Source organism: Elgaria multicarinata, chromosome 8, assembly GCF_023053635.1.
Source record: "Elgaria multicarinata webbii isolate HBS135686 ecotype San Diego chromosome 8, rElgMul1.1.pri, whole genome shotgun sequence".
In the NCBI taxonomy this organism is placed as follows: Eukaryota; Metazoa; Chordata; class Lepidosauria; order Squamata; family Anguidae; genus Elgaria; species Elgaria multicarinata.
The window spans coordinates 22037148-22181326 of NC_086178.1; the positions used below are offsets into that span (position 1 = coordinate 22037148).

A 144179-nucleotide genomic window follows, 5' to 3' on the forward strand; every position below is an offset into this window, starting at 1 on the left:
ACACACACACACACACACACACACAGAGTTTGCTGGCAGAAAGCTATATGCCTCCGCTTCGTCCTCCCACAGCAACCTCAGGGCCAAGCGCTCGCTCGCTCGCTCGCTCGCCCTTGCTACATTAGCCCCCACCCCCGCTCGGTCGCGTCTCCACCACCTTTTCACCAGAAATTACTCACGTTCGCCTCCCCTCCCCTCATCAGTTTCCTCTTCCCTCTTCCCTCAGCCCCCGGATTTTTGGGTCCTCCACACACGTCTTTGAGCGCATTCACCCGTTCCTCAATCCTCTGCACTCGCTCTCGCTCCAGGCCATCCGACAACCGAATTCATTTATTACCGCCCACCATCTTCCAGGCACCTAACCTCGACTCCCTCCCCCCCCCCCCCCGCTTCTCTACTCCACAGCACACTTCTTTCTCCAGCTCCCCTCAGGGCCGTTACACACATTACATGAGAGCAAAACCAGGTTTTGCCAGACAATAAGAAGCGAGTTAACCACAGCGCGCTGGGGAATGTACACGTATGACAGACATGTTGTCACTTCACGCTTTAATATAATGCATCGTCACAACACGCACAATCCAAAATTGTCCTTGAGAGGGCAGAGTTAAGCTGATGTTGGGTACTTTTAATTATTTGATTACGTAATTACATAGTCCATTGACCACCATTTTCAAAGCGTGCCACCCAAACATGTTGGTGCCTGAGGCAGAAAATCCAGATGGCATCCCCTACACAACAACTAACCTGCAGAAAACAGTGGAATGTGTGGCCATGACTCAGATTTTTACCTAACTGCATCAGGCGGTCACCTTACCTTACCTATCTCATGGTAAAGCTGCCTCTGCCTGTTTGCTCTTGACTTGTCTAGTCAAAATCACTTCACCCACTTCTACTTACCTCTTAGCTCACTAACTATATCTTGGCTAAAGAGTTGGAACTCTTTTTTGGATACTAATTCAACTTTTTAAAAATAAAATAAGATATCCTATTGCCCTCATAGACATAATGCCTCATTGTCGAAGGGCACACAGTTAACTCCCTTCAGAAAGAGAGGAGAGACAGTCTTTACATTAGATTCCCGGTTCCCCTTTCCCCTTAAGGATAATGTCTGTATGTTTGTACAGATTATGCTATGCTAGAGGACATTTATCTATAAGCAGCCACAACTGTATGGGGCTATGATCCAGATATAGGTCACACAACCCAAGAATTTGTTGCAAATGCACATTCCCATCTCCACTGCAAAGTAAGCCACCCTGAGCTTATCATGATTAACACAATATATCAATATTCATGTTGCACTTTATATATGTTCAGCAGAAATATAATATCCTTGCTACAAGGAGCTTACCATCTAAACATTGACACTGGGGAAAACAAAGGGAAGAGAGAGACAAGCAAATTCAAATTCAAGCACATACATTTACTTTGAATATAATTTCATTTTAGTCAAGGGAAGGACTATGGAGTAAGCTGAAAGGTTTCACTTAAAAGACGAGTTGTGAGAAGGAATTCAAAGGGAGAGAGAAGAGGTGGGATACAGATATTATCAATATATTACATGCACTTTGCTAAAGCTGTTTTCATTATTATTTATATAATTATGTAAAAAAAATCAGAGCATCACAAGGTGGCTTACAAGATTACAAAACACACACAACCATATTACAACTTGAATTTCTGTGCTGGACTATGATAGGGCAACCCTGCCATTGAAGTCTACTTCAATTACCATTTTTAAAAATATATAGAATTCTTTAAATCATCTTAAAACATGTCCAATTTAGATCAAGTTAAAACTGAAGCCTCTTTGATTTTGTCGAATGACTTTTAGAGTGCCCATGGGCAAAAAAACCCATCTATAAATCCAACTATGCACATATTTATTAAATATATGCTTGGTCTCTTGGCTTCCAGGCTTTTGCTCAACAAGCTTTTATGATAACATAGACCCTAACTTGCACTCATCCTAATACATGGACCATAAGGTATGTCCATAAACATGGAAACAGAATTGATCTAAAAGCAGTTCCATCTGAAAATAGGTCAGCCAGCCATGTAAGAAGCCTTAGCATATTTACTCAAACCATTTGGAGTAAGGAAGTAGAGATGGGAAGCAGGTAACCAAGGACATCGAAGTAAGTACTTAGTTTACAGAAAGGGGGAAATCTTTCCAAATGCATTGATTCTATTAATGCTATTTCACAAGTTACATGGTGGCAAAGGGCCATAGCCTAGCGGAAAGTAGGGCTGTGCTCTGCTCCGTTTCTGGTCGTAGAATCATCTTCTTGGCTCGCCGCTCTGACCATGTAACTCCACTTCTGAAATCTCTTCACTGGCTTCCAATTCACTTCAGAATCCAATATAAACTTCTCCTGTTGACCTACAAAGCTTTTCACTGTCTAGCTCCTTCCTATCTCTCCTCTCTCATCTCACACTATCGCCCCGCTCGTGCTCTTCGCTCCTCTGATGCCATGCTTCTCGCCTGCCCAAGGGTCTCTACTTCCCTTGCTCGGCTTCGTCCATTTTCTTCTGCTGCCCCTTATGCCTGGAACGCTCTTCCAGAACATTTGAGAACTACAAGTTCAACCGCAGCTTTTAAAGCTCAGCTAAAAACTTTTCTTTTTCCTAAAGCTTTTAAAACTTGATTTTGTTCTGACTTTATACTGTTAGTTTTACCCTACCCAGTGCCTGTTTACCCCACCCTGTGCCTGTTTGCATTCTCTTCTCCTCCTTATTGTTTTATTATGATTTTATTAGAATGTAAGCCTATGCGGCAGGGTCTTGCTATTTACTGTTTTACTCTGTACAGCACCATGTACATTGATGGTGCTATATATAATAATAATAATAATAATAATAATAATAATAATAATAATAAGTAGAAGCAGCATTGGAGCGGCCTGATTCCCCTCCATTAAAGGTGGATGCGAAGCGAGTCGGGGGCTTAGTGAAGCATCATGAAGTGGACCGCCCATTTGCGGAGCAATCCACTTGTCGCAAAGCTCTGCCCACCATTTTGGAACTTTGGTTTGCTTGCTATTAATTCTTTTAGAATGGGTAAAATGGGAGGGGGGAACATTTTTTTGAAGCGATGACAGGCAGATTCAACTCCCAGTCGTGATGATAAGTGATCACCTCATGTGAAGTATCCTCCAATTATTATTATTATTATTATTTATTTATATAGCACCATCAATGTACATGGTGCTGTACAGATTATACACAGTAAATAGTAAGACCCTGCCGCATAGGCTTACAATCTAATAAAGTTGTAGTAAACAATAAGGAGGCATATACACAAATGACACCTGCTGAAATTTCCTTTTCAATACAACTGTCAAAGATACAGGAGCCCTGTCCTCCCTTTCATATGGTCAGCCTACTTATGCACCAAACCTGTAAAAATATGTGTTTTAGTATTATTTCCCAATGTTGGAATGGGGACTAAGCCAGAGCCACCAAGATATAGTTTTCCTTTCTCTGTGTGTGTTTGGAGTTCATGGAGAGAGGAGTTCTGTGTACTGTAGCTGTGTTTGTTTGGAGGAGATAGGATTTAGCTTGGGGTGTGTGTTTATTTCTGACTTTTGGCTTAGCTTTCCTTTGCTCTATGTTTTGCCTTACTTTGATTTATATAAATTTATAATTCTTCATTTGGAGTGCTTGTTTGTTTCCCAACCCCCAACCCTTCCCCCTGACTTTTAAACTCTGTGTTCTGTGACTGTGTTTGTATTCATTTTCCTTTTTCTATATAAAAGAAGAAAATAATTTTAAAAATTCTATCCTCTCTTTCTCTCTCTCACTCTGTGTGTGATTGTGTGAGTGTGTTTGCTGTGCACTGCTTGCTTGTTAAGTGCAAAATGCATAAAGTTTGAGCATTCAAATAAAGTTTGGGCAAAGCACAATACTTGTCCCATTTCCCCAAATAATAAATACTACTAATACTATTGTTGTTGTTGTTGTTTCTAATAATTACTTATAATGAGAAAAGTCAGCAGGCACCCATCTGTGGTTGGGCGTGGTGGAAGCAGTGGGCAAGGCTGGCACCAGTAAGTAGGCAGCCTCTCCTGCTGTGAAAATCAAAAGTGCCAGTCCTTGGCTGACTGCTCAGAAGCAGAAGAAGCAGCAGGCAGACGCGGCCACATCTCCAACTTGCGGCCGTTCACTTTTTGAGGGTGGGAAAAGTGTCTCTTTGAAAGAGGCAGGCAGCATCCTGCCTGCCTCCTCCGCCTGGGTGCCGTCATGGTGGGGTAGCTGGATCTCCTGGGAGATCCCCAGAGATCTATGGCTTACCTGTACAATGATCCAGTCCCTTTCTGCCTGCCTGCCCACCTCTCTGCCTGCCTCCTCTGCCTGGGTGCTGTCGTGGGGTAGCGGGATCTGCTGGGACTTACTTCCCCAGAGATCTATGGCTTAGTCGTACATCGTGTAGCACCTCTCTGCCTGCCTGTACGCCTCCTGGTGCCTGGGAGATGTAATGGGCTGTGTGGGTCAACCACACAAGCCTATGGCACACTTGCTCCCAGTGCTTCAGGGACATAGCCGCCTGCTGCCTCTCCTCCTCTGTGCCAGCCTCACAGGGCCGGTTTGTGCGTGTCTTGCTTTGACACAGGGCATTAGCCCTTCCTGGTGATGAAAAGGCAGCTGCATTGCTGCTGTGCTCACCCTGTTTAGACTTCTTGAAGTTCCTTGTTAATTTTTGAAGTGTTGAATATTCTTATTTAGGTTTATCTTTAAATATTCCCCACAATTCAGGGCATGTTCGGATTTCCTTTGAAATGGCCATGAATAAGGATCTATTTAGAAGCCCAGTTACCTGTCTGCAGCTTACAAAATCCCTGAGATAGATGCATTTCTGAAAATGGGGTGGGGGATATTTTTAAAAATTCCCCAAAAATCAGGGGATGCTTGGATTTGCTTCAAAATGGGCATGAATAACGATCTATGTGGAAGCTCTCATAGTGCCCACTTACAGGTCTGTATCTGGGAAAATCCCTAAGATATTTGCATTCCTGTAAATGGGGTGGGGGAATATTTTTTAAAATTCCCCAAAAATCATGGCATGCTCGGATTTCCCTGAAAATGGGCATGGATAAGGATCTAGGTGGAAGCTGTGATGGTGCCCATTTCCAATTTTCTAACTGCAAAAATTACAGAGATAACTGCATTTCTGAAAATGGGGGGGTGATATTTAAAATATTCTCCAAAATTCAGGGGATGCTCGGAATTGCTTCAAAATGGGCATGAATGTGGATACATTTAGAAGATATCAGGGTGCCCATTTTGAGGTTTCTAACTTGAAAAATGACAAGATGTTTACAGGTTTGATTTGGGTTAGGGTTGAGAGTTAAAATTTAAAAAATCGTTAAATGCTTGGATTTCCTTCAAAATTGGCACAAATAAGGATACATTTATAAGCTCTCATGGCGGTCAGCTGCAAGTGTGTATCTGGAAAAATGACAGAGATAACTGCATTTCTGAAAATGGGGGGCAATCTTTTAAATATTCCCCAAAAATCAGGGGATGCTTGGATTTGCTTCAAAATGGGCATGAATCAGGATCGATGTAGAAGCTCTCATGGTGCCCATTTTGATGTTTTTAACTTGAAAACTAAAAAAGTTATAGGCATTTGACATGTTCAATGCAAGTCTATGGGGGGAAAAACACGGAGCTCCAATCCAGAGCCCTGGAGCAAAGCGGACCATAGGCGGATCATCACAGAGCGGAGCAGACCCAATCCGGAAGTTGCAGATCAGGATCCAGAGCGGATCAGGGGGGTCCATGCACAGCCCTAGTGGAAAGGACCTTTTGCATCCTTTCCTTGAAAAAGTTCCTCAGTTCAACCCAACATCTCTAGATAGGGCTGGGACTCCAAAATGAAACCTTAGAGAGCTGCTGACAGTAGACAATATCAAGCTAAATAGATCAATGATCTGTCTCAGTATAATTAATATTCTTACATTTGTAGCTGTCTAGAGCAAAAATTCGCAGAAGGAAACCTGTGACGGAACAGTGATAGTTTCAGGGACTTTGTCTGGAGTACTATGGTCTGTATGTGTTTTAAGATGCCCTAGGGATGCATTTAAGAAAATGCTCATTTACCAGATCTGAGGTTATTGTCCACATGCTCTATGATTAATCTGGCAACCTGTATGACATGGGCACTGAGAGCATATTATGGCCTGAAGCTTACTAAAATGTCTGCAAGAATGAGATTATAAAAGAGGGAACTCTGACCCAATCTCAAGCCACTCTACTAATTTAATAGATTTGTATACTGCCTAACTTGCAAATGCCTTCAAGGTGGTTTACTAAAATAGGGTTGGTGATAGAGGGCAGTAAGTCATAGAAATGAACAACTGTAGTGTAGGTGACAACTGCGTGGAGTTTTACTACTTTTTGTAGATTTCCTTATCATATCTGTATTTGCCCAAATACGAAAATCAGAAGAAAAATATTCCTGGACAGTTGACTATTCCTATTCATGGAATCAAATCACTGTTACATAGTGTTAGATCAAGGAATTCTTAGTGGATATTTGTTTTTCATTGCTGTCCTAGTGCTTTAATTTTCAGATAATGTAGGAATCACATATTTGTATGTAGCAGATAATGCTCACAAATGGGGATGAAAAATCTGAATTAATTTATAAAACAGTGTGATAAAATTCCGTATACATCTTAGCAGTTTGAGAAACAGGTTTGGTGTGTATGCTAACCAACTTGACAGGAAAGTTATTTTTAAGTTTTTGTACAACACTAGTCTACACCTTTCTTATAAAATGAAGTAATTTGGAATAGCAATTTTCACTTGTGCATTAAAAATGCAGATCAGTTGTCTCGCTTCTCCTTTCATGTGTGGGTGAGAGAGACATCACCTATCAGAAACTACATTAAAAGATGTGAAAGGTGAGCTATAAAGAGATCTCAAAATTGCCTTGCAGAGTTTTTACTGTGTACCACATAGAAAGCTCTTTAAATGAACTTGCTTGCTGGCAATCCATTGGGCATAATGAAGGAAGTGCCTTTAAAGTGCTTGCTATATAACTTGTACAGTTTTTGCCATCATGTACCTCCAGATTTTCCTCTACTGGCTTCCAGTCTTGAATGTCTTAAAACATTTATTTATTTATTTATTTATTTATTTATTTATTTATTACATTTTTATACCGCCTAATAGCCGAAGCTCTCTGGGCGGTTCACAAAAACTAAAACCATAATAAAACAACCAACAGGTTAAAAGCACAAATACAAAATACAATATAAAAAGCACAACCAGGATAAAACCACACAGCAAAATTGATATAAGATTAAAATACAGAGTTAAAACAGTAAGATTTAAATTTAAGTTAAAATTAAATGTTAAAATACTGAGAGAATAAAAAGGTCTTCAGCTGGCAACGAAAGGAGTACAGTGTCGGCGCCAGGCGGACCTCTCTGGGGAGCTCATTCCACAACCGGGGTGCCACAGCGGAGAAAGCCCTCCTCCTAGGATTGTAGGAGGATTGTAGGAGGATTGTACTCATCTTTGTACATGAGTACAAACATTAATCCTTAGGAGATGGAACTTCTATTCTTTATATATTGCCATCTAGTAAGAACCCACATTCTCCACCAGGCTGGCTGTAGCTATTGTTGGTTCAAGTTTATTATAACAATATTTATTGAAATAGCTCAAGCTGAAGTGATAACGGTATATAAATATATTAAGGACAGTGTGTGTATTGCTTGTAAACTAGTGACCCAATCCTTTATGCTGGTTAACACAGCCAATGTCAGAACAATATTTAGGATGGCTGACTTGCAAAATTAGATTCTTGGTGTTTGTTTGGTATCTGAGCTTCCCTCTAGGTTTGCAACATGAGACAACTTGCAGTTTTAAAATAAAACCTTTGTTTACTACTAAGAAGGGGAGGTTACTCTGTATTTAATCTATAATTAGCAGAATGGTTACCAAGAAACATCACTTGTCTGGGGTTAAGGGGAAGGCCCATAAATAGAGCAACCATACAAAACATTAAATAATTTCCATCCTTTACAATTAGCATTTTACTGGATGTGTTTGGACACATTCAGGGCTTTATTTAGGTTTTAAAACAGACTGCATCCAGTCTCTGCAAGATCCCCCCTTACATTGGATAGAATTTGAGTAACTGAAAAAATGATCACTTTTGTGCTGGAAAAACGACTGAGTTGATGAGATGGGATTTTTTAAAAATCCCATCCTGCACACCAGGACTTTTACAAAAGAAAGAATGCCTTTACATATGTGCAGAGTGCCTTAGTGGGTTTCAGAAAGGTGGCATAGAAATACATTAAATTGTCTTCCCATTGAGAAACATTTTACACATCTATGGATGTGGCAATATGTGGCATATTGGGAAGAGAGGAATGACAAATCTTGATAAAATAGTTAAGAGCAGAGACACCACACTGACAACAAACGTCCGCGTAGTTAAAACAATGGTATTCCCCGTAGTAACCTATGGCTGCGAGAGCTGGACCATAAGGAAGGCTGAGTGAAGGAAGATAGATGCTTTTGAACTGTGGTGTTGGAGGAAAATTCTGAGAGTGCCTTGGATGGCAAGAAGATCAAACCAGTCCATACTCCAGGAAATAAAGCCAGACTGCTCACTTGAGGGAATGATACTAAAGGCAAAACTGAAGTACTTTGGCCACATAATGAGAAGATAGGACACCCTGGAGAAGATGCTGATGCTAGGGAAAGTGGAAGGCAAAAGGAAGAGGGGCCGACCAAGGGCAAGATGGATGGATGATATTCTGGAGGTGACAGACTTGACCTTGGGGGAGCTAGGGGTGGCGACGGCCGACAGAAGGCTCTGGTGTAGACTGGTCCATGAAGTCACGAAGAGTCTGAAGGGACTGAACGAATAAACAACAACATGGATGTGGCAATGCAGGACCACATGGCAAGGCAGGAGCATAACACCTAGAGACTTAAGTTGAACCCAACAGCTCTTATTTAGAAATTCAGCCATGGCATATGGCACTATTTCTTGAACTTAAACGAATACAAAGCTTTAAAAATGTATGGGTTTTGCCCTGCCCCACTTGGAATCCATTCACATTTTCGAATACCAAAACGTTTCCTTTATATTGAAATAATTGGCAAACATAATTTAATTTGGGCACAATCCTGGAAAAGCAAAGGATCTCTGACCATATCCAAAGTACCTCACTGCTGAGTAATCACAACCAGGCTCCGTGTGTCTAGGATGAAGGAGAACATTTTCCAGATTTGGCTGAGGATGAGGTGTAAGTCACTGAGATATTCAGGCTGGCTTGAGATTTGGGTTTTTAGAAATTTGTTGACATAGCTCTCCAAAAAGAGCCACTAAAAAGCCAGGTAATACCAAACAAGCTGCAGAGTCAGCCACAACCAAGATGGAACGGTTAGCCTATACCAAACCCTCATGCCATTTTTCAGAATAAATTTATGCTACTAGACAAGATAGTAGCATTCCGCCCCCATCCAAAACATGAAACTTAATGTAAGCCAATGTCCTCTCCCAATGCAACCATTTAAACAATGAACGGAAACATAAAAGGACTCATTTCAGTATCTTCTAAGTGGATTCTCAGATGTGCAAGAGGGTAGGGAGTAGGATCCGAAGAGTCATTGAAGTGGGGACACAGCTTAATATACAGCTCAAATCCAAGAGAGTAGGATGTCCTGTGAGCAATGATGCAGGCTGCCTCCTCTCTTTGGACTGTAAGCAAGGACCAAGTCCCACCCACACAGCCTGCTTCAACAAGCAATGGACTCGAGTTGTCTCTCAATCACACAAAGCATCTATTATGCTTGTTCTTGTAGGGAAGAAGCAGCACTCAATACATAGCTAGAATTTTAGCAGCAAATGGTGGGCTTGGAAGAAACAGTCCCATTATGTCGCCTTATAACCAGTGGTGCAGCTAGGTAATTCTAGACTTTGGTCTTATAGGCCTCCCCTCTTCAGATGGCAAACTTTATTTCTTCATTTGCTTTAAAATATGGCAAGCCAGTCGTGTTTGGGAGCCCTTTTCCTCATTCTGCTGAGTGGGGTCCTGGACTTCCACCCCCAAAACACTGGTGCCTATAACTAAGGAAGTATTCATAAAATAAAACTAGTCAACATTAAGCCAAAGAAGAGCAGCATAAAATCATGTGGTAGAGAATCAAACAAAATTAGAGCTGAAGGATTACATTTTTAAGAGTATCAGCAATGAAAAGACCCTGGTACCACCTACTCTACTTCATGAAGCAGGGACATCCAGAGGACTTCAGAAGGAGCGATCTAGGCAAAATTTTGCTCTGAATCATATAGAAAGGATCTTTTCCCTTGCCCCACACCTCACCCTATTGGCAAAACTGATGTGCCTTTGATGTATTCTTAGTGGGTCTGAGAAATCCAAACAAGAATTCTGATCGATGTTTTATGATGCACTCCACTTTACTAATTAGCATCACTCCATCTTAAATAATACTTTTCCCTGTAGAAGAGATACCAGTTTACAGATTCCCCTGATGGATTAAGATTTTGGCGTTAATCTTCACTGAAGGCCAATTCTCTGTTAGCTGGTTAAATCTTTTACAAGCTCTCCTACAATAACAATGATAAGTAACAGAGAAATCCTAAGGTCCCTAGACAGAAGCTGGTGGGGGCGGGAGCATAGTACAGTTTGGATTTCTGGATTTGAGGTCGAAGACACTCCTCCAACCTCAGATCCAGAAATCTGAACTCCCAGACCCCTTTCCCTCCCCGGCAACATGGAGGGAACCACAAAGGCGACTTCAGAGTGAACAGAAAGGGGGCATGCTGGAGGGTGGGGAGGATAGGGGACCACTTCCGCCATAGTCCCATGCATCCCCAGACTCCTTCCCTCCCCCACCCTGACGGCTCAGCTAGATGGGCGTAAAAGCTACAGGGCAGGAGGCACAATGGAGTTCGGAGGCTTATGAGTATCAAGAGCTAATCTGATAGGATAGGATTGCTCCCTAAAGCTATTAAATTAGAAGAATAGTTGGGAAAAGAATACAAAGAAGTGCAACACAGGTTTAAAACAAAAAGCCCCACATTTTTATTTTGAAACTTAAAATAGAAAGTAAAAAAAGTGTGTAGACATACAGGAGTTGATTACACAGTATAATAACCAAGACTCAAAATGAAGGAAACACCGTACAAGGTGAGTGGAAGTACCCATAAGTCCAATTTCTATACCAAAAGAAGGGTTACTTTCCAACATCATGCTGCATTAGCTGTCCATGTCTGAATTCCCTGTTCAATATTTTAAGACAGCTTCTAAATATTTTTAAAAAAAAGTTTTAAAAATTAACAATTTAATACCATGGCACTTGTTTGAAAAAAACATGAAAAAATAAATCAAATCCTGGCATTTGCTTTTAACATATCACTCAAATCTTTGTTAAAGGTGACATCACGACATGAAATATATATTACACACATACAGGGTGGGGATGAGAGCATATTATAACATCTGTAAATTCATTGCTTTTGTGCTTGGAAGCAGAAAAATCTTGAATGTTAGAATTTCACTCTACAATTGTGCGAGTCAGAATATGTACCTCTGTTATACAGTCATTTTGTACCATGTAGCTTACAAAGTGAAGCCACTGCTAGTGGCCTAATTTCAGACACTTTAGAAAAGGACTGAAAAATAAGAGGGCAGGAACTAATCATTTATACCACACACAGACATGTCCCCCACTCCAAAATAATATACACTGTTTCCTAATTGGATCTAAAGTATAGTACAGGTAGTGTTTTTAGATGTGCCCTGTAACTAACATGAGCTTGGTCAAGTAGTATGGGCAAGTACCAAAGTGGATAAATTCTTCCTTTTCAATATATCCGTGTTTCAAAAGTAGAAAGATAATTCATACAATTGAAACAGCTGTTTTTGCCTTAATGCTCAAATGTACCACAATGTTCACAATGGCAGAGAGAAAAACTTAACACCATAGAAGGATAACTATGATGAACTTGATTCAGACTATTATTCCATTAACTCCACTCAGACTAAAGATTTCCATTAAACATTTCTACATTGTCTAGAATATTTTGAGAATCCCTTCTTTTGACGAGCATTGTAAAATCAAGTAAGGTACACAGCTAATATCTCTATTCAGCAGTTCCTTGACTTTTAAAATGCAATATTAAATTTTACTTGGTATGTCATTTTCCTCAAGTTTCCATTTTTTTTCCATAGCTTCAAAATTTCCGGAAATTTTACATCTCTAGTTGGTTTCAAATTTGAGTTAATTCTATGTGGATCCATCCAGAAAATAGTTGCAGACATCTAACAGCTGAATGTATAGGACTAAAAGAGGTTCTCAAATGTTAGTTACACTTCTCCAACCATATTAGCAGAGGGATCTACAGTGGTAGTGTAATGCATTTCAAACTTTATAGTGGCAGTATAAGAATTTTGAATCTATTGTGTAGATTTTAAGGTATCTTGTACCTTAATAGAAGCTACAAGAATACGAACAAGATGGTATGAGGTCTTATTTGTGAACATTAGCTGCCTAATTGTGCTAAATACTACCTTTTCTCTTAAAATACACAACCAATTTTAACTTAAACTGACACCATACCTCATATAAGCCCTTTCTTAAAGGACAAGCTTAGGAAGGCACTCATTTACATAGCAAGAACATGTAACCAATGACTTTAGTTAACTATGAAAAATCATTTTGGAGTCTAGTTTTCTACCTGGTTCTTAAGAGCAAAATTTTCTTTTGTGATAGAACCATAATCCTCATTGCTAAGAAAGCATGTATTGTCCTTGGCTCGGTCAAGGTTAAAGTAAATGCTGTGCCACTTTCATCAAGTCTAAGGAAATAGCAAGGCTTTAGCTATAATCCTGAAGAGTTGTATAAAAATAAGTATAAAAGAGAGGCTCAGAAGTACTACAGCACAATCCTATGCATGCTTACTCAGAAGTAAGTCCCACCAAATTCAATGAGGCTCACACCAAGCGTGTATAGGATTGCAGCCCTAAATTTGTAACAGGTAAAATGAAACCAAATGCTAAACTAAGATTTACAGACTGGGAGCAGACTGTGGCATTATGTGCAACTTCCTCCACCACTTTCTATCTGATTTAGTTTCAGCACAACATTACCATAATCAATTTGAACGTATTCCTAAACTCAGAGTGAGAACCAGGTTTAATCAGGATTCTCAGAGTGAATTTGGTAACATATATCTGTTTATTTTAAGATGGACTGGCATCAGTCAGATATCAAGCTGAACACAGATGTTGGGAGAAGAACAATATATGCATTACTATGGCTCAATCCCTAAACCCAGTTTTTAGCTCCAAGTGTGAACCAGGACTTACAGATGACTCCTTGGGTTAATTTTGCAATGCAGCAGGTGCTCTTTAACAGGACTACTTTAAAACAGAGCTGCATTACATTTCAGGTAGAAGAGCTGGTAATACCCTCTACTTCACATTATTCAAGCCTATAGGCAAACAGTCGCCTCGGTGTAAGAGTTCAACTTTGGCAAAACGTTTTAATGTTTTAGATTCTTATATTTCAATAAAAGCATCGTTTATAGCAAATTAATGTGTAGTTCATACTAGGTGGCAAATGACAAAGATATGTGTATTTTATCAGTTGCATCCCAACAGCAAACTGTTCATCCATGCAGAAAAAACATCATCAGCAACAAATGGCACAGTTCAGAAGTGGGAGATCAGACACATTCCTCAGCAGACATCAGAAGAGGATTTATATATTCAAAGCCTTCAAATTCTGACTGGTCTATCTTCTTTACAATATCACTGAAAATAAAACAGTGTAACAATTAAATGCCTATTGTCAAAAAAAAAGTTTGTATTGAGAATAAATGAAAAGATGATACTTTAAGTAATACCCCTTCCCCCGCAAATATGCTCTTGTCAGGGCTCTGGTGTACCGGAACAAAAGGGAGAGCTAGTTTGTTCTATATTGGATCTTTTCTCGCACAATACCCTGCAAATACTAGCTTCGTAATGGTGATAAATATTCTTTTAGGCCCTTCTCCTAACACAAAACTTTAATTCAAGGAATATTTGAAGCAGAAGCTATGACAAGTAAATCTGTAGTTTAGTCCAGCTCTAAGAATATCACCTTTTTTAACTGCAACATTGATCTTGTGTCACAGCCATGTTTCCTTTACAAATTAGTCTTTCATAAGTCTCAATCCAAACTTGATATAGAAAAAGTAACATCAACAGATTTATCGTTACTGCCACCCCCTAACCCCCAAATCAGAAATCATTTGTTACTGAATAAAACAGAGATGATACTGACCCTGAATTATATTTAAATATTATGCATTGCTTCGAGTACTAAAGCAGAGAGGAGTTACACATTTTTTCTATAAGTAAGCATTTGCTCTCTAAAGTTGGAAGTATATCATAGTTGCCCCCATATGACCCAGATAGCTGCTGTCATACAATACTTCGCTAGCTGGATACAAAGTTCAACCTAATATGAGGCATTTTCAAATACAGAACCATCTAAAGAGTTGCAACCCGGAACTGGCCCTAAAAATCTTAAAATAGTGTAGTTGTGCAGCCTACCAACTACCCTTCCATTCATCACAGTAGGGGAGTTGTCGTTGGTCCCATAGAATCATAAGAGCAGCCACTGTTCAATCAGATCAAGGATGCATCTAGTCCAGTATCCTGTTTCCAACAATGGCCAGTGAGATGCTTGCAGGATGCCCACAAGCAAAGCACAATGCTGATAACCCTGTTACCTCCTACCCCTAGTAATAATACTTCTGAACATGGAGCTGCCATTGAGGCATCTGCAATTACAGGGCTGTTTGCAGCATGTAATGGCAGTGGCAAATCTTGTGTTAATTAACTCACAATTTGTGGGGATGTGTGCCAGCTGTGAGCTGCTCCCATTTTCTATAAACAACCCATTGATCTGGATTTGCACAATGCACATCATGCTGATCACCACTGATCACACCAATCAGAGACTGTTTACAGAAAAAGAAAGTGACTCACATCTACATGAATCATTGGTTAAATAACCCAAGATTTGCCACCACAATGTGCGAACTAGGTCTATGAGAATTGCTAGCTTTACAGAAGAGAAATTTGTCTTATTTATTAATGTAAGAAATCATTTACTTACTCATCATCAGGAGTGAGTTGAACAGGTTCATTAGTGAACTGGGAATCAAAGTTGTCCAGACCAAATTCTCCAGATATATTTGGTTTAAATGGAGGAACTACCTGTTTTTGTTCCATCTAGGAATAAGTTCACAGAGCATTAGAGTGTAATTTTTTAAAAAAGCAATGGTGCAGAAGTCAGATAATTTCACTGAAGACATGAAGGGTAATTCACATGTCATTTGAAAAGACAAACTATTGGTTAGAGTGTTTATGCAGGCTTTGTATTCCTCACTTTAACTTATTGTTTTGTCCCAATAAACACTGATCTCTATTTCCAAACTTCCTGAAAGTATGCTAAGCAGTAAAATACTAGTGTGACAGTGCTCAAGAAATATTAAAATGACCACTGCTTTGCAGAGTCCATGTTCACCCTGAGTATTAGTAGAGCTCAACCCCATGCCAAAAATATTTTTTCAAGCTCTTATAAATGACTCCAATATAAGTGTGAATGTCTATGGGGAAAACTCAAGGTGGTCAACAATGACAGAAGCTAACGGATCCAGAAAAGGCCTCAGAAATTTACTGTACATAAAACTCTTAAAAGCAGCATTTACACTGTATACTTACCAGATCCCAATCAACGTTACGAAAAAATGGATGTCCCTGAATATCTGCAAACCCTGTTTGAGGATGGCATCCTAAACGTTCTTTTGGATCCTATGGCAGAAAAAACATTAAACAAGCTTGATTGGTGAAAGCGAAATTAATATCAATTGAGCTGAAGATTAATGTGTACTAAATGTTTCACATTATAACAATTCTTTCAACTGCTATAAGAACAGGTTGTATTTTTTTGGCTAGAGAGTCTTCCTGCTGCTGTAATGTTGAAAAATTACAATCTCTACAGACTGAGGATCTTCATACATCCCCTTATTATGTTCATTTCTGTGGTTAGCAATGAGAAAAGTGACAAGGTCCTTGTACGTAAGAGCAGTAACAACCCTTTACAGCAAGTTTATCATGAGTAATAGGGTGTCCTAATGGAGATATGTTAGTAACAAGCCTAGATGTTCTTTAGATTTACGGCACAGTCTAGTAACAAGCCTAGATGTTTTTAGGTTTATGGCACAGTCTAAGTCATTCAACTTTAATGTTAAAGCTGTAATTTACTTTCTAGAGTATTTAATTCTTTAATCTAGTTTAAACATGTGAAACCAAAATTGATCAAGTCCAATTCAGTCAGAATATGAGGAGATTCACAAGTTAATAAAACTAGATGTGATGTGTTTTGTTTTTCTTCCTTTTGTGAATAGCAGACGTGGGGGACAGATTCCAAGTGGACCATGGCAGGGCAAAGGGTTAAAAGCTCTCTCTCACGCCAGCTATTTATTTAACAAAGATCAGCCATGCAAGGCCAAAAACTCATCTAGTTTGTCATTAAGTATTTAAGTAAAGCACTAAAGTGTGTGTGTGATTTTGGTGGGGAGCCAGATGTTCCCCTTGCACTGACCCCTCAACAGGCTGGAATACATCAGGGGGCAGGGCCACGGTTTCCCTGAAGTTCTCAGCCAGGGAAAACTTTGTGAAGTGAAGCCACCCCTGACAGAAGCTCCTCTACCCACATTTAAATTTGGGGGTGGCTTCTCCATTGAGGAGGACACGAAGCAATTAGTGCACTGCTTGTCTTCCCAAATGGGATAGTGAGTGGCATGCTGGGGGGAATCACAGGATCCCCACTATGTTCTCCCATCACTGATCAGAAATAATACTAAGGATTCCTCACCCTCCTAGCAGCCTGGTAGTGGAGACTTGGGAAGGGGAACACCTGTGGGCTGGATTAGGCCTGTGGGCTGGAGGTTCCCCATCCCTCATCTAAAGTAACGATCCAATGAACACTGACTTGGGAGCAGATCCTACTGAAATCGGTCTAATATACTTTCCAGTAAACATGCATAGACTGAAATGCAATGAGTTTCAGTCCAAATATTGTTAGATGTAAAATTAGCAAAAGTTCAATCCAAATATGGTATTAGCTCTTACCTTGTTAAGAAAGCTTTTTAGAACACTTGCTGCCTTCACAGAAAGGGACCGTGGGATACGGATTTGCTTCTCCAGAATAACTAGAATAATTAAGGTCATCCAAATTTCAGGAATTTTGTTTTAGAAATCTAAAAACTGGTTGGGGGACTGGGGTACAATGGTAAAAATTACTCAAACCTGTCTAAAAGGAGGCTTCCTTTTGATGCCACATAGTATTCTTTTATTAATTTCATAGAAACCTCCTTTAATCTCGTATGAAATATGCTCTCTTTTGAACTGCATAAGTGATGTTACTGGCATCTCCTTTAATGCTTTAGATATATTGGGTTATTGCAAAGTCCTGCATTTTTTTTTATTGTTATAGGATGTTGATTGTATATTTCTCATTTACTGTTTCTTAATCTAGAGTTTTGTGTATGAATAATTTTTTTTCATACACATGGTAAAATGACACATGGTAACTTTCAGGTACCTAAAGGCAATGTTATGTCAGCCCAATGCAGAGTTATCTTGAGACTAGTTTTGTACTGTATGTGTTCAGGAGGTAAGTTTTGCTTCAGCTTAGGTTTCACCATTTAATTGCTAGCCTGTACTTCTTAATTGAATGCACAGTCCATCAGACATGGGATGGGCTAAGGTGATCTGGAATTACTCACCTTGGAAAAGATAGTCTTCTGTGTTTTGATCAGGATTATCAGAACTTCCAACAATATCAAATGGTGATCTTCCTGCCATCATTTCAAACATCAGTACACCTAAAGCCCACCAGTCCACACTAAATCCTATGGTTTAAAATAAGACAGTACAACACTTTAAAAGGTTTTGTATAATTAGCATGTATATTTGAAAAAGTCTTTTAAGATATGGTGTATTGTAATAGATATAGCAAGAAGATGAACTGCACTTAGGCCAGTCATATAATCAAGGATTTATATTTATATGGATAAGACTTTTCAAAACGCATCTTCATGATCACTATGACCCAGTTCACATGTAACACCAATTCATAGGTTAATAATTAATCCACGGTTAGTTGGGAGCAAGCAAGCATGCTGTCTTGTGACTACTCTGCTTATAAAACAAACCAGGAATTAAAAAAATAGGTTTTCCACAATGAACACTTTTTACTGATAACAGAAATGACAAGAAAAAACACACACACAGAGTTGAATTTTAAATTGTTTTCTGTATTAACTGTTTGTTTCATAACAGAAGTAAAATTTACCATAATCTTCTCCACGCAAGATCTCAGGAGCAATGTAGTTGGGAGTGCCACAGAAAGTGCTGGTTGTGTCTCCAGGCCTTAATCCTTCCTTTTAAAATGGAAAAAAAGCGGGGGAGGGGGGAGGAGAAGTATTTTACACAGTTCAAAGATTTCTTTTGTGTAACATAATAGCTAAACAGGTGACAGATTTAGCAAATGAAATTGTTGGGTTTTTTGTTTTTTTTACACATATGCAAGTGTGTGTGTGTGTGTGTGTAGGGATATAATTCACATTGCATTTCGTGATAATTGTTTGCACTTTATTTCCTGGTTGTCCTTGGTGACATGAGTGGTACTGGCCCACTTTTTGGTCACTGTCTCGGACCTTAGGTCTTTTAAAAATGCTATTAATTGGCACAATGTCTAAATGCAAATCAAAGGAAAATACTCTGGCATACGCCATATTAAATATACTTTCAGCGCTTGGTTGATGTCTATTTCCTTTATTGTTGTATTTTAATTATGTCTTTATAGATCTGCTTTTATATTATGTTTTAACCAAGATTTTGTTTTTAACTTGCATTTTGATTATTGTTAGCAGCCTTCAGCACCATTTTTGGCAGAAAGGAGAGAACGGATAAATAAATAATAAAGCCGCCTCCCAAGGCACAGATCACTAAGAACAAGGAAAAAATAAATCTCTCGTAGGGCTAGAGTAAGAGCAAACAAGAACTCTTCCTAGAAAAAAACAGTCAGGGCGGCTAGCTAAAGCCAGTGGAAAAAACATTTCAATGATTTATGAACACTTCGAGAAAAACTATTTAGTAAGCATTTAGCTTTGTGATATGCACCAGAAGAAGCATGGACAGTCTTCTCCAATTTCCCCAACCCCGGAATATAAATGTACTGCTGCTTGTGAACAGCTTGAGAAAACCACAGATTCTGATCAAGACACTTGTAGTCTACTGACAATCCTCCTCTTTACTTTTCAGTTGCAAGATAATTTGCTTCCATCACTGTATATATTTAAAAAAGTTAACTTGATCAAAATATAACAAACATCCAGACTTTTGAGATGTTTGGAGATTTTTGCTTCTCACCTTGCACATGCCATAGTCTGTCAGTTTGATATGGCCCTCAGAATCCAGCAACACATTGTCCAGTTTCAAGTCCCTATAAATTATTCCTCGTTCATGAAGATAGTTTAATGCTAAACTGATTTCTGCAGAGTAAAACCTAAAATGAAATTTTAAAAATGTCTTATTTATAGACCTCCAGAAATATGGTTGAATCTAACAACAGTAGTATATATCAAACGTTATATAACCATGCTCCCCTTCAAAGCTTGCAACACACCTCAAGCTTCCCATCCAAACCTAGAAGTCAGGACCAATTTCTACCTTTGCCATGTTACTTCTCAAAATTGCCCTTTTTGTATTCTCTTTGCTATTTAGCAGTACAAGCCGTGACACATATTAACAAATCCACTGGAATAAAGAGACAAAATCTCAAAATGTTGAAAAAATATGTACTTGATTCCAAGGAGAACCTATGCATTTGATATACACTCGCAGGATTCAACTTGGAGACTATTATTTTCAGAGATGTCTGCAGGCATTTTAAGAATCACAGACCCCCGAAGACCTATATAGACCCACACTAGAGGCATTCAAGAGGCAGCTGGACAAGCATCTGTCAGGGATGCTTTAGGGTGGATTCCTGCATTGAGCAGGGGGTTGGACTAGATGGCCTTGTAGGCCCCTTCAAACTCTGCTATTCTATGATTCTATGATTTGTCAGGGGTGAAATGTATAGGGCTGCTCCTCAGAATCAAACTACCTATTTTTAAGCATCCTGAGACTTCATCTCTTTATTCCATTGGGCATTTTGAATGCTCTCCCATTTTACTTGATCCCATCCTCCCCACATATCAACTGCAGTAAAGACGGTTTTTGAGTGGCAAAAATAAGCTAAACAGTTAATATTAATAGTGTTTGGGTTAGCATCCAATTAATGTGCCAGGGGAGATCAGACTGTGGCTTCTGTGAAATACAAGGGCAACTCCTAGGATGTCTGAGAAAAATCAATCTAGAAAATAAACATTTATGTAAGCAAGGAACAGTGACATCTCTCCCTTCTCTCAGCTATGCTGGAACAGACTAAGCAGAGGAATAGGGACACTAGTAGCAACTCTGCTGTTATGCTCAAGTCCAGGACAAGAAAATTGTAAATTAAAACAGGATCTGTTTTAATCATCTTTGGAACAGATGATTTAACTGAGAAAAAGATGTTCCATGAAATTATATTAATGCCACACTAGAGAAATATATACCTGGCGTGCTCTTCTGGCAATTTCCTTTGGCGCTGCATATGAAACATGAGATCCCCTCCATTTACATATTCTATAACAAAAAATAATCTGAAACACAAAATTAAATTATATAAACAGGTTTATTTATTTAATTACATTTATTTCCTGTCTTTTTTCTCCAAGGAACCCAAGGCGGCATACATAATCCTCTTCCTTCTCTCCATTTTATTCTCACAACAACCACCCTGCGAGGTAGGTTGGGCTGAGAGTCTGTGACTAGCCCAAAGTCACCCAGCGGGCTTCCATGGCTGAGTGGGGACTAGAATCCAGATCTCCTGACTCCCAGTCCAACACTTTAGCCCCTACACCGGCTCTAGTTAATTCTCATGTCCTCTTTATTATCACGGTCTACCTTGTTGTCTTCTGTATAATCGGAAAAGTCATCGGTTTCCAGAGTATTTCTTTCTCTCCCCCACCGTCAGTTGATTCAACCCAAAGAATGATTAAGTGTGTCTATTCATTCTCTTCCAACTCACCCTGCCACTTTGTGGGCTTTTTCAGTGTTTACTACTTTCCTTCTTATTCATTTATTAGTAACTGGGGTGTGGAGAGAGAAGAAGCGACACAACCACCACCCTAAAAATCTTAGAAATCATGTTTTGATCATTCTTGAACTAATTCTTCGAGGACATCCTACCCTTCCCCAAAAAAGGATTGCCTGAGCATACTGTGCCACCACAGGTAAGGTAAGCAGGTATATTGACGTTTATGGCTCAAGAGGAGCTACATGACCACTAGAAAATTGTCCAAAATGAGTTTATCGTCTACTTTTCTACCAGTTCTCCCACCCTCTGCTACTAGGTTCTTTAGTCTCAAAATCAAGCCCTATATATGCAACTTTGCTTTCATAAGAACATAAGAAGGGCTATGCTGGATCAGACCGAGGGTCCATCTGGTCCAGCACTGTGTTCACACAGTGGCCAACCAGCTGTCTACCAGGGCCCATAAAGCAGGACATGGTGCAACAGCACCCTCCCACCCATGTTCCCCAGCAACTGGTGTTCACAGGATTCTGCTTCGAAGACACTTGATCCACTAAAGCATTATATTCCCATCACCACCCCTTAAGTATTTTTCCATGCTTAAACTATTTATTATAGTAATCCATTTTACTTCTAGGGTGCCAAACATTACTATGAATAACTTCTACCTTTATTAACTGTGATTGTCCTAACCCTCTTTAGGAAATCTGCATTTCTGTATGTTGCTTTAAATTATACAATCCCTTAATTCTTTGGATAGTTTTCTTGTTCAACAGATTTTCTCTTCTGAAAATTGTTTTTGCAATTAAGCAAAGATTCCCTCCTGACCATCTTCCCTGATGCAGGAAGGAACCTGTCATTCAAGTCTTTCTGATGAAGCTGCATAAAATGCTGCTGTGATAGTTTGCTAATTACATCTTACTATTGGATTTTTTAATGGTATGTTATGAAAGGATAAAGAGAAATATGCAGCAATCTTACTGCACAATTACCTGCTTTCTGTCTGGAAACAAGAGTGCAGACCAACAAGGAAAGGGTGATTTGAAGCCTGCTCAAAGACATGTTTTTCTGTCTGAACCCAATCAATATCCTATTAGAGAATATATATATATATACACACAGTCAGAATACATTTCACAATACTTTTGGTGAATATCAATTAATGTGCAAGATTGTTGTAAACCGCCCAGAGAGCTTCGGCTGTGGGCGGTATATAAATGTAATTAAATAAATAAATAAATAAATAAATAAATAAGATGAAAGACTCTACAGTAACTTATTAAGAAGGCCAAAATTAAAGTTGAGTATCAAACAGAAGATAAGCAGCAATATGATTTCTATACCTGGTTCTTGCAAGCAGACAGGATGTACTTGAAGGTTCATGCTATGTTTACAATATTACAAGCCAATACAATTTCAAAACAAGATTAAACTCCCCATAGTTTTTAAGTTGCCTATAATGGCAACATCCTTTTTATGTATTTACATAACTAACTCTACTGGGGTGTTCAGACAATCGCAGCAGGGGAGGAAGCCATTATGGCTGCTCCCCATGCATGCTGTGCATGTGACCACCATTTGTATTTCCCCCCATGCTGCAGCACAGGCTGGTGTGTCATCCAAACCCAGTACATGGCAGGGAGAGAGGACTTCATATCCACCCTTCAACTTCTACTGCATGTTGTGGGTTGTAGGGTTGGGTATGATGCCCCGCCTATGCACTGCATTCGGATGACAGGCCAACCTGCACTACAATACAGAAGATAATATGAATGGCATGCAGTAGGGTGGGGGGAGCAGCCATGGTGGCTTCGTTCCCCGCTGAAATCATCCAAATCCAGTCATTGTCTTAAAGCACACATAGCGGGTTGCTTCACACAGTCAGAGTGAAAATATGCCACATGGCTTATCTTCCCTCGCCACACGTGCTAGTTGAGAGCTGCCTAATTAGCATAATTCCCTTGCTGGGCATGGGTTATCATGACATTTAAACCCGATGAGGGTAGATGGCTGGAGTGGTTTACTGAGACACTGACGGCTGGTGCTCATTTGGGCTAGTGGGGTGGAGGACAGGGCTGATATTCTAGTGAGATTATCGAAGGAAGACAAGAGAAAATCATGCACGGTAATCACCAACTGTATGCTGTGTAAGAGCAAATGTACCTGGCTGAAAGTGTATTTCTCTGCAACAAGTGGGTGAGGAGAGGCAGAGGATCATCACCCTGTACATTCCAAATATAGAGCCGCCTCTGGTTTCAGTTTGTCAACCACCCTAGCCACCCCTCACCAGATTCAGATATGACAAACTGCGCCCAGTGAGGGTAATTATGCTTAATTAATTAGACCGCTTGCAACCAGCATATGCGGGGAGGCAAAATAAGCCAACATGGCTTATTTTCCCTCTGAGATCGTGCGAAACCGGTCAGTTCGTTGAGGTCTGCCAATATAGTTATGCTTTAAAATACAAGGCCAGTCTGAGAAATAGCTTAAGAGTGCCAACACATCAAAGTAAAGAGAAACTACTTATGAGTACCCAAGATATTTGTTGTTAAAGATAAAGAAGGAGGGCTCTTCCAAGGAGAGTTCAGTTAATCACCCAAAATCTCCGGGCCTTTTAAATTGCTTTTCAATTTTAACTGATTGAAAAGTTGGATAACTGATAAGAATTAATCTCAGAACTGCAGAACTAAGGGCGCAATCCTATGCAAGGCTGGGGAACCTTGAGAATTGTAGAACATTCTTCTACAATAGCTGATCACAAGTAACAAGGAAGGGTTACTTGTCATCAAATACACCTTCTAAAGTTCCTAAACTGCATGGAGACCATGGTGAGATAAAAACAAAAGTTATAAAGATCTGTTTTATACACTTTTCTGGTTTATGTTTAATATATTTTATAAGGCTGGATCCCAGTCACTGGGCAGGACAGGCGGAAAAAATAGAACTACCATTAATATAATGCAGTATATGTAGAATTTAAAGAATTCTTCTATTAACAGAAATATTGCTCACCTCATCATCATTGACTAGTTCTTTTTTCACAACTTTCATTGCATAAATGCGCTCTGTCTTCTTTAAACGAACCAGAAGTACTTTTGCATAACTTCCTCTCCCTATAACTCGAAGTAGATCAAAATCTTGGAGACCCAGACTGGAAGATACTTTGCCACTTTCTCTAATACTTGTTGCCTATAAGTAGACCGGCACATTTCAGTAACATTTCCCTGGGTAGTATTAAAAGCCTTAGACCTTTCAGACTACCACCAGTTCTATTAACAACAGACAACGATGGAGCAGTAATGTGCTATGTTAAAGTTACAGGTAACTGTGGTGTTACACCCCACAAGTCAGTTCCCTAATGAAAGTTGTCTAGGATTTGTAAGTCTATTGTGTTTAGAATGTTGACCTGAGTGGGTGGAGATTGAATATCTTAGGAGGGGGGAGGAGGATATATAAGGGAATGACTGAGATGATAGTGTGGTGTGTTTTTAAAGTACTTTGGTTCAAGGGAGAATTAGAGGATCAGGGTAAAGAGGGTTGTCTTTTGAGTGTAGTGTGCAGATAGTCAGTTGGTGTATATTCAACAATCCTGATAATAAAGTTCAAGAGTGAAGGTGTGAGAGAAAGGAAAGCGTGTATGAGAAGAGAGAAAGGATTGGATGAGAGGTTTTAACAAGAGTCTGAAAAGTTTAATTATGAAACAAAGTTTGTGAACATTGAAATAAATTTTTATTCAGTTTGTTTTACTACCACAAAAATCCCACGTGTTTCCTTGGCATTTATCATCTGCAGTTATATACATATAACACCCGTTCTGACATTAATTCACCATCAGCACATATAATTCACAGTGCATTATTTTATTCCTGTTTAACCCCTTTCTCCACATAGTTTGTAGAAAGGTGGTGTTTGTCCCTCACCTCAGGCTCATAAAGTGGTGGCACTTAGCTTGGGCAGGGAGTGTCCGCAGACAGGCCTGTTGTAAAAAGCCTGTGTCGTGGCAGTAACTTTCTCAGAAGTTGAAATGCACTAATAACCTGGCACAAACCCCAAATGGAAAAGAATCAGAATACCTCCTTTTCTTCACCAACATGGTCCAGACTTTCATGACTTGAAGGATGATATGGAATCACTAGAAGTAAAAAAGAAAAGAAAAAGGTAAAGACATCAAATCTACAGGTAAATCCAACTGTTTCTGCAAGTTCTTAGTAATTCTCCTTTGCTTTCATGCTTTCTGTCTGTGAAATGGCTGGATCTGCTAGGACTTCCTATAAAAGCATTAATTTTACTGGATTATCTGTGACATTATTGCATACTATAAAGTCACCTTTGAGCATCCACAGGGAACAGTAAGGTAAGTTATATCACATTAAATGGGAAAGCACAGCTGTGCCTATTCTTTGCAATTCTTTCCGATGTTACGTGTTTACATTTAATGCAACACACTTTTTAGAATACACTGATAAATAATTGACTTAATTGTAGCTCCTTTCTTACACTGAGTGACAAAATATGGGTTAGAATAGGGATGGCCCACCAAATGTTGTTGGACTGAAACTCTCATTATCCCTAACCTTTGGTGCTGCCTAGGGCTGATGGGATTTGCAGTTCACCAACATTAAGAAGGCTGCACTTCCCCCACCTCAGATTTAAAAAGTGAAATACTTATACAGTCTGGGCCTTACAATGTAAATATAGAAATTATTGTTCTTACCTGGTTCTATGTTATCATGATGCACTGATGAATGATCCATAGGCTCCTATGGATCAAAAGACAAGATCACAACTTATCAGTTTTCTACAAGGAACTATTTCACTTTGCAGACCAGGGAGGGGCAGTCTAAGATCAAAACCTATGCACTTTGACTTGGGGGTAAATCCTACTGAACTCAGTAGGATTTTCTTTCAAGTAAACATGCTCTGGATCAGGCTGCACTACACTTTGATCAGTAATAAAAGTTTGTTGTAAAATCCAAGGGCCCCACATCTTTCATGTTCCATTCAACCACTACAGATGAACTTTATTTGGCTAGCAAAATCATGAAAAATACATCAATACTGGTATTTTTCAGCTATACAAATATGTATAAAAACAATTAACAGAACAGTTAAAAGGAATACAGCATGAGATCAAACCCTGAATTAAATGAGTGAAAGCTGAGTCTCCTTTGGTTTTAATTATATGTGTTTACACATAAGAACATAAGAAGAGCCATGCTGGAGCAGACCAAGGGCCCATCTAGTCCAGCACTCAGTTCACACAGTGGCCAACCACCTGCCGACCAGGGACCCAGAAAAAGGACACGGTGCAACAGCACCCTCCTACACATGTCCCCCAACAACTGGTGTACATAGGCCTACTGCCTCTGATACTGGAGATTGGATTTAGCCATCAGGACTAGTAGCCATTGATAGTCTTCTCCTCTAAGAATTTATCCAATCCCCCTTTAAAGCCATCCAATTGGTGGCCATCACCACATCTTGTGGTAGTAACATACATACATAAGCATGCACACACGCATGCTTGAGAGTTATAGCTCTTAGTATCACTTACTGGTGGTAGTGCATGTCGGCCACACTCTATGCTGACAAGTTTGTGACATTTTTTGTGAACTAGGAGTTTACAATTGATGCATTTATAGCCCTGCCGCCCCAGTCCCCATATCCGGTCAGTACAGATGGCACAATGAGCTCTCTGAAAAACAGATAAACAAATTACCAAGAACAATCAGTATCTAGAACTTAGTTCTCAAATTAAGTAGTAGTTCCACATATCCATTTTTTCTACTTTACTCATAAAGTACAGCATAGGAAAAAAGTCTAAAAGCAATGTTTTAATATCCTACTTGTTCTACAGCTCATAACCATAATTTCCTGATGTCAACGAAACAGGAATCAGGAAACAGGTTAATTGGAAGCTTCTTGGTACAATTACTTATGCTGAGATGGGAGGAGTGAGGGGGAAGAATGTGCAGGCAAAAGTGTTGTTAATATCTCAGTTTATTAAGCCAAGATATGATAATCCAAAAACAGTCATTATATGTAAAGTGTTTCAAACACTCTAAAGCACTATTTAAATGTTTATTGTTGTCAGGAACCTTCATTTTCCATGATCTCTGGATTCATCCGCAGGATACATAGTTGTCACAAATGTGCCCAACACACTGGAGAAGTTGAGCTTTATATCTAATACTGGCTCTGCATTTTTTTCATGCCTTTAAAGATCTAACACAAATATTAAATAAATTTAGTTGAAAATCATAGAAATCACAGAAATAAGTAGTCCTACAATTAAAATTTGGTTTTTTTATATCAAGAAGTAAATAAACTGATTGACTTAAAAGCTGATAAAGTAAAAGTGCTCTTTAAAGCCTATTTCTCGATATCAGTACTTAAATAAAAGGAACCAGTTATTTGATACCACAGAAGGACAAAGTTCATTTTTAAAAGGTGAAGCCATAGATGTTAGACAAAAGAGCAGTCTGGGTGAAAACTATTAAAACTTACTCTGTTAAACCGCTTGGCTTGGAAAGTATGACCATTTGCACAATAGAGCTTTCGCCATCGCCGTGCACCTCGACGGTAAATAGATTCTAAGGGGGAAAAAAATTAAACCACTATCTATCATATAAATAGACAAGGCCACATACCTTGTCCCTAAATTTTAGAATTACACAGATCAGGCATATTTGAATAGATTCGCCTTAGTAAGGACTGCCAAAGGGTGAGATACAAATTCAGTGCATACAAATTCAAGTTTAACTTTTTTCACTGAGGTGAAGTCCTTCAATTTTCATTGTGAAATTGGGATAGGAAAAATAATATAGATGTTCAAAGTGATTTGATTGTTTAGAATACTGAAGGAACACCTTTCTCCATATAATCCTGCCTGGACTTTGAAGTCAGCTGGGCAGGCCCTTCTGAGGACAGCATCATAGGCAGAGCTTAAAAAGAAATTTATCAGATGCCGTTTCTGGCAGTAGCATCCCAGTTGTGGAATTCTTTTCTCTTCAAGCTCTTGTTGACTCCTTTGTTATATACCTTTCGGTGTCAACTGAAGACTTCTTTTTCAGCAGATCTTTTGGTAATGGATGTTTGACATTAATAAATTATATGTTTCTGTTTTATATTTTTCTTTTCTTAAATTGTCTTTGCTGTTAGTTGACTGCTGTGACCCACAATAAAATGATATGTGATAAGGACAGGAATAAAATTTGTATAAAGAGCATGGCCTAAAAAGAAATTAGCCTTTTTCTTAGTTTCAGTTTCCAAATGTATTGTGATACTGGAAACCCCAAACACAAAATACTCACAAAGGAATTAGATTGAATAATATGATGACACTTCATATTACAAGTTACTGCACTTACTATCTTCCCCTGGACAGGGCATTCCAGGCCTCTCTGGAACACAAGGAAAAACTGAAAGGAAATCAGTAAAATTGGGTTAGCTATTATTTCAAACATGTGAGAAGGTATTATATTACTGTATTTGTTTTCAGTATGTATATTGCCCTGAGAGTTTTGGTTCTAGGGCAACTCATAAATTGAATGAATGAATGAATAAACAAATGCAAGAGTTCTAAACATATGCATCTGAAAACAGTGTCCAACTGCTTGGTTGCACGGCCTATGGTGCTTTAAGATAGGTAGAGTAGAATTTATTGTGCAGCAGCATCTAGGCCATATTGCAATATATGCTTAGTATATGCCTATATTATATTAGATGACATTTCAAGCAGCCATCTCAAAGTACGGCTCCTACAGGATCTATTTTGATTAAGAATGAATCACGCAGCTTCTTCAGAAAGGTAAATGAAAATCATATTAAAATGAAAATCTAAATTCCAAAGGTAGATACATCATAATAAAATAGAAACATTTCAAGCAGAGCCAAGACTTTCCTCATCCATCTTACAAGAGCATTAACAGATCTGACCATCTTCACGGAGCTGAATCTTGAATAAATTTCCACTCTAGAAAGAATAAAAGCCCAATGCTTCACACACCAGGAGCACCAATATTGATTGATTTCCCTCTTCTTCATCAGTGCCCTGCATCCCATTGCTCAGGAGCCCAACCCCCAGTCCCTTTTAAGGGTTTTAAGGAGGGTAGGTCACTACAGGAGACGACGAGGGGATGGGAAACTTTCCTACCATGAACATCCTTAAGTTAACTTATCTTCAGATGCAAGCATATCTGTTTAAATTACAAAAGGTAATTTTTAAATACACCTCACCAAGAAAACTAATTGGAAAGATCAGCCATACAGGTATGGCTGAAGGTAAACACATAGAGGCTCCAGGAGAATACTCTGCTTTGTTCTTTCTCTCTCTCTCTCTCTCTCTCTCTCTCTCTCTCTCTCACACACACACACACACACACACACACACACACACCAGTGTAGCAGTTACCATGTATAAGAAGTTCAGAATCCTTATTTAGTTCATACAACCGAAAAGCCTCTTCCAATTCCAGTTGAGAAGAAACAGTACATGGATCCCCTAAAATGAAATAATGAATTTATTCAAGTTATACAACTAAGCGTGGGTTAAGCTGCTTTTTGAAAACGATTCCCACCCATCCTACACAAGTAATATTCTCTTCAGAATTCTTGACTAGACTATCTCAGAGACAACTCAACTGCTTTCCAAACTAAACATGGAAACATACGAATTGTTTATTTTAAAAATATTTTGACTTAAGCCTAGCATACAAAATCTGTTGTTGCAGTACACCCCCACATGCACTGGATAAACCAAATGTGTGCCAACTTGCCTCTAAAATTACATGTTTCTTGTAGATGCATTAGCATTCTGGTAGATCTGGTGACTGAGAGACAGCAACACCTGGGCTTCATGTCTACCAAGTGGATAGACCTGGCCCTTGATATATCTGTATACCAGGTCAACTCATCTGCTGTTTCTTAATAGGCAGATCCACTGTCCCATGGCTGAAACTTTCAATTCAACTCCATGGCTCACCCAACTACTGCATTTTCCTTTAAAAAGAAACCCAACAAATCAGGAGACAGGATAATACTGGACTATACTACAAGGTTGTCAGACAGTACTCAAACTCCCCCAAGCAAAATAGAAACAAGAGTACTGGACTACCCCCATCCCTTACAATATGGGTATAATAATTACTGATAGACTTTAATTTCATTGGTATGGACAAGGTGATTTTTTTAATGTTTAAAAACTGAGGGGTGGGTGAAATATGATTAGTATGATTTGGGGGAGGGTACAAAATAAGACATTACTCCGGGGGGAAACCTCTTGACTTTGCTACCTTTTCTTTTAGTGTAGGCACACTATTGTCAAATCACAGCTACAGTAAACTCCTGGATTTCTTAATAGCTTTTTTTTATAGGGCAATCACTTCACTACCAGGAAAGACTCCAAAAAAAGTCTTTAAAATGAACCAGGAAGTTCCTTCTCCAGACAATGGGTGTATCAATCACTATCTATGATTCATTCATTGCCTAAAAACAATGAAAAGTGGAATCATTCTCATTTTTCATGAAATAATTGGGCAGAATACTGCCTTCTAATTCTGCCTTGTATCTTGGGTTCTACAATGGCTAGGAAACACTTGTTTTTTTCAAATGAAAGCTGAGAATCTAGAGATATGGCAACTGCCACTGCTGCCCCCCACCAGCCCTTTTCCATGGACTCCCATGGCACACATCCCAGAAACTTCAGCAGCAGCCATTAGCAAGCATAAAGCACTATCTTGTCATCAGAAATATTTTCCAGTTTGGAGGAAGATAATCAATTCTAGATATCAGCAGGCTTTCAAACTACCTACCCAAGCTATAGACACTCAAAGACCAGGTTCGGATGATCGCTGCAGCCCACTGTGGCTTATTTAAGCCAGAGTGGGTTGTGGCTTGTTTGAGTAGCCATTCTGAATATTCAACCCTCAACGGAGCGTTGCCATGGTTTATCGGGTGGCAGGGATTGTTGGAGGGTGCTTGGACAACACAACAAACTATGGCAACCCCAACTAGGGGTTGAGTATTCAAAATGGCTGCCAGCACACGCTGCAACCCACCATGACTTAAATAAGCCACAGTGGGCTGTGATGATGTGTGAACCAGCCCACCACTGCATTAAGAAAGAAGGTGTTATGAACAAGCATTGATTAACCTTGATGCAGAATAGAGGATTTATTTTGAACAGCTCATGTACAACTTTGTCTGTTACTTCAGCTCTTGATGTAAGGGGAGGGATGTGGCTTGGTAGTAAACTCATGCTCTGTATGCAAAAACATCCAGGTTTATTCTCTGGCATCTCCATGTGGGGCAGGGAAAAATCCCTGTCTGATACCCTGGGGAACCACAGTCAGGCAGTCTAGGGCTGAGCTGAATAGACCAATGGTGTGATGTAGAGAGACTTCTTATGTATTTGGTTTTTTTACAAGGAGAACCACATCTTCTCTCTGAATGCATAGAAGCCCTCAGTCTCCCAAATAAGGAATACAGGAATTACCACTGTAGAGGAACGTCACGTCAAAATTTAAAAAATGCTATTGCAACATGGTAGTACAAGCACTTGTACGTGATATTCTGATCATCACATTTATACTAACCATTTCCATCTCTCTCTATCATACCAGAACACGACGGACTAGCATGCACATGGAGAGAGGGACTTAAGTTACTTTGCACAAAGCGCATGTACATTGGTTCTTTCCATTCCCATGTGCACTCAGCTTGGAATGCAGGCAGATTGCCAGCAATTCATGACTCAGAAACCGGGTCGACTGTCCTGCCCCTCTGATCAGCTGAGATATTAAAGCTGGTGTTAATAGTCAGAAGATCTGGACTAGGCTTGGAGAACTCCCATGAGTTGCCCATCAGCTACATGGCTGTAGCTGACGATGATCAGCGCCAAGCCTGGAAAACCAGGACAAAGGATTGCAGCTCTTATTTCTCCCCTCCCCACTCCCATCCAGCAGGATTTATGGGTGTTTGCTGATCTACTTGATATACCAATAAGAAAAGCCATAAGCAAACTTTGCAAGGCTGACAAAAATTATTCCCACAACCACACAGTAGTGCTAATTAGCTTCTTACAGGACTCTTTCAAACATTATTTTTACATGTATTAAAAAACATGTAAAAATGTAACACAATTGTGACAAACATATGCACTGTACATGTGTACTTGCCAAAGTGCTGGGGTTAGCTGCAGCAACCAACTCGGGTTTATGACTACCTAATATGTGAAATGGCTGTTCTCGGATAAAAGGCTCCACGATTTCTTTAAAATATTTTGTTTCTCATCATCTTGTCTATCATTTGTTTTCTTAGGAATTTATTATCCTTGGTCACTTGAGATATATTTTTCACCCAAAGTTCAAGGACTGCATCTCTTCCTTTGCATTGTACTAAAAGCAAGTAAACCGCCCAGCTAAGACAGGCTCTGAACCACCCACAGAAATGAAGAGCAGACATAAAAGAAGTATTTTCATTCAGACACACTGAGAGAACAAACCAGTTTTTCTTCAGCCAAGCACAAAAACAACTGTGGCACAAGTTTCAAAATTACAAAAGAAAAATGGGCAGGTGCTCTTAAATATGCCTTAGGAGATTTAGTGCTTATAATCCTTCTTACTAAGAGCACCATAACTGATGTTTACTTTTTTATAGAACAATGCTTCTAGTTGTGCAAACATTAAAACATTGCCTGCTCTATCCCACCATCTCTACAAAATCTTTCTTTCTGAATACAGGAAACAGGTGAGATATTAAAATGGTTGAAATCGGGTTCTTATACTCCAATGTGAACACAACATCTATGAATCAGGATCTACTGATACATTACATGCAATGAAACAGTAATGACCAACACATCTGGTATGCAACCTCCTAGGCATTTCCAGTGCATATTGTCAAAATCTATCATCCAAATGTTGCTTTTAAAAGTAATTACAATTCTAGGTCTCGTGGATACAAAGAAATCTGAAGACATGAAAGTAATGATTGCAGTCTGAAGTCTGGTGTGTGCACACATGCACACACAACTGCAAAAACTATGTTTCGACTTATATCCCTTGCAATTCCCATGTGTTCCTACTAATCTTAGTATTCTGAACCGAGATTAAATAGCAGGAAGTTTGCACTGTGGGACGTTTGTACAACAAGGAACTTGTATTGCCACTTTCCAGTCCAATAGCTTTATTTGCATGTGTTTTCTCTCTCAAATTCTTACATTACTTTTCCTCACTGAAACTTAAGTGTGGCACACATCAGCAGGAGTTTGAGCTAATGCTCTTATTTGACTTACTGACCAGGTCACAGAGTAACTTTTCCTCTACAGTTAAATTAAAAAGTTTACCATTATAGAAGTATAAGAGATCTACAACTCCAGAAGGCAGTTCTTGCAAATACAAAGACATAAGGCACAGTCAAAAATACTTAATAGAATAGCAAAAGCAAAACGTTCCACCAAGCTTATGGGAAAGTATATGCTTTACTCTGATTCATTTTCCATGTAATTTGAAGAAGATGAACTGGAGAAGCACATGCAATTAGCTGACCTCAAGAACAGGTACCAAGCCACTACAAATTCTCTTTCTTCATATTTAAAGTCTATATGTTCTGGAAAATAGTCATGGCCACAACTGTCATGAAGCATAAAACAGTTCAAATTGACTCATTAGGTGATCTGTGGTCCATCATATTATGAATTTTGATCCTTTTTTTAACAGGCAAATAAAGCCTATAGAAGAACCAGAATGCTTGCCACTTCAGCTCTGAAAGAAGGAACAGTGGTACTAGGTGGAAGACTCTGAAGTGGTTTTGCCTTCTGTAAGCTTACCTTCTTCATCAATCCATTTCATGGTGAAAAGCTGCTCATTATCAAAGGCGCACATGTCTCGAACTTCATTACACAGCCCATCAAAGGAGATGGAAGGTTCAAAATAGGTTATCATAATGTCCCTGGAAAGAGTCCAATGAGCAGACTATTAATTTCAGAACTGATCATCCATTTGTAATGCATAATCTCTATTGACTTTAATTTGTCAATGCACAAATTATTGCACCTATAAATTCAGGTCTTAAACACATTTTTCTTATGTCATGGTGCTAAAAGCATTAGTCCTGTTCTCAATGCCAGGCCTGGTTCATTATTTCAATTTCTATGTGCCAGGCTTGCATAGAGCAGAAAAGGGAATCTCATTTTTAGATGCCAGACTCAAATATTTAAGTACCTATGATTTTATACTTACTTCTTGAACAACAGAAATAGATAGTAACTTCATTATTATTATTATTATATTGATTTGTATCCTGCCTTTTGCCCAATGCTGGGCCTCAAGGTGGCTTTGCAAAATTAAAACACTTACAGTTAAAACCTATAAATAGAAATATACAAATAAAAATATAATTAAATATGTTTCAATATTAAAACATTTAAAATACATAACAATTTTAAGAGTCCTAGGCATACATGGAGATCCAGATTACCTAGTCTCTCAGTTTCTCTTACCTGTTGAGAAGTCTTTTGATGCCTAGCACCATGCAATTTTAAGGAAGTCAAACTAGGTATTTTAATAACTACAGGGGGGAAATTCTATAAAGTGTGGCTACTAGCAATTCTCAGTAGAGGCCCCTACAAAATACACAATAACAGATTTTCTGGCACTCTAAATATGCTACATTTTCAGTGTTGATGCATTTTCAAGTTTAATGGTTAGTTAGCACTTGCCATCATAACCAATATTTAAACAAGTAATCTTGACTTCTGTACAGTAAGGAAGGGGAACAAGATGCAGCATATACCTGTTTTTTTATATTCATAGCTAGAGATGCTATCAAAAGTTTGCCAAAGAGAAATAGCAAAGTAATTTCTGCATTCACAGTAGAGATCTATAAAAATTGACCATGCAATTCTGTAAAGATCCAGAAGAGAAGAACAATTTATACTACTTATATAGTAAACATTAGCTGTAGTGAAGAATGAGAATTACAAGAGGACTGATCAATAGATGAGATCGAAAGAAGAGCATTAATGGAAAGGGTTTCAAAGGATCAGAAAGAATACCATATTTCAGTGTGTACCTAGAAAAAAAAAGACAAGAAAAAATGGAACTGTAAACGACAGGTTGATGTAACAGGACACCAAACTATTCTGTTAACCTAGAAAAATTTCACAAGGCCTCAACTACTGTAAAGACTGAAAAATTATATGCAACACATTATGTATCCATAAAAATCTACCTTTTCTTTGTAAAAAGACCACCAGGAAAACACAGGTACATATGGGGATTGTGTATGTGTGTGTGTTTAATTACTCTTTCCATCATACCCTTGCAGTACATTTTGCATTCCCCCCCCCCTTTTTGGGACCTGAAGTAGTTCTTCCTGCCAAGATCTTCTGAAGACCCCATTCTAGTTCCCGTTCAGTGCCAAATTTTTGCATTTACTCAACCATGACTGGGGAAGGGAAGGCAAACCACCCCGCTACAAAGTCTGCCAAGAAAACGTCAGCGAAAGCAAGCATCCCTCTAGGAGTCAGTTCTGACTCAAGTGCTTTGCACGAGAGGTTCCTTTTCTTTTTCCACCATTGTAGAGCATTCTTTGAAAGAAGATGCACTGGTACAGGGAGGGATGGAGGCTGCATTGCCTAAAGAGTGTGAAGTTTTTAACTGACCAATCTGTATTTGCTACTCACAAGCAGCAGAGTACTTAATACATAATTCAGGAGAAGGATGCTTAGGGAAGGGGCATATCTTAGTATACAGTATGATACTGAGCTTGATGGACCAACTGTCCAACTTGGTACTCAGCTTCCTGATGTTGCTAGTCAGAAAACAAGGCCAGAAGCCTTGATATATCTGCTCTGTATGTAGGCCTCTGTATGTAGTTTGTTTCTTTCAAGTGAACTTCATGATGGGATTGGAATAATGTATGTGGTTGATTATGCTATAATGCTAACACTGTTATATCAGCAAGGAAATGCTTAATTGGAATTTCTACCTTTCAAGACCTCTTAATATAGTAGAAGACATATAAGCTTACTTGATAAGGACTGACCATCCAGGTCAATCTGACATTGCCAGAAGATTTATGGGTTATCTGTTGATAAGGTATGATGAAGAAGATTTCTTTGATCTGTCTTTGTTTTGCTTTAGAACTTTGCTAACTGCTAATTGGTTAAGATGCTACTATATATAAATATACTTGCTTTTTACACTGCCAGTTGAGAATTTCTTTATCTGTAGAACTTTCTCCATACAGCTGAATTACATTGAATAAAACAGAGTTGCCTTACAACTAAAGTAGTATCTTTGACACTAGCTAGATTTTTTTAAAAAAAGCAAAATCATGTTCTCCCTATGAAAACACATGAGACCGTAACCCCCTGAGTAATGAGTAGCATAATTTCTACAGCACGTGAATGCTAAGAACATTAGGTCAGAAAAAACTACAACTAAATGGAGGTTTGCAAAATTATGACCCATATAGAAAAAGTGAATTAAGTTATTTTCTTTCTCTCTTTATACCAGAATTCAAGGTCATCCAATGAAACTGAACAGTAGTAGTTTCAGTACAGAGAAAGGGAAGTGGTATTTCACATACTATATAGTTAACTTCTAGAACTCACATCAAAGATGTGATGTTATTTGCTAGTTTTGGTGAGTTAGGAAATTCATGGAAAGTAAAACTACTCAATAGCTATTGTCCAGGTAACTAAACAGAACTTTCATTTTCAGAGGCAGCATATTTTTTTAATAGCAGTTATTAAAAACATACACTGGGGGATGGTTGACTTAATGCCCTGGTTGAGGATTTTCTTGAGGCATCTGACTACCCACTACTGGGAACAGGTTTTTAGATTAATTATAGACCCTTGCTTTGATGTAGAATGGTAGCTTGAGTTCTTATGGGAATATGCCCCTTTGAATTTTGTGGGATTATCTAGTATTATTAGACGGGGTTCAGATGACACATTACGCAATGATGGTTTATTTTTCTGAATTAACCATGATGGGTTATCATGTCATCTTGCCCTGTTTTTCCCAACCATGATGGTTTATTTAGCCAAAATAAGCCACCCTGGTAAGCCACGGTCTGTAGTGAGGACTGCATTTAGGAGGAAATAAATATGCTATTCTGACATTTTCCTACTGTGATTATTAAACCTCAATCACTATGGTAAAAATACATTACAAACTAAGATCTGTCCTATTTATGTCACAGCCATACATGTGTCAGACCTGCTTAAGTATTCTAAATCCCAGTACGCAGACAGTAAGATACACATGCAACAAAAATACTGGTGTTTGTGCCACACTTCTTTGTTCTACTTATTAGCAGCACGTTGCTTAAAAAAAATCAATGCATACACAAAAAGGCAACCTCACATTAAGCCTCCAAGGACATCTTCCGAGTATTCTTTACATTTGTTACAGTTACTGTATAACACAATTCTTGCAAGGCTTCACCAAAACACATCATTCAGAGGACACAAGATAAGATCCATTCCAAATACCAACTCTTGTGAGCCAGTATGGAAGTCTGCCAGAGAATTCTGTGCAATTCAAAACCAAAACAACTACAAGAAAAGCTAACACCTCACTGTGCTTTCCAACTTTGTGCCCAGTATATTATTTAAGCATGCTTGTAATCTAGCCTCTAATTACAGGAAGGCGGGTCTTTTCCAGTAGAAGCAGGCAGAACAGAAAAACGGGTTGGAGAAGACAAGAAGATGCCCAGAGTAAAACAGGCAACTGTTACTGCCAAAGACAAATCTGAACAACCCTAGCATAGCTGTTTCCCTCCCATAAAAAGTTTAGATTTGTTGACTTTTTGCTTTCCAGTTCAGTTTAAAGGAAACAAATTGCTCTACATGATAAAAAGCCATCTCTAACTCTCAAAGTTTTCCTTATTTATTAGCAGATTTTTAAACTGCCTTTGAATACTTAATGCCCTTCCAAGGCAGTGACAAAGTGATAAATAAAACATAATAAAAATATAAATCACTCTACTTCTATGAGCACAAACATCTTTAAAATGAACGCTCATAATTTATGAACATTTTTATTAGGTTGATACATTTAGGAACTGAAGCCATCATGATTTTATCAGAGCTTGAAATTTTAAAATTTTGTTTAGAGACTGGGGGAGGGGTGATACAAAGGACAGAATGCAAATAAATTCGTCATTGTTGCTTTTTTAGTTACGCTCTGTGAGAATATGTATTCCAATTCTTGTAAACATGTTTGCAGGTAGGCAGAATTTTGGGAGTGGGCAGTTTCCTCACAGTGGAATACATCAAATTAAAACGAAACACTTTTGCTAAACTGTAAAACTTCAACCATTTAGTTTCTTAGGGTGCAATCCTATGCATGTTTAGACAGGAAACAACTCCTACTACACTCAGAATTTTTGGACTTTTTTCAGTCTAAAAACATGCGTAAGATTGCGACCTTAACTGGTTAAAATAGCACTATAAACCCCTTCACTGCAAAAGATGAAACAGCAGTTTTTGGAAGGGCATAAACATGTCATAACAGTTGCATCATTTCACTTTTGAGTTTAAAATGTGGATCACCAAAACTAGTTTAAACGTAAGTGCTGGAGGACCTCAGAAGCACATCATCATTCTATAAAATTTCTAGGTACAAAAGAGCACAATTTCTTTAGTTTTGTAGCTTGCCTTAGTTAACATGGAAACCACTATTATATTTTAGGACATGATCTCATGATTATTCTGAGATTAAAGTTTAATCTACTTTGACAATCTTTTTGTTCATATGAACAAAGTGGGGGGATGAAGAATGGAATTTCCTCCTAATGCTTCCACATAACATTTACAGAAACATCCTGAATTTTAAATTTCTCTGTTCCTCCTTTGATTTAAAACTGTTTATTAGAATATTAAATGCTATAAAAATGTAAAACAAGGCTCTATCTACATATTTACAATCTAATGAGACGTGACTAAAAAAGAAAGGGAAATAGGAGAAAAGGTTTCCAGAAGAATAAGGTTTCAATCACCAATTCAGCCTATGAGCTTTCAAAGGTTGAAAAAGCCAGTTTTAACAACATGTTTTCGCCACACACAATTCAATAAAAATGCATTTACAATAGGGTGGATTGTTTAAGATCAAAGCAATTTAAATCACTGATTTAACTCAGGTTTCCATTTTCTAACTCCTATATTTTCTGGATAGGTATGTTTTCAAATAGACTTAAGTATACCCTTTTGCAACCAAATAGAGCATTTATACTACCCGGGAGCATAATTCAGACCTTCTGGATATATAGCCCACTTATCTCTGTTGCACTAAAATATCTTTATCTGCTTAGGTGAGCAATTGTAGAATTAAGAATTGCTGTTTCTCTCTCCCTCTCCCTCCACCCCCTCCCCATCTAGTGACAGCACTTTGGAGGGTGAGGGAAGGAGGCTGGAAGAAGCTCAGGATAGCTCATATCCTCACATTTTCAGTCTCCTTCCCTCCCCGCCCACCATAATGCCCCCTTTTCCCCTTCTCTGAGGTTCATTTTCTGACCTCGGAGGCCAGCTGGCATGATTCTTTGCACATGGGATGCGAGGAGGGGACTCCGACTGGAACTCCCGATTGCCCTTTCAGAGGGAGGAATACCCACTATCCTATAGACCCTCTGAAATGTCTAGGAGCTATAAGATTTCTCCAAAAATGAGGTAATTTACTTGAAGACTTAAGTGCCCAGAATTTCCGAAAGGTAAGAACTGATAGGTACTGAGCAAAACAGCACCCTTGATATAGAAACATCCAAGTAGACAGTCTAAATATTTATAATTTAGATAAATGTGTGCATTTTGTCCCCACTCTCTTCTTTTACATAGAAAAGCAGGCTTTAATTCAAAGCATCTAATAGAGGATCATGGACCCAATTTTGTTGATATATAAATGAGTAAAATGATAAGGGGAAATCTCATCCAATAGTACTAGTGTAATAGTTTTTGTTATGACTAAGTGATTCCAGTACCTGTTTATGCCAATACTATGAACCAACTCCCTCTGTGACTCATTTTAGCTCCAGATGCAGATGTAGTAATCAGCTGTTGACTACATTAACATCCTCAGGTAAAAGTTAACAGAACACCAGAGAGAAAGAAAATCTGCCAGATATTAATGAATCCAGTTAGACTTCAGAACTTTCCCATTTCAAAATGATGCCACAGAATGGCCTGGTTCACATGTAAGGAACATCCATGGGTCGTTTAAATCATGGTGAGGCGGGGTGGGAGTAAGTGCACTGCCTCCCAACCATGCTGTTTCCACTTTGAGGATGAAACAACCCAAAGTTTTAATGCAACAACAAACCTTGTGTTAAAACTCTGGGGTTGTTTCTCCCTCAACAACCCAGAGTGCTGGATTCGAATGTCACAGAGCACAATCCAGGAACAAAGCGTTTGGTTGTTAACTAAAGTAGAAACAACGAGCAGTCGGTACGCTCTCTCCCTCCATGGCCCCAACTATCCATGGTTTAAACCAGTGGGTAGTCAACTGGTCCAGGCCCAAGGCCCACCGTAGACCCCCAACCTGCAACATGGGACACACTTTCACAATTGCCCAACGTGGCAGCAGTAGCTTTGCCATGACCCATCTGGACTGATCTTATGATCCTTTTTGAGTTCCACCCCACCATTTGCCCCCCCACTGGTTTAAACAACCAATGAGTAGTGGTTACATGCAAATTTGGCTGTCATGCATATGTTCACTTATACGTTTTAAATAGACAGCTGTGCAGAACCGCCATTGAAGCTGATTGAGTTGCCAGGGATTTCAGCCACACTTCCTTTGGGGGGAATTAATAAGATACTGGGACAGAGAGACTGCCTAAGGTGTTCAACTTTTCTTTATTCCCATGGCATTGCTCATTAGTGGTGTTACTACAGATAAGGTGTCACTTTTCTGAAGAAGCTGGACATGGCAAAACAGGACTAAACTGGGTTCCTGTAAAACATTTGCCTACCTGTAAAAAACTTGCTTGTGTTCAATTTAAGCTTTAGTATTATACTGATTTCAATCTTTACCCATCTGTAAAAATATTACTTATTTGTGTTCCATTTACGCTTTTACGTTATGCTGATTTTCTAGCATGTGTGTTCTGTGTATACCTGTTCAATTCACCTATTTCTCCTTACTTTGTATGTTTCTATATAGTTATCTCCTATGCATTGGTTAGACACTCATTAATATATTTTTGTACAGTTGTATGCTCTTTAGAATTTATTCTTCATTCAACTGGTGCCCTATTTTTGGTATTTAACCCAGGAACTGACACATCTGAACAGGAGTGAGCTGCTTTCCCTGTGTTTGTCACTTCTGCCTTCAATCAATAGCCCAGGAATGCTCTGTTCCTAGATTATCATGTTGTCTGAACCAAAGAACTCTGGTACTGTTTAGGGACTAAAGAACTCAGAGTTATCCCAACAACAAACCATGAGCAATGAGCAACAACAAACAGCCCAGACTTCCTGGGTTTGAACTTCATAGTAATGAGGCATTCCTAGGTTGATTGAAAGCAGAAGCAACAAGCACACGGGAGGCAGCGCACTTACTTGCTCATGCTTGGTACACGCCATCAGGTGGGAAAGCCTAATGTGAATACTAAGGATTACCAAAGGAAGAAGTGACAGCCCTGGAAACCAATACTTACTTAAACTGCAGTTACTGTACATTGACAGCAGTAGACTTGGCCTAGAGCTAAAAGGATAGTTCAGTCCGTAGTCACTTAACTCTTTGTTAAAGTCACAGCAAGGCCAGTTTCTATGATCAACATAGACACTAACTTTTAAAAAGTCGCTATGGCAGTCTGAGAGAAAAGCATGCTCTGCATTTATTTCAGTTACTACCAACTTTGTTCTATAGTCAGAGATTATCAAAAATTAAAATGCTCATGAATCTTGTGAGATTCACGTGCATTTTTGAAACACAGTCATTTTAGGCTGCAATCCTAAACACACTTACCTGGATTAAGTTCTAACTCAATGGGACTTACTTTTGAGCAGACATGTACAGGATTACACTGTAAGTGGATATCATTTTAGCACAGGCAGAAAATCCAGATCTCCCATTTCCATCATCTAGTAAGCTAGCGAGAAACTAGCTTTACTTCACTACAAAATTCACAACATAAAGCAAGTTCTCTCTAAGAGCCAGATTTTACCCTTTCACAAAGAAGGTATTTGCTGCCTGATTGTGTACAAGAAGGATGCTTTCTTGTACCATAGAAATGAGGATAATGAGGCCCTGTTATTTTTCTCACCTAAAATTCTGCAGCGACTGGAAATGGCCCAGGCAGCCAACTACACAGCATTATGATAAAGCATGGCATTTTTCTCTTCTAGATGCAAAAAATAAATCTGAGGCACATTTATGGCCAAGTTTATAAAAATTACAGGCAGGACCAACTTGTCAGCTTGAGTATGCACTTCTGACTCCCTTCTTCTTCAAGGACAACTGGCCTTTTAAGCCAGAAATCTAACAAACCCATACAGTGAGCCAGCGGCATGGCAATTATTCTCATAATTTCCCTTGGGATCCTGGAAGGCAACTGGATAGTGGCAGAGAAACATTGATAATCCTCCAGTAATTAGCTGCAAGGCTGCTCATGTGTAGCCACTTCCTCAGACCAGTTTATGAACCTGATCAAATAAGTAATTGATTATAAGAGTTCATGCTACACTAGTATTCTTTTGATACTGTGTAACCTGACCAAGATGGCTATTCTTCTAGAGAAAGGTTTTTTAAAAATATATATATATAACATTGCATGCTTCCAAAGGGTCTCTAAATATCAAGGCACAACAGAAAGGGCGAGAAATTAATGTAAAAGATACAATGGTATTGACCAAATTTTTAACTACTCACATTCTTTCCCAGTTTTTTTTTCCATTTCAGTGTTACACTGACTTCCAATAGTTCTACCTTTTGCAATATACAGTCATTAAGACTGTGGATCTCCTTATGGTTTAGGTTCACAGCACAGAGCAAGAAGGATTCTCCAATTGGGAGCTCTTGATACCATCTTTATTTGAATTCCACAGATCTACTAAGCAGTTGGAGCTAAATAGTCAACTACAAAGTACTCAACTATACTGGAGGGAGTGGGAAGTGCAGCATGAAAAAAAATATAGAAAAGTCTTAGGTAAATGCCTATTTAGTGAGTAAACTTAGTTGACCAGGAACCAACAGGTTACACAGATCTTTGCCTCTTGCTGCATCATCCCACCAGCTGTGTGATGAAACCTGACACTGCCAGAAGAGGTTCACTGAGCACAACCCCATCCAGCTACCACTGTTTGTTGAGAAGAAAACCTGGAGGTGTTTTTTTTAAAAAAAAAAAAACAGCTCCTGAAAGCCACACATAGCTTTTCTCTTCAGAACACTTGCAAATACATGAAAAATCAAGCATAAAGCATGGTTTAGGACTGCAGCATCTAGCCTTTTTATAATTAAAAAGGTGTCCCAAGAGAGCAGATTTTTAGAAAATGTTAATTACCTTTAACAAAAGTACTTAAAAACAAGATGGCAGATGCCATCTTAAGAGACATTCCTTGTGTTTCACAGGAAGAAATATCTCTTCTAAGATAGTACCTGCTGCAACTGATACATGCATCATAATAAAAACAGAAACTCTCTCTTCAGAACTACTGTTTTATTAATTTGCAGGTTTAATCAGTTAATACCAGTGCAATTCATACTTCAAGTTGTATTGGAAGCCATAAGGCAGTCTTAAAAATAAATCCCCCAAAGCTTCTAGCCAGGACATTTTTTTACTAGCCTGCATTTCCATGCCAGCTGCAGAGGAGAGGAGACCAGATGCAATTCCTGCACTCATCCACAGCCACCAGGCAAATTGGCAAGGGAAGTGACAAAAAGATACCGAAGACCATGGGGAGAGAGAAAGGGGGGATTTACTCTGAATAAACAATTAAACCAGCAAATTTAAGACAAAGAAGTACTACTTCATTACAGTCTGCATATTCAGTTGAGTTACTGGCATGAATATTGTGATGGCCACTACCAAAGCAGCTATACAGTGGATTTGATGAAGATGTGGACAGTGAATTTACTGAAAACCAAGAGCCAAAAAGCATAGTATGCTTAAAGAAAGACCCCGCTAACTATCAGATTCTAGAAATCAGTGACAGAAGATGATCACCAGCAACCTACCCTGCTTCTGAACTTGCACATGGCTAAAGACAGGTCTGAACTGCTAGCATGTAAGAGAAAACTGTGGTGTGAAGAATAACTACATCTCGCCACAAACGGCCATATGAGTAAGGGACTATAAGAAGGTTCATACATTGCAAGGGTCTATTTGATCAGTTCTTGAAACATCTTGCAAGTAGAAAAATTATTTAAAACTCTAACCTGTTCCTGGTTTCTCATAAAAGATCTACCCAGTAACTCATTCTAGCATCTTGTGTCAAAATAACTGATAGTTTGGAGAAGCTAGTCAAACATTCAAGGGACAGCAACATTTCTTTAGTCAACCACAGTTCCTCAAACTCTAGGTCACACACACCTTTGTTATATGGTGATGAGAGGGCACAAAGGCTCAAAGTTGCAAGTGAAATTAATACTAGAGTTCGTTCTACCTACCCAAAATGATCAGGACTCCTTTGCTGTATCAGGAGCAGAAAAATTAACCATATTCCAAGCAAGCACCAATTCCTTTCTTTTCAATCTTTAGGTGTAAACACCAGCACACACAAGGAAAAAAAATGCCAGGTAAGCACTGCTTGACAACTTCATGCAAGCTCTAATCACATTCTCCAAATACTCTGTGGTCACACCTCACCCACAGAACTACATCCTTGTCCAGCAACTCATTTCTGTGTTCTTTCCTTTATACTATTACTGTCATCTCTTTGCCGACACAATACCTTTGTTAGTGGCATTGCAGAAAATTCTAACAGAAGTCCAGCAGCTCAAATATTTCTCCAAAAACACATTTCTCAAAGGGCTGCTCAAATACATGTTTCTCAAACAACAGCTCAAATAAATATTTCTTCTCCCAGTCACGCCTTTCTTAATTCTGATCGGTAACCACAATCCAAAGAACTAACCTTATTCAACTTCATCTTCAGTATATCCATTCAATACGCTTTGGTATTTCTCCCACACCTATTTCCAAGACACACATCAGTTACCTACTGCATGCTTTATGTTTTGCCAACTTGCAAGATTGCCATAAACCTACTTAAGAACTGGTACTAAAAGGAGACAGCAAAAATTGGGACAAGTGTTCATATCCTGCACTGCCATATCTAACATAATGAACCCAGATAATCACAAACAACTGGTATGAGTCATAAACAAAGAAACACAAAATTCTACAGCTGCAGAAACTGGTAATTCAGCCTCTACATAAATCCATACTCCATGCCCCTTATTTTAAGAGTCAACCCAGATTTCAGCCCTCCTACACTTTTATGAAGCCCCATCACTTCACTGTGCTTAATTTTTGGAATTGTCGGCATGCTTTCCTCACTCTATGAACAATCCTCCTACTCATGGATCCCTCCCAACAGCATTCCTTTGAAAATTTGCATCCCACAGACGTTTCTCTTCCTCACAGTTCACAGCATGAACATTTCCTTCACCATGAACGTTCACCTTACTAAGCTCCGACCTCACAGGATCATTACTTGCTCTCCAAGTTGCAAGCAATTGATCTTGCCATTATTTTTCCCTTGGTAGTTTTTAAAATTCCCATGCTTAGACAGATGATGTGCTGCCATCCAGCCTCTCATAACTATCCCAAGGATAAGGCCCACCATACCAACAGCCCATCCCAGTAGGAATCTAAATCCTTGTCCTATGAACTTGGCATTTTTACCTCACTGGTATTGCCTTCATAATCTGTTCTGGCATCCTTCCTACCATAGCTAACCTCCAAGTTTGCCATCCCATAAGAGATATCCCTACCACCTATACCCGACTTCTTCTGTCCTCAAGGTCAGGATCACAATTCTCACACATCTCATTTCACAGTTAAAGAGCCCTCTTGAACCTGACCAACACCTCTGGAACAGGGCATGCTGGCAATCACCTCTCCCACCCCTCCTAGCAACTAGTACTCAGAGATATGCCTCTCAACATGGAAGTTTTACGCAGCTGCCAGAGTTTAACAGCTGGTAACAGGCTTATTTTTTTAAAAAAACTATCTGAGCCAGGGGCCGTCATCACATAAGAAGAGCCACACTGGCTCTAACCAAGGGTCCATTCTAGTCCAGCTGCCCATGGGAAATCCACAAGCAGAACGTAATTGCAAAAGCGCCTTCCCACCCATGCTCCCCAGCAACTGGTGTATTTAGCATATCGCGATCAGGACTACCATCCATTGATGGCCTCCTTCTCCGAGAATTTTTCTAATCCCCCTTTAAAGCCGTCCAAATCGGTGGCCATCACGACGTCTTGAGGCAGAGAATTCCATAGTTTCACTACGCGCTGTGTGAAGAAGTACTTCCTTTTATCTGCCCTGAGTTTCTCACGATTCAGTTTCGTGGGATGACCATGGTCTAGTATTATGGGAGAGGGAGGAAAAAAATGTCTCACCACGCACACCATATCTCCCCTAACTTGCCCCTTTTCGAAGCCAAACACACCGTGTGGCAGCGAATTCCACACGCCAACCACGCGTTGTGTGAAACGGGGCTTCCTTTTCTCTGTTTTGAACCGGACTGCGGATCTATTCCGAGTCCTAGTATTAGAGGAGAAGGCACTGCCTCGGTATTCCGTCCCTCTTCCCCCGACCCGGCCAGCCCCACCGGTCTCTCCGTCCCTCTTCCCCGCCCCCACTCCTCCAGGCCGGCCACTCACCCTTTATAGTAAGCCTTGACGCGGACCTGATGGGCGCTGTCGCCACCGGGGCCACCGAGACCCCCTACGCTGCCGGCGCTCCCTCCGCCACCTCCCAGGCCAGGGTGAGACATGCTGTTGCCGCCGCTGTTACTGCCGCTCTCGCGCTGAGTCGGCATCGCCCCCTCGCCTTGCCCGGCCCCACCCCGGAGCTGCGGAAGGGGGTGGCTGTGGCGGAAAGGGAGCGAGCTGCGCGCACTCACTCGTCGCCTCACAATTTGACACCCGCCGCCGAAAAAAAGAGAGGAGCCGCTCTAACGGGCGCTGGGCTCGAGCCGCTCCGCCCTTCGCTGCTCGAAACAGGCGCGCGACCAGCTACCACCCACCCCCTCAAACCCACACACGCGCGCGCGCGCCGGAGACAGAGAAAGAAAACGAACTTCCTCTTTCTTCCCCGCTTCCCCGCCCTCTCCTCACTGGAAGCGCTAAACTCTTCGAGCGGAAGCGGAGGCGAAGGAGGGAATGAGGAGAAGACGTGAAGGAATATGGAATGAACCATTTCACGGATTAAGGGGAGATAACACCGGGGCGATCTATTTTCGTATGTGTGTGAGAGAGGAGACGTGTATCCAAGTATAGAGAGCGAGATGCGTTCATTTCACACGTTGAAACTGAGCGACTTACTACTTTGGGGAAACGAGCAAGCTGCCACCTGACTAATCACCGTCCCAGCAGCCACCACCCCTTTCCCAACTACTTTTGTACCAGACGAACGGATTCTACCACACACAAGGAAAATTCCTTCCGCCTCCGAGTCGAATAAAGGCGCCTACTGCTGCAGCTCTCGACTTCTCGCCTCCACCACCTGCCTATATAACGAAAAGGTTACGTGTAACCCTATTATATGTTGGTACAGGCCAACGAGCTCCATGAAGCGGAAAGACTACAAATCCCAGAAAGCCCGGGGCGCGGGGGATTTTGGGAAGTGTAGTTTCCAAAGATAGCGAACGGGTTGCGCAAACAACACCGTTGCGCCGAGTGGTGGTTTTATGGCTTGACAGAGATTTATTACTCTATGTAAACAGGAGTACGGACCTTAAAACCTGAGACAGTAAAACCTGTGACAGTAAACGCGTCTAGACTTGCTTGAAGGTTAGAGATTGTGCTTGGTCATACGAAAAACAAAGTCGGCGGTGTTGGCCACAAGAAAAATTCCAAAATCAGCATAGTGTAATATCTTTATTAGATCATCTCAAAAGATCACCAAAAATAACATGTCCGATGAAGAGATCTGGAGATCTAGGAAACTTGCACGTGTTATGTTGTCTTTTGAGTTGGCCTAACAAAGACATTACGCTATATAGACACCTCCTGGTTTACATTGCACCTTGGAGGAACGAGAGTTGAAGCTAATGGAGCTTCTTGCTGGGTGGAAAGCTCTGAGGATTGGAACTCCAGACTTGTTTCTTTTAGAAGGGAAAAGGAGAAGGAGACACGTTTACACACGGGAAGAGCTAATATTAAAACCAGTGGAGGCTGGGCTGTAAATCCATTCTGTGTTTCCATCACCATCAGCCAGTACTCTAAAGGAGCTAGCCAAAGTGCTGAGACCTAATGGATTCACGGCCCCACCGAAATCGGCCTGCACTGGTCAAAACGTGTCGTTTTCGGAGCCTCTTGGTTTTCCAGAGATTTTCCTTCGCGAAATGAACGACGGCAGAAGCAGAGAGTAGAAACACGGGAGCGACGGGTTCACACGTGACCTTTTCCGGGGAGGTCGAGGCCGACCTCTAGGCTGCGAGGCGCGTGCGCGGTGCCTCCCTGTGAGGGAGGCGAGAACATGGCGGAAGCGGAGTGAAGGATTTGTACGCCAAGAGGGTGCGTTTTATTTCTGAGGTGGATGAGCTGCGCGCGGAGGTGGGGGAGGAGAGGGGAGGGGAGAGAAGGGCCGGCAGCGCGGGAGGAGGGGGGGGGCGCTACGGTGCGTGCGCGAACTGTTACCTCAGGCGCTCGCGGGCGCTAGTCCTGGGGGACGAGCCTCTCCCTGGGGCGAGCTTTTGTCAGTTAGGGGACGGGGAAGGCAGTGGGCCCAGGCAATGGTTTCTCTTGGCACTGCCTGGCTTTGCGGGCAGCGAAGACCCGTGCACTGCCCCTGCGCAGGGGGCAGGGATGGGAAGGATGTTCGCTGCCGTTCCCTTCAGTTATAAGCCTGTTTTCTCTCAGCTGCTGGGGTAGGGTGGCTACTTCTTTTCCGGCAGGATCAATAAAATGTGTGGCAGGTAGAAATTCAGCAGGGGCAGATTACCCTCGCCGCCAAGCTCAGTCCCTTTTCCCGCCCACTAGGGGTTGAGTTGTAATGGTTGGATTTCTGCCTGCTGTGCCGTTCATTTATACATTTAAATTATTCTTAGGCTGCTTTCCTCACAGCTGTTTGAAGTAGCTTACTAGAGCTACTACTGTAGCCTAAACTACAGAGAGCCTTACAGCAAGGTTAACACATTTTATTGTGGCATGAGCTTTCATGGGTTTGGATCTACTTCATTAGCTGCATCTGATGAACTGGACTGTAGTCTGTCAAAGCTTATGCCACAATAAAATCGGTTAATTTCTACAGTGCCATAAGGCACCCTGTTGTTGTTGTTGTTGTTGTTGCTGCTGCTGCAACAGACAAATACAGTTGCCCATCTAGAAATTTGTATAGTGTAATAGCTAACGTTGCAATCCTATACATGTCTCTTCAAAAACAAAAAAATTCTATACAACTTTCTCCCTGTAAGTGTGTATAGCAGGGGTGGGCAACCTGTGATGCTCCAGGTGTTGGTCTGCATTTCCATTCATCCCAGACCATTGGCCAGGCTGGCTGAAGCTGCTGGGTGTAAGGTTCCAACAACATATGAAGGCCTGCAGGTTGCTGGCCCTTGGAGTATAAGATTGCAGCATAAGGGTGCAATCCAATGCATGATTAGACAAAAAAAGGCCTACAACTCCCAGCATTCTCCAATCAGAATGCTAGGGTTGTAGGTCTTTATTTTGTCTACATAAGAGCAGCCTTGCTGGATCAGACCAAGGGTCCATCTGGTCCAGCATTCTGTTCACACAGTGATCAACCAGTTGCCCGTGGGAACCTGCAAGCAAGACATGAGTGCAACAGCAACCCCCTCCCTCCCTCCCATGTTACCCAGCAATAGGTGTTTATAGGCATATTGCCTCTGATACTGGAGGTAGTATATAGCCATCATGACAACTATAAATAAGTTTATAACCTTCCCCTCCGTTAATTCATCCAATCTCCTTTTAAAGCCATCCAAATTGGTGGCCATCACTACAACTTGAGGTAGTGAATTCCATAGTTAGACGCTGTGTGCAGAAGAACTTCCTTTTATCTTTCTTGAATCTTCCACCAATCAAGGATGACCCCGGGTTCTAGTATTATGTTTAAACATCCATAAGATTTCTCTCTAAGCGACTGAGCGGCGAATCATGAAGACACCTGTTCCAATCTCACCTTACCGGGTTGCTCTAAGGATTGCAACTAGATAATGTGTGGGAAATGCTTGGAACTCTTGGAAGCACTGTGCAAATGTTAGGTATTTTATTTATTTTAGGGATTTCTCCCAAAGTGGATTGCAACCCCCAAAAGTTACTAGTATAATACAATAAAACATTCCCACATTAAAACTCCATTAAAACTACATAAAATCCAATAAGTAGAAAAGCAGCGTAATGCAACAAAACAATAAAACATCAGCTTTAACAAATCACAAAATATAACAGAATGTAAACAAGAGCAATAACTGAACCTCCCCTTAATCAAAAAACAGACAAAAGTGTATTACGTTTTTTAAAAAAAGTGATAGTGTAGTGGCTAGATTGTTTTGGATTTATGCTGCAATCCTGTGCACACTTATCTGGAGTAAGCCTCATTGAACACATTACGTTTTATTTTTGAGTAAACATGCATAAGATTGTGCCATTAAACTGTGAGACCCATGTTCAAATCCCTGTTGGTCATAAAACTCAGTAGGTGACCTTGCTAAAAAGGGTGCTCTTTACTTTTGAAATGTCTACAACATCCTTGGGATGCAGGCTGTTCTTGCGTTCTACAGATGTGGAGCTGCAAGTGAAAGACTGGGACTTGCATTCTTGGATGGCCTGGGAATGGAATTTAAACTTCCTCTTCTGACAAGATCAGCTTGCGTGTTTCTCTTCAGCTTCTAAACAATGGAATGTTGCATCAATTTGAGCCATTTATGCCTGTGCCTGTGTTTTGTTGTTTTTCCTCATCAGGTGAAAGAATCATTCCACAGCTATGGAGAATGAACCAAGTACAACAACATCTTCCACATGCACAACGACCGTTGCCACAACATCTTCTCCCTCCCGTACACAGCCACCTCAGATATCTGTCTATAGTGGCTCAGATCGACATGCTGTGCAGGTATTTGATAGACAGTATACAGCTGATTGATATAAATGTTTGAAATAAATAATAATATAGGGGGTTGCAAAAACATTACCAAATGGCCATGTTACAAGTGATTGCAGGAGGCAATGATTGCAGGCGACATTTCATTTAGGAAGGCAAAACAGCTTTTTTGGTCCTGCCTACCTATGCCTCCTTTTGCAAAACAGTTCAGTTCCAGCATTATCTCCAGATCCAACCAGAAAAAGCAAAGAAAGGAACTAGGACAGTACTTAACCACGTAGTTCCGCCCCAATCCCTCTTTCATGTTTCATTTCCTGTCTCTCTCTTCTCATTTTTTTTTTATTCCTTTCTTACTCCTACCTCATTCCTCTCTGTTTTCCTTGATTCTTTCTAAATTCTTCCCTGTCACATTTATCTCCGTCTCCCACTCTTCTCAGATCTTACCTCTGCTGTTTTTCCCTGTTCCTTGTCAAAAGTATAGGATCACATGGAACCTAAAAATGTGAAGGATAACTTAGTAAACATTTGTGTTTGGTAGTTGCATGCTGGATGATTATAATATCTTGTTGCCAGAGAGAGAGGCTCTGCAGTAAGTTAGTATTTTGCACAACAATGTGATATTTTGTTGAGAGAGGCATTGTCTATGTGCTCTTGAGGGCTAGACTGTTTATGTGGATGTTATGCAGTGTGATGAGAACTTGATAGGTTTGTCCAGATCAAGAATGATGAGCCTAACTTCACGCTATGGTGATTGCATGACTTCTGTTGCTGTCCTGCATCTCCCACGTGCATCTCTCCAGTAAACCCTAACCTTAGATATGCAGGCTTGTGTTCCCAGCTTGTTCATACAGGTAGCAATGAGGACGATGGTTTCTACATCATATTAAGTACTTTGCCCAAAACAACTAAAATGGTCGTGGCAATTGAATTGGGGCTATGGTGCAGTTCCTTGGAATTGCAGGCTATGATGATGCTTGAATGATTAATGTGGTAGCATTAATAAAACTTCTATTTTTGCCACTCTACTGATGTTGCTTTAAAACCTGCAGGTTATTCAGCAGGCCTTGCATCGTCCTCCTAGCTCTGCAGCACAGTACCTTCAGCAGATGTATGCAGCTCAGCAGCAGCATCTAATGTTACAAACCGCTGCTTTGCAACAGCAGCATTTGAGCAGCACCCAGTTCCAGAGTCTGGCCAGCGTTCCACAGGTGAGACTAGGATAGATTAGAAAATAATTATCTGGAAACTAACCTTAAGTTCTACCAAACAATTCTGTTTTTATTTTCATTTTATCTTGTACACCGCTCCGAAATTTTCAATGGGGATCAGTATATAAACATTATAAATAAATAAATAAATAAATAAATAATTCAATAGTGCTTTTATCTTAATGTAGTGGTTTCTACCTTTTTTTAAAAAAAAATATCTTGAGCACTGGCCATCACTTACTGCACAGAGTTCTACCTAGTACATTGAAGATAAGATAAGCTGACCAAGCTAGGCAATGTTCTTTCCTTATATTTACTTTTATTTATTTATTTATTTATTTATTGCATTTTTATACTGCCCAATAGCCAAAGCTATAGGTAATCAAACTGCCAATTAATATCTTGCTGTTGTGTGAAAGGGTTTAAGCCAGCAATTTTATGCCTTGTTTTTTTCCCATTAGTAGTGGGAGACTGAGCCAGTTCAGCCTTTACTTGAAAATAATCAAATTACTACCTCAAATCATTAACTCTGACTATCTGGTCAGTTTCTAATCAGTTGTATACTTTGTATGAACAATTCAGGTGTCATGTCACATTCTTAGTTGTGGATGTTCTCGTGCATCAACATTATTTGTGTTTTGTTTCAATACATTTCTACACCATCCAAACATTTCTAGTTGGTGTTCAAATATATAAAAAAGAAAAAAATACAACAATAGAGGCATATTTTATATACAATTTTTAGCTCCTTTCATTTGTATAGTGTGCAACAGTCATCAACTGATTTTGTTATTATATGTACATTTAAAATTAAGAATTTGAAAAGATGGCTTTTTTCACCTTGACTAACGATATTATTAAAATATATTATAAAGACCACTAATACAAATAATACTAGAAACCACTCTTATTTGAGCCTTATCAGTAAACATGCACTGCTCATTACAGATGAAGTAAAAATAATTTTGAGTAACTTAGGGCGCAATTCTATGCATGTTTAGATAGAAAAAAAGAACTACAGTTCCCAGCATTCCCCATCCAACGTGGCTGGCTGGGGAATGCTGGGAGTTGTAGGCATTTTTTTTCTGCCTGAACATGCATAGGCACCCTTATTTAGGTAACTGTGAGACACTTGTTTCAAAATTTTGAATAAGCCCTAAATTTATATTCTGGATATAAGAATATTTGCTGAATCTGAAAAACAACAACATAATAACCTTCAGCAATTCTTCAGTTCATAAGATGCTGAGAGTTGTATCAGGAAATTAATCACATGCAGGTCTACTATTCCTTAGAATAGATTTGAATTATTATTTGTAGCCTTACAGTAGAATATGGATATGTAAATTTTATAATTTAAATAGCAGGTTAGGGCATGACTGTTCAGACAAAACGTTTCTCAACCGTGGTTTTAGAACTCCACAGTGTGGTTTTTACACCATTGTTGACAAATATGGTGTCTGGCGGAAATGTGTTGTTTGGCTTTTTCTTGTGCAGGCCCCTGGCTGTGGGTAGGTGGGAGAGAAAAGTATCAGAATTTTTGTGAAGAATAGAGAAATAAATGTATATTTGTTTGGTCTCTTCAAATATATAGTCAGAGATTGAAAGAGAATGGAGAGTCAGCAACCTCAAGTGAGATCAGTGGCTCCTGACTTGCCTGTCATACATCTCTGGGCCAAGATTGTTAAAATGTCTTATGGGAGTCAGCCTGATTTTTATAGATAAATGTGGTAGCCTGTGATTGACTCAAGATAGGTTCCAAAGGGGTGTTGTGTGAGCACCATGGAATTAATTACTGAGGTAGACAGGGAGTTCATTCTGGATAACATTTTCTATATCTTGACTGTGTAACCATAAAGAGGGACAAAGGGGTTGATTAGAGGGTTAAAGTGTCATGTGGCCATTTAGACCACTGAGCTAAACAATTTATCATATCCAGCATTACTTAAATATGTTTTATTGTGCTTGCTATTTAGGCAAATCTATCAGGTGGGAGGCAGTGTGCATCTCCCAATGGCAGCGTCACTCAACAGTCAAGCATGTCAGAGACTTCGGTAAGTATCTAAGCAAAACACATACAAGTTACCATGTTCATTCTCTGAAAGTAAGGAATGCTGCTGTTTATGTAAACATTTAATATAAATGATCATATTTACATTTTAATGCAAATCATTGGAGTAGTAGAAACCTGCATTTTTATCTCTCTGCCATTGGTCTTAATGCATTTATATATTTAGAAATTATTTTTTAAAAATCTGCCATTGAAAATGCCCCTTGCTGAACTCCTGGTATTACATGTTGTCTTGCATTAATATAAAGATCTTGTGTCTTTTTGGAAGACATTAGATATAGGCTTTTCCAAATCCCTTAGAGAAGGAAATTCCTCCATAGTAGTAGTTAAGAGTCTTAACATAGAATCCACTTGACTTCTACAAGGGTGAAAACATCAGGAGCTAATATCACACTGGGTTTGGTGTTAATTAAATTTAGCCAGAATCTAGACATCGTGACTGCACCTGGAGAAACTTTAATGACATTTCCAAGAAGGCAACTATTCTACAAGATTGCTGAACATTTTACCACAATCAAAATGTTTAAACTCTACAATTAAAATGAGACATCTGCTTATGATCAAGTATCTCAGAAGTGAAATGGAAGATTTCCTGTATCAGAATTGATAGCTCTTTAATTTACATATTTAAACTTATCTTACAGTGCAATCCTATGCATGTTTAGACAAAAAATATCCTACAATTCCATACATTTCCCAGCCAGGTTGGCTGGGGAATGCCGGGAATTATAGGAGCTTTTCCTGCCATGCATAAGATTGCACCCTTAATATATTTTAGCAATGGTTAAAAATGTAAAACCATGTCAAGTCGTCTTCTTGATGAACATGTAGTGCTTAAAGATACTGGATAAAATGTAACTTTGAAAGCTGAGACTCCAGGATTTTACCAACCCAGATGCTCCACTACCGAGCACAACTGTATAAATCAAACAGATTGGGCAATCCTATGCATGTTTACATGCAATCAGTGGGACTTACTACTGCGTAGAATTGTAGCCTGCCTGTCTATAAAATTGTGGTATGAGGGTAGTTAATAAAAAAAAATACTTTTGTTTCCTTAGATTAATCTCTCTGCTTCTCCTACACCTGCACAGCTAATAAGCCGTTCACAGACCTCCAACACTAGTAGCAGCAGTCTTACCCAACAGACCATGTTACTAGGGAGCACCTCTCCTAGTCTCACTGCAAGCCAGGCTCAGATGTACCTCCGAGCTCAAATGGTAAGACTTGCAAGCTAATCTTTTAGAATTATTGTTGAAGTATGCTACGGTTTATTTGTTCTTTTTCTTTTTATGCCCCAAGCTTCCTTTCCTTTGCTCTTCTGAGTTTCCAATAAAAATTGGCATGGGGTGTTTGTGCTGATGTGGTTTGGTTTTCGCCAAACGTGGCGCTGTTCATTATAGCCAAACATCTCCACTTTGGTCTCGTCTGTCCAAAGGACATTGTTCCAGAAGTCTTGTGGTTTGTTCAGATGCAACTTTACAAACCTAAGCCGTGCTGCCACGTTCTTTTTAGAGAGAAGAGGCTTTCTCATGGCAACCCTTCCAAACAAACCATACTTGTTCAGTCTTTTTCTAATTGTACTGTCATGAACTTTAACATTTAACTTGCTCACTGAGGCCTGTAGAGTCTGAGATGTAACTCTTGGGGGTTTTGCAATTTCTCTGAGCATTGCACGGTCTGACCTTGGGGTGATTTTTCTGGGATGTCCTCTCCTGGGAAGATTGGCAACAGTCTTGAATGTTTTCTACTTTTGAATCATCTTTCTCACTGTAGAATGATGGACTTTAAATTGTTTGGAAATGGCCTTATAACCCTTCCCAGATTGATGGGCAGCAGCAATTGCTTCTCTAAGATCATTGCTGATGTCTTTCCTCCTTGGCATTGTGTTAACACACACCTGAATGCTCCAGACCAGCAAACTGAAAAAAAACTTTGGCTTTTATAGAGGTGGTCATACTTGCTGATGATCGATTAATCACGGGCATTTGATTAGCAGCACCGGTCTGCTACTTAGCATCTTAATTCCTATGGAAGCAGTAAGGGTGTACTTACTTTTTCACACATGGCTTCTCCATTTTGGCTTTATTTCTGTTAAATAAATCATGACACGGTGTAATATGTCATGTGTTGTTGTTCATCTAAGGTTGTATTTACCTAATTTTTAGACCTGCTAAGGAACAGATGATTGTTATTATGTCCTGATATGTAAAATCATACAATTCCAAGAGGGTGTACTTTCTTTTTCACATGACTGTAGTAGCACTGTTTAGAAGAGCAGCTTGATGTTACTGGATGACTATTGATGCTTATACACAAACAAACATATAACAATCACTCACTATATTTCATGATGTTTACGCATGGAAAAGATTTACATTTAAAATGCCTGGGTCCTTTTATATTAGTGGTCCTTCTAGTTAGATGCTTTTCAACTGTTGTAATGTGCATATAGAATAAGAGGGCATTGCTTTCCAGTTTCTTGTGGTTTTCCAGTATATCTTTGGCCATTTCTACACCTTCCTTTTTTCCAGGCATTGTCCCGGGATCATCCCTGTGCATACAAATGACACACAGGGGATCCCAGGAGCAGGCAGAGATGATCCCTCGATTTTCTTGGGATAATCCTTAGGTGTAGAAAGGGCCTTTGTTTGGAAAGAAGAATAGCTATATAACCTTGTTTGTTGGTCTTTCACTGTTTTGGACCCCTTAATATATTGCATATGCTTTGTTTTTCTATTACTTTAGTTTGAAATGGACACCTCCCTGATAAATTTGCCTCAAATGTTCTTATTAAATTGAAAATCAGATTATATTTTGCCTCTGATGCAGAGAAGTGATGTGTGCATGGGGTGGGGGAGAAATAACTTCTACTAGCGCAGATTGTGACGTCTGGTGGTTTTTTTACAATCTCCTGGACTCACTTGTAGGCCTTGTACAATTCCTATTCTGTTTCAGAGAGCCCCTCAATTCTCAGGAACAGCTTTTTCAGGGGCAGGGGAAGGACAGCAGGTTTAAGTGGCTTGGGTGCATTGGTGAAAATCAAGTGCCCTGACTTGCCACCATTGGATACAACCACACAACTGGAGTTCTGGACATTCTCACTGCAATGAGACAAGCTGCTTGTAAAATTCTGCAACAGATGATCTGTTTGGCAGTAGAGCAAAACTACAGAGTATAACTGTACAGTTATGTCAACTGCTGAAAGACTGTAGTTCAGGCTTGCAAAGACTTGTCTATGGGGGATATTTTAACACTATGAATAGCGCAAATCTAATGGGCTTGAGGTTTCTTCAAATATTGGTGGTCTACTATGTTGCAACTTGCCATATTGTTGTGCAGGAGCTATATGTATGTACTATTGGGGAAAATAAACATCTCAAGAATATAATTCATGTAAATAGCAGTAGACAGTTTGCTATAAGTCTGAAGTTCATTATAGACAAGAATCTCTGGCAAGTTTGTACAGGAAATTGGATGCATGTGATAATGTAGAATAACTATCATGGCTAGAGATAGAAAGTTGGGCAGAGTGGATTTGCACTCCATTACAAATTTATTTCTGGATCATTTTGTTCATGCTCAGTGTCAGCCATTAGAAACTTACCTCACCACACTCTTGGTCAGTTTGACTTGGAATGAATGCCTTCTTGACTCCAAATATGGAGATTTATCAGACCTATGGCTTGTAGCTTTTCTCTATGTAACTCTTCGTTGCTACTAAATGGAATCAGCTGCTTTTAAAATAGTATTGAAGTGCCAGGGCCACTTTCGTGATTACTTATTTTCAAATTTATTTTATTTATTTATTTATTTATTTATTTATTTATTTATTACACTTATATACCACTCCCATAGCCAGGGCTCTCTGGGCGGTTTACAGAAATTCTAAAATTGAGATAAAAACAAGTATACAAAATTTAAAATTCTAAAACACAGAACATACACACATAAAGTATTAAAAACCGTTAAAAAAAACTAAACATGTGGGTGATTAAGATGTGCCGCCATATGCCTGGGCAAAGAGGAATGTCTTAACCTGGCGCTAGTTTGCCATGGGTGAGAGAATTGAATAGGTATGGAATTTAAATTGTTTCCCCGTTGATGTTTTTGACAGTGATGTGTAAAGAACTTTGGCTATTGGGGGAGTATAGAAATGTAATAATAAATAAATTGGTAAGGTATTATAAAGAAGCTTGTTTTGTTGAGACTGTTCAATTTGAGTTCTTCTGAGGATCTGGTTATTCTTTCATGGACTAACTTAAAGCATTAATGGGAAAAATCCTGTTCTAGTTTTGAAGAGAAAGGTATGATTCTTCCTCTGATCCAGTTTATGTAGGATGGGAAAGTTCTTTCAGCTTAAGGATCACATTCATTCCTGTGTAACCTTCAGGGGGATGCATTCTAGATGTGGGTGGGATGAAAGCACTGTTCTCTCTTCCATCCTTCTTTCTTCTTACTCTCACTGCATTTTCTCTCTGTCCACTAAGTGGAGCCCCTTTCTCAGTGCACAGGGAGAAATCCAGTTGAGCTGGTCATGCAGGAAGAGAGCAAACTCTTCTTGCATCACCACCTCCCTGCATTTCCCTCATCTTTACCAATACTAAGGCAAGATGCTGGAAGCCACCAACTTAAGGTGCTTGGAGCACCTCAGGCAGCAGTTCCCAATAGATCTGCCTTCCTGCCTGCGTCAGTTCCCAGTATATCTGCCCTCCTGATTGGGAAACAGCTGATCACAGCAGGGAAGACGGAGCTGCTGTTTTAAGGCATTCCAAACACTTTGAAGTGGTGGCTCCTGACAGAGCAGTCTTCACTCACCTTTCTTGTTGGGAAAAACGAAACAAACCTTTGGGAACTGCCCCTTTAAGAAGTTCACTTCCCTCTGCCTTTGCCTTTTCTAAGGGTGGGGTTTCAGGATGTGGAGAGGCCTTGAGCAGGTTCTCGACAGGCTAGATGGCAAAATCTAGCAGGCCAAACGTTCCCTACCAATGATGGAGGGCAACCCTAGATTAATTCATATGGGAGAGCAAAAAAGTGGCAGAGGCAACACTTTTTTTGAGCAGCTGGTAATGGGATCTATGCACACACTTCCTGGCCAAGCCAATTCATTCCTAATGTGCTGTCTTTCAGAAGATCTTTCTGATCCTACTGGGCCCTATGTCTCTCTCAGGAGTTGGACATTACCCTGCAACATTGTGGTGGTGGTGATATTGGGATGTGCAGGTTCCATGTTACGGTTTCATGTTTGAAGTATGAACAAATCAGTGCTTGCCTTCCTGTTTCCTCAATCTCCCAATGCAAAGCTTCAGGTGGCGAGTTTTCATAGGGACCATAGCATGGGGGAAAGGATTAAACTCTCCTTTCCCACCCTCTGCAATCTCAGTGCTGCTCACCCTATCCTGTAACACACACACCTCCTCTGTGACTATTTACATTTATAAAACATGTGGGATAATTGCATTCACACAATTCGTCTCATGTCTAGTTTAGCCCTTTGAATCCAGGGCTTGAGACGGATCTGAAATCTAGGATAAGATGGAATGCTTGTTACCTTTAGGCAAGTTGGCATTGATAATAATGTAGCAGAGAACCTCAGTTGAAGGGAGGAAATTCACACCTGAGAAGAGGGACAGAGATGAAGGCGTGTGTGATCCTGCAGCCTGTTCCTGTAGATAAGAGGTAACTATATCTGTATGTAGTCCAAGAGGGGATTTTTAAAGTGACAGTCATGCAGTATGATGGAATTAATCAAAATTATTTCATAACAGTCTAAATAAAAGCGGCTGCTAAAACTGGAATAGTTTGTTATAAGTGTTGTTAGTCTAGCTGTACTAAAGTTCTCTGTCTGGTTTCAGGTCATCTCTGTGTGTTTTCTTAATTACTTTAAATACTAATTAATAGGAGCACTTAATTTGTTGAGGAAGTGTGATGAAAGAGATACTTGTGTGAAGTGATGAAAAAATTGAGCCATTCAGAAATGTTGAAAAGTTGTTCTGGAATATTACAGCAAATATTTGCAGCTTTTGGAAAAGCTGAGCTAAAGCAAGTATGTTAGTTAATTATGTGTGCACCCATGGTACAGTGTGTCTTTTAATTTTCTTTTTATTGCCTTCGCAGCTGATTTTTACACCTGCTACCACTGTGGCGGCTGTCCAGTCTGACATTCCTGTTGTGTCGTCATCATCTTCGTTTCCTTGTCAGTCTGCAGCTACTCAGGTGAGCTCGCTTGGATTGCATGAGCATGTATATGTAACCATTTCACAAAACCATTGTGAGGAATCATTATGTAATTCTTCTATTTGGTTTTCTTGCCGCATAATATCCTGATGAACAATAACACAATGTGGGGTGACCATATTGCACCAGTTTTAAAATCTCTTCACTGGCTGCCGATTAGCTTCCGGGCGAAGTACAAAGTGTTGGTTATTACCTTTAAAGCCCTACATAGTTTGGGTCCAGGCTACCTGCGGGATCGCCTTCTCCCGTACAATCCGCCCCACACACTCAGGTCCTCCGGGAAGAATCCACTTCAGCTAGCAAAAACTAGATTAACAACTGGTACCCAGAGGACCTTCTCTTCTGCTGCTCCCAGACTGTGGAATGGCCTGCCGGAGGAGATTCGTCAACTTGACAGTCTTTTAGAATTTAAAAAAGCAATAAAGACTGATCTATTCTGGCAGGCCTATCCAGTGAAATTTTAGAATGTTTTCAGGATGTTTTAATCATGTATGGTATGTTTAAATTCATTTTAATGTGTATTTTATATCATGTTTTTATACTGTTTGTTTTACACTTTGAATTGTTTTAGTTTTTGTGAACTGCCCAGGGAGCTTCGGCTATTGGGTGGTATATAAATAAATAATAAATAATAATAATATAATGTTAGAATCTTGGCAGAGTACAACATGGCTTTTCTAGAAGCACTAGCAGTAATGTATTTTAGATTACAAGACACTTTTTTATGGACAATACCCTAGAAAGAAGCATAATAGTAATTTAAATTACCGTTGTTGAGAGATACATTCCTTGCCTTATTAGCCATTTCATGTCTTTTTTTACACGTCTTACGAAAACGTACATTGCAAGTGATGTGTTTTGATAAACTTTCTAGAAGATACAAATATAGATTTTCTAAAAATGTCCACATAGGATAACTTTAAGTCTAAGAGCTAAATAAATGGCATTGTTGTAGTAATTATGACATTACCTGGTGTTTAAGATCACACAACTATTGCATTTTCTTGCAGGAAAAAACCCCTTTGAAAGAAATATGACATTCACTGTAGAGAATACTTAGAGAATAATCCTATGCCCCCCTTATACAGCATGTGACAAAGAGCTCCAACTTTGGAGGAGGAGATCTAATTGTAGATTCCACCCCCTCCCCTCCCAGTCACCACCAAAAACTCTGCAAAGGCTCCCTCTCCCCAGGTCAGAACTTCGACTTTGGGAAAGAAAGAAAAATGGTCTGTTGGGTGCAGGCCAGTGAGTGGGGAGGGGAGATGCTGTGGATCCAATGGATGGACTCTCAGCCCCTGCTCCCAGTTGAGAGGCCTGCCTCATGGGAAAATATGCAGATAGAGGATGGAGAGGCAAGAATAGCCTCTATGGCTTTTCCTACACTTATCAGGCAAGAGCCTGATAGGGCTTTAGATAGACAGAGGGCTCCAAGATCAGAAACCCTCTATCATTTGAGCTAGATGTCCTTAGGTTTGCTCCCAATACAGTTCTGTAAAATTTTAAGACAGCAGTTTTGCACATCCCAATTGATAAAACTTGTTTCTGTCAAGGCTATGATCCTAAACACACTTGAAATTGAGTTTAACTGCAGTTAATAGAACTGGCCTTGGGGAAGCTGGGGGTGGCGACAGCTGACAGAAAGCTCTGGCGTGGGCTGGTCCATGAAGTCACGAAGAGTCGGAAACGACTGAACGAATAAACAACAAGCAACAATAGAACTTATTTCTAAATATCCGGGTACAAGTAATATGGTTCAAATTCTTCCTACATTATTTTTAATTTCCCTCTGAGCAGATAAGACTGTGTTATACTAAAGGGGCAATGAAATAGAAATCTGTGGTCTACAAGACTGCATACAAGGCAGCATGGCCCTACAGAGTACTGTCAGGTGACTGTGAGTGGGGCAGAGAGATGAGATGTAGAATGTGTATTATATTAATATGAAAACATTATCCTAGATACTGATTGCATTAGGAATCCTACACCATGTGCAGCTTTGGTGAATCATCCCAAAGACAGGTGTAAATTTAAAGTGGTTGTGAGGCCTGTATGTAACATTGAGCCATCCTGATGGTTCTTATATTTTCCCCTTTTGTCTTATCTAATCAAGTGATAACAAGGTGACAACAGAGGAAGTCTATGGCTCAATTGAAAATGCCTATTTTTCATTCTGTTTTGCTGAAATCTAGTTCAGTCTTCCCCACCGTGGTGCACTCCAGCTGTTTTGGATTACAGCACCTATGATCCCTGATGACTGGCCATTGGCAATAATGTCTGGAACTGATGGGGGTTGTAGTCCAAAATATTTGGAGGGCACAACGTTGGTGAAGGCTACTCTAGTTGTTTATACAAGCATGAATTTGGTTGTGGCAAAATCAGTTGCAATGTCTATTTAATAAACGTATGAAAAATGGCTTTTATTGTCTATGAGGTACTGCCAATTTGCAGAAAACTACATTTATAAAAATAGTGGAGTGTGGGAAAAGCTTTGTAAGTTCAGAATATATATATACTGTACCTTTTGTGAACCAAATATTTATCGTTTGCTCTACTAGTCAAAACCAAATTCAAATTATGGATAGCACTGTTGGAGAAATTAAATATTTGCAAATCTTAAAGCTAATTTCATTCCTAAGAACAATGCTTTTAAAGATTGCATTGGTTTTGCTTGATAGGAAGTTGAAACTGGAAGTATGAGGATAAATGGTTTCATAACTGAGACTTTATCACCCAATCCTCACTGAATTGTAGGGAGGACTTATTAGACTAGCATTAGATAAAACCCCATGATTTACTGCAGCTGGTGAGATGGGAAAGAAGAAACAGAAAAGGGATCTATAATCAGTCCTGAAGACAGGACTGATTATAGATATTGTCTGATGCCTCCTTAGTGAGAAGTGGATTTGAAGATCAAACTGCAAGGATGAACTGTAAACTCCATTGGTAACAGTCCAATTGAAAACTCCTGTAGTATGGTTCAGTCTTCTATCTCATCCACAATATCTATATATGAATTAACAAACAAATCAATAGCAGTTGACATTTGTATTTTTTTTTATTGGTGATTTTTGCCCAGCTAGTGAGTAACAGCCTGTGGAATTTGATGAACTGTTGTCTATGGAAAATGAGCTGTATTGTTATTCCATCTGGTAATTAAGATGGCACTTTGCTGGGTGGAAGTAATGAGAGGGAGGTGTTGCCACTTGTCTACATATTAGCAAGCAGCCAGTCAAGAAGTCCACTACGAGGCATGTTTCCCACAGCGGCATCAACTTGTTGTTTTTCGAAATACCTCATTACCTCCTGCAAAATATCCCCCACACTTGCCCCCTTTTTGGCTGCTTTGTCAGCCAATTGAGGAAGCTTCTTCAGTTCCTCATCATTCTCATTCATAAATGTGAGATTGGGCACTTGGAAGTGGGAGGCAGCCATCCACTGGAGAATAGCCTGGAGCTCTCTGTTTTGCGAGCTGGTGTTGGAAGTCTGGTTGTTCACTATCACCTCAGAACCAGCAGGCACAAGTGGTTTTCCAATATTACTAGCTCGTGGAGGTTTCTGGGATGTCATCGAATCTGGAGTTGATACACCTCTGTTTCTTGCAGTAAAGTATGTAGCTTGATCATCAGAGTAATCTTCAACAACAAAATCAGGGCTTTTAGTCATGTACATACACAGCTTCATCACAGATTCCATCAGCTGATCAATGAATTTCTTGTTTATTTGATCCATGTTTTCAGAATCTACATCTGAACCACAGTGTTTGGATGAAGGCTTTCTGGTAGGCCTCTCATCATATGAGTTTGGTTTGAAACTCCTGCTTACTTCACACTCATCTACATTGAAACCAGCCTCTTGTAGGACCTTCTGGATGATCGATAGGAGGGCGCTTTGTATTTCTCCCCTCTGGTATTCTTGCTGTTGTGGATCACCCTTGGAAGAATGAGATTTAGAACCATGTTTGCCTCCCTTTTCAAAATACCCAAATGAAGATGAGTTAGACTCAGAAGTTGGTTCCTTGTACTGAGTTAACAGATGTTGCTGTATCAACATTAAAGCTGTCAAAATGAGGTCTTTTGCTAGAAACTCAGTTGTGGAGCTACTCTTTTCTGGCCTCTTGTCATGACATCCCCTGTCTGAACCTTTGCCTCCTGCTTTTGATCGCAGCATGCTAATTCCATCCTTAATTATTGTCTCACCTACTTTCTGGGCTGAAGACTGTCCTGCCTCTTGCTTTGACTTTTCCCTCGTATGAAATCCACCTTTCAAAGATGCAAAGTGCATATTTGGAGAGTTAGGGTCTAATGAACATCCTGTTTTCAATAAAGAGTATACAAGACTATGCCCCTTCTCCTTAGTTTCCGTCATCAACGCATTATACATTCTTAGTACCATTGCTTCTAAAATCTCAGTTGATTTCTGGGTTCCTGCATTGAAGAGATTTTTCTTCACGGTGGTAACGAAGTCTGAATCTGTCATAAGGACCCCAGTGACATTATGTAGATTTTTCATGGTAGAGTCAATTAAGTCTGATATGACATCCCTCGTGTGTTTGAGAAACACTCTTTTCAAAACCACACAAGCTGGGAGTGGTTGCCTACCCTTGTGAATCTTTGTGGCATTCACAAATGAGAAGGTCATATCCTTAGCATTTTTGTTTGCATAAACCATTAGCCCTTTGTTAAAAGAATCACCATCATTACGAGCTGACTGTTTCCTTGGGTGTATCAAATGGGCATGTGACACTGACTTTCCTTCTTCGTCTGGAATAGATTCACTTTGGTTGGAACATACCTCACCATAAAAGAGAGAGGTTTTCTTGGGGCCTCCTTTCCCCTCTTCTTTCTTGCCCGTGATCTTGTCTTGAGATGATTTACAACTGGGGTCCTGGACATTTTCCATAGCATCATTCACCATCTTAGATGCAACCTTACTTACAGAACTAGGATTAAGAGCTTTCCCATCTTTGGTAGCATAAATTGCCTGACGTATACATTTACTGGCGGCATCTTCCAGATTTTCAGAGATTTCTTTACTTGCCATTTGCATAACCAAAGAACAGAGCTTTTGGACAGTGCCTGCTACTTCATCTGCAGGTCCTTTCTTATCTTCAGAAGACTTGAAAGCTGTGTTGTTGTTGTTCTGGGACATCTTGTCAGCTGCTGATGGCTTTTGTTGATGAGAGGCACCTGAAGGGGTCAGTGCATGTTGGAATCCACATGCATATTTTTGCAGGTCATCGAAGAGCCAAGTCACAACATTGAGTTCTTCGGTTGAACCTTGTTTGAACAGACAGACTGCTCCTTCAGTCTTAGACTGCTCTGGTGTTTCACTGTCCTTTATTACAATGACCTCTTTGTCCTGCATTTTTCCTAAATCAAGTCCTGAGACAGGTTCATTGGGTTTAGACTGGCCAGCAGCATCTTTGCCTGTATCATCTGTGTTTTTTATGTTCAGGCTGGAGACATCAACAAAACAAATAACTTTGCGATCCTGGTCTTTCCCTCCATCAGGATTGTAGAGATCTACCTTACACACACCTGCTTGACTGTGTAACCAGTCAACTTCCTGAGACATCTTTTGAGGTTTGGAAGTGGAACTGTATCTAGGACTGTTGGGGGTGTTCTTTATCAGCTGAGCTGCTTTGGTGACCCTGCCAAACTGAAGATGTTGCCTCCTCTCTCAACTTTCCATGCTCTTCTGCTGCCAGATGTCATTTTCACTTGTGTGCACACATGGTTTCTATGGCAGCAATGACATCACAAAGAAGCAGCACTACCACCCACCAGTACTGTGGCTTCAGTTATTTAACAAGAGACTGATATACAGCCTTTCTCCATATCTACCTTACATAGCCTATGAGAAATTTGTCACATGCAGGGGAAAGTTAATGAGACATTCAATAAGCAAACATTGGAGAATTAAGGGTGGTGGTTTTTTTTCTATATTTCATTTAAAGATTTTTATACCACCTTTCAACAAAGCTTCCAGGGTGGTTTATCATTATTTAATAATAATGCCTTTTTAAACATAGCCACAAAGGCAGTGACTCAACTTAAAAGACTCACACTTGGCAGGCACTTACTCTCAAGGAATTACTGTGCTATTCTTTGTGTGCATGTGTCATTTCAGGTAGCATACCTGTAAGCAGATTTGCTGATAGGGAAGGACTGCAATTTCTATCAGATCCACTCACAGTTAGGCACCTTAGTGAAAGGTGGGCAACCTGAGGTACAAGAGCCAAATCCAACCATCCTGAGATCCTAATCTAGCCCTCCAGGATTCCCCAGATGGTCACACAACTTTTCCAGGTCACCTACCTTTCCTCTGCCTGCAAATCATTTGGTGGTTTTCTAGATTTTGCAGGGGGGTTTTCCCCATTCTGAAAGGTTGAAAAGTTTTTCTTAGTCTTAATTACTGACAGAGATTTAAGCTAAAATCTGTTGATATTTTTGGAATTTTGGCTCAGCCCCTTTCACCTTTAGCACTGCCCACTACTTGAATGCGGCTGCAAAGAGCTTTTCTGAAATTGAATTCCATCCTCAGGCTGAAAGAGGTTCTCAACGCCTGTCCTAACAGAACACTTACCGCAAAGAAATCACTGACCTGTTTTGTGCAATGGGGACTGCATACCTGCAAAGAACAATAATATTGAGGCAAGAAGACGCACACTGAAAAAAATTGCTACTTCTTGTTATGACAAGAAAGCAGTCTTATGTGCCTTGGCTAATAGCTATTCAAAGACTTTTTCCATGACCTGCTTTAAAGGGAATTGCATAGTATAAAAGAAGTGGTGTTAACATTCATGAAATCCTAATCACACTTACCTGGGAGTAAATCCCATTGAACTCAGTGGGACTTCTGAATATACATATATAGGATTGCAGTGTAAGTGTTGTTGCTTTTAGCTTCTGATCCTATCTAAAGAAATGCTCTGTGGTGGCACACATAAAAGGTTATGTGTTTTCTCCAGTAGAAATTGGTTCCAGTAAAGGATTTCAACCTGACTGCTTAGTCTACCTCATTCAGTAAGCACAGAAAATACTCCTTACCAGACACACAATAAATTTGGATGCTAACTGTGTCTGAAGGATGAAACTATTAAAACACCTGAGGGTATGTAATTTGCTTACTTCAAAGTCTATTGATATTCCAACTGCATCACTATCCAAACTAATGAATCTGAGGAATGTAGAAGCAACACAAGAATTGAATTCCTTGTTTTTAATGTCCTGTTTAGGGAACAGGTTGCATGACTGATAGTCACCATATAAGACAACAGAAATGCCTGAAAAAGACTAAAGTTCTTGAGACATTGGAACACACTGTTGTCACTTGTACATTTGTAAATGAGTGTACTGTTTTGAGCAAAATTATATATCTTGAATCTGTAGAATTATTTTGTGTTAGTTATTTGATTCTGTTTGAAAATACTACTGTATAGGGTGTTTTACTCCTTCATACCTCACTTCTTTCTCTACTGTGAGAATATGTAATGCAAGGTTCAATCACATATCAAAGCTGTAAGGCCCTTGCTCAACTCAGTTACTATGTTCCCAATCCACAAGTCATAGTTTGTAAATTAGAAACATACCATGGGAACCCACATTCCCTCCTCTTCCCTCCTTTCCGTGGTTCATTAACCATAGTTTAGCATTATGTCTGCACCAGGGCTAACTATACTGAGAGCAAATCAGAATTTCCTCAAAACTGTGATTGGAATCAGATTTGCAAATTGTGGGTTTGAAGCAATTCTGGATAACTATAACATGCCACAGCTGCAGTGTAGATGTAATGCTAAACTGTGGCTACAGTCAACCATAGTAGAGAAGAGGATGTGAACCTTGAGCATGTTTCCATAGTTTGCAGATCAGAAACTTAATGGGCTAACTTTATCCAGAACAATAGTAGAGGCCTAATCTACACCTGCGATTTATCCCTGGGTGGTCACAAGGTTGTCCCTGCACATCCAAATGACACACAGCTGATCCTGGGGTGAACCGAGCATGACCACTCAGTTGTCCTGGGATATTTGGGACTGCTTTTGTCCCATTTTTCTGCCCTCTCTGGACCATCCTGAGCTCTGTGGGCTGTGTGGCTCACCCTCCCGGGGTCCTCCCTCTTCCCCACGAGTAGCAGGGCACAGGAAACGGGCATGGAGCTGTACAGGGGGAGTCCGTAGACATTGGGGATGAGGGGGAAGAGCATTTTTGCCATGTTTGGGATGATGCTTGGCTTCTTCCAGCACCAAGTTTGTTGTGTGTGGTTTCCTCTTTAAAAAAAAAAAAAAATGGCGTCCCTGAATGTCCCTCTTTACTTCCAGGACAATTTGGTGGTGTGTGGCCCCTGAGTGATGATCCCAAAAGTGGAAAACTCCATGATCATCCCTCCCCACTCCCCAAAGGCCTGCAGATGTAGATGAGCCCAAAGCTTCCCCATTCTAAGAGTAGTACCCTCAAGAGAAGATAAAATGTTGTTGGTACCATCTATCATTTGTTTAAATGTAGGGTGCATTTTCTAAGATCAGGTACATGTAACTTTTTTACTATGATGAGATCAGGGCAAAAGAAAACATTGAATATGTGGCATAGCAATTATTATAACTGTTCATTCTGTGCTGAAATACCTGATTGCCAGGTATATCTTCCAAAAGCAGGTTGAGCCCTCATTGGACTGTTAGTGCTGTTTTTATAAATGCTTTTTTGTACTTCTGCAAACCTTGGGTTCTCCTAAGCTTGCTGATACCTCCCTCTTGTGCATGGATGGTGCCATTTCGGCTACATAAGGAATTTACACTTGGAGTATGAACTTGCTATGTATATTTGTGTGTGTGTAATCAACTGCCATATTCCCCACCTTCCAAGTTTCAAATCTTTCATAAATTCTAAATACTGTCTGTCTTCATATATACGAAACACGCTGTTCATTTCTAATTAAAAACAAAACTTCATACAGTCAACCTTATATCTCTGTTGCTTATTACAAGACATTATTCCAGTAATACTGGAATATATAAATTCCTATAATTGCATAGGAATGTATCCTGTATGTTATTTGTAGCGTGTCATCACATCATCGGATACTAGTGACAGTCTGATGTTCAGAATGTTAGGGCCAGTACAACAGAAATGTTTCCCTGTTGATGAGGACAAATGTGGAATTCAATCTCTCTCTTCCTTCTTTCTCCCAGCAGCATTATACAGGCAGTGATAACCAAAGAATCCTTTCCAAAGCACTTTCTCATCCTTCTCCCTTCTCCCTTTCCAGTTCACCATTTCTGGCAGAAGCTTTCCAGGATTTTAGTCAGAGGTCTTTCCCTGGACTAGCCAGAGATGCCAGGATTGAACTTGGGACTTTGTGTGTGCAAAGCATGTTGATGTACCACTGCGCCACAACCCTTTCCCCAAACATTGCCTCTGCTTGTGAACATTTGCCAGCTTCTGTTGAAGCAGCAGAGCAGGCTTGAGCCAAACATCCTTCCTAAGAAAACGAAGCAAGTCTAAGATGCAAGATGAAATGAGTTTCTCCATGAGTACTCATGACCTCCTCTGTCATAAAGAGTTTACCAATAACACTAATGATGACCTCAGTCAGGAAGCAAGAATTCCTTTCCCTTGCCAATTGGAGTTTTGTCATGAGAATATTTTGTGCTTAAATAAGTGATAACTACAAGCAGTATGGTAAATTGGGTGAAATCATATATAATTAGTTTACCACTTAAAATGGATAGAGCATATAATAAGCATTTGTCAAAATATTAGAATCCCATGAAGCTGCTGGTGGGAGTTCAGGACAGATAAAAGGAAGTACTTCAAACTCTGGAATTCACTACCACAAGATGTGATGGCCACCAATTTGGATGGCTTTCAAAGGAGGTTAGATAAATTCCTGGAGGAGAATGGCATCAATGGCTACTAGTCTTGCCAGCTATGTGCTACCTCCAGTAGCAGAGAGTGACCCTGTTCAGAAGACATGCTAAGCCATGGTGGTTAAGCATTTTGAGCTAAACATTAATGCTTAGTGTGTCATGTGAACCATGACTTACTGTGTCATGTGAACCATTCCTAACAGTGGTGGCTACATAACCACAGTTTAAACATGCTCACTAACCATGGCTTAGCATGTCGTCTGAACAGGCCCGCAGTAAGACTATGTGCACCAGTGGCTGGGGAACATGGGTGGGAGGAGGCTCTTTCACTTGTGTCCTGCTCACCAGCCAACTGAGAGTTTGAAGAGGGAGGAAGAAGGGCAGGTAATGTTCCCCTGTGAAATACTGGTATTTCACAGGGCTTCTGATTTTACAGCCTCAAATTGGAACTTTTGGCTTCCACAGAAGTCCATTGCCTTCAACACAGCAAATGTTTTAATTAGCTTCCACAAACTTCTTTTTCCTCCTTTTCCCACACCATTAACTTTCCCCACAAAACTGCAGGCATAAGATTATATCAAAAGGATGATTAAGGTTAAGTAATGTCTTGGTCCAAGAAGTACTGGAGAGGCAGCAGGCAGAGTGCCTCACGGTACTAAGAGTAGGCAGGAGGCTTTAAGGAAGTGTTACAGTTTTTAAAAAGCAAGAAAAAGCCCTCAACCACCTCACCACATAAAGTTAATTGGGGTATGTACAGCCCTCTCATATTCCCCTGAAGTTCCTCTGAAAGGAGCCATCTGGCTTGGGGGAATTCTCACTCTTTCACTGCCCTGTTCTTCCCTCATCTATCATAATGTTTCCTTTATTCCAAACAGTACAAGTCTTGGAAAATTCTCAAGAGAGGAGGGCAGTGGATAAGAGAAGTTCTTGAATCAATTTGACTTTGTACAAACAGACAAGAGGATTTTTTTTCTCTCTCTCCCCTTCCCCTCATCCAATCCTTTCAGAAAAATGGGTTCTTGTGGTTGTAGAGGAAGGAATCTGGGGCTTATTTTGTTTGTCAGTTGCCATTACCCAGCAAAAGAATGACAAGCTTTAATAAAATCAGCTAATTTGCAGGTGGGGAAATAAATACTGGTTAGTTATACAATCCAATGTATGTCTACTCAGAATTAAGTTCAATGGGGCTTACTCCCAGGAAATTGTACATTGGGTTCATGTGTGGAGCTTTGTAACCTGATCTTCTGTGAACATGATACTGCAGGCTTAATAACTGCACATCCCATTCTACTCTTCTAACTTGGTTGTTCTTTTAGCACAATCCAATGCATGCTTTGACATTTCTGTTGTTTTTTTTCCTTTTCATGGACTCTAGCTTCACTGACATGCTCAGAGGTAGTTTATCCATAACCTAATGCTTGCATTGAAAACAAACTCCTTGCCTGAATCTTGGTGAAGTCTTGGCGCAAATAAAGTCACAGGGAGCAGGAAACCATGAGAGCTTGCACTTAACAAGGAGGTGGCAGGCGGAGACTTACAAAAGCCAAAAACAAAGCCTGTTTTATGAAGAGTTGCTGGAGAATGGAAAAATTGAGGAGGGATTGTTCTGTAGATGGGAACAGAATTATATGATCTGATGTAGTTTTCTTGCAACAGGTGTGGTCAGTGCTTAATCTCTAAAAAGGGAATGCTGAGGTTTTAATCTGTGTGAGATATATATTCAATCACAGTTAAATCTGTGGGGAGGGGAAGGCTGTAATTGCTTAGTAATGAGAGAAAAGCATCCTGCATATGCTCAAGGGCACTCTTTATTTCACAGTATTTTTCTTATCATTGGTGAAATGTAACTAAAGTCTAGTAAAGCTAAATTTATGTGTATGCGCGTGTACATACACACATATGCAAATTTGTGTCTTGGCCCTCTGCCTTGGATCTTTTAAGTACCTAGCAAAGCCCTACTGGTCAATACTACTCCTGTCCAGATGTCAGCACTCTTCTCTTAGTCTTTAAAGAAAGCCAGTGTAGTGGTTACAGTGTTGGATTGGGACCAGGAAGAGCTAGGTTCTAGTCCCCACTCTGCTGTGAAGCTCACTGAGTGACATTGGGCCAGTCAGTTACTTTCAGACTAACCAACGTCACAGGGTTGTTGTGAGAAGAAAATGGAGAGGAGGAAGACCTTGGGATACTTGAAGAAAAAGGCAGGATGCGTAGGATTGTGCCTTAAATTGACAACTTTGGTAAAACTCAGGAAGGGAAGAAAGCAGGAGAATAAGTTCATAGAAAAGTGGTGTGTGGTTCTATTTTACAGGAACAATCAGTTCCAAAATATTGCGTTTCCATATGTATTGTTAGTAATGATCTGGCAGTATAAGATGTAAGTTCTGTGTAGAAGAATATTTATATTTATTTAACATTCATTGAAAATTTTATATAGTGTTCTTTATATGTATTGAATCAAAATGTTTTTAATTTTCAAATAATATCACACATGTGCACTCTCTCTTTCATAATGTTTAGTTAAAATAATAATAATAATAATAATAATAATAATAATACAAATCATGAGATTATAAAACAAAACCATATGAGGTGTGTTACTACTCTAAGCCACCCTTCTCCAATTTCATAAAATAGGAGTTAGCACCAATTCTTTTCAATGCTAAATTTGGTTAATAACACACAACAAAACTAAACATCCTAGAAATAATAATTAATTAGTATGCACAAGGCACATTAAGGGCACAATCCTATCACGGTCTCCTCCCCTCCCCTGTGACTAGCCCCTTTCCACAGTCCCTGCACTCCATTTCCGAGGTACAACGAGGTGGGGGAAGAGTGGGGAGAGCAGTTTGTGGGCTCCAGGGTCAGAGCCCTGGTGCCAACCTCGGATTCCAGAAACTGAAAAATCCTATGTCCCCTATGTTGTCTAGGGGACATAGAATTGCACCCTAAAGAAGTAATGTTCATACAACTGTGATTATGGCATAGTTGTGAATATTCATCAAGTCAAACTCGAACCAATGTCTAGAAACACACTATAGCTAGAGGCCTGAGAAGAGACTGACCTATTAACCCAGAAGATGGAGTTGTGAGTCTGCAATTATCAGAATATATTAAGTCTCATAATCCAGGAAAACATTAATCCATAAATTAATTAACCAATCAGACATTGTGTTCCTAATAAGTGCTTACTTCCCTATTGAGTCATATTTGTAAAGTCCTGATAAAATGCATGGGTGTTTTAATTGTGGAAAGAAAAAAAAGACAAACTTTGAACTCAAGTCATAGTAACTGTATTGAAACTCTTTATGTGTACATTGAGGTTTGCTTTAAGGAAATCAGCCGGAGTCCAAGATGGCACATTTTCCAAAAGCACCATGAAACCTTTTTATTTTAGCAAGCTTTCAATGAATAGAGACAGGTATGTGGACTGTGTGTATTTGTGTGTGTGAGAGAGAGAAAGAGATTTTTTTTAAAAAAAAATGAATGTATATTTTGAAATGATTTTTTTAAACATGAGCCTAAAGCAACAAGAGAGGAAACTGACAAAACTTACAGTAACCAATGTTGAAATTGATGACAGGATTCCTCCAGTACTAACATGTTTGCACGCTGTTGATATTCTGACTTGCATTATGGTGTCACACATGTCTTCAATTCCTGACCACTTAATATTCTTGGTCTTCACTTCATGTTGTTTACGTCCATCAGATTTGAAGCAGCATGAAATTGCTCTGCACATTAATGGTTTGTGTAAAAGAACTTTCTCCTTACTCTCTTATAGCAGAGTTAGGCTCAGGTTTTTGTAAGCCCTTGGACTACTTCAGCAGAGACAACAGTAAGAGATGCACTGAGGGGCAGAGAGGTCAAACTACATGAAGAAAAGGTGTACAATGCACCACCCACCACTTGGTGTGGAGCTGGTAAGGTGAAAAGCAGTGTGCAAACTGAGAGCCAATCTGAGGTGCTGTTATCTATGGGTTCCTTAATGGGTCTGAGCTTTGACAGTTGCCCAATACATCGACCACTGATACTAGCTATGGCTTGGTTCAGATGTCACAACAAACCAGAGGTTTTTTAAAATCCTGGGTTCTTGGAAATGAGTAAACATGCTGGTGCATGCCGCCCAATTGCTCTCACTGTAACTCTCTATCCCTGCATTGTTTAGTGTGATGTTTGAACCAGGAATTCTGGTTTGTTGGGGTAAAGGCAACAGAACTATGGCTTGTCTTTCCCCTGCTAAGCCAGAATTCCTGGTTTGCACATCATGGTAACAGTCCAATGATGGAGCCTTCCTGGGTTGTTTAGCTACTCCTGCTTTAGCAGGAGCCATTGGGCATGTACTAGCATGCTTGCTCATCCCCCAAAACCTAGTGTTTGAAAAGTCCCTGGATTGTTGTGCTGTCTCTTATACAGAGACTTTTGAACTGGAAAAAGCCATATTCCTGGTGCATGGCAGGATGAAATGGAAGGGAGAAATACTTGTAAGTTATACTCACTGCTTGTCCTGAAGCAGGGGTGCAGAACCTCAGGCTCATGGTCCCAATCTGGCCCTCTGGGGGTCCTAATCCTGCTCAAGCCTTCCCCAGAAGACCTTAGCCCTTTTCCTTGTGCCAACCCCTTTCCCCTGACCACAAGTTCTTTGGTGGTTTCTGAGCTTTTGTGCAGTTTTAACCCATTCTAGAAGATTGAAATGCCTTTCCTAAAGTTTTAATTATCAGCAGTATGAGCTTTAAGCTAAAATGTGCTGGCATTTTTTGTTTTTTTTAGCCCTGCCCCTTTTACCTTCTGCTCCACCCACCACTGAAATGTGGCCTGAGACCTCCAAAACTAGAATTCAGCCATTGGGCCGAAAGAGGTTTCGCATCCCTCTCTTAAAGGATAAAGCATAAACACGTATTTAGAACTGTAAATTCTGCATTTTCTTTTAAAGTTATTAAATGCAGTCCCTCATTAAGATGCTTTTTCTTAAATTGTGAAAATCTCCAAAATGCCTCCATCTTCCTCCTTTTTCCAAGTCTCCTTTCCATAGTCAAATGCCAGAAACTTTTGATTTTTTGCAGCATGTTGTGACACATTCTTACAGAGATCCACCTGCCAGATTGGATGAAGCTTATGTTACAGAAAAGAACCAATTCTTTTTATTATTACAAACCTTGCAACTGGTACATCTTTGTTAATTGTGTAGAAATGATTAAGTTTTATTGCTACAAACCTGAATGCAAAAGCCTTGATTGGCTAGATAGAAGGAACACCAACGTTACCTTGTTCAGACTATGGCCTTGGCTGTATTAACCACACCCAAAATGGCAAATACTCATCCAGTCTTTGTGTATTGCCTGCAGTTAGGCTCTATCTCTTGTATAGTCACACATAAAATAGACATTCATGAAACCAAATTTAATATACCAGAGAGGGCAAGAAAAACTAAGATGTACCAGTGCAACTGAAATCTGGATTTACCCAGATATGACACATAGAAGCAAGTTATATCCCATGATACTCAAGAGGACCTCCAGTTCATTCCGCCTTCTCTTACCCCTTGTCATCGAGTTGTATGCATTTCTTTAAAAAACCCTCTGATTTTAGATACAGTAATTTGTGAGATCATTAGTGGGTGAACAAGATCTACCAGAATATATGATTCCAGCTCAGCAGTATCAAATTTAACATTTCTGTCTCTGATTACAGCTAGCCTGGATGGATCTGTGTTAGAAGTGGATTGGAACTCCCTTAAGTGTCAGCATTAACAGCTTGCTTAACAGTTTGTTAATTACATTATCCTACTGCTCTGAGAAATTTATAGGCAGTACCACAGAAGGTGGCAGTTGTTTTATTCCTTGAAAAATCTTTAAAAAATTAATCTTTTAAAATTAACTTGACTAGGGAGAGAAGTGTAAACACTTTGTCCTAATTTTTTCCCTGGATCCAAAAGACTTTCATTGTGGGGACAGAATGCTTTCTATCTATAGGTAAATGAGGGTGGAATGTGAAACTTTTAATACATCCACAATGCAGAGTAGATATAAAATTTAAAAATTTAAATACAATATGATTTATTGTAGCTGGACTGTGGCCACAGCTGATATTCTCAGCTACTGTGGCTGGAAATAGGGGCTGCTTTGAAAACTTTCTTGGTGGAATCACCCCACTCTTCTATTCCCCATCTTTCTCTGCTTTTATCACTAGTTGTCATTACTGGCCTACAAAAGTGGTAGAAATCTGAATGGCTGTAACCATGCCCTGCCATTTTATTTTATTTTACTGCAGTATTCTGGACTCCTTGGAACATGTATAATAATTGGGACCTGATTATTTGTAAAACTGTGAAGTAATCAATAAAACAACCTGTCTTCCCCTCTCACTTTTTTTTAATTCTTTTTTATTGATGAGCTTGCCCAGCTACCCCAGTTCGATTCAGTGCATTGTTGGTTGCAATGGGGCTGCTGTGATGGTGTCTGTTGCGCCAGTAAGGAATGGTTTGGGCGCCTAGGCTGGGCACCTGAGAGTAACATGAGAGGGAAGAGTTGGTTCTTACAGGTTAACAAGCAGCCAATCGACCAGTCCAGACCGAGGCATGTGTCCTGACATGGCATCCATCTGTTGTTTCTCGTAGTACCTCATTACCTCTTGAACAATGTCTCCAACACTGTAGCCCTTCTTAGCTGCTTTATCAGCCAGCTGAGGAAGCTTGGACAATTCCCCATCTTGCTCATTCATGAATGTCAGGTTTGGCACATTGAATTGGGAAGCAACTAACCATTGGAGTACGGCTTGCAGCTCTTTGTTCTGTGCACTGTTGTTGCAATTCTGATTGTTCACAATCACCTCAGAGCCTCCGTGCCCTAATGGTTTCCCATTATATCTTCCATCAGAGTCACTGCCATTAGCCATCAACAGGCACAACTTCATCACAGATTCCACCAACTGGTCAATAAATTGTTTGTTTATCTGTTCCATGTTGTCATACATATCAGGGCCCCCGTTTGATTTTGATAAGGCCCTCTGTGGTCTGCTCTCAGCAATGGGGGGCTGCTTGTAGCCCCTGTCACTGCAACTGTCATCTGCAAAACCAGCTTCTCGTAGCACTTTCTGGATGATTGACAAGAGAATACTTGAGATATCACCTTTTTGTGATTCAAGGTGAGCATCTTGCCTTGCACCTGGTCTTGAACCATATTTGGAACCACCAGCTCTATCATGGACGTAGCCAAATGACGTTGTGTTTGTCTCACGGACTCCTTGGTCCTTGTTTTTTTCTAAGAGGTGTTGCTGAATTAACATTAATGCTGTTACAATAAGGTCCTTAGCATACACATCCATTGAACAGTGCTTGTCTGAGCCTTTGCTTCCAGATGGAAGGGGTCTCATTTGTCCATTTCCTCTGCATCCTCCTTGGCCATGCATTTCACTTTTAAGGGATGCAAACTGCAGCCCTTGAGATCTGGAGTCGGAGTGAGCACCTGTTTTCAATGCTGTGAATGCTAGGCTTTGAGATTTTCTGTCATCACCAGCCAGTGCTTTAAATAAGCGTTTCACCATTGCTTCCAGAATCTCAGTTGACTTCTGGGTTCCTGCATTGAAAAGGTTCTTCTTCACTGTGTTAACAAAGTCGGAGTCTGTCATGAGCACTCCTGTGACATTGTGCAGATTTTTCATGGTGGAGTCAATTAAGTCAGAGATGACATCTCTGGTATGTTTCAGGAGTACCTTCTTTAATACCACGCAAGCTGGTGGAGGATGCTTTCCCTTCTGGACTTTCATTGTCTTCATGAATGAGAACATCATATCTGAAGCGACCTGGTTTGCATACACCATCAGTCCTTTGCTTACAGAACCATCATCCTGTCCTGACTGTTTCCTTTCTAACATTTGTCTGTCGGATCCCTGCCTGTAGCCATTCTGATTAGCCTGATTGGACATCTCTCCATAAAAGAGTGAAGCTTTTCTTGGGTCATCGTGAGATGACTTGGGAGATAGCTTGCCATAGTCATCACCAATCTTGCTGTTAGATCCACGGGGATTAATTGACTGCCGAATGCACCTACCACTGTTTTCAAATTTATCCTTCATTTCTTTATGTGCCATTTGAACCACTAAGGAACAGAGCTTGTTGACATAATAGGAAAGATCATCTCCTCTCTGGCTACCAGAGCCCCTGAAAGATGTGTCACTGCTTTGGGACATCCTGTCAAGTGCAGGCGATTCGTGTGCTGATTTACGAGGGCCTGAGGGGGTTAGTGCATGCTGGAATCCAACTGCGTATTTATGAAGGTCGTTGCTGAGCCAGCTCACAACGTTGACTTCTTCAGAGGAACCTTGCTTGAAAAGGCAGACTGCTCCCTCAGTATTGGTTTGATTATCTTGTTCGTTGTCCTTTATTACAATGACTTCCTTTTCATCAAGATTACGTAAGTCAACGGAAGGGTTAGGTGGAACGGGTCTCCTGCGTTTATCGTTGTCCTTTGTGTTTAGGCTGGAGACATCAACAAAACAGATTACTTTACGATCTTGATCGCTCTGTCCGTTGGGGCTGTATAGGTCTACTTTGCAAAGGCCTGCCTGACTCTGTAGCCAGTTAATCTCCTTAGCCATATGTGTCCTCAAGCAGAATTGTAGCCTGGGTCGAGGAGCGTTCTTCTTTCTGTTTTTGCTGACCCTGCCCCACTCAAGATGTTGCCTCCTCTCTCAGCTTTCCATGCTCTTGTACTGGCTGGTGGCATTTTCATTTGTGTGCACACATGGTTTCTATGACAACAATGACATCATAAAGCATGAATATCATCCACCAACCAGTGATGCCTTAGCTATGCTTAACATAAGATTACTTTGCATTTTTCATATCTTAACTTGCACAAAAAGTATACTCAAAGGATTAGAGTGGTCTTTTTGAGGATTCAGATTGAAAAATATGGGTGTATGTATTGTTTTGCTTCCTAAATAATTCCCCTTTTCAGAACACAGTCAAGGAAGCAAGCAACACCACTGATCGAACTTATGCTTTAATTTTTTACAGATTAATTTATTTTATTGTATTTGCACTAAGCTCACCATACCACAAATTTGAGTGTTTATGAGAATTGGGGGCTTCAAAATAATCCCTTTGTCTTGTAGTGACTTCACAAAGAAGAAATCCTCCTGTCAGTAATTCCTTCTCATTGTTAATTTTTTTCATGCTTTCTCCTGATTCTGGTTTCTACTGCTTCCTTCATTCTTCCTATTCCCTTTGTGTCATATTTACTTGCACTTTTATATCTAACTCCCTTTTTATCGTCCCATTGTTTTCTAAAGCTGTTACATACCTTAGGGCACAAGCTATGCATGTTTACACAGAAAAAAGTCCTACAATTCCTAACATTCTCCAGCCAGCTTGGACCAGGTTCACGTCAGAAACCTAATATTTTTTGCGTAAAGGTACAAACAATGAGAATTAATAAAAGAAAAAGCCACCAACTAGGGGCAATATCCAATGAGGCCCTTCCTACTGAATGGAATTGCCTAGGACACAGTGCCCTGTTGGATACTACCCCATATCTCTCACCTCTTTTCATGTATATGTTTTGTTGACATTTTCTTTTCTTACCGCACAACAAAAAATCATGCAGCTAACAGTTTTTTAAAGGAAGCATAGAACATTATGTAAAACAGTGAATTAAAACATCCAAGAACATACATGATTTATCACAGCCTTATTATAATAGCTTAATCACCCACACATGTAGCAGCAACAAAAAAAAAAGAAAAGAAAGAAAGATCTTACAAAATTCTGGAGCAGATTATAAAGAAGTCAATCTGTAAACACCTTGAAATCAATGCAGTGATTACTAGAAGCCAACATGGATTTGTCAGGAACAAATCCTGTCAGACTAATTTGATCTCATTTTTTGATAGGATAACCTCCCTTGTGGACTGTGGGAATGCTGTGGACGTCATATATCTTGACTTCAGCAAAGCTTTTGACAAAGTACCACATGACATTCTGATTAACAAACTAGCTAAAAGTGGGCTAGATGGAACAACTATTAGGTGGATCCACAGTTGGCTACAGAATCGGACTCAAAGAGTATTTATCAATGGAACCTTCTCAAACTGGGGAGAGGCAACGAGTGGGGTGCCGCAGGGCTCAGTCCTGGGCCCAGTGCTCTTCAACATTTTTATTAATGATTTGGACGAGGAGGTGCAGGGAACGCTGATCAAATTTGCAGATGAGACAAAATTGGGTGGGATAGCTAATACCCTGGAAGACAGAAACAAACTTCAAAGTGATCTTGATAGGCTGGAGTGCTGGGCTGAAAACAACAGAATGAAATTTAATAGGGATAAATGCCAAGTTCTACATTTAGGGAATAGAAACCAAATGCACAGTTACAAGATGGGGGACACTTGGCTCAGCAATACTACAAACGAGAAAGATCTTGGAATTGTTGTAGATCACAAGCTGAATATGAGCCAACAGTGCGATATGGCTGCAAGAAAGGCCAATGCTATTTTGGGCTGCATTAATAGAAGTATAGCTTCCAAATCACGTGAGGTACTGGTTCCTCTCTATTCGGCCCTGGTTAGGCCTCATCTAGAGTATTGCGTCCAGTTCTGGGCTCCACAATTCAAGAAGGACGCAGACAAGCTGAAGCGTGTTCAGAAGAGGGCAACCAGGATGATCAGAGGTCTAGAAACAAAGCCCTATGAAGAGAGACTGAAAGAACTGGGCATGTTTAGCCTGGAGAAGAGAAGATTGAGGGGAGACATGACAGCACTCTTCAAATACTTAAAAGGTTGTCACACAGAGGAGGGCCAGGATCTCTTCTCGATCCTCCCAGAGTGCAGGACACGGAATAACGGACTCAAGTTAAAGGAAGCCAGATTCTGGCTGGACATCAGGAAAAACTTCCTGACTGTTAGAGCAGTGTGACAATGGAATCAGCTACCTAGGGAGGTTGTGGGCTCTCCCACACTAGAGGCATTCAAGAGGCAGCTGGACAACCATCTGTCAGGGATACTTTAGGGTGGATTCCTGCATTGAGCAGGGGGTTGGACTCGATGGCCTTGTAGGCCCCTTCCAACTCTGCTATTCTATGATTCTGTGATTCTATGAATTTTGGAAAGATTCTTACTAACTAGTATCTACAGGGAAGAAAGTTCCACAGTTGGGGAGCAACTACTGAGTACCTCTCTGTGTGTTGCAACCATCATGATTTGTGCTGTTGGTTTATTTTAGAAAACGCAATGGGATTCAGGATAAGGAAGTGATCTCTTAAGACCTGGGTTATTAGTTCTGCAGTTTCTGCTTGGTGGTGCTAGAAAAGATGGCTATTTGTATAGTTCAGTATTGACCCAGTTCACATGACACAACAGCCTGCCATGGCTTAATTTAGCCGCGGGGATGTTGTGTCATTCGGGTGTCTGCTAGTGCCCCTGTTTGCCATGTCTTGCAAACTCAGCGTTGTGGCCTGCTTGAGAGGGTAGACAATCCCCAATTAACCCTAAAATAAGCTATGGGCTATTTATTTATTTTATTTATAAGATTTTTATACGGCTCCATATCTAAGGCAGATTCCAGAGCAGTGAACATAAAGGTAAAACAAAAAGATGAAAATACCATATTAAAATTGTTCTTTTAAAAACAGAATACCAATAAAATACCAATAAAACCATGGCTGGTCAATAAAGGGATGTTTCTTGGAATAGGACTGTTTTTAGGAGGTGCCGAAAGCAACAAGTATTGGTGTACCTATCTGACCTCCAGGGGCACAGAGTTACAAAGAAAAGGAGCCACCACACTGAAGGCTCTTCTCCAGGTGGACTCCAGTTGGGCCAAAGGTCCATGTGGAACTGCCAGGACCATGCCCTTAGATGACTGGGCAGGTTAGTAAGAGAGAAGGCACTCTCTCAGGCATTCTGGCTCCAAATTGTTTAGGTCTTTGCACACTAGTGTACACTTTATACACATGATGCCGGGTTCCCATGACATGACAAGCTATGAACGTGCTGCTGCTTGTGTATTCAAAATGGCAGCTGGTGTGTTCCGCTAAGCCCCACATGGAAATTAATCCATGGTGGTTTAGCATTATGTATGAACAGGCCCATAGTCTTGAGGCATTGGAGACCAAGGTTTTGATATTGGAGACCAACGTTGAAGTTTGACTTGGATGGCTTTACACATTCACTTTTATACTTCTTTTGTTCATGTATGGTGGCCCCCAAGGGTTGTATCCAATGTTAGATCATTTCAATGGATCTACTCTAAGTAGCATAGTAACATGGGATGCAAGCCCCACACAAAAACGTGTACATGCGAAGTTGGATACCACTCCTTATTTTACTTTTTCATTTACAGTGCCAGTGAAAAGTGCCTCAGGGACTTGCTCTTCACTGGTACATTATGTAGAATCACATCAGTAACATATCAGCATGAACATCCCTCTGTGATGAAGGGCAACATGCAGAAAATAGTCCAAAAGTATACATGCAAAACTGCCCTGAAGCAAAGCTTTAAAGAAGCCTAGACCTATCATGCTTGAAAACTACATCTTGATCAAAAATTAACCCATTCAAGAACATGCAAATCTGACCTTGGAATTCCTGTAGAACTTTAAGTAAATGTGCCAAGTTTCTTCTGACATATTTCTTTTGCTTCTTTTTTAATTGGAAAACTGTACATTGATAGCATTTTTTATATTTTAATAAATCCTTGTATATGCCTAAGCACTGCACTTCTGTACATTATCAGTCTCTGTAAACTGTTATTAGAAGTTATGTCTACAGGAGCACCTGAGGAAGACTTTTCATAGTCGAAATGGAATCACACCATGGATCCATAGACTAGCAATATAACTGATATTGTTGTCTTTAAAAATTGACTGACTGTCTATAATTGATTTGGCTATTTTGAAAATCCATTTATCATAATTGTAACATCAAGTATTATGAACTTTGCAAAAATAATAATTAACTGGGACAATGTGGTGTTGTCAGTGTTTGTTTTGAATTCATTTTAATTAGAGACAGTAATTAGACTCATATTGTCCTGTCTTCCTTCCCAGTCTCTGCTTTTCTTTAATTATCAGCTGGGATGCCAGCATTTTGCTTCTTTCTTGCCTTGTCTGGAGTAGTTTCCATGAGGTTCACTGTAGTGTCTTGGGATGGCTATTAAAATCTTTCTGCGAAACTGTTCAATGCCTTAATGGAGTCGATATCTTTATTGTTTGATTGATCAACAGAAATGTTGAAAATGAATATAACCAGCCTTCCGTTTTCATTACAACTGTAGGATCCTACAACATTAATTTCAAGGTAGCTAAAGGATATCTAGCAGCTGCAGAAATGTCTGGAATCTCGGGAGTCATTATGATTTGAGCAGCCTTGAATTTGTTCCAGCTGTGGTCTAGTGTAGTGCATCTAGAGTCTGCATTTTACTAATCAAGAGAATCCATCTTTTCAGAATTTCTTTAACATCAAATGGAACAATATGTGTGAATTTTGTACCACCACATTATGTATCATTTTAATAGCTAGTCTTCAATACAAATATTATATATCATATTTTTGCTATATATTTCAATCGTTTATGTTAGATGGGGTATACTTTCTGTATACCAGAGTCACTACCCTACCAGAACTGCACAAGCCTTGCTTTGATGTCACAGAAGATTGAGTGAAGTAGTATCCTTGGGATAAAGCTTAGAAAGGTTTGAAATCCACTACTCACTCTCAATGCCTGCCTTGTTGGCCTAATTTAGATTGTAATATTTTTCTCTGTCCAGGACAGTGAACTTCTCTGTTATGTTCAGCACCTTGCACACCATTGATACTGTATTAATGTTTATTGTTATTATAGTTTGAATTTATGAATTACTTCCTGCTGCAAAAAGCACTTTCAAAACAATTTCCACAAGTGCAGAAATCCATAATTAATATAATAGAAAAAAAGAACCAAAATCAGCACAATGATACAAATACAAATAAACACTGTAAAAACACAATCTACAAACAATGCAATACAAAAGTATTCAACAGGGACTGGGGAGGCTCATACAAGGAAGGTGATCCTTGAGGGATTGGGGTCCTGGGCCATGTAGGAGTCATGATTTTAAGCCCTCTTGCTGCGATGCGAGGCAATAAAGAGGTCTGCTAAGTAATTCATAAAACTTTATTCAGCAAATAAACATCTGTCAGGTGTGCTTTAGGGCGGATTCCTGCACTGAGCAGGGGGTTGGACTCGATGGCCTTTTAGGCCCCTTCCAACTCTGCTATTCTATGATTCTAAAGGTTGTGTCAACACCACAAGCTTTCCTCAAGGCTAAAACTTGGTTGACTAAACTGGGAAACCGTCCTTTCAACAAAAGAGAAAGTTTTTCCCTGAGCCATTTTTACTTCAGGGAGGAATCTTCTGAAGAAGTCTTTGGAGAGAAGCTAGCCAAGCTGATTGCTTCTCCCCTACTTTCAGCTACGCCCGCTTGACTTCGTGGCAGATTCTGGGATCTGGTCAACTCTGAAGTCCATTCCCCCTCTGAGGAAAGCTGAGTTCCCACGGACTCTGAGTTGTGAGCAGGCTTTATGTTAAAGTTGGGTGAAGATTCATCCCTGCCTCCTGAAGAGCCTGTGAGATTCTCTTCCCCTGCTTCCTGTGTTGGATAGTATATTTCTAGTCTTGTTTCTTCTGGTTCAGAATCTGATTCCAATGGATAGCTTGAAACTCTTCCTCCTATACTAGGGACAACAAGTTTGATCTTACCTGTAGGACTGCATAAGTTAAAACTAGTACATTGAATTTGGCCAGGAAATAGTTATTTTATTACATTTATTGTTACATTTGTATCCTGCCTTTTTTCCTCTTGCAAGGAACCCGAGGCAGTTTGCATATATTTTTGTTTTATAATCTCATGATGATGATGATGATGATGATATTTTAACTATTGTTTTAGACATTATGAGAGAGAGAGAGTGTGCATGTGTGTGAGATCATTTGAAAATTAAATTCGATTCAGTACATATAAATAACACTATATACAATTTTGTATAAGTTAAATATCAGTGTTCTTCTACATAGACCTTACATCTTCTTATACTGTCATATCATTACTAATAATACATATGGAAATGCAATATTTTGGAACTGATTGTTCCTGTAAAATAGAATCACACACCACTTTTCTGTGAACTTATTCTCCTACTTTCTTCCTTCCCTGACTTTTACCAAAATTGTCAATTTAAAGCACAATCCTATGCATCCTGCCTTTTCCTTCAAGGATCCCAAGGTAGATTCACAATCTTCCTCCTCTCCATTTTATTCTCACAACAGCCCTGTAAGGCTGGTTAAGCTGAGTGTAACTGACCGGCCCAATGTCACCCAGTGAGCTTCATGGCTGAGTGGGGACTAGAAATTAGCTCTTCCCAGTCCAAGTCCAACACTCTAACCACTACATCAAACTGGCTGTCCTGCTACTTCCATTAGTTGTAGATATTACAACGCTGCGTTCTGAACTGTTTCTTCATGGGAACTTACGTATTGGGCTTAACTATAGAGCACATGTACTTTTCTGATCTTAGTACCATCAATTGAAAAGCTTTTCATTAAATCAGTTAATAAACTTTATGTTGAATTTTCCTATTTTTATTGCTTTCTTCAGGTCCAGAATTTGACATTGCGCAGCCAGAAGCTGGGTGTATTGTCTAGTTCACAGAACGGCTCTCCAAAAAGCAGTAATCAAGCCCAGACACTAGCAGTGTGCCCGAATAAGCCTATAACTAATACCAAAGGCAGTCAGTCAGATCCTCCAGAAAGCAAAAGAAAAGGAGACAGCCCAACTGCAGAGCCTCGGAGCCCAGCTGTTACGCGTACCTCAAGTATTCATCAGCTCATAGCACCAGGTAGGATAGAGATATCACCTTTTTAAAGGCTGTTCATTTTCTATACTTCTGATTTGCAGATGTATCAGAGTTGTGTGTATATCCTCTGTGTGGATATACATTTCCAAGTTGTATGGAACATGCCACAAAACCTGAGGCTCCAGGAGACTGTAGGAAGTTCTAGGCATGGTGACTGTAGGACGTGGTGCATGGTGAGGGTAGCCAAACCCTTCCCTGTCTTGCCTCCCTATACTCCGTCGTCCCAGGCACTGGTCTCTGAGCCTGGCTTTGTCAACAACATATTTCACTTCTGGAACATATTTCACTTCCCTAAACCACCAGAGAACTGATTTATATGTTTATTTTTCTTACAAAACTAAAAAATGCCGTGTTAATTTTAAGTCACTATAGAAATATCTGAAAGGTGTTTGTTTTAATAACCAAGTTAGTTGAACTGAAATATTTGATTAGGAGGAAAACTCAATACAGTGCACTTAGTATTGTTTAAATGTTATATTTGTAAAAACTCAAAGCTTTACTTTGAGATTATTCTTATTTTAAATTGTAAAATATTATTGGAATATTTTAAGACATGAAAGCTCAATAGCACACACTTCCCCTACACTGGGTTAGATCCATACTTAGTCATACTTTGAGTAGAGCCACTGAAATCAATGGGACTGAAATTAGTTACATTTTTTATTCTAAAATTTAAATTACAAGTAAATTATATTGTTTTAATTAAAAAGGTTTTTTTTAACATATGTACACAGGTTTTTGTCTACCCATGTTTATGTAGGCACTTCCTGTTAGGGAACATCAAAAGATTTCCACAGTCAAGCACATCTGAACCAGACAAGTGTGAAAATTGGCCCTGTTTATCCCTTGCCCTTAAAACCCAGGACACAAAGTCTGCCTCACAATAACCATCAACACAGAGCATCAATAGGATGGAATGCTGGGTTGATTGGAGAATGAGATTCCTTAAATAAGAAGCAAAATTCAAACAACAACAACAATAATAATAGTAATAGTAATACTTCTCGGTCTTTTAGCTTTTACAAAGGCATGTGAAGCAATGTGCAAGCTTAATACTTTTTTTGCATTAAATTAATGCACCCCCCAATAAAGCAATAACCATTTGTATAATAAAAAGAAAAAACATTTTAGCTCCTCCCTCAATAAGATAGACATAGTCTCAGTAAACTCAAATCCAACAGAACTCGTGGAGAAGTCCAGGCATCAGACTCATGATCCTGTCTGACACAGAATATTGTGTGTGTGGGGGAATGAATTCACCCCCTGCTTGCCTTCCAGAATAGCTTGTAAAAGTAGACTAAAGTGGATTTAGCCTTTGTTTAAAGAGTTGTGCATGTGGAGTCCTGGCTATTGGCTTGGGAAGAGGAATTTTTTATGCAGAACCTGTTTGCCTTCTGCTTGTGTTTAGCCCCATCCTGGGTCAGGGCAATATCTAGGGTTTTATGCGCATTCCACATAACCACAAAATTTAGTATTGGATGCAGAATTTGGTTTACTAAGAATCAAGGTTTCATTTTTTAAAATGTTTTCCTACTACTGTGGCTGTGAAGATAGGCTGGAATATATTTGGGGGTATGCCTGATAATATCTGAGAAACCAGAAGAGAGACCGATCAAAATCTTCAGTGGTCAGATATGTATCTTCAGTTCACTGCAAAGCTCCAGACCCCTCCGCATTACTAGTAGAACCAGAAAAATGCAAACAAATCTAATTACGCCTTTCTTGGTGCCAGATGTATGCTCCCCTGTGGAAATTCGGTTCCATAAAAGTGCTTTGACTACACTGCTTATGCTAAAAAAAAAAAAACTGTATTTGTAGAATGCATAGCCCAGTCAAAATATTGTTATGGGATTGGATTTCATTTCATTGTCCACACATGTGTTTCTCCAAGAATTTGTCAAACTGAAGGTATTGTATTATACATGTTGGATGTTGTTATTCATAAAGAGAATGATCTCTTTGCTTGGTTTGGCCAAACACTGAGTAGACATAGTTCTGTATCTTTGGGGAAATTTTTAATGGATTTAAAGGAATATTAATTGTTATTTTTTTCCTTTTCACTGTGCAGCTTCATATTCTCCAATCCAACCTCATTCTCTACTAAAGCATCAACAGTCCTCTCTTCATTCACCACCTTCAAAAATTTCCCATCATCAGCTGATCTTCCAGCAGCAGCAAGTTCAACCAATCACACTCCAACTTCCTTCCCATCAGGAAGCATCTTCTTCACAACATTGTGTACCACTCCAGGGCCATGCTCTTCCTTCAACTCCCAGCAATACCCTATCACAGCACTGTACACCCATTCACATCCATCCTCCTCCTCTTCCTCCTCCACTTTCTCCAACCCCATCCCAGTCCTCACAGCAATCAGTGGTTGTATCTCCCCCACCACCTCCTTCACCAAGCCAGTCGCCAACTATAATTATTCACCCCCAAGCTCTTATTCACTCACAGTCACATCCACTAGCATCGTCAACACTTCAGTCAGAACATAACACAGCACAGGCCGATGATAGCCCAACAGAACCAATATCACAGTCCACTAATCTTCCACCTCAACTGCCACCTTCTCCAGTAGTACACATTGGCTCAGCAGATCAGCCTTCCATGGTGTCCACAGGCCAGCAGATAACATCTCCGACACCTTATCAACAGTATCCAACTTTGCAGCCCACACCAATTCCAGCTGCAACCTCTCCACAGCTGTCAACAACTCCAACCCACAATCAGCCTCTCCCCCTTTCTCCTGTTCAGTCTCTACAAGTACAGCCTGAAATGTTGTCCCAGGGTCAGGTTTTGGTACAAAACACATTGGTTTCCGAGGAGGAGCTTCCTGCTGCTGAAGCTTTAGTCCAGCTGCCATTTCAGTCCCTTCCTCCTCCTCAGACAATTGCAGTAAACCTTCAAGTGCAGCAAGCAGTACCCGTTGAAACCCCAGTGGTAAGCCTCTGGTAACTTCCTATCTAATTTTAAAGCGAGCTGAAACACTGGCAAGTTAAAGCTAGATATAATATTGATAGGTTTTTTTGTTAGATCTTATTTTTTTCCTCATGAGTAAGCTTTTCATATTGTTTTAAATAGATGTCTTTTATACAAAACATTTACCAGTTTTAGGATTTTTGTGTGATAGGGTCTACATTTGATTTCAAACAGAAGAATAGAGTAAAACTGTCTAAACAAATACGTTTCTACATCAAGTAGACTGAAGCATTTTATTCTAGGATTACATTAAAATGCTGTCATCTTTGCACCAGCTGTTTTCCAATTATGAAGCAGTAATCACTGTAAAAAGTGCTTTTCACTCATCCTAATTGAAGGATAAATTGATTATAGCCCATCTGTGTATGCTAATTATTTCCTCCTCCAGCTTTACTTTATCAAAAGTCTGCTTTAAAGTACTTTAAGGGGAAACGCCCAATTTGTAATATGGTATGGTGTAATAGGTTTTGGTATATTCTCTGCACCGAATATATGTGTACTTATCTGTACATAATTCAGTGTGCACAGCTTTTCTTTTCTTTCTTAACTTCACAGGGTTGGACTAGCCCTTACAGCAAAGCCTTCACGCAAACTTAAACAGCTGTCAGAGTTGGATACATTGTATCCTCCCCATCTGAGTGAAACCATGCCCACTAGCACCCCTGGGCATGCCCCCTGCCATGATGTATACCTAGAGCCCCATGAAGGAGGAGTCTGCCCACTCCATTACCCTGATGGGAGCTACCTCACGGGAGGGAGGGAGGGCAGGTGTATACCTCCGTCCTGCTCATCTCCAGTAGATTCAAACTGTTTGGACTGCAAAGCTATGTGCTGGTTAGGGAAGTCTGAATATATTACTGCAACTTCCACCACATGGACACTTTTAATTAATTAAAATTAATTAATACGTTTTAAAAACAAAACAACCCTAAGGTGCCCACCCCAAGGTTCCTCTTAGAATGCGTTCCAAGTTTCAGGTGTCTAGATTTCATGGTCTAGTGGCTACAGTAGTGACAGATAGTCTATATAATAATAACAGAGGATATGTTTGTCTACCTTTCTAAACCACCCAATAGCCTGAGCCCTCTGGGCTGTTCACAAAATACAGGTAACACCATTAGAACATTAAACACATCATAAAATCTAAAACAAAATAAAACAGTCAAGGAATAAAAAAACAATGGTAGAAGACAAAAGATGTGCAAGGATCTAGCATATTTGATGAACATGTGGTTTCTCTCCAGGGACACAAATGATCAAAGACCCATGTGAGTTTTCTGTTATTGATATATTTAGGTCTTTGATCCTATTGCTGCTTTTTGGAGGCAATTGTGATATAACCACAGTTAGGCAATAGAGTTGTTGGTGAGATTACTATTACTATTATTATTATTATTATTATTTATTATTTATTATTTATTATTTATTTATTTATATAGCACCATCGATGTACATGGTGCTGCACAGACCACACAGTAAATAGCAAGACCCTGCCGCATAGTCTTACAATCTAATAAAGTTGTAGTAAACAATAAGGAGGGAAAGAGAATGCAAACAGGCACAGGGAAGTGTAAACAGGCACCGGGTAGGGTGAAGCTAACAGTATAGAGTCAGAACGCCTAAAGTGACCAACTCCAAAAGCTTATTTTAAATGTCTGATTAATTTTCTATCTTCATGAATATCTTCAAAAGTTGTTCATTCCTAAATTATATATTATATATTTTGTGCTTTTGCATTATTATTTTTCTTGCCCTTTCTTGTAAGTTATAATTTGATTCTCCAGTCAATAGCACATAATCATATTCTTAAGAAGTAAAGTACAGTGGTTAACTATGCTATCTATTTTTAAAGTTCATTTTACAGTCATTTACAAAACTTCCATTTTGTTTATTTTTAATACGTTAATCCTGCCTTTCTTTCAAAAAAATAAAAACCCAGGATAGCTAACAAAATCCATAAAATATCAAAAGGACTTGCTTCTAAAAGTGCTGATTTGTTCAATGCAGATTTATCAAGTGGAGGAGATGTGTGAGGAAGAGATGCCAGAGGAATCAGAATGTGACCGTATGGCTCAGACCCCCACTCCACCAACCTTGTCACCACCAGCTATAACCTTAAGAAACAGAGAAGAACTAGCCTATGAGGAGCCTTTTCCAGGTAAGAAGGAATATAGAGGTGCATAATTATTTAGGGCATCTTCTGGTCCTTTTGCCTCTTTCTTTGTGCAAAATTAAGGCCTGATTATTGCCCTACAAGGTAAACTGAGAGAATCTCACCCAGTATCCTGAATATACGAATTCTTTCTTGAATTCAGCACATTTTGAACATTGTTCCTCCTTCTTTGCACAGCAGAAAGAACATATCAGAAACCACAGATTTAAGGAGGGGGAAAGAAAAATCTAATCACCGAGTCAACTAGTCTGGCTTGGCTTTGGCAGTAGACAACCTAGGTTTGCAGCTTTAAAACGAAGCAAATGGCAGCAGCCTTCACTTGTTTGCACATGTAGTACTGTTAGATCAATGTTCTTTTCACCCAAGGACGAGATCCAAACAGCCCTTAAGCACGACTCCACCATTCCAACGACAGAGGGTTCAAAAGCGCTTTATTGATTAGTAATCAAGGCCTGGTCTCTTCAAAGGGAGCAATCAGACAAAAAACATAGGGAATATGGTACAGTATTAAAGCTTTCAAGGGGCAGGGCCCAGTAGCAGCATTAACCAATCAGAACATAACACTGAGGCATAGCTAATTATGCTAAACAGTCCTGTAAACAATACCTTTGGCCTGACAGTAAGTTACAGAGAGTTAACTTCGACACAGACAGCTGGAGCCAGGACTCTTGTTTATATTAGTAATCAGGGACGCACACAAGGAGACATTCTCATACAGGGCATTATGACATTTTGCTTGGTGTGCAATGGAGATTTTACAGTTTCCTGTTAAAAATGGAGGTGGTTATGCTAACATTTTCCCCCCTTTAAAGCAATACAAAACTCAAGCTTGCTAGCTTCTTTTAGATCATCTGTGGCTAAGGCTTCACAATACAAATACATTTGCTGGTGGATTACAGACTTTGCAAGACTTTTCACAAAAGACAAAATACAGGGAAGGCAAAAAAGCAAGGATAAACAAAAATCATTACAATGGAACAAAATACAATGCAAGAAATCCCTCTTTTAACTACTCCATATTGGATAACTAACTAGTGAGCCATCTAAATAGATCATCAGTGGGTGGTTCAACTGCTTAATGAGGAAGGCAAATTGATAACAGACAACAAAGAAAAGGCTGAAGTGCTAAATTCCTATTTTGCCTCGGTCTTCTCCTAAAAGCGGGTCTATGACTCCTTCCTGGAAAAAGTGAAGTTGAGGAGGCAGGATTGCAGTTTGAGATTGATAAAGAAATGGTCAAAGAACACCTAATTTGTGAATAATATATAATATATAATATCTTGTTTATATATTAGTAATCAGGGACGCACACAAGGAGACATTCTCATACAGGGCATTATGACATTTTGCTTGGTGTGCAATGGGAGATTTTACAGTTTCCTGTTAAAATGGAGGTGGTTATGCTAACAGTACTGCAGCTCAGACCACTGAAGGCCAAGGAGTAGATTGGAGGACCTGTTAAAACATGTAAACATGAGGGAGCTATGGAACTGGCAAAGAATCACAACATCAGTGGGACCAGATGAGGAAGGAGTTGAACGGTTTCTGTGGGGAAGGGTTTAAGTAAGCAGCAGCAGACTATCAATACTCAGGTGTTCTTGGGCCCTGAAGTACAGTGGAGAATTTGGAAACCTCAGCAACTGATGGCTGGCATGATTGATGAAGGGACACCATCTCAGGGTTTCACAGACCACAGAGCCAGGCAACGTTGTTGAGCTGCAGGAGTTGGGTGGATGGGGGATTCAGTCTTCTGCCTAAACCATGATTTGTTGCAGGGTGAGATGCAAGTACTGTTGCCAGATATCTTACGTTACATCATGGCTCTAGGTGTAACTGAATTATCATTGCATTTTAACCCCCACACCTTACATTGCATTCCAGTCCTCATCTTGAGCCACAGATTAATTCACAGACCAATATTACAGTCAATGCATTTATCTGAACATACATATTTCTTAACTGTGTATACTTTAATTAATTTCCATTTAAGAAGTGAAATGGCACAAAAGCAGACTTCACAGTTAATGATAAATTATGTTATCCTCTTCAGAGGACAAGAATATCAGTAGCTATCAAAACTGGGCACCACATCATTATGTTTAGCCTGTCCCTAAATCTTAGAAGAAATGAATGCAGTTCACTGAATGTAACAATAATATTTAATAGGCTTGAATAATGGCAAGAACTTAAGAGGAAGATGAGGAGGATGGTGTATTCCACTGGTACTATACTGTATCCCTCCTACCAACAAATTTCGTGTCAGCGAAGCCAAGCTTCTACACTAATGAAAAATTATGCTGTTAAATCACATCATGCAAATCAAGACTATATTATGCAATTTCCGCCCTAATAGCTAGGGTGACCATATGAAAAGGAGGACAGGGCTCCTGTATCTTTAACAGTTAAAGTGCAGGAGCTATACTAGAATGACCAGATTTAAAAGAGGGCAGGGCACCTGCAGCTTCAACTGTTGTGATGAAGAGGGAATTTCACCAGCTGCTGCATGCATACAAATGGCACCTGCTGAAATTCCCTTTTCTATGCCACTCTTGAAGATACAGGAGCCCTGTCCTCCTTTTCATATGGTCAACCAACTAATAGCGCACATGTGAGTACTGCAAGGCCCTTAACTAAGCATGGGAGGGCAGTGGACCAAGTGTCAATTACCTTTACAATCTGTCAGTTGATAAACATATTAGAAAGAGAATTTTGTAGTAGCAAGCCAAGAATGCTTTCTATAAGTGTGAAGACTTTTGAGTTTGAGTCATTTTTAAAAGAAATACATTCCTCTTTTTTTTTTCAGAACAAGAGGGACATCCTTCAGGGGCCTCATCTGTCAGCGCTTCTGTAATTAAATCACCATCAGACCCTTCACATGCCTCTATTACACAACCACCTCTTTTGCTTCCTGCAGTTGCAACAAGGAGTAACAGCGCATCAGTGTCTAATAGGAACCCTAGCATAGAAAACAAACTCCCACAAGCAATCGTTAAGCCACAAATCCTTACCCATGTTATTGAGGGTTTTGTGATCCAAGAGGGCTTAGAACCATTTCCTGTAAGTGTAAAAATGTGACGTTGAACAATATATGTGTGATGTCTTTGTTTAAAAAGGCATATGTTGTGGTTATTTGGGGCTGTTGCTTAACTAAAGCTTTTTACTCTGAATAACTTTACAACAAACCAAGCTTGTTGCTAGCAGCTGCCCTTGATGCTAGTAGCTGCTGCCCATCAAATAATGTATTAGAAACAATCTCACTGAAGCCAATAGGATTGCTGTTTATTGGTTTAGTTGTATTGCCTGAATCTGAAAAGAAAACAATAAATGTATGATTAAAATATACACATGCTATTGTGGCAGAAACATCTGTAGTCAAATTAGACTCTTTGATGTTGTTTTGAAAATCCCTTAAATATTTGTGTAGCAAGGTTTCAAAACAGTCTGGCTCAGCAGCAGTAGATTGTTCAAAGAAGGTGTCCCACGTTTGCCTTCCTTTGTGACCCCCATTGAACTTTAAGAGTGAAGACCAGCTCCTCCCTACAAACATTATGCTCCAGAGAAGAGTGAGTTAGCAAACATTATGCTCCAAAGAAGAGTGAGTTAGTAGACTGATGAGATTGCTTTACTCTGCCACACTCTTAAGAGTTGTCACTAAATGCCACCCTGCTGTTGAAATCAGCTCTCAAGTACAATTGAACTTCGGAGAGGAAAGAATAAAGGGAAAGTATCGAAAGGTGCTATGGAAAATAGTTTTTTTTTAATATGTATTTAAACCTAAAGTTCTCTATTCAAGGGTATTTTTCAACTCTTTTCATAACAGATTTTTTTTTGTCTATTTTCTTTCCTGTACTGTGCATGCATGTAAGGACCAAAAATAGACAATGGAAGATAATAAGTCTCTTATGAAAGGAGTGGCGAAATCCTGTTGTTAGAGCAGTGGTGTTGGGAAATTAGAGCAGTGGTGTTGGGAAATAACATCTGTTTTTCTCCAGTGTCTTCTTTTGGCATTTTCCCTATGAAATTTCAAAGCCACAGATGGAAGTCTGAAAAGAGCAAAGCTGCATTTCAAATGATAGATTTCTTTGTCCCTTCTTTTCTCATTTCTCCATCCTCATCTCATCTATTTTCCTCCTTATGTTGGGTCTGATATGGGCTGTAGGCTGCAAAAGACTCCAGCCAGTGTCTGTCTTTAAAATTGCTGCATGCACTTATTATGTACCCCTGTGTCTACTTCATGGCAGTAAACAGGCCCTTACCTTGTAGTTTTCAAGGCTAAGTGTAGTAAATAATATGTATTATTTTCTTGTATCATGATTTGATCTTTCTCTTGTAACAGGTAAGTTGTTCATCTCTTCTGGTTGAGCAGCCTGCAAAAAAGAGACTCCTGGTGGAGGGCCAGGTGATGAATGTAATGTGTGTTGAGCCAGAGCTACAGAACAATGCAAAACATGCAGACAACTCCTCAGACACAGAGCTGGAGGATATAATTACTGAAGGTTTGTGCATTTTACTTAAAATATATTGAGCAACTATTTCCCCAGGCACTTTAAATATGTTCTGAAATCTGACCCTATCTCTTTTTTCCACTACGAGGCTGTATCCTGAGATTTCAAACACAGTTAGGAGAGTTTCTCAATAGGTGTCACTTAATGCCATCTGTTTTGTGTGAATGCTGAATCTGCTGAGTGATCAGTCTGTAAGAAAACATTTTTGCTCTGATGCAGCTGTGGCCCCTGGCTGGAGATGTGCTTCCCCATCTACATCAGATGCATCCATGAAATTCTAATGTAACTGAATATGGATGTGCATCAGTTGCATGCATGGGTCTCTCCTGTTAGATCAGGCATTTGTGTGTTAAGGAACACTGAATTGACTTATGTAAAATAAGTTTAAGACTAGAGTTAAGGTTGTCTCATGTTGTCCCAAGCTCCATGAAGCGAGGAAATTGGAAACTAAGGCTGATGCCTTATTTGACGTGCCCCGTGATCAGTCATGATATTGTGCAATGTCACAAATTGTACTTGCTTACAACTTACCCTCCATACACCTACACTTTTCCTGGGTCTTTCAGTCCCAAATCCAGATGGGGAGGATGGAGTGCCAGCAAAGATGCCTCACATTGTTCTGGCCCTGTATTGTTTTATGAAGCATCTGAACCTTGCTGTATTGCTAGAGTAACCCTCCTATGAGTTGGCACATGTATGTTTGTGGCTTGACCGTTTCCTGCTACCTCTTCCGTGCTGTCAGAATGCTGACAGGAACCCTGAAGTTCCTCTCAGTACTCTCAGAACACTGAAGTACTGGCAGCAACATTTTAACTCCTCAGATACTGAACTGAAGGTGATCTCCATAGGCTTGCATTGGGATTTAAAGGCGGGGTTGGAATTTCCCCTGCCATCATCTGGATTTCAGGAAGGGGCACCTTTTTTATTTTTGCAGCCCCATGTTTGCACAAAATGGGTCTTGGAAATTGTTTTTTACAGGGCTCCAGTCACAATCAAGATTGCAATCAAAGCCAAGAGTGGGGAGATAGACAGGGACAAATGCAGGGTGACAGTCCCTCCAGGGTGCCGTTTGGGCACCATTAGAGGGGCTGTCACTAGCAAATGTTGATCGCGGCGCTGTGGGACAAGAGCAGGAGGATTTCTGCCACTCTAGCCAAGCGGTTCGCTGCCAGATGCTCTTTAGCCAAAATGGGTTGGCACATGACACACCTACCCATCATGAGTAAAACAGCCCCTACTACAGACCATGGTTACTCAGAGTGGGTTGTTTGGGGAAAACAACCCAACCTGAGAAGAACAGTCTGGGTTCAGATTACATGCTAATCAATTATGGTTTGTTCCGGAAAACAAATCATCCTTGGCTGGTGCGTCATACGAACCCAGTCATACTCTGTTGTGTACTTCACTCTTCTGCTTATTTCTCAATCATTTATTTTTCTTTATCAAGACATTCAAAAGTCTGCGAACAATGAACCCTTGTGTGGTAGCTGTAATCCGCGCTAATTTGTTATACTTTACCATAGGTTTATTTGTGTCACTTTCGGCTTAATAGCTGCTGTTCTTCAGGGAACCTCCAGCAAATATGTGTTCTTCAGTGGTTTCTAAATACTTGCATTCATGTTTATCCATTAGTTATCAAATGCTAGAGCAGCCTTTCACAACCTGTTGTCCTCCAGATTTATTGGACTACAACTTCCAATTTCTCCAGCCAGCATGACCAGTTGGTTTGCTGGCTGGGGATGCTTAAGCAGTCACAGCTGCTTAAAAAAACTCACCACCCCAGAAGCTTTCTGGAAACTTGCCTGGGATTTGAGTCAATCCGTCTTGGAAGATGTTTTGGGGCAGAGGAACAATTTAAGAATTGCTTCACCTTTTCTTCCACCGCATAAGCTTATTAGTGGTGTAATTATAGGGACATTCTGAAGAAGCTGCAGCAAAACAGGTGTAACTCAGAATGGCATTTTAGCCTCACTAGTGAGGTAGGTTAAGCTGAAAACCAGAATGTTGTACAGGATATGTCTTTGATCTGATCTAGAAAGGTGCATCTTGTATTCTCGGCTTTCTTTTATTCTTTTCTTTCTTCATATTTTTAAAGTGAAATTCTTGCACTTAAAGCAGTGAAGATAGGCTTGAAAGTACCTAGTGAAATTTGAGAAAGGTGGCCTGATGAGGAGAGTTGGGAGCTGAGCTACAGTGCTCAACATAGCTATTTGTCCCATCTGTAATTAGCAGAATTAAGTTTAGAGATCATAACTCAGTCATAAGTGGTTGAACACATGCTTTGCATGAAGAAGGCACCAGGTTCAGTCTCCACTATTTCCAGTTGCTTGTCCAGTTCCTAATTTTAAAAGGAAGCAACTCAAAATGGGCAAGGATAATTTAAAAATGCAGCTTTCAGATATCATTAAAAATAAATATAACAAGTACCAGTTTATTTTGTTCAAGGCCTGGGAGAATAGTAAGTTCTTGTAACAGAATGGTTCAAAATTGACTCAATTTATGTTGCTCTTTCCTTTAGAGGGACTAGATGAGATGGAAACTGATCTCCTTAAGTGTGAGTTTTGTGGGAAAATGGGATATGCGAACAAGTTCTTGCGGTCGAAGAGGTTCTGCTCCATGTCCTGTGCCAAGAGGTATTCTGCATTAATTATAATTTCCGAGATTATAAAAATTGTATGTAGGCCTCCTAGAATATAGCAAAGTAACTGGGATCATAATCTTATGAACCAAACAGATTTGTGGGCCCCATAATAGGATTCAGTCTGCTTAATGTTTGAATCATGGTTTTGCAGTTTCTGTTAATTAGCATGATAAATTAAAGTTTTTATCATAGTTTTTTTTAACTACTTAAATCACAAAAGACAGACTACCACCCTTGCTTGAATCAAAGAAGTAGGGAATGTGAAGCAAGAGCATGCCCACGCTCATCAACACTTTAAAAGAAGGCTCGCTATTATTATTATTATTATTATTATTATTATTATTATTATTATTATTTTCTATGGCACCTTTTGATCCCAAAAGGGGGCCTAAGGCAACTTACAATCTAAAACTTTAAAACAATTTTAAAACTTTAAAACAATGTCATGCGTAACACAGCCAGTTAAGAACAGGAGGAAAACATTGAAAATTACTCCAAAGCCATGCAGCATAAAGTTTAAACAAAGAAACGGTATTGTGAAAAAGCTACAAACAGCTTAAACTCTGCCAGCATTAACAAGTTGGTATGTCTTTAATATAATGATTGAAGAATGATGGCATAGTAGAAAATAGAACTGTAGAACTATCCGTTTCAGTCAACTTAGAAATCATTGTTTGAAATCACAGACCCACGTGGGCCTGTGGAAAAATTAAGCTTAGCCTTATTCTGAACAGTTGCTGGAATCCAAAGAACTGCTTATTATTCTGTCTCACCTGGAATATTTGCCTTTTTTCTCTTTGAATGACTAACCCCTCCCCATATGCCATATCATCATCATCATCTTGAAACCACCTTCTGTCTCAAAAACAATTTCTCTTGTGGTCCTGCCTGGGCAAAACAAACCTTAAAAAACCCTTGGGCTTACAGAATTAGTTTCACAGTTCTTTGGATTCTTGCCAATAATTGGTAGTTTTGTTTTCGTACTTAAAGATACAACAATATTAATTCAGGAATAATTGGTAGTTTTGTTTTTGTACTTACAAAATACAATACTTTTAATTCAGGATACTCAAAAATTACTTTCATTGAGCTCTTGCTGTTTGTACATATGTGTACATTTAATTAGTTAATAGTTAATTAAATGGTTAAATCCTTTAAAGTTATGACAAATAATAAACAAAAATATCTTGAACTGTTTGAGAGTTCTTCAGTTATGTATAAATATATGCAGCGAATTCAGAACACTTAAGGAAATGTTTTCATTTAAACTACTTATTAATGAACTTATATATAATTCATATGATGTCTTTCTTCCATGATGGAGCTAAAGCTAAAAATGCTCTATTTCTCTTTTCTTTTTATCACCCTCACTAAGCTTTGACATTTTCCTTCTTGAAGCAAAGTTTAAACTTCTTTTTTTACCCTTAGATACAACGTCAGTTGCAGTAAGAAATTTGCATTATACACATCAGACAAGAGCAGTCGTTGGAACCGGAGCCCAGATGGTCAAAGCTTTGGGCGACGCGGGCGACGGCCAAGCGCCTCTGACGGACCTCCAAGAGAACACTTCCTCAGACAGGTCTGTGGAATGCTCACTGAACTCCACGGTGTCCTTTTGTAAGAGTTATAAAGGAAAATGGTTATACTGTGGTTTATCTGTACTGCATTTTCCAGCTTCCAATTACTTATCCATCTGCAGAAGAAGACTTGGCTTCTCAGGAAGACAATGTGCCGGTTGCCATGACCACTCGCCTGCGAAGGCAAAGTGAGAGGGAAAGAGAGCGTGAGCTTAGGGAATTGAGAATTAGGAAAACGACAGACAACATGGATTTGTTACCAGCCGTACAATCTAACCCATCAGTATGGACCGTTGAAGATGTTTGGGCCTTCATCCATTCTTTGCCTGGTATGAAACTGGAAATTGAATTTGTTAAAAATGTTTCAGGGCAATATTGCTACCTTGAGAGGGCAGAGGAGGGGGGAAGGTCAAATGAGAGCTGGGTTTAGTTGCAAAGAAACAGGATAATATTGACTTCTGTTTGCTTTCATATTGCGCTTGTTTCGTTCATTTACAGAACACTTTGAGATTATTGATTTATTTAACTACCTCTTCTTATTTTGGGGATCCTCCTGAGTCTCATAATCTTTGGGAGAGTGCCTTCCCTTGGAGCGTTTTGGGCAGGGCCAAAAAACTGCTTCTCCAGGGGAAGGGCCAAAATGCTCCATCCCCTTCTTGTATCAAGATGCAAATGGTGCAGGTGGGGGAGTAAAAAAGCAGCAAAACACACCACGAAAACACCACAGCCCCGTGTGTTGCAAGCTACAAGCAATGGTGGTGGACGGGAAGATGGTGATGAGAGGTCCAATCTGCCGCTCTTTGTGATCCACCACCTGAGGAAGAGGCTTTACTCTGAATCGTGGGAGAACCAGCTCTGTCTGGCAAGTCGTGAAGATAATGTGTGTCATTCAGGGGACTCAGGAGAAAATGGAAAATGCCTCACCATGATTTTTTGTTCTCTGAGCCTTCTGGAGGTTATTCCTCCACCTGTGCTTGCACCACCAGGTCTGGATTTTGTCTTGAAAGGGTCTGCAGCTTTTGCCAGCACTGTAGAAGTGGTGGTGGGAGGAGACTCATTGGGAATGTTTCTATTTCTGTCATCTTTTCTCCTTTTCGTGCACAGTTTGTGGTGTAATCTGGGTATACACTGAGCTCTGTTTTTTGTCCAGTTGGTGTAGTATATTTTCTTCTGTTCCACTTTGGGGTTGAGGGGCCATCTGCTTTTCCAGTCTGGTCTGTGAGAGCATGTCAGCCCCTCCCCCTGGAAAAGCAATTTGTGGCCCTGCCTATGCGCTGCAGGGCGAGGCGCTATCCCGGTGGTGATGAATGCCCTCTAGGAGCAACAAAGAACAGAAAATCACTTAAGGGAATTTCCATTTTTTTCACCCTGCTTTTCAGCAAATTTCCTGAGTGGCTATTAAAATGCCAGTAAAAACAAATAAAAAACAAGCATCAAAATATCACAATTTAAAAGAGCAGTAAAAAAAATCAGTCAGCCACAATAAATAAAATTCAATGAGCATAAAAGCAATTTGCAGAGTTAAAGCAGGTACAAAGCCTTGAAAAGTCAAAAGATTCCTGGTGCTGAATTGACATCAAAGTAGATGGCAGGGGAGCCTCCCTAGGGAGATTATTCCACAGTCTGACTGTCTCAGTCAAGTAGGTCCTTTCCCCATAATCCCCTATGACACTCCAGATGAAAACTGAGGTAACAGTTGCCAAAGTATATGCTTTATTTTCAGTTTGTTTTTTAAATATTTTCTTTCTTTCAACCGGCCTAGCATCTCCATTATTAATACTGTTAATTATTCCTCCTGCATTGGACATTATGTCATAGTGCATTCACTGAAGCTGTTGTGCAGTGATTGATAAGAGGTTTATGGAACAACAGTTTATGTGGCAATCTTTCCCTAAATATCTCTACTCCAATTTCCTTTTAAACATCTCTAATATCTCTTGCTTATAGAACATTGCACTAGATGTGGGAGGATGAGTCTGCTCCAAGAGCACTTGGGATCTTGAGCAAGGACCCAGCTTCATCCTCTCTTCATCCTTAAGAAGTCCCACATGGCACAATTATGCAGGAGCCTCTGAGCACCAGCATAGTAGCACTCAGAGTGTTGTTGTCCTGCAGATAAAGAAGGGTGAAGTCACACCACAAGAGCAAGAGGATGAGGGGTCCTCATGTTCAAATAGTGTCAGCTAAGCATCGTTCCTGTTCTCTGCTAACTCTGTGCATCAGCAGAGCATGAGATCATCTTGTAATATAAGAGCTGTTTCAGATGTGACAGTTTTGTAATGGGAACAGTAAGTACAAGTTCCTTGCACTTCTCATTCCATTGAATCTCTAGCCTGTTCATGCCCTGTCATCACACATACTGACTAGCTTTGCCCCCCTGGTGTCTAGACCCCCAGCCTCCGGGTCTTGCAGTGTGCCAGCAGAGGAGGCACAAGCCACTTCCTCGGGTGTAAGGCAATAAGTGCCTTATTTATGGCTCTCCTGAGCAGAGGACACAGCCCTGCCATCATCCTCTGGCTTAGAGGATGAGTTCTTGGCAGAACCTTCATCTTCCCAATCTTGCAGGAGCCTTGGGCTGCAAAATCAGGTGAGGAATTTTTAACAATTCAGTGAGCTCTTCCAGAAGTGGTGGAGCTGACAACACTGCAGATCAGTCTACATAAGGCCTCCATTGGCTTTAGCTGCCTGCTAGGGCAACATCCTCCTGCAAGCGTGCCGAGCAGCAGGACCCATTTGGAGCTATCCAAGGTCCTATTTTCTTTACGCCTTGATCTTATTACTAGCTTAACCTGTGAGTATCAAGGGATCACAAAATGGGAAACTTGGGGCCTGTTCAGATGACACTTCAGGCTCTGTGTTTAGTGAAACTGTGGTTCTCTGGGGCTAGCACTAGCCACAAGCCATGCTGTCATACACAACACTTTAAGCCACGGTTAGTGCCACTAATCCAGCTGAGCCTGTTCAGAAGACACCTTAAACCCGGCTGGTTAAGGCTTTTAGTTATGCAGCAGAGTTTACGTTGTCTTGTGTGATGCATTTTGCTAAACCCTGCTCGCTCACTAACCACAGTCGGACCATCTGCAGCAGGGTTAGCAGCTCTTAACTGTGGCTTAAAGTGTTGTGTGCAATAGCACAGCTTGTCATTAGTGCTAACCCCAGAGAATCACAGTTTCTCTAACCACAGAGCCTGAAGTGTTGTCTGAACAGGCCTGCCACAGATGGTCCGACTGTGGTTAATGAGTAAGCAGGGTTTAGCAAAATGCATCACACAAGACACCTTAAGCCCTGCTGCTAACCAAAAGCCTTAACCAGCAGGGTTTAATGTGTCTTCTGAACAGGCCCTTGGTGTCATGTATGTATCATGGACATCTGCAGAGATAGAGCCTTCTGTGAAGGCTTCCACATAATCTGGTATTCCAATTGTACAGGGTTTCTGTTCCAACAGAAGGCTTTGTACATAGAGCTGTACGAAGGTACTGACCCTGCAAACGTTAGTGCTATATGCATGGACATTAGAGAGTGGAGCTAGTCAGCATGCTTGACACTGAAGGTGGGTCTGCTCAGTGCAACCTTGCTTTCCCTTATGTATTTGATGAATGCATGAATAAAACTTGTGAACTCTGTCGCATTTGATATACAATAATAGCATTTCTCCAACCCAGGAGCCATAAATGTTCTATTTCAGAACAGGCAGAGAAATTAGTGAACAGGAAGTGTGCTTGAGGCACTGGCATATCCTGTTCCATGTATCTGATTGTTCTACAGCGACAGAGAGAGGGTGCAGTTTGATCATGGGACGTAAAACCCTAGAGAATGACTGTGCCTTCCTAGAAACAGGAATGCAAACAAATATTTAAAAAGCAAATCAGATACAGATAAATGTGTCCTTCGTTTATGCAATGGAAATCATTAAGCGAAGATTGAAAAAAAATCCCTATTTCAGGAGGGTCACTGCTTATTTTAAAAGTAATATTTGTTATTTCCTTGCAGGTTGTCAAGACATTGCTGATGAATTTCGAGCCCAGGAGATTGATGGGCAAGCTCTTCTCTTACTAAAAGAGGATCATCTCATGAGTGCAATGAATATTAAGCTAGGACCTGCGCTGAAAATTTGTGCACGGATCAATTCCTTGAAGGAGTCGTAGTGGAAAACTAAGGCTTTAAACCACAGCTTCCAATAGATGGCAGACCTGAAATGTAATAAGCCAGCATCTTAATGTTTGATGTGGTTATTACTGCTGTGTTTTGCTAAGTATCTTTTTCCACATAAGACTGTTGGAGGAGCATATGTAATGTAAGCCTCTGAACCTTCTAGTAGTTATCCAGCTTATCAGGAAGCATAAGCTGTGGGAAATTGTTGTAGTCAAATGCAGGACAAGGTAGAGTCAGTGGAAAGCTCTATGAAGTGTTTGTAAAATGTTGTGGGTGATGCTTATTCCCAAAAGGCAGTTATTTACCATACAAGATTTAAACATTTTTTAAAAATATATAGCCTTGATTACAGTTTTAAATTGTGTTTCTATACACTTTTTTCCTTTGTAGAAAGCTTTTTAAGAATACGGATTAACAGAAGAGTCCACAGAGTCTGTGGAAGCATTGATTATGGTAAAATGCTATGCATTTAATTGTGCTCTTTGAGTTTCAATTAACCTTGAGTGTACAGTTTGAAGGGAACTTGCAACTGACCTCCTCTTCTCTCATAACCCTGCAGCTCACCCACCAATAGAGTATTTTCTTCAAGTGCAGAAGCTTTTATGTAAACATGTGAGACATTTTGTGAACACAACAAACTTTCCACTATCAGCATCTTGGTTACCTGAATTCCACATTTCCTTCTTTCTAAACATTTAGCAAACGTATGAATGTTGGGGTGGGGGGTTAATTGGGGGTGGGGGAGGTGTTCTTGAGAAATGAGCTTGTACAATAAGTTTGATGCACATAGTAGTAAAGCTGCTGAGAGCTGGGAAGGCATGGCAACCTTCGTAGAAAGTACTAAAAAGCACATACATTATGTTGATTCTTTGTATGCTGCTATGCACTGAAGAGGGCATTACGCTGTTATCCTTCTAGTTTTTCTTGCTGCTAGTTAACATAGACCAAATGTGTTAATGCACACCTCCACTCACTAGCTGAATGGAAATCCCGTTGTCATCCATGTGCTGGTGTACAGTTCTGAGTTATCAAATAGCTCTAAAGGGCAACTTGGCTTAGCAGATATTTCTGGATTTTGTTTTCCTTCACTTGTTTCTCCATATCTTTTGTTTTTCCCCAGCAGATTTCTGCTTCATGCTGCTAAAATATTTTTCTTCCCTCCCCATTTGAAATAAGCACTTTTTGAAATTACAATGGGTTTAGCTCTAACATTTTCTCATGCCCTGGTGGTTATTTGCAAGAGCTCTTCTAAACCAAAGGCACCAAAGTATTAAGAATAACTATTTATCCTTTATATCTATTTAATATTTTGCACCATATGACGTAAGATCCTGTAGCCATCATTCAGTTAACATATTCAAATGAAATGGGACTCGGTTCATTGAGAATTTCTCCTGAGCTTGAATGAGAGTTTCACAAGACCAAGGAATTTCTATCCATTGCGTTGGAACTTGCACAAAACAAAATGCCCTAAAGATTATGACAATATAACTAAATGAGAAAGGCTTCTATGTATTTATTTCATTTATTCTTAGGTTTCAGTAATAATATAAATCTCTTTAGATGGATTTGTTTCTTAGAAATGGTTCACTAGATGGCAGGTAAAGTTTTACACTCTATGGGTGGTATTCAACTAGTGTCCCTTTGCCGATGGAAAACATGTCAGCAAAATGGGGACGGGGGTACTTTTCTGTGATTCTGTCTCCCTGATACCCTCCTAAAATCTGCCTCAAAGTTGGGGGACCCTTCACAGTAAAGTGCAGGAGCTATACTAGAGTAACCAGATTTAAAAGAGGGAAGGGCACCTGCAGCTTTAACAGTTGTGATGAAGAGGAAATTTCACCAGGTTCTCTATATATACAAATGGCACCTGCTGAAAATCCCTTTTCTCTACAACTGTAAAAGATACAGGAGCCCTGTCCTCCTTTCCATATGGTCACCCTATTTCAGGTAGATGTTTCTAGTAGTTATAGTTAACCTTCCACAATTAATCTGTTAATAGTTATCAGATGCTTGAAGTAATCCAGTTCCTTACAGAGTTAAGAAGAGCCACCAGACATTTACAGGTGAGGGATCTGTGTGTGTGTTTGTAAAAATTCAAAAATTACAAAGTATTACATCATTCTCCAACACCTTATTTTTGACTGTGGAACAATTCTTCTATAGAATGTAAAATGGTCAAAGTTTGAATTGGTTCTTAGCCTAAGAAGTATTTGTGAGCAGCTAATTAATTGCAAATAAGGAGGACCTGTGAAGGTAGTTTTTGCCAAAGCACAACTGGCACATTTTGAGATTAAGAGTGTATTTTTGCCACTTTTTCAAGTATGTATGGAAACTATTTGTTTAGTCCTATCCTTATGAAATATAAATGGAAAGAGTTTACGCCAGTTCAGTCCCATTCACTTCTTAGTAACTTGCGTTGGGCTATAAATAACCTAAAGCAAAATATTTGTATAGCAGGCTTTGTTTTGAAAATTATTTTTCTTGCATTGTCTATTCTTCAAGCATCTGGGACCTGGAGTAATCTCCTGTAATTACAAATGGGGCACAAATTCATACTCATAGAGTGATAAACATTATATACATTATATCAAATGCACAGTTATCTTTCATTAGCTGCACAATGTATAGGTTCAAAGTGATTTCCTGATGTGGATTATAGTATTATTCTTATATAGTATTTTAGGATATTGCAGCCCCGAAGATAAAGAGTTAAGAACAGAAGCACAAATGTCTATGTCCTGGATACAAAAATGTGTTCCAGCTTTCTCCTCCAAGAGACCAGTTTGACACAGAGTATGTATGAGATTGTAAGCAACTGCTCAAAGAACCAAGCATTTCTAACATACTAGCATGGAGCCTGTTGGTTTCCCCTCTCACTTGGTAATACCCCAGAACCAAACACAGGGACAAGGCAGGCTTTTATTGTGTTAGGTCTGTTGTATTGCCCCTTTCTCATTTTCTATGCAAAGCCAGCTTGGTGCAATTGCCAAGCTGCCACCACTGTGGATTGATTAATGGGGTGGGGAATAAGAGCAAACTCAATGAAGAGGGGAAGAGTTTCTCCATGATGCAAAGATAGCCTGAGTTAGCCAAAGGGCAGGACATAGCTGGCCTCTCCTTGGGGCAGTGAACTTAAGTTGCATGAGGGAGAGGGAGAGAGAGCACACCGCCTCCTTCCACCTCACCTGTGCATGTGATTTTGTTTGCCAATATATAGATTTTATTTTGCCTTTCCCCAAAAGGGTTGAGAGGCTGCAGGTGTTGCATATTGCTCACCACTGGACTACATGGTCTTGCCCAATGGTTAGAAATAAAAATAATTTTCATTGCTTCTCATAACAACTAGGCAGTGCACAGAATTGCACTGCACCAGGCTGTTTAAAAGTAAACTCCAGTGCTTATGTGAGCACTAACTAGGGAAAGCCCTTTTCTTTTGCTAGCAATTTCCCCCAGTTTTGCGGGGTGGGTTGGTTCTGTTTCACTTTACATTTTGTACTCAAATATAGCTACCAAAGAACAAAATGTAAAATGAGAAGTAGCCCCATAGGTATTGGAGTTACCTTTAGAAGACTTTGGCTATTGGGCAGTATAGTAATGTAATAAATAATTATTGTACCCCCAGTTACGTTGTAATCTGATGGTTTCATGGTGTGAGGCAGTATGACAGCCAGTTCTGACCCATTGGTGCTCACTAGACCTATGAGAGCAATTTTCAGGCCACATAGACAATATCGCTACTGAATTTCTCTGCTAAAACCAGTTGTTAGCATGCAGACAACTGAATATAGTCTGGAGAGGCTTATAATGGAATATTTTAAAATTGTTTCCTAGGATAAATTCAGATAAACTTGTCTTCATTAACATTCTCTCCACCTCTTTCATTCATATACTGGTTTAAATTCCTAGGTCAGTTGCATTAAACTATAGGAAGCAGCACTGGGCTGGGTCAGGATGTCATGTAGGGATTTGAACTACTAATCTGGGCAACCTATTGTTTGGACTGTGCCACCTGGACTGGCCCCAGCAATGCCTCAGATCTGCCATGTGTGCTGGCAAGCATCAGCACATGGACACGTATATTCATCATATGGGTTTCAGGCACAGTATACTAAATTGCACACCTGGCCACTCTTTCATTAAGTAGGCCTTAGTATCTTACTATACAGCTATCTTCTATGTGCCAAGCTGTAGACAGATTGGGAAAATCAAAAGCAGTTAGATGTAGCATTAGACCCTTTGTCTCCTAAGTACTTTGTGCATTTTAATAGCCCATTATGGTGTTTGACTTTTCATTCAGCAATAGAGACTCAACAATGGCAATTCCTACTTCCAAAAATGTATAATGTAGATACAAATCTGGAGACAGAAGTATATATGGCACTGTGATCTGTAGAACATGTGGCTCAATATACCAGGTGCTATATAAATAAATAATAATAATAATAATAATAATTGTTTTCTGTGTTTAAAACAAAATCAAGGGTATGAGCCAGAGTAAGTGCTTAAGTGTCACTGAAGTAATGGTACTTCAATGGTTACAATGGTTTCAGTGGGACTGAAGTACCCCTAATTTTCTCTGGATTGTGCCTGAAACAAGAATTAAGGACCTATTCTTATACAAAAATATATAAGAAAAGCCATGCCAGATCAGACCAAGGGTCCATCTAGTCCCATATTCAATTAACAACAGTGACCATCCAGCTGCCCACAGGAAACCCACAAGCAGCATATGAGTGCAGGTTCCAGGATAACATTGTAGATATGTATTTCCTTCTCTCCTGCTATGTACAACCGCTTTTCTGAATGCTTATTATGTAGCCACACCCTGATATTAATTTGGTGATTCATCAGCATTGATCTCCCCATCATAAATTCAGCAAGTGAAAGTTAAGTCATTTCAGTAACTACATGGGCTCATCATGTTGGACAGTTGAGACAGGCAGGGATTCGGAGCTGGCATTAGTGCCTGCTAACGTAATCTTGAGGGTGTGGCTATGTGAGGGATATAATCACATGCTTTAATGACAAATAGTTACATGCACATGGAGAAGGGTAGAGTAAAACTCTGCTAGGACTGCCATTTTCAGTGATGTCAAAAGCCCCCAAAGAAATAGCATGTCCTAAGTATGGATTACAGCATTACCAATGGGGTTCTTGGCGAAGTATATTCTGCATGTGTTTATGATGGAAATGGCTTCACATCCCTCATTTTCCAGAACAGAATAATGGAATCAATCTCTCATTTGCAGCTCCCTTGCCTCATTAAAAGCTCAGTATAAACAAGCAGGTGCCATCATCTTCACCACCAGTGTTACCATCTCTTTAAAGAGAACTCCTGAAATTCAAACCTGATATGTTCTTCTCAGAACATTTGCATGAAAGTCTCCTTTTTGTAAATTGTCACATTAAATCTTCTTCTAAAATGTCCTGTTTACAAGTGTTATCAGTAGTTGTTTGTGAAATCCAAGTGTAATTGACCTGTAAAACTATCAAAAGCTTTAAATGACAGCAAATAATTATGTCAGTGGAGGCAGGGGGAAAAAATACAAATTGAGACTGTTGGTGATGACTGCACAAAGTCTCTCTGTGTGTCTATTGTCTATTACAGCAAATGAAAGCCTCGTGTAACACAGGAGTCTGCATTGCACTTTAGATCTAGAATTTGTTGTGTCGTAGCAACTAAAATGGTTCATCACAGACTTCTTGCTCAGATGGCCTTTCCAAACAAGCCCATAAAAGTGGTCTGTGAATTTTTCCCTAAGTAGCCACAGTTAATTTACCCAACTGATTTTTTTCTTTTCAAATCCTGGTTGTTAAAAATACATTAAACCACATGTCTCTGTTTCAGAAATAACAGGAAATCTGGTTTAAGAAACTATGAGCAAAGCACCAAAGTTAGCACACAAGAGAAGAGGGTAACATAGGATGACCATATGGAAAGGAGGACAGGGCTCCTTTATCTTCAACAGTAGTGTAGAAAAGGGAATTTCAGCAGGTGTTATTCGTATGCCTGCAACGCCTGGTGAAATTCCCTCTTCATCCCACCAGTTAAAGCTACAGGAGCCCAACCCTCTTCACCAGATACAAGAGGGCAGGGCTTCTGCAGCTTTACCTGTTGGGATGAAGAGGGAATTTCACCAGGTGCTGCATGCCTACAAATGACACCTGCTGAAATTCCCTTTTCTCTACTACTGTTAAAGATACAGGAGCCCTGTCCTCCTTTACATATGGTCACCTTAGGTAACATGAGGGCCCAATGCTCGTTCCCAGCTTAATAAACTATTACTAAGTTAGAAATATAGTTTTTAAGCCAGGATAATTACATCCAGACTAGCCTATAGAGGACTAGAGGTGAAAATTCAGCAAGAGTATCTGGAATCAGTGCTGTTAGAATAAACCAAATAGAAATGTTAACTTTATTTGTATTAGGAGACACTTCCATCTACATACTTTTGATTGATGTCATGATCTTTTAAAATACCTGATATTAGAGTACCTCTAGGATGTGGAAAATATTTAAACAAGATCTTTTATAGGGCATCTAGTGATATAGGTTGACAAAAATAAAATAAAAACCAGTGTCCCGCAAAATGATAAAGTGTAAAACTGGCCCTGTGGCCTTAAACATTTCTAAAGAGCATATTCTCTTTGATTCTATAAAAAGACCATTTTCTATTTTTCTTACCCTTTTCACTATTGATGAAACTGTAACATTTCCGTTACAAGAACCAGCAAAGTGGATGAAGTTGCAGCGGTGGTGACAAACAATATGGTCTTAACTTTATTGCCCCTTCTATTGCACTAATTTTTGAAATTGCTATTTAAGCACATAGTATTTAACTACAGTATATTTGCTTCTAAGCTAAACATCTCCAGTACGTTCTGCAACCCTCAATTTTTGTATTTATCCAGGGTCATTTCCCCTCTCCCCTCTTCTCTTTAGTATCTATGAAAAACAATAAAGAGAGACGAGTTATGATAGGTATGAGCAGATCTGTGCAAGCATGACAGACAACTGAACGTTGAGTATATTTGCATATAAACTAGTGTAAGAATCTATAAAGATATCTATGTATGTCTGTGTTTGTATCATGGAATGGTACGTGGATTTTCCTGAACAAGTGGTTTTAACTTATGTAGCATTAATTCGGCACCTGGATTATTTCCAGTGAAAGTTTTTTACCCCTCTCCCAGTGAAGCTTAAACATTTTTACATTAAAAAATAAATAAACCACACAGTGATTTAGGTAAGATTTGATCTATATGTATCCTTTTTATATAAAAAAGCACTTTCATATTAATATAGCATGTGGATGAATTTTAGATTCTCATATTTGTTATGGTCTGTAGGAGTGATGTAAAATTTACTGGTCATGAATCTGTCCATTGAGAATTGATTATTCAAATGAAGAATCAAAGCACCTTATACTATTGCTGCTTCAAATTGCTTGTAATTGCACCTTTTGTTATCGGCACTCTACTTTTTTTTAAAATTGAGCATTTGTATGTGGTAATATTTGCTTCCTGTGGGATTAAATATTTGACCTACAGTATCACCAACTTGGTTTATATTTCAACTTTACATTAAAATTGTGAATATCACTTCAGAAATAAAATCTACTTCCATTTGTCTATTTTGACTATTTAATTTATTTTTTCACTTTTGAGAGCAATAGCCCATTTTCAAATACATTAAAGCCCAACACAGATCCTCAAATCACATATAATAAAACTAATGAGAGTCAAAATAGAATGTGGGTAGAATCATTTAGAGGCAGTCTAGATGGAGCAGCAGGGGGATTTGGTAAGGAACAGAAGACTTCCCTTGTGGAAGAAATACAGAGAGTGAAGCACAAATGGGATGCTTTAGTTTTTCTACAACTATTTGGGAACTCTTCTCTTTTGCTGTAGTGTGGGAAGTTATTTTTTTGCTGCTGGGTTATGTGGAAGCATGTTTCTAAAACAGCCACAGTCTCTCCATTTACATATGTAGCTTTCTGCACAGCAGGAAGCACTAAAGACCGAAAGCGTAAAATGCATTTGCAAAAGAACTCTTTCCCGTATGTTTTAACTGCTCTCTATATTAGTCCTAGCTGAATTTCAGTCTTGGTTAGATTTTATTTTGCCATTTTTTACACTGAAACCAAGAAATTCTAATAATAATAACTGAAGAAAATAAATAAAAATAATAATGGAAGTTGGTGTTGCAGTATGAACCTTTGCTCAGTTCAGTGGGATATATATATAGGACTCCCACTCAAGTCCCGTTGCAACACAGAGGATGCATTGCAACAGTGCGTAGTGCTACTTCCCCTCAGTCTCATTCCCACATCCCTTTTGCTTAATTTATTTCTGTCCTTTGAGAACTGTTTTGAGTTATTCATTTGGAGCACAATCCATTGAAAACTGGGCATTTAATTGTCCATTTGATTCCAATGGAGCTTGCACTTGTTATTATCAGAAGACTCAATTATTACTGACAGTACAGCAAGGTTTCATTACTTTATTTTGAAATAAATACCCGTATTGGAAATCCAACTTGGAAAATAGTGCAGTTTTCCACCACACACACACCAAAACTACAGATTGATAAAACGTTTTTCCCCTCAAGCTATGTTTCTGTATTGTTCCCTCATTTAAGTTCACAAAGGTAACAAAATCATCTGTCCCAATATGGTGATTCAACATTCGTGGTCTTCAACAGCAACTCATTAACAGATTATTACTTTGGTGATGGGCTTTTGGAATTCCTTTGCACCTTGGCCGTGGAAGGGGACAAAGCAGAATTTCCAACTGACAAATGGATCCACGTCCCAAGACTCTTCTGTCAACTCAATGTACTGACGGTTTGCCCAACATGCAATTCCAATAAGAAAGCTGTTGACAAAATAAAGCCAGGGAACATTCATCTCTATGTAGGCGGGAATCTGAGAACTGCATAACACTATGAGCATTTGAAGGAAAACAAATGGTGCCCAAGTGCCAATAAAGCAGATTAGAAGTCTCGTCAAAAGATGCTTTGCACAGTCTCTGGGGTGGCACTCAGGAACATAAGGGAAGAACAAAACTGTCTCTGTCTCAAATGAAATTAGCTTAATTGACTGTACCATATCCACAACCTCTGACCAACAGAGTACAAGAACCAGGCATATGAGAATCAGTATACCAAGTGAGAGCCAGTAACTCTGGCTGCTGATATAAAAGGGACACTGGTATGCAGAATTATAATGGTTTATGTCAAGCCCTAGGGAACTGCCTGGAAAATTCAGAACATAATAGAGAACCAAAATCCACATGAAGACAACAGCAGCAGTGTACAATGACCTCTGACACACATTCGGATACCTGGAAGTTTTGGTTATTGTAAGGTAATAATCCAAGCCAGCCAAAAAAGTAACTGGATAATGTAAGATCCCATAGGTAAAGGCTGTGATCTGAGCCAAAAGACAGATGTGATACTCAGTAAACCGGACACCTGAAAGCATAAAGTTCTGAAAATAGGAGATGAAAGACATCATCACCAGAAGCACAAAGTCAAAGAAGGCTAGTGATATGCAGAAATAGCCCATAAAACTCCCACGGTGATTCTGTTTTGTGACTCGCAACAGATATAGATTGAGTGAGACTTTCCCCAGCATGATGAGCAGAAGAGCTGTGCTAGCTTCAGAAGGCTGGAACGTCTGGCCATGCTGAAAATATAGAAAGGAAGAATTCTCATAGAAGACTGCACCCATTATTAAGAGGGAGATGAGTGATATTTTCCAACTCCAGCTCATACCTAAAAGAGAAAGACAAGGCATTGTTAGTTGTTCCTGGATTCACAGAATATAAGCAAGTTTCTGCGAAAAAGCAAGAGGAAAATTTAGGAATATTTTTGAGAGCCCATATTATCTTAGGAGATCTGCTCAACTGTTTGTACTGTTGTAATTCTTGTGAGCCATTTGGTTTAATTAACCTGACTGGGTTCACACAACACAACAACCCATTGTGGGTGACAAGCCATCGGTGAACAAACTGCTTGGCAAGAGCAGCAGAACCCCCTGCTTCCCAAGCATGATCTGATCACGCCTCACAATCGCAGCTGAGCCACCTCATCCTGTCTTACTAGTGACATCCGCTCCAACGGTGCCCAAACAGTTTGTGCACAAATTACCCACTGACAGCTCAGGAAGTTATCTGGAACTTGGCTCTATTATTCCTCGGCCTCTTTCCTTTTCTTCTTTGTTCCACCAAACTCCTCTCCCTATCGTCATGGAAACCTGGTTAAGTAACTCTAAAGGGACAAACCAACGGCCACAAAAATAGAAGCCACTTTTGGGGCAATAACACATTATTAATGGTAGTACTGCTATATTTGATCACTTAGAATAACAAAATTTAAGAAAGATACCATTGTAACATTTGTAAATAATAACATATGCATATTGAACAGTTGCTGAACTCACAAAACTACTAGACATTTCTTTGCAATAACTCTAAGTTACCTGTTATCCATACACTGGGTAACATTACATGAAACATGTATCTAACTATGGCATATCAAAATTAATGTATTCAAGCTATGGCTTATTGCAAAGGTAAAAGAATACCTTGCAGTTGTCTAACACCCTTTAGGTGCATATCTAGATCAGGTAACATGCAATAGGCAGAAAACTGTATAATAATGAGGGGGAAATTAACTTTTTTCTTGTATATAGAAACGAAGGTATCTGATACATAGTAGAAGAGAAACACATTGTGCAAAATGGAAATAAAAAGCGACAGTGACCCGTAGACCACTGTAAAGGGCAGGATGAAGACATAAGCTAATAGCTTGAAACCCATGGTGGTTTGCTCAGAGTCCTTGGGTTACTCACATCACCTCCAGTTCCAAAAGAGTCTCTCTCTCCCCAGCACCTCCTAGCTCATCGTTGGGACCACAGACGAGTCGATGGAGACCATCCAAAAAGCCAAAAATACGGCTAAAAAGATGGGGATTGGTCAGCAGCAACTACAGCTTCAGAGACCATTCCGCCAGAGACGCTGGCCCGGAACACAACAGCAGTTCCAGCCTAGGCAGCAGCAATTCCAACTGCAACACCGCCCTGCTACATACCAACCCCAGGGTCAGTACAGAAGGCAGCAGTACCCGGGTCGTTTCAGGCAAAACAAAAGTAAGCCTGACCCGAATCAAAGGCGGCGCCTTTGACTTTTTTACACCAAACAGCCTAAAGCCTAAGTTTGGTGACATCCTTGCCCCTTTTTTCTACAATTGGACCACTATTACATCAGACACATGGGTCCTTAACATCGTATCTCGGGGCTACAAAATAGAATTCTCCACTCCCCCTCCCCTCGGAACCGCAAGGTTCTCACCACCTACAGACGCTCTATTACAAGAGACTACGTCTCTGTTGGATAAGGGCGCCATAGAGCGATTACCAACTCGCACTCTAGGAAGCGGGTTCTATTCCCGCTACTTTATGGTTCCGAAACGGGATGGGGGGCTGAGGCCTATTTTGGACCTCAGGGAGCTAAACAAGTTCATCAATCCTAAAAAATTCCGGATGAACTCCTTAGCAAGCATCCTGCCTTTTCTCTCCCAAGGGGATTGGTTCACGTCTATCGATCTTAAGGATGCATATTTTCATATTTCAATCTATCCTGATCATCGCCAATACCTCAGGTTCATAGTAGGGGAGGACATTTTCCAATTTAAGGTGCTTCCTTTTGGTCTTTCTACTGCTCTCCAAGTTTTCACAAAGTGTATGGCACCAGTTTGCGCCTTTCTGAGGACTCGAGGGGTAGAAATTTACCCCTACTTGGACGATTGGCTGATAGTGGCTAATACGGAGCAAGAAGCCGCCTGTAATACCCACCTCACCATCAAATTACTCAACGAATTAGGCCTTTGCATCAACAAGGAAAAATCTAATTTTCATCCAACCCAAAAAATTAAATTCCTTGGAGCAATTCTGGACTCAACCCGCTCCAGGGCTTTCCTCCTAAAGGATAGAGCTAATACGTTAATTAAACTTGCAATTAAGCTCTTCCGATCTAAAATTACCTCTGCCTTCCAGGTGCAAAGGTTATTGGGTTTCATGGCAGCGACGGTCAACGTCGTCCCCTGGGCACGTCTACATATGAGGCCCTCACAGTTGTGGCTTCTGAGGGAGTACGACAATACATTGGACGCTCACCGAGTGAAATTGTCGCTCCCTGCCAAAATAAAGGACATGCTCCTTTGGTGGATGGACTTGTCCAATATCACAAGAGGCTTGGACTTCAAACCCCAAGTTCCATCACGACATCTGATGACAGATGCATCCCTATTGGGCTGGGGAGCCCACTGCGGGGATCTGACTATCCAGGAGCGATGGAGCTCCCTCGACAGGAAACGACACATCAACGTCTTGGAGTTGACGGCCATCCAAAAAGCTCTGTACGCCTTTCAGCAGACCTTATCGGGTCACGTAATCCAGATCCATACAGCCAATATGGCTGCTGTCTGGCACATAAACAAGCAAGGTGGGACGAGGTCTATGGACCTGATCTCCCTCACTATGGACATTTGGCATTGGGCAATTGCCCACGACATGACTTTGTCTGCCATTCATATCGCAGGCCAGGACAATATCCTGGCAGACGACCTCAGCCGCACCTTTGTGGATACGCACGAGTGGCGGATGAAAGACACTGTCCTGGACATGATTTTTCGGGCATGGGGACAGCCTGTAATAGATTTATTCGCGTCAGCAGAGAACGCCATCTGCAGCCAGTACTGCACGTGGGCGGGCCACGGGGCAGCATCTCTAGGAGACGCCTTCGAGAGGACGTGGACAGGACAGCTTCTGTACCTGTTTCCCCCCATACCACTCCTCTCAAGAGTCATCGTAAAGCTGTGCAGCGACAACGCCAACGACATCTTAATAGCGCCTTGGTGGCCAACCGCTGCCTACCGACATTTGGAACATTATCCTAGCAGCTAGGAAACCAGCTACTAGGAAATCATACGCAAACAAATGGACAGCGTTTTCTGCCTTTGCCCTGAGTAGAAACGAGAACCCATTTTCAGCACCAATAGCAACAGTGCTTTCCTTTCTTTTTTCTTTATTTAAAAAAGGACTCAAGTTCTCGTCACTTAGAGTTTATTTAGCAGCTATCTCTGCTTCACACCATTGGGTTCAGGGCTGTTCGATCTTCACACACCCCTTGACAAAACGGTTCATGAAGGGCATGAAAAACACCATACCACCAGTGCGCTCCTTTGTACCTCAATGGAGTCTCTCTGTGGTGCTCAAGGCACTATCTGCTAAGCCCTTTGAGCCTCTAGCAGGGACGGACTTGCGGTTGTTAACTTTCAAGGTGACATTCCTTGTTGCAGTCACATCTGCTAGGCGGGCATCCGAACTAGCAGCACTCCGCATAGATCCACCATACACGGTGTTTCATGCTGACAAGGTGGTCCTTAGACCGGACCCAGCCTTTCTCCCAAAGGTTGTTTCTTCTTTTCACCTTGGGCAGGACATTGTGCTCCCAAATTTCTTTCCTTCGCCGACGTCACCTATTGAGTCTGCTCTACATACCCTGGACGTAAGACGGGCTCTAGCCTTTTACCAGTCCAGAACTGCTACCCTCCGGAGATCCCAAAGACTTTTTGTTTGTTATGGAGGCAAGCAAAAGGGACTCCAGGCATCTCCGCAAAGAATATCTGCTTGGGTAGTTCAGACTATTAAGCTAGCCTATGAACTCGCTGGCCTTCCGTTGGAGGGTAAGGTGCGCTCTCACTCCACGAGAGGAGTGGCCACCTCTACGGCTTTTGAAAAGGGGATCTCTCTACCAGACCTCTGCAAAGCAGCTACCTGGTCGACACCTTTGACTTTTGCCAGTCACTACCGCCTGGACATCAGGGCGCGCAGAGACTGTGCCTTTGGGCGTGCCGTCTTATCGGCAATTCTATGACTACTATTATACCAACTGACACCACCCACCTCCGGTAAGTCAGCTTGTTAATTGCCCATATGTGTGATGCACAGAGACCACGAAGAAGAAAGACAGGTTGCTTACCTGTAACTGTAGTTCTTCGAGTGGTCATCTGTGCATTCACACAACCCTCCCACCGTCCCCACTATGGTGTCATTATTTTTATTTATTTTTTTGATCACCTGGTGGTTCTCCTCAGTGAGACTGTTTAGGCGGTTTCAGGAACTGAGGGGATTAGGCGGGAACCCCTGAGCATGCTCAGTGGACGGTGGGGGAGGGGTTCCCACCTAAAACGTTTTCAGCTATAGAAGTTTCCGAACCTGGCCCTGCGCAGGCGCAGAGCCCATATGTGTGAATGCACAGATGACTACTCAAAGAACTACAGTTACAGGTAAGCAACCTGTCTTTTTCAGTAGGTGCAGAAAACAATAAAATGTTGGTGCCTGCCTGACCTCCAAAGGCAGGGAGTTGCATAGGAAGGGGGGCACCACACTGAAGGCTCTTCTCCAATAGTCACCCAATGTTACTCTCTGAAATCGGCCCCATAGGTAAGACTGAAACCACCGTTACACAGTGCCTCAGATACCCATCAGATAGCTGATGAGAGATCAAGAAGAATTAATAGGGTTGCATTGCCCCTGTCCCTCTCTCAATAAAGGACATCCATCAGGGCAACCAAGGCTGATTCAGTCCCATGCCTTGGTCAAAACCCAGACTGGAATGAGTCTAGGTTTTTATTACACAGGGCTTGATCCAGATTAAGGTGTGCACAACTGAAGTAGAGGAAGCAGATTTCCCCCCTCCCTATGGCAGCTCCTCAAGATCCAGAGAGCTTTGGCTATTGGGTTGTATAGAAATGCAATAAATAAATTAAATAAAAAAATAAAATCCCTGAAAATGCTACACAGAAGGTCAGGGAGGCTTGCAGAATAGGGTGAGCTGTGGTGTAGAAGGGGAAGGGAGGAGGAAATTCCCCCCAACTCCAGCAGAGGCACCTTCCATGAGTAGAGACCTTCTGTCAATGGAATCCAGGATCCAACCCATAAATTATAATCTAAACTGGAATATTGCTCTCAAGCTTGTCTAACTGGTGGGCAATTTCCCCCAAATACATTCCTGTGTGAATTGTTCAAATGGATTCGGATCATTGCAACTTATTAAAATGATTTTTTTCACAGACTGGTATGCAGCTTGTACCATGCATTACTATTTTTGAAAACGCCGGGGTTGTTTTGTTTTGTTGCATACTTCTGAGACACCGGCAAAGATAGCATTTTGCTTCTACCCAGGGGAAGGCTTCATTGTACTGTATCCTTAGCTTGAAACAAGCTCCATCAGGTTTACAATAGGGAGAGGGGTATAATTGAACCCTAGCCTTTAAATGGTTTCTCCTCATAGCTACCTTGTTTTCCCTGAGAAATTTCAAGAGACCATGACTTGGCCAAGCTCACAGGGAAGAAGCAGCATCATACACCCAACACTATGTTGGATCCTGGAATGGATCAGTTTTACTTTATTACTTAGCTTTAGGATGCCCATTGGCAGAAGACATGAAGAAACATGAAGAAATATTTCTAAATGTCAAGGCCACCATCTGGACAATGCAATTATTGAATTATTGGTGGCATGGGATGATTTTTCAATTAGTGGCTAGGATGGACTGTACAGTTTTGCTCTCTCTCTATGGCCCTGTATTGTATTATCTTCATTCATTACTGCTACTGCTGTTATCAGATGTGACCATTGTGAGTATATGTGTGTGCTGGAACTAATTTATTCAACCAACCTCTATGCCAGTAAAAGAAGCTTGTTTTATCTTAACAAAGTGTTTGAGCTTATTTGAGTCTTTGCTGCGTTTCTGCTGAGAGAAGCTTCTAACAGAACTCTGCTTATTCTTGAGAGGAGTTACTTCCAACAGGTTATGGACCTAGAACTCTCTCAGGAAGGACCAGTAAGACCAGTGTGGACGGACCATGACTGACCAAACCCTGGAGCAACTGGTGGAGTCGTTGGGAAGGCAAGGAAGGCTGCTTCGTGAGCCGTTTGTCTTGGAGGTCAGAGCGGATGGTCTGAAAGCTGGCGGACGAAGAAGTTGCTGATTTTGGGGAATCTGAGGAATCCGAGGAGGATAGCCGGTCGGACCCGGAGGAGTCAGGCAACGGAGAGGTTGGAGAGCAGCCAAGAGATATGGTGCAGTATAATGTTGGCAGTACTGTTCCGATGGAATTGCTCACAAAATTATCTTTCATGGTCTTTCAAAACTAAGATCACCAATGATCTTCTTACTGCCAAGTCTAAAGGCCATTATTCTGTTCTTATTCTCCTTGATCTAACCGCAGCCTTTGACACGGTTGATCACGATCTTCTCTTAGATTCCCTCCACGACCTTGGACTCTGTGGCTCTGTCTATAACTGGTTCGCCTCCTATCTAGAGGGTCGCTCTTTCAGCGTGTCGGCTAACGGCAGCTCGTCCTCCTCTTTTCCCCTTTCAGTTGGGGTTCCGCAAGGCTCGGTGCTTGGCCCATTGTTGTTCTCTCTATACATGCTGCCCTTGGGCAAGCTCATTCAATCTCACGGCCTCCAATATCACCTGTATGCCGATGATACACAATTATATCTTTCATCTCCGGAACTTTCTCCAGATGTTCACGATCATATCTCGGCATGTCTTTCAGATATCTCAGCCTGGCTGCTTCATCGTCGTTTGAAACTTAACATGGCAAAGACTGAATTGCTAGTTTTCCTCCTAAACCTTCTCCTCACCTCTCATTCTCCCTTACTGTCAACGATGTCACGCTTACTCCGGTCAAGGAAGCTCGTAGTCTTGGCTTTATATTTGACTCCTCGCTCTCCTTTACTCCTCACATCGAGGCAGTAGCTAAATCCTGTCGTTTCTTCCTGTATAATATTGCCAGGATTCGACCATTTTTGTCTGTCTCTTCTGCCAAGACTCTCGTTCACGCACTGGTTATCTCTCGGTTGAACTACTGCAACCTTCTTCTCTCTGGCCTTCCTTCGTCTCACATCAGTCCGCTGGTCTCTGTCCACCACTCTGCCGCTAAGATCATCTTCTTGGCCCGCCGCTCTGACCATGTCACTCCACTTCTGAAATCTCTTCATTGGCTTCCAATTCACTTCAGAATCCAATATAAACTTCTCCTACTGACCTTCAAAGCTCTTCACTGCCTAGCTCCTGCCTATCTCTCCTCTCTCATCTCACACTATCGCCCCGCTCGGGCTCTCCGCTCCTCTGATGCCATGCTTCTCGCCTGCCCAAGGACCTCCACTTCCCTTACTCGGCTTCGTCCTTTTTCTTCTGCTGCCCCTTACGCCTGGAACGCTCTTCCAGAACACTTGAGAACTACAAACTCAATCACTGCTTTTAAGACTCAGCTCAAAACTTTTCTTTTCCCTATAGCCTTCAAATATTGAGTTTGTTCTGACTTTACACTGTTGGTTTTGCCCTACCCTGTGCCTGTCTACACTTCCCTGTGCCTGTTTGCATTCTCCTTCCCTCTTTATTGTTTACTACAACTTATTAGATTGTAAGCCTATGCGGCAGGGTCTTGCTATTTACTGTGTTATCTGTACAGCACCATGTACATTGATGGTGCTATATAAATAAATAATAATAATAATAATAATGTGAAGAAAGATGATTTGTGGGAAGTAGTGGTTAATGAACAGCCGGAAGATTTGAGTGCAGCTCAAGTCCGGGAATGGGGCCGCCGTGCCGAAAGGGCAAAGGCGCAAATTGTTTTATGCATGCGTAATGACCAATTGCCTTTCATTAACCGAGAAGACACAGTAAATGTCATATGGACAAAACTTAGAGACGTTTATGTTCGGGACACTGCTGGTGCAAGAATACATTTAACAAGAAAAATGTATCGTACTCACCTGAAAGAAGGGGGTGACGTTTCAAAATATTTGCAAGAACTCCGTGAATGCTTTGAAAGCTTGGCAGCCGCAGGTCTGATGGTGACAGAAGAAAACAAAGTTTATATTGTACTTTCTAGTTTGCCTGCTTCTTGGGATGTGTTAGTCACAACACTCGAAGCAATGGCAGTGACTGCATTAACCCTTAATTTTCTCTCTGGGAGGCTGTTAGAAGAGCAGCACAAGAGGCGAGTAAGAAATGAAGCCGTAAGCTCAAAAGGAAGCGGCGGCAAGCCAGACGCATTTGTCAAATGATCTGGAAATGAAGGGGTTAAAGCAGTTAAGCAGGAAGCTGAATCCATACATTCAACTTCAAAGAAAGTCAAGCCGCTAAGGTGTTTTCGCTATGGCCGTGTTGGCCATTTGAAGCGGGATTGCAGAGTCAAGCTGCAATTGGAATCTCCTGAAACCCATAGAGAGCAACGGGATCAGCGTTGGAAGGGAAAGCCGAGGAAACCAGAGGAAGCGCAGCTTGTAACAGCTGGAGTGAGGATTCTCAAGAGGCGAGCGGTGAAAGGAATCGTTGGCTCATAGATTCTGCCTGCAGCAGTTCGATATGCAACCAACGGAAGTATTTCCAGAATTCCCATGAGCCTTTGCTGAGGAATGTTGCATTAGCGGACGGGAGCACAGTCCGAGTGTGCGCAGAAGGAGAATGTTATCTACCTTTTTTGGATCAAAGTTTTGAATCTATTCTTTTTGTTCCAAGTTTAAGTTATTCACTTCTAGGTGTGTCAACTTTAACAGAAAAAGGTTATTCAGTCCGCTTAGAAGGAAGGAAATGTTTTGTTGAAAAAAATGGAAAATTGCGTGGGACTGGCCATATGGAAAATGGTTTGTTTTTCAGGGATGATAAAATGGAAGAAGGAGAATCCGGGACTGTTCCATCAGGTTGTATGATTAACAATTTACATCCTCATGAGAACGGTATACATCTTTTCACAGGCGTCTGGGTCATGCAAACTTTAAATCATTAACTAAAACGTTGAATGTCACAGAGGGTGTGAAAGTTCAGAGTTGCAACAAGTACCTGGACTGTGCAGTTTGCAAATTTTCCAAGTCATGTGTGGCAAACATTCCACGCGTGAGAGAAAAAGAAAATCTAGGGCTTATTCATATGGACTTAACCGGGCCGTTTTCAGAGAGCATTGGAAAGGCAAAATACGCATTGGTTCTCCTAGATGACAAAAGCAGATATTCCTTGGTTTATATGTTGAAATCAAAAAGTGAATGTTTGAATGCTGTGAAGTCCTGGGTATCTTGGGTAGAACATTCTTTCCAGAAACAGGTGCAGAAATTTCAGACGGATCGTGGAGGAGAATTTCAAAGTTTAGACTTTAAGCGTCACTGTACCAAGACAGGGATTACACATAAGTTAATTGATCCCAAGAGTCCGTGGCAAAACGGCTCTATTGAATGCAGGATCGGCATGATCAAAAGTATAAAAGAATGCTTGATGCAAGATTCTAAAGCCGAGAAACAGCTGTGGGGAGAAGCGTTTGCTACAGCAAACTATTTGTGTAATTGGACCTGGTCAAGTGCCATTAATAACACCCCATATTCTCTGTTGTACGGGAGAAGCCCCAATTTAAAACATTTAAGAACTTGGGGAAGTTATGCTATTGTAAATATTCCTTTGTCCCAGAGAAGGCAAGGAGGACCGAAAGGTGTTAGGTTACGCTTTGTTGGTTATCAAAATGGCAGTTGGCGTTTTCTACTGCAAAATGGAAAAATTATGGTTTCTAAATCGGCTCAGTTTGAGGAGCAGAACTGGGCAGGGATTCATAGTAACCTGGATGTTCTCATTGAGTTAAGTGGCAGGCCAGCAGAAACTCCAGCAACTCAGGAGTTAAGCGAAGAGATTCTTGAGCTGAAGTACCGCTGGAGAAGTCCAGGAAGTTGCAAAACAACTTGAAAAAAGGTATAGTTTAAAGGCACTAGGTTCAGTAAAAAATTACTTGGGTGTAAAAGCCAAAATAGCAGAGGACGGAAGCTTTATTTATTTTATTTATCATACTTATACCCCGCTCCTCAGCCAAAAAAGGCTCTCTGAACGGCTTACATTTAGCAAAAAAGACAGTCCCTGCCCTCAGGCTTACAGTCTAATAAAGACATGACACACAAGGAAAAGGAGTCAAGGAGGGAGGGAGGAGAGAGAGAGAGAGAGAGAGAGAGAGAGAGAGAGAGTCCAGCAGGAGCAGGCCCCGATGTTACTTCTGCCTGCTCCTGTCCCCTCGGTCCTTCTTCTTCCCCACAGGGCCAAGATGGCAGTTTGCCCTGTGGGGGGGGGGGGAAAGAGTCCAACAGGAGCAGGCCCCGATGTTACTTCTGCCTGCTCCTGTCCCCTCGGTCCTTCTTCTTCCCCACAGGGCCAAGATGGCAGTTTGCCCTGTGGGGGGGAAAGAGTCCAGCAGGAGCAGGCCCCGATGTTACTTCTGCCTGCTCCTGTCCCCTCGGTCCTTCTTCTTCCCCACAGGGCCAAGATGGCAGTTTGCCCTGTGGGGGGGGGGGGAAGAGTCCAGCAGGAGCAGGCCCCGATGTTACTTCTGCCTGCTCCTGTCCCCTCGGTCCTTCTTCTTCCCCACAGGGCCAAGATGGCAGTTTGCCCTGTGGGGGGGGCGGAATAGTCCAACAGGAGCAGGCCCAGAAGATGCTTAGTCAGAAGCAGAAGATTTTGAACTTGCTAGAAGCCTGTGGAATGCAAGACTGCAAAGGGGTCAGAAGTCCTTTAGCAGTTGATGTACGCAAGAATTTGCAAGGGGAAAGGTTTTGTTACCCAAATCTTTATCATTCAGTGGTGGGCACATTACTTTATCTGGTGTCATGGTCTAGACCAGATCTTGCTGCCTCAGTTGCTATTCTCAGCAGGTTCGTTGCTTCGCCAACAATCCCAGCTTGGCAAGTAACAAAACGTGTTCTAAGGTATTTAAAGAGGACTTTAGATTTTTGTCTAAAGCTGTCAGCAGAACAGGACAAACAGTTTTTGGGCTACATCGACTCAGATTGGGCAGGGTGCCTGGAAGATCGAAAATCAACGTCAGGACTTGTGCTAACGTTTAGCAAAGCTTTAATCTCCTGGAAGTCCAAAAAACAAGCATACGTGTCCATTTCATCTTGTGAAGCAGAGTATGGAGTGTTATCTGAGTTATGTGGCGAAATCACTTGGTTTGTACAGTTACTGAAAGATTTCAAAATTCTTTTTGAAACACCAATTCCTGTTTTTTGTGATTCGCAGTCCTGTATAGCATTAGCAAATGGAGATGTGTTTAAAGCTAGGTCCAAGCATATCTCAATTTAATACCAAAACGTGAAGGAACACATAAATAATAAAACTCTAAGGCTTGTTTATTGTGAGTCAAAGGAAAACATTGCTGACTTGTTCACAAAGCCGTTAGGAATTACTAGACACAGAGAGCTATGTGAAACGTTAGGTTTCAGGCAGGAGTAAATGTAAATATCTGTACAATGTTTTTACATAAAGCTGTTTCATAAAGTAAAAGAAGGGGTGTTGGATCCTGGAATGGATCAGTTTTACTTTATTCCTTAGCTTTAGGATGCCCATTGGCAGAAGACATGAAGAAACATGAAGAAATATTTCTAAATGTCAAGGCCACCATCTGGGCAATGCAGTTATTGAATTATTGGTGGCATGGGATGATTTTTCAATTAGTCAATTAGTGGCTAGGATGTAGAAGACCTGTATCTCTCACTGTCCTCAAAGACCGTGAAGTCTAAATAACGGGTATGCATGGCGTAATGAAACAAAGGAGGGCAAACAGAAATGGGGGCAGGCAATACACATACTACTTACCCCTGGTTGCTTCTATTACAGCATTTTCAAAATGTATTTCTTCAAGTTGCATTAATCACCCCAAGTCTTGAAAATCTACTGATATCCAATTAAAAGACATGTAAAAATTTTTTTTGGGGGGGCACACCCATCTAGAGCTTTTTAAAGGGCACTTAGGCCTATGAGTACAAGGGAGAGGGCCTTTTCAGTAGGTTCAGGGATCATCAGGTCCTTTTGGGCAGGTTTCAGGTGTCTCCTGAAGACCCACTGTATTCACTGGCCTTTTGTTCACTTCTGACTGCTTGTTATATTTATAATTACAGCTTTTATTGCATTTTATTATCTTCTATTGCTTATTTTTCTTTTGTATAACACCTTGGGAAGGTTCCATCCTTAAAGGTAGCCTAAAAATAATTTAAAACAATAATTTAAAACAATTGTTGTGAGGGCAAGGGACCCAATTCCACCTGCTAAAGAGCAACTAGTAGGGTTTGCCATTTTAGGAGCTTCACTCCTTCTGCTCCAGAGCAATTGCACTTATAATCGCTGCTGCAAATCCTCAATTAGCCGTCATGGCAATGCTGTTGTTTTATAGGGTAAGACCACGATGACATTTTGCTCTGCACATTTTTAATCACCAAGCAAGAATGGGTACTTATTTGCCATTCCATAGTAAACCGGGGAGAAATAGGATTCTTCTGTGTGGTCTCTGTGCATCACACACTATGGGCTTTTGCGCCTGCGCAAGACCAGTGTCAGGAACTTCAATAGCTGAGTATGACTTTTGGCGGGATCCCCGCCCACCATCCAGGGGGTCCCGCCATGCTCCTCAGTTCTCTTTCGACCGCGCTGCTACCAGCACGTCCGGAGCTTCGCTCGTCTTCAAAGAGAATATTAGCTGAGATTCTTACCTTATCTTAACCTTATCACAATGAACAACGGCCACATTCACCACCCAGATCTCCAAACACTTCGACTAACTGCATGGAAAATCAACAATCGGTGTTAGACATCCCCCCCCAAATACAACACATATTACGTTCAGCGAGGAAACCATCGACCCGTAAAGCCTATCGAGCCAAACGTCGCCGGTTCAGATCCTTTGCAATACAGCACAAATTTGATCCCCAAAACTGCTCCATCAGGGACGTCCTTCTTTTTCTAAAACACCTTGTGGATTCAGGTCTTAAAAATTCTTCACTCCGGGTTCATCTAGCAGACTTATCAGCTACACACCCTCCAATCCAAGGACATTCTATTTTCACTCATCCTCTCATCAAACAATTCCTGAAAGGTGCAAAAAACTTATTTCCTCCAATAAAACACATCACTCCACAATGGAGCCTGTCGGTCGTCTTAAAAGCTCTGACGACAAAACCTTTCGAACCTTTGGCATCCATCAGCATACGCCTCCTCTCCATGAAAGTAGCTTTCCTCGTGGCCATTACATCCGCTCGTCGAGCCTCTGAACTTACAGCCCTTCGAGTCGACCCACCATATCTGTCTTTCCACCCTGACAAAGTCACACTTCGGCCAGATCTACAATTCCTTCCAAAGGTTGTGACATCTTTCCATCTCAACCAGGATATCATTCTCCCTACTTTCTTCAAACAGCCTTCTTCTCCACTAGAAACAACTTTGCACTGTCTCGATGTCCGCTGAGCCCTTGCGTTTTACAAATCTCGAACTGAGCCATTTAGAACCTCTCCTCGCCTATTTGTGGCGTATGGTAAGCCAAACCAAGGCGCACCTATATCATCACAAAGGCTTGCTGTTTGGATCACCCAGACAATTTGGCTTGCATACCAGCTCCAAAATTTGCCGGTGCCTGACCACCTAACAGCGCACTCTACTAGAGGCATCGCTACCTCTACTGCCTTTTCCAGAGGAGTTCCAGTGCAAGAACTTTGTAGAGCGGCCACCTGGTCAAAGCCCTCTACTTTTATTAGACACTACCGACTAGATGTCAAAGCCAGAGCTGATTCCAGTTTCGGTAGAGCTGTCTTATCTTCACTTCTGTGATACCAACTCGACCAACGAGACTACCCTCCTCCGGTAAGTCAGCTTGCTATTCGCCCATAGTGTGTGATGCACAGAGACCACGCAGAAGAAATGCAGGTTGCTTACCTGTAACCGTAGTTCTTCTAGTGGTCATCTGTGCATTCACACAACCCACCCACCATCCCCTCTTGTCTCGTTCAGGCTTGAGGTATGCTGCATTGTAATGTGACACCTGTCACACATACTATATCGTTCATCATGATTGAACATATCCGTAGACATGCATGTCTGTTTAGCCACATATATATACACACATTATTATACAGTATGCATATATACATATACGTATAGCTATCCTTGGCTCTATTGACCGCGGTCTCAAGGAACTGAGGAGCATGGCTGGACCCCCTAAACATGCGCAGTAGGATGGTGGGCGGGGATCCCGCCAAAAGTCATACTCAGCTATTGAAGTTCCCAACACTGGTCTTGCGCAGGCGCAAAAGCCCATAATGTGTGAATGCACAGATGACCACTAGAAGAACTACGGTTACAGGTAAGCAACCTGCATTTTCCTCTGATGCAGGGGGTGAGCATGATGCAATTCAGTAATGTGGCGGCAAAAAAAAATACACCCCAAAATCAGCAATTCCTTGCTGGGTTTTAGTGGAAATCTGCTACAGAGGATTAGAAGTGAAAAGCATAGGTTATTTTCAAGCTAAATTTGTCACTTCTAGTTCTCCAAAGTGGTTTGCTGCTGAAATTTGGCGGAAACTTGCTGATTTGTTGTTGGTTTTTTTGCTGGTGTCATACTGCTGACTTTCAGCAAAAGTGCAGTCACTTGACAGGGGGAGTTTAGGGAAGTGTAGCCTCTGGACCACACAGACTTGACAACCCAGGTGGGTATTGACACAACAATCACTGGATGCTAGGGCACCAGACTATTGCCTATAAATAGGCTGACCATATGAAAAGGAGGACAGGGCTCCTGTATCTTTGCATAGAAAAGGGAATTTCAGCAGGTTTCATTTATATATATGGAGAACCTGATGAAATTCCATCTTCATCACAACAGTTAAAGGTGCAGGAGCTATACTAGTGACCAGATTTAAAAGAGGGCAGGGCACCTGCAACTTTAACTGTTGTGATGAAGAGGAAATTTCACCAGATTCTCCATATATACAAATGACATCTGCTGAAATTCCTTTTTCTATGCAACTGTTAAAGATACAGGAGCCCTGACCTCCTTTTCATATGGTCACCCTAACTTAGATGTAGCATTTCTCGGGAGAAGGAACAGAGGACTATGCCAGACACATGACCACAACAATGGCTTAATTCAGGAGGTTAATAGATTATGTGCCACCTCTGCAGCTGATTGATACAGGCTTAAATCCCACATCTGCTCCAAACAGTAATCTATAAGTTGTAGCCTATTGGGCAAATTCCTGGAAGATAGGTTTGTCAGAGGTATTCGCCAAATGGAGCAAGGCCACACAGAACCTCCATATTCTAGGGTAGTATACACCTAAATACCAGAAATTAGGGGAAAGTAGCAGAGGAACATTGTTGTCTTTACGCCTGGGGTATACATTTCCTAGAGACACATGGCAGCGGACATTCTTAGAACCAGGATGATGGAATAAATAGTCTGTGACCTGATCCAAAAAGGTAATTCTCAGGATCCGGTGCACTACTTGAGATCCACTGCTTAGTTCAGAAATCACAACCACACCAGTGATACAGCCACTCTGCCATCCGCACTTCAGTGTGAGACCAGTGCTCAGACAAAATACATTGTGATGCAGATCTCACAGGCCTGCAAAACACTGCAACATAGCCAGTGTTCAACCACTGATTTGGGTACATGCAGCCTTACTTAAGCTCTGCAGTCAGCAGGAATGAGGTCAGTGGCATTAACTCTTGAATAATAAAGCCTTTATCCAAAGAAAGACCTGGTCCCCATCACTCTGGTTCAAACAGTTGTTTTCAGCTACTGTGTCAGCATTTCTATTATAAGCCCTTTTTCTCTCTCCTGATCATCACCCCTTTATAATGTTATGATTCAGCCTAAAAGACTTGGGTTGCAGTGAAACTTCATTCACAAGGTCAACGTGCAAGAGCCATTTTGTTTGTGTAGATTGTTGTCATTAGTCATTACATCAAAAGCATTTAAAATGGAAACATCAGATGCTTGTAACCTTGAAGGCAGGCTTGAATATACTCAGGCATGGCTCTGTACAGCATCCAATGTCATAATTTGACTTCGATCAAGATCATAGTTTTACAATTTCTTTTTAAAGCAAGTTTCTAATTCTCCTAGTTTGATGAAGAGTTCCAAGATGTGTATCATATTAAAAGTTATGAAACAAAGAGGGGTGTGGGCAAGGAACATGAGCTGAAAAGGGGAGAGCTAGTAGCCAATCTGATAAAGAGAAAAGGTCAGATCGTCTCTCAACCTCAGGTGACCACTCAAAGCTTATCACCTTACACCATGGACACAGGCCTTTATTTAAAATATTTATATGTATGCAGTCTTTAGTGCAGGACTGTACAATATTTTGTCATTTTCCAGCAGTAAAGTGATATTATAGCTAAGCTGGAATATAATGATTCTTTTTTTTTTAATATGCCTGAATTTATAACCCTGTTTTTCCTAGATAATTTTTACTTTGTTTGTTTAGGAATATTCCGGAGTTTACTTTTGGGGATTCAAAAGATCTAGTATAAACCACTTGGTTTTACAGTCCTTTGGTAATAACCTTTGAGAGAATGAAAGTGGGAAGACTACCTGTATTAAGCAAGAAATGAGTGCATAGACTTCAAATAAGTTTTTTCTCTGGTTCGTCTTAACCAGGTGTTTTATCAACTGAGTATAATATGTGGTTATGGGCTCCTCTGAAGGAGGTGGCAGTCTACTTTTTGTATTTTGTGTTAAAAGTAACCCCGGGCTCAATCTGAGCATGAGAAGAATTTGCAGTTAATTGCAGGGAGGATGGTCTGAGAAAGAGCTCTGATTTCAGTACTCTAGCCAGCAAATCGGAAAATTTCTTAGAGGTTTTTCAGACAAGCGTTCAATTGCATGCTCGCTACTGCCTGCTAAAGGGTGTGCATGTGTCCTTTAGATGACATCAACCTCCTGTGTGCCTCCCGCTCTTTCCACTCGTTTTTCCTTCACAAAATAGACCCCTTTTAATTCGGCTTTTTTTAAAAAATGGAATGTGCCACTATCTCCTGCTATGTGCAGGAAAAGCTGCATGATAAAAACAGCCTCTGAATGGGCCACATGGTCTTTGTTTACTTACTCCTCCCCACCCCCGGAAGAGCAAGTGCGGAGAAGTGACAGTAAGGAAACACGATTTCCCCCCATGTGATGACACTCTTAGTGACACAATCCACCTTTGAAATGACCCTACACTTCAGTTACTTGACCCCAGAATAGTTGTTTTAAAAAGGATATTGTTGTTTTTATGTTCTTGATGGTTTTAAATTTTGTATATTTGTTTTTAAAGTTCACTGTTTTTAACTTCTGTAAATTGCCCAGAGAGCTTCGGCTATGGGGCAGTATATAAATGTAATAAAATAAATAAATATATAAATAAATAAAATAAAAGAACTTACCCCTTCTATCAGAACAAACCATTCTGCAAAATAGTTTACTTTTGGGTGTGTGTTGTGAAAGGAAGAACTCCAACCAGTCATGTTTGAGTTTCCATTGGGCTCCCTGATCACAGTTTGGCATCTAAAAGTTCTTTGATGCATTTTCTCCTTCTGCAGTTTGGACTCAAAATTCTTAATTTCTAGTATTTTTAACATCCTCCAACATTTCCATATTGGTTCTAATATCAGGAAAATCTCCTTCACCTGGTATTTCAGAAGCTGGAGATTCATTAACTGGCTACTGCTTTGAAGGCATAAACAAGAAAAAAAAACTCCCTGAAAACAAACTTACACAGAATCATGCCTTTTTTACTTTTAGAAACAACTGTGTCTCCAAATTGCCCAGGTATTCTTTCTGCTTTTGAATCTTCATCCCATGTCTATCCAATTTCATAGACATCAGAAATGGAGGATACACTGGGGGGGGGGGGGGGGGAAGGAAACAGTTTGTGCTAAGGACCTGGCTTTTATTAACACAGATCCCCATAAAAATCAAAGCCTGCTTACTCATAATAACATCTAATTGGAAGCACAATTCCGTGTGTTTGTTTTCAAGGAATTTTTTGAGATAAATCTATGCAGACATCCCAGCATGATGGCATCTTACCAGATATCCTAGGGGGTACTGTTGAGTCACATCAGAGGTGGAGGTTTGTCACAGCAAACATGGGAGACAACAGGATACGACTAGAGCGTCATTTCTTATTTCTGCAGCAGCTGTTCATAATGCTGAAGAAAAAACAAGGCACAATTTATTAGTTTTTAAAGTGGTTTGTTGTTTTTTGACGTCTGAAACTGGTGTGGTGAAAACCATGAACGACACTTCAGTTGCGTAATGGCTCCTACACATGTGCATAGTGCTCTTTGGATCCCAGCCTTTGTACTTTAGGGGTCACTCCTTTCTCCCTAAAACATTAAGACCTAATAAGCTGAGTAGCAGCAAGTGTATTCTAAAGTCCTTGAGATATATGTGTTTTCTGCAGTATACACTAAAGTTCTTGGGATATGGATCCCCAAAAAGCAGTGTCCTGTTGATCTCCAGCAATTCTGATAAACACAAGGAGATGAAACACATAGTCATGTAATACTCCAGATGGTTTCAAGCAACATTTCCCAAGTGAAAGCTATTTAAATATTCACCACATTATAGTTGTAATGTTGTAGAAGATTAGTCATGCAGAGGTTTTCATCTGTCAAGAATTTCATGTAACAGAACTGGAAGAAATTCCAGCCTGAAGCCTTGGAAAGCTATTTATTTAATTATATTTATGAATCGCTTATATTAAAGGAATTTGTAAGTGATGCTCAAAAACAAGTCTTCATATGGAGAACAAGATTACCTTACTAGGAATGTTTGTTGGAAAAGTTATGGTTTTAAGTAAGGGGTAAAAACCCAGAAAAGTTGGCACCCGCCTATTTTGTAGTGGTAGGGAGTTCCAGAAAATTAATGATAAATGTGATAAATATTAAAAAACAACAAAACAGGTCTCATCCCAGTCAAGGCCTAAATGGGAGACACGTACCTCTCCACCTAGCAACCCCATGTAAGCTCCACTAAGCTTTTTGAAGAAGAAGCAAGACACAAGTGTAATAAATAAATAAAACATTACTAGTAATAACACAACAGACACACATGACATGGGGCAGATCAAATTGCTACCTTTTAATGAACTTAATGGTCAGGATTTAGAAGTGTTAACACCTTAGTCCAGTTGCTAGGCAATTGTTCCACATGGTTTTCTTATTCCTTAGCCCCACCTCCCGCCCCACATCAGCATCACACTATCCTTAAGGATTTGAGTCACAGTTGTGAAGAGGCAGATTTCACACAGAAATAATGGAAAGAGAATGCCATCATTTGGGGAGCCATGCAGGAGTGAGTGCATCACTGTTTCCGCTTTGTATCTGATTTCTCAAACAACCCTGTTCCTGGCGTTTTTGATGCAATGTCCAATCCTGGAACTCTGCACTTTTGAGGGACAAACAACCCAGAGTTTTAACCCAACAACAAGCCATGGGGTTCAACAAACCCATGGGTTGCCATTATTAGTTACCAGGCCGACTATTTATAGTTGGGGATGGGGGCAGGAAGCGAATGTACCATTTATTCACTCTCAAAGAACAGTAAATAGAGGTTTTGTTGCCACAAAGAAGTTAAAGTTTTAGCAGAATATTTATATAAGTGCCTGTAGTATTTAGCAGAATATTTATGGAATGGGTTGTAAGAAAGCAACTGTGGGAGGAATTTAAAAATTTTCAAACTGTGGAAAACATCCTAGTAAGATGTTACTCACATCCTTCTCCATCCTACTACTGAAGTATAGACTGGGGCCATAGCTAGACCCAATGTTTATCCCTGGATCGTCCAGGGGTCAAACCTGTTCATCTAGGTGACACACAGGAGATCCAGTGCTCAGGCAGGGGCGAACCCTGGATGGTCCCAGGATAAACTTTAGGTCTAGCTGTGGCCTGGGATGAAAAAGCAGTAACAGTAAACTGCAGCAAGTGCTGAGCAATTGCACCTGTAAATGTGAGTTATACATATCATCTGCTGAGAGAATAGAATCTGCTTGTGCCACATACACCATATATCATACATGCCATAATCTAGAATAACCACTTAATTTCATACAAATACTAGAATCCTTCGTTCAGCTATAATCAGGCACTGAAAGAGTGGGGAAAAACCAATCTTTAACATGTGAATACCTAAGTTTGCTTAACAGAAATTTACACTTTGAATAGGTGTCAGGACACTTACACAAAATCAGACACTTTCATTTAGTATAAACTAATCCAGATTATGCACTGTGCCATGGTTCCATACTTCAGTTAGTGCAGCACTAGAAAAAACGTTTTAGCTACCAAACATATTTCTAGCAGCACAATTTTCCTGCAGGGATTTTGCAAGCCTGCTATTAATATATACGTTTGTTACTCAACATCCAGCACCTCTTTAGACATAACGGAATCACTACAAGAAAAGCACAATGTGAAGCAGAAAAATATACACTTGTGTGGTTACCAGAAACCAGACAGGATGCAAGTTATTTCTAAATAATAACCGAAATAGTTGCCTAGAAAACCATTTGAAGCAATCCTAATTATTTATTGTTCTCAGGATTTATTGTTCTCACAACCAGGATAAAACCACACAGCAGAAAATAAAAAATACAGAATTAGAACAGTAAAATTTAAATTTAAGTTAAAATTAAGTGTTAAAATACTGAGAGAATAAAAAGTTCTTCAGCTGGCGACGAAAGGAGTACAGTGTAGGCGCCAGGCGGACCTCTCTGGGGAGCTCATTCCACAGCCGGGGTGATCTTAAGGTCCAGGCAGGTACATATGGGAGGAGGTGTTCCTTCAATTAACCTGGCCCCAAACCATTTAGGGCTTTGAATGTTAATACCAGCACTTTGAATAGGCCCGGACCTGGACTGGCCGCCAATGAAGTTGTAAAAGGACTGGCGTAATGTGGTAGGAAGAGTTAAATGTGCATTTGGGGACACACAGAAGAATTCTCACAAGACAATATTGGATGGAGGATAGTGAGAATTCTTTTACACCAAAGAAGATATTTAGGTAATAAAGCAGTTTTTATACCACATGGACCAAAGACCTAGTTCTCAATGGGGTGGTAAACTTACGTATTAGGACTACGTCACTTAAAACTGCAGCAAGGGATCACATAATTGAATACTCCTCCATACAAAATAACTCCTTGCACCTAGGAAGACAGATGACAGGGAGAAAGGCTCTAGCCTAACCTCAGTGACTTCTAGTTTCCTATATAGAGAGGTTTGTGGGTTTTTAAAAAACAAACAAACATTGAATCACATGTTTTCTCCCCACCACTACCTGCAGTCTGAAGTGGTATAGTCCAGATACAGGTTTACCACTTTGCTGAAGGTACTATATTATATATGACAGGCAGTTGTATGTAAATATGTGCCACGGAAAATGGCAGTCTTGAGCAGAAGACTGGTACAAGCCCATCCTGAATTTTTTCTGCTCACAACCCGGTTCTAGGTACTTTTTTCCCCCACAGAGTGGAGGGGAACCCTTCCTGCCCGCCGGAAAAGAGCAGTTGAAGAGAAAGCAATTTTGAACAACAAAAAAAACAGTAATAGTCACCAGTTTCCCACTCAAGAATGCAGCTGGTTGACTTTAAAAAAAAAAACACCTGGGAAGTTACATACAACTGCCCAACACAGGTAGTTTACCCCTAAGAAATTTGAGAAGATCACACTTCAGTATGCCACATGAACGTGTCAAATTACTTACTACCATTTGTTTTCATAATTATTCCGGCACTATTCAAAGCCCTAAGTAGGGTGACCATATGAAAAAGAGGATTTTTAAGAGTTTATAGAAAAGGGAATTTCAGCAGGTGTCATTTGTATGCTGCAGCACCTGGTGAAATTCCTTCTTCATCACAACAGTTAAAGCTGCAGGAGCCCTGCCCTCTTGACCAGATATAGGGCTCCTACATCTTTAAGTGTTGTGATGAAGACGGAATTCCACAAGATGCTGCATGCATACAATGGCACCTGCTGAAATTCCTTTTTTATACAACTATGGCAGGATCTACACTACTGCTTATAACAGTTTATAATGGTTATGACATCTGTTCAGGCCCAGGACACATTACATATACCGTTTTCATACCTTTTTAAAAGTGTTATATCCTGCTTGGTGTAGATCAGCACCAGGAAAGAAACAGGAGCCCTGTCCTCTTTCTCATACGGTCACCCTACCTAAACGGCTTAGGTCCTGGCTATCTAAGGGACTGCTTGTCTTACTATGAATCTGCCCCAGTATGAAGATCGACAGGACAGGCCACTTTGATGGCACCATAACCCACACAGCCCTATTTGTTGAACATACATGAAAGTGCTTTTGTCTGTGTTGCCCCCAAACTATGGAATACACTCCCTCAAGAACTACAATCGGCCCCCATTCTCTTGACCTTTAAAAGGAGGTAAAGACTCATGTTCCCCCACTCAATTTGGCCTTTCAAAATGTGTGGTTTTAATGTTTGTGCTGTTTCAGAACTCTTGCTTTTAGATTTCATGGTTTCGATTGTTGTATGCTGCCTTAATGGCTTCTTAACAGATAAAGGCAGCACATAAATATCAGTAAACAAACAAACAAACATTATAACTTCCCCCATGAGCAACTGTTTCTTCCAGAAGTGATGGCACTTTCAACAGTTGGCTGATAGGCAAAAATCCAACAGGCTAAACTTTCCTCAGTATCCACACCCCAAGAGCTTAACCGACCTTGCACTTCTGCCTGCTATTCAGCTGGTTGAAGAGTGTTAAGCAGGAACTCACCTGTATTAAGTGGTCTTCAGTCTGTGGGCAGACAGGCCATCGGAATTAAGCTTGGAACAGAAAGGACGCTTTTTTAACGCACCAGCCCTTCGTTTCTAAAATAAGAGGCCTTCCAACTCAAGCCTGTCTAAAAGTGATCAGGCTTGCTGGGGGCGGTGGCAAGCGGCAAATGCATTCTGCACATGCTCAGCGGCACTCCCGTCTTCACGAATCTCTAGCACTCAATACAGGCTCTGGGCTCGAAATGAAACGTCACCAGTTCTGCCAGCAGCGACGCGCACGTGCTGCTGCTGCTGCCGCCACCACGGCTACCACGGCTGAGGCGAGCTGCTTATCCGCCTGCAGCCCAGCTTGACTGCCTGAGGAGAAAGCGCCCCGTTCGCTCACTCGCACCGAGCCACTCCTACAGGGGCGGCCTTGGGTGGGGCTTCGCCGGCACCGCTCGCCGGGCAAAACCAGATTGACGAGGAGGGGGACGCTTTGAAGTCAGGCGATGCCCCCCTCCCACCCAGCCCCGCCCGAAAGATTTAGAAACTGGAGTCGTTCCTCTTTCTCAAGCTGTTGTTTTCTATTTTAACAAGGGAAGGCGGGGAGGGAAAGACCGCGTTTAATTCCCCCCACACGTATCTTTCTCATCTAGAGAGCGAGGCCGTCGGTGCAGGGTGTGGGCTGCTCCAGTTACCATCAAGGGTCGCTTGGCTCACGTTTGTGGGGTATTTAAATGAATGCCTTATCCGTATCGCATGAAATACTGGTGGTATTATTAACATTAAGATGATGATGATGACGATGATGATAATATCAGTCACCGGCATCACATCAAACTACTAAACAGAAAACTTTCGGAAACTCTGCCTACCAAAATACATCCACGCCAACATCCAGAAAGCAGTCATACTTAAAACAGGCTGAATAATCAGAAAATTCCTGAATCAGTAAAAGAGCATGATTCAGCAAAGCCCATCCTGTTCGTCTAGAAAAACCGACAAGAGCAAGGAAAGAGAGATAACAGAGTGTGTGTGTGCAGGCTTTTCAGTATCCCACTTTTATTTTCCGTATTCTGTACTTTAAGCAGTTGTCCTGTGAGCAGCTTTGAGCACCGTTCAGTGTAAAATGGTGGGAGAGAAATCATGGAAATAAAATTTAAAAATTCAACATTTTAAAGCCCCCTCCTTTCAGGCTTTGCCCCCATTTGAACCAAAATAGGCCATCCCGCCCCAGTCACTACCTGACAGAACCTGAGGGAAGGAAGGTTATCCTGTGGAAAAATCTTCTGCTCTTTTTATTATTACTACTATTTCATACCATATGTGTGATAATAAAATAACTGACATTTTGCCTCAGACGACTCACCACATTCTCTGGCTGCTGCTTGCAGTTAAGCCCACCCTGCCTTATCTCATGACTGAGGGCCAATTCACATGCTAGGTACATAGTACACACCATTAGCCTTCAACCAGTGGGGCAAGATCCGCAAAAAACAAACAAACAAAAATAGGTCGCAGGTCATCTTAAGATGGGTCCTATAATCAGATGCTTAACCCCTATTTTTATTTGAGAGGGTAAAGTAGATTGTGGGTAGGGGACGAGATGCAGGACTGGACCTACCATTAGGCAGAGCAAGGCAGCCACCTTATTTGGGGTGTCATAAAAGAGCAGCAAAGGGTTACTCAGAAACTCAGAAGGTGGTGACAAGAGAGAGAGCCTTCTCTGTGGTGGCCCCCCAACTTGGAACAATCTCCCTGACGAGGCCCGCCTGGCGCCGACATTGTCATCTTTTCGGCGCCGAGTCAAGACTTTTCTCTTCTCCCAGGCATTTAACAATATGTAATGACCGTGGGTCTGGTTTTTGGCTCATTGTTTTTAAAGTCGCTATAGTGGTTTTAAATGTATGTGTATTTTGCTTGTTTTTGTGGTTTTTAATCTTTTTATATTGTTTTTAAGTGTTTTTATCTTATGTGAACCGCCCAGAGAGCTTCAGCTATGGGGCGGTATACAAATGCAATAAATAATAATAATAATAATAATAATAATAATAATAATAATAATTTCATTTTAATAAATGTTGTATTTTTACTGACAGGGAAGAGGGACTTACGAGATTTTCTGCCTCAGATGCCAAAATAGCTTGACCATCCTTGAGCATTTAGTACCTTGACTTGTGGGGAGCACTATTATCAGTTTTGACTCAGACAGCAAAATGTTTTGGGCTGGCCCTGGCAGAAAGACAGTCATAATGAAAAAGTGAGCGTGCTGTAACAGATTTGGGCTAAAGTTTGGTCCAGGTCAGAGAAGGTTTGAACACTGCTAGAAACACAGCAGCTTAACAGACACAATGGCCCATATATATGTATATATAAGCATATAAGTAGTAGTAAATAAATATGATACCCATGGTTTAAGACAGGATTGGAATAGAGAATTGGAGTTTCTTATTTTGCCAAATCAATGGATTGTTGCATTAGAGTCTCTATCTAGTTGTGCCTTTATATTGTTTTTTATATCATGTTTTTGTACTGTTGTTTTATACTTTGAATGGTTTTAATTTTTGTAAACTACCCAGAGAGCTTCGGCTATTGGGTGGTATAAAAATGAAATAAATAAATAAACAGACCAACCAACGGTTATGAAGAAACTGAAATTAAATGGACCAGAGAAACTAACAGCAAAGGATGAATTTATGTCACTGCAGTCAATCCTGTGAACTGTAAAAGTCATGCAAATCAAGGAAATTTGCATGATTCACTTTGTTCTGCAAACCACCCACCCCAGCTTCTGCTGGTCATGGAGCCAGGAAAGCACTGTAATCACTGGAAATCTTACTCATCAACTCCTTTGGCATCTAAGATTCCCCAGGTATTTGCCCATACACATCACTCCCATCCCATGTGGCACACCTACAGTACAGTTCTATTTGTAGAACTGTACTCAGTAGAGCAGCCAGGGGAGAAGTGTGGATGGTAGGGACAGGGTGCCGTAAAAGGGGTAGGAGAGGTTCATGCATTCATGTATGGCTCACCCTTTGAACTATCATTCAAAAATTAAGAAAAGCTAGGAGGCGGGGGGAGATAAATTATATCAGAAAATGGAAGATGATTAATCAAAATAACGTATCGGTGACTGCTGAGCTATCTTGAGATGTATGATAGGTACTCACTAGGCAATTTCGACAAAGTGAGATAGTACTCTTAGTTCCAGCCAGTACAGAAGAACCTATGGACAAAAACAATGGGGTGGGGTGAGGAGAATGGATTGTTTGAAACATAGTGTGCAGGTTTTTATGACAATGCCAAGTAGAAACTCAAGAAAATCCTGGGATACGTCAGATTAACCTTGCAGGCTGGGTAACAAGGGAACATTCCTAATATTGAGGAGATACCACTGTATTGGATTGGTGTACCAAGGGACAAGCTACTCAGGCAAATCTTTCCTTATTCAATGGGACTTACTCCCACGTCAAATATTCATAGAATTGCCACCCAAGCCCATGCATGTTTCTTGGAAATAGGTTCCTCTGAGTTCAATGAGACATAGTCCTTTGTAAATGTGTTTAGCTTTGTTCACAGTTCTCGACACCAGTCTTCAACAATGTGATGATGCAGAGTTTGAGGCAAGAAGAAGACTTAGGTCACAGCTAGACCTAAGGTTTATCCTGGGATCATCCAGGGTTCGCCCTGGATGATCCCTGCCTGAGCACTGGATCCCCTGTGTGTCACCTAGATGAACAGGTTTGACCCCTGGATGATCCAGGGATAAACCTTAGGTCTAGCTATGGCCTAAGTTAGGAATAGGGATAGCATTTCTCTACACCCATCCCTCCTTTTGTTCAAAAAGATCCTTGTAAAGAAGTAACGTTTTTCAGATGTTTCTTTGAATTTCTTTGCCAAACCTTTATACCCCCATGTTTTACTAGCCTGAGGGGATTCCTTCGATTGCCAGCCTTATCCAAACTCCTAGATTGGAATTTTAAAAATTGCATCAAGTAAACATGCTATTTTGTAAATTGTTGGCTACAGAACAGAAGATGAGTTAAGTGCACAGTGATTTGTTCTAGGTAGCCTTTAAGTGCAAATTTGTATACTTGAAATTGGGGCGAGGGAGTGTTCTACAGATGGGTTGGATAGTTCTTGGAAATAAAAAGCTCTTTATGTCATGAAGAGATGGACCTTAAGCAAGGATGCTTCTAAAGTTAGCTGTAACCCTAGCTGTGTTGTTTTGTTTTTACTAAAATCCAGAGGACCACCATTTACCCATTTTATCTATGAACTATAACGGGTACACAACCTCAGGCCCAACCAAATCTGGCCCTCCTGTAATCCCAATTAGGCCTTCCAGACTTCCTCAGGTTGTGGATCATTTGGTGGTTTCCTGGCTTTTGTGGATTTTCCCCATTTGAAAAGGTTGGAATGCCTCTTGTAAGGTTGAGCTACTGGCATGTTTTAAGCTAAAACATGTTGATATTTTGGGGGAATGGCTCCACCCCTTTTGCCTTTGGCTTCTGCCCATGACTGGAATGCTCCCCACCCCAAATTTCTCTAAAATGAAATTTGGCCCTCAGACTAAAAGGGGTTCAACACCCCTGAGCTATATACTGGGATTACCTACATACATATAGATGTACAAATCTATATCTGAGTTACAAATATATCATCTAATGTAGGGGAGGGTGAATTTTTGTTGATGAAATCGATAAACAGTGGGAGTCACAAACTCTGAACTACTGCAAGTCATCCTGCAATCTGCCAACCAACCTTGTGCCAGCCCACCCCAGTGGTTTGAAGATCCGGCCAAACTAGTCACAAACCAGATGAGATCAGTATGGGGGAAGGGTCAGGCAAAAGAAAGGGTCACGGTTAATGGCGATGTCAAAAGTCCTGAACTGCATGTTGTAGTGGCCGCTTGAGTGAGAAGACATGGATTCAAATCCTCACTTAACTATAAAGGTCATCGCACAGCCCCAGACAAGTCTTTATCTCAGCCTAATGTGCTTCACAGAATTTTGTATCCTGGGAGACAGCCAAATTTTTCAAGAGATCCATAAGAGCTACAAAAGATAATCTTGGATAAATTACTGTAAAAATGACATCATCAGCATACAACATAGTTTTATGACTAGCGTTCTGTACTTCAATTCCCTGAACATGTCTTTTAGCTCTTACTGAGTTTGCTTAGGATTTCAGTACACATACTGAATTAGAGTGGCAAGCGTGCACATCCTTGACTCACCTATTTAATGATATCTTAGCCATTTATTATTAACAGATTGCTAAATATATATTCTTATGCTAGCCATTTTCTGAATATTTTGATCAAAACTACAGACATTCCTATGCCCACCCAACCTGGTTAGTTTTAAAAGTTTCTTCCCTCTAAACTAGGTTCCAATATGTGGGGGAAAGCCTTTTTCAAATAGCAGGTTTGGGGCATTTGCAGGGATAAATCAGGAAATTATAAGTGATAAAATTAGTTAAGTGATAAATTAGGGATTAATCCCCCACTGCCCACTGTTCTCCCCTGCAAATGGCCTCCTAATCCTGGTGTTAATGCTGTTTTGGAATTAATAAGTATACTACTACTACTACTACTACTAATAATAATAATAAATCTTAGTGAAAGCTAATTTGCTCTGGTACCTTGGAGAACTGCTGCTAGCCAGAAGAGTGGTAAACTAGATGGAACAATGGTCTCCATTTGAGGGAGCTTCTTACCAGGTTCTGTCTACAGTGATCCTGGAAACTATTTTTTTAACCCCCCCCCCCCCACACACACATTGCTCCTATTTTTAAAGAAAAAACAAGGCAAAACAAATGCACACATGCATTTACATCTTGACTAATCTATCCCTGCTGTCTGGCAACAGATTAGTAACGAATTTGTACCATAATAGACAGCAAGTCAAGGACTAGTAAGCTAAATTAGATGTGGGAGATTTAGGTTCAAGCTCCACTCTGACTTGTGTTTCCTACCCAGAAAATGGGAACAACACAACAACAAACTACTCTCAGCACTTTGGGGAGAAGAAACATTATAAAGCTTTGGAATATATAGTACATTACCTGCATTTTGTTTGGTTTTCTTCCATTTGTGGGAGGAGCTTACAGTACATGTTACCTAGGCAAACCTGAGTATCTCAAACACTTGTTTGCTAGTTAATGGTGATGCACAGGGCAGAAACAGGGAGTGGGGTGTCGGCACTTAACTCTTCTCCAGCCTGCTAATTTTCCTCTGCAACTCATCTCTCAAGATTTTCCCCATCCAAGTGTTATTTCTGGTTTCACGGCTGGGGTGGGGGTAGAAGGTGCTGTTGCACTCATGTCCTGCTTGTAGATTTTCGGTCGATAGCAGGTTGGCCCCTGTGGGAACAGGATGCTGGATTAGATGGACCAGCATGGCTCTTCTTATGTTCTTAAGAGAACCAGAAGCAGGTTGGTGGTTCAGAAAATGATTAAGCACCATCCTTTCAGATACCACTACTCTCCTGCAAGTGCCCTCTCATGTCCACATTAGAATTACAAAGCAATCATCATCATCATCATTGTCTATTTATTTATTTCTTACCCGCCTCTCCCTCTGGATCGAGGCGGGGAATAACACTGAATACAAAAATACTATAAAATACATAAAACTGATTAAAACATATAAAACTAATACATTATTAAAATAACAGCCAGACATCTCAAAATCTGAGTGGTAAGCCTGCTGG

General features: G+C 40.5%; 5 protein-coding genes across 9 annotated transcripts; 1 reads left to right on the top strand and 4 right to left on the bottom strand.

Moving 5' to 3' along the window:
• Positions 1–11057: 11057 nt before the first annotated feature.
• PRKCI (protein kinase C iota) lies at positions 11058–47392 on the bottom strand. The gene is made up of 18 exons (XM_063131987.1): positions 47085–47392; positions 34073–34194; positions 29657–29746; positions 28614–28664; positions 27751–27836; positions 26798–26938; positions 25958–26003; positions 25317–25375; positions 24256–24432; positions 22236–22333; positions 20723–20809; positions 19491–19626; positions 18412–18499; positions 17843–17968; positions 17187–17266; positions 15774–15863; positions 15166–15281; positions 11058–13814 (listed from the first exon to the last, which is right to left on the bottom strand). Exons 1-18 carry the CDS (start codon positions 47240–47242, stop codon positions 13727–13729), a joined length of 1839 nt encoding a protein of 612 aa, XP_062988057.1. The 5' UTR covers positions 47243–47392; the 3' UTR covers positions 11058–13726.
• A 1506-nt stretch (positions 47393–48898) lies between these two features.
• On the top strand, positions 48899–105491 carry PHC3 (polyhomeotic homolog 3). 2 transcript variants are annotated; one of them, XM_063131989.1, is made up of 15 exons: positions 48899–48941; positions 51351–51501; positions 52539–52697; positions 54674–54751; positions 55830–55988; positions 60886–60984; positions 86500–86740; positions 88827–89701; positions 91748–91898; positions 94717–94970; positions 96250–96409; positions 98937–99051; positions 100488–100638; positions 100734–100965; positions 104627–105491. In XM_063131989.1, the coding sequence occupies exons 2-15, from the start codon at positions 51373–51375 to the stop codon at positions 104779–104781; spliced, it is 2958 nt and encodes a 985-aa protein (XP_062988059.1). In that variant the 5' UTR covers positions 48899–48941; positions 51351–51372; the 3' UTR covers positions 104782–105491. The 2 variants fall into 2 exon arrangements, with proteins under 2 accessions (XP_062988059.1, XP_062988060.1); XM_063131990.1 differs by lacking the exon at positions 104627–105491 and having other exon boundaries at positions 100759–100878.
• Positions 64216–66582, bottom strand: LOC134402115 (A-kinase anchor protein 4-like). Its single transcript, XM_063131450.1, has one exon. The coding sequence runs from the start codon at positions 66580–66582 to the stop codon at positions 64216–64218; it is 2367 nt and encodes a 788-aa protein (XP_062987520.1).
• Positions 77408–79468, bottom strand: LOC134402116 (A-kinase anchor protein 4-like). Its single transcript, XM_063131451.1, has one exon. The coding sequence runs from the start codon at positions 79466–79468 to the stop codon at positions 77408–77410; it is 2061 nt and encodes a 686-aa protein (XP_062987521.1).
• A 7748-nt stretch (positions 105492–113239) lies between the features above and the next one.
• On the bottom strand, positions 113240–137780 carry GPR160 (G protein-coupled receptor 160). Of its 4 annotated transcripts, none has more exons than XM_063131453.1 (5): positions 137477–137780; positions 132748–132869; positions 126504–126578; positions 122654–122728; positions 113240–114569 (listed from the first exon to the last, which is right to left on the bottom strand). In XM_063131453.1, the coding sequence occupies exons 3-5, from the start codon at positions 126553–126555 to the stop codon at positions 113503–113505; spliced, it is 1194 nt and encodes a 397-aa protein (XP_062987523.1). In that variant the 5' UTR covers positions 126556–126578; positions 132748–132869; positions 137477–137780; the 3' UTR covers positions 113240–113502. The 4 variants fall into 4 exon arrangements, with proteins under 4 accessions (XP_062987523.1, XP_062987522.1, XP_062987526.1 ...); XM_063131452.1 differs by having other exon boundaries at positions 126504–126581; XM_063131456.1 differs by lacking the exons at positions 122654–122728; positions 126504–126578.
• Between the last annotated feature and the right edge of the window lie 6399 nt (positions 137781–144179).

What these genes read in the sequence shown, in the direction of transcription:
- PRKCI (XM_063131987.1), bottom strand. Translation starts at nt 47,242, where the DNA reads ATGCCGACTCAGCGCGAGAGCGGCAGTAACAGCGGCGGCAACAGCATG. An exon ending in TTCTGAACTTCTTATACATG is followed by an intron (nt 28,665 to 29,656) that starts GTAACTGCTACA and finishes ATTTCCTTTCAG; the next exon opens with TTTTTCCTTGTGTTCCAGAG. An exon ending in GCCGACATGCACTACCACCA is followed by an intron (nt 26,004 to 26,797) that starts GTAAGTGATACT and finishes TTTGATCCATAG; the next exon opens with GAGCCTATGGATCATTCATC.
- PHC3 (XM_063131989.1), top strand. Translation starts at nt 51,373, where the DNA reads ATGGAGAATGAACCAAGTACAACAACATCTTCCACATGCACAACGACC. An exon ending in GGAGGATATAATTACTGAAG is followed by an intron (nt 96,410 to 98,936) that starts GTTTGTGCATTT and finishes TCTTTCCTTTAG; the next exon opens with AGGGACTAGATGAGATGGAA. An exon ending in GAGAACACTTCCTCAGACAG is followed by an intron (nt 100,639 to 100,733) that starts GTCTGTGGAATG and finishes TGCATTTTCCAG; the next exon opens with CTTCCAATTACTTATCCATC.
- LOC134402115 (XM_063131450.1), bottom strand. Translation starts at nt 66,582, where the DNA reads ATGTCTCAGGAAGTTGACTGGTTACACAGTCAAGCAGGTGTGTGTAAG.
- LOC134402116 (XM_063131451.1), bottom strand. Translation starts at nt 79,468, where the DNA reads ATGGCTAAGGAGATTAACTGGCTACAGAGTCAGGCAGGCCTTTGCAAA.
- GPR160 (XM_063131453.1), bottom strand. Translation starts at nt 126,555, where the DNA reads ATGCAACTTGAAGAAATACATTTTGAAAATGCTGTAATAGAAGCAACC. An exon ending in TGTAATAGAAGCAACCAGGG is followed by an intron (nt 122,729 to 126,503) that starts GTAAGTAGTATG and finishes TGTCACCATCAG; the next exon opens with ACCTGCGGCTGCCAAGCTTT. An exon ending in ACGTCACCCCCTTCTTTCAG is followed by an intron (nt 114,570 to 122,653) that starts GTGAGTACGATA and finishes TTTCTCTTTTAG; the next exon opens with GTATGAGCTGGAGTTGGAAA.